This window comes from Cucurbita maxima, unplaced genomic scaffold (genome assembly GCF_002738345.1).
Source record: "Cucurbita maxima cultivar Rimu unplaced genomic scaffold, Cmax_1.0 Cma_Scf00002, whole genome shotgun sequence".
Classification (NCBI taxonomy): Eukaryota; Viridiplantae; Streptophyta; class Magnoliopsida; order Cucurbitales; family Cucurbitaceae; genus Cucurbita; species Cucurbita maxima.
Window position 1 is genome coordinate 3,024,300 of NW_019272018.1, and position 131,434 is coordinate 3,155,733.

At 36.0% G+C, this 131,434-nt stretch overlaps 20 protein-coding genes and 2 non-coding genes across 40 annotated transcripts in view; 9 read left to right on the forward strand and 13 right to left on the reverse strand.

Moving 5' to 3' along the window:
- The first annotated feature begins 831 nt into the window (after positions 1-831).
- LOC111467441 (E3 ubiquitin ligase BIG BROTHER-like) lies at positions 832-5,461 on the forward strand. Its single transcript, XM_023112342.1, has 8 exons — positions 832-1,310; positions 1,973-2,145; positions 2,535-2,766; positions 3,717-3,751; positions 3,872-3,916; positions 4,207-4,334; positions 4,551-4,659; positions 5,125-5,461. The coding sequence occupies exons 2-8, from the start codon at positions 2,002-2,004 to the stop codon at positions 5,173-5,175; spliced, it is 744 nt and encodes a 247-aa protein (XP_022968110.1). The 5' UTR covers positions 832-1,310; positions 1,973-2,001; the 3' UTR covers positions 5,176-5,461.
- A 3,213-nt stretch (positions 5,462-8,674) lies between these two features.
- LOC111466956 (transcription factor bHLH122-like) lies at positions 8,675-12,136 on the forward strand. The gene is made up of 7 exons (XM_023111649.1): positions 8,675-8,809; positions 9,182-10,059; positions 10,286-10,638; positions 10,728-10,898; positions 11,359-11,424; positions 11,501-11,569; positions 11,664-12,136. The coding sequence occupies exons 2-7, from the start codon at positions 9,462-9,464 to the stop codon at positions 11,715-11,717; spliced, it is 1,311 nt and encodes a 436-aa protein (XP_022967417.1). The 5' UTR covers positions 8,675-8,809; positions 9,182-9,461; the 3' UTR covers positions 11,718-12,136.
- On the forward strand, positions 11,789-24,250 carry LOC111466905. The gene is made up of 20 exons (XM_023111589.1): positions 11,789-11,916; positions 12,151-13,035; positions 13,739-14,093; positions 14,182-14,278; positions 14,379-14,432; positions 14,525-14,574; positions 15,019-15,052; positions 15,183-15,267; positions 15,436-15,527; positions 16,064-16,138; positions 16,672-16,760; positions 17,874-18,003; positions 18,133-18,222; positions 19,184-19,249; positions 20,367-20,458; positions 22,472-22,537; positions 22,627-22,693; positions 23,401-23,489; positions 23,713-23,836; positions 23,951-24,250. Exons 3-20 carry the CDS (start codon positions 14,035-14,037, stop codon positions 23,993-23,995), a joined length of 1,404 nt encoding a protein of 467 aa, XP_022967357.1. The 5' UTR covers positions 11,789-11,916; positions 12,151-13,035; positions 13,739-14,034; the 3' UTR covers positions 23,996-24,250.
- A 420-nt stretch (positions 24,251-24,670) lies between these two features.
- Positions 24,671-29,398, reverse strand: LOC111467010 (lysine-specific demethylase JMJ30-like). The gene is made up of 6 exons (XM_023111767.1): positions 28,870-29,398; positions 27,306-27,515; positions 26,909-27,040; positions 26,600-26,743; positions 25,313-25,405; positions 24,671-25,075 (listed from the first exon to the last, which is right to left on the reverse strand). The coding sequence occupies exons 1-6, from the start codon at positions 29,341-29,343 to the stop codon at positions 24,896-24,898; spliced, it is 1,233 nt and encodes a 410-aa protein (XP_022967535.1). The 5' UTR covers positions 29,344-29,398; the 3' UTR covers positions 24,671-24,895.
- A 3,276-nt stretch (positions 29,399-32,674) lies between these two features.
- On the reverse strand, positions 32,675-36,276 carry LOC111466624 (ETHYLENE INSENSITIVE 3-like 3 protein). 5 transcript variants are annotated; one of them, XM_023111369.1, is made up of 4 exons: positions 35,845-36,275; positions 33,563-35,435; positions 33,342-33,470; positions 32,675-32,793 (listed from the first exon to the last, which is right to left on the reverse strand). In XM_023111369.1, exon 2 carries the CDS (start codon positions 35,408-35,410, stop codon positions 33,614-33,616), a length of 1,797 nt encoding a protein of 598 aa, XP_022967137.1. In that variant the 5' UTR covers positions 35,411-35,435; positions 35,845-36,275; the 3' UTR covers positions 32,675-32,793; positions 33,342-33,470; positions 33,563-33,613. The 5 variants fall into 5 exon arrangements, with proteins under 5 accessions (XP_022967137.1, XP_022967156.1, XP_022967146.1 ...); XM_023111388.1 differs by lacking the exon at positions 32,675-32,793 and having other exon boundaries at positions 33,159-33,470; positions 33,614-35,435; positions 35,845-36,276; XM_023111378.1 differs by lacking the exon at positions 32,675-32,793 and having other exon boundaries at positions 33,159-33,482; positions 35,845-36,276.
- Positions 36,277-37,948: 1,672 nt separating this feature from the next.
- Positions 37,949-40,615, reverse strand: LOC111466592 (pentatricopeptide repeat-containing protein At5g66520-like). Its single transcript, XM_023111320.1, has 2 exons — positions 39,859-40,615; positions 37,949-39,391 (listed from the first exon to the last, which is right to left on the reverse strand). Exons 1-2 carry the CDS (start codon positions 40,510-40,512, stop codon positions 38,195-38,197), a joined length of 1,851 nt encoding a protein of 616 aa, XP_022967088.1. The 5' UTR covers positions 40,513-40,615; the 3' UTR covers positions 37,949-38,194.
- A 358-nt stretch (positions 40,616-40,973) lies between these two features.
- LOC111466814 (beta-glucosidase 13-like) lies at positions 40,974-45,589 on the reverse strand. Its single transcript, XM_023111448.1, has 12 exons — positions 45,583-45,589; positions 44,403-44,566; positions 44,254-44,323; positions 43,087-43,145; positions 42,917-42,992; positions 42,729-42,806; positions 42,564-42,651; positions 42,225-42,480; positions 42,023-42,138; positions 41,494-41,846; positions 41,310-41,418; positions 40,974-41,228 (listed from the first exon to the last, which is right to left on the reverse strand). Exons 2-12 carry the CDS (start codon positions 44,562-44,564, stop codon positions 41,060-41,062), a joined length of 1,536 nt encoding a protein of 511 aa, XP_022967216.1. The 5' UTR covers positions 44,565-44,566; positions 45,583-45,589; the 3' UTR covers positions 40,974-41,059.
- A 4,088-nt stretch (positions 45,590-49,677) lies between these two features.
- LOC111467706 lies at positions 49,678-51,944 on the reverse strand. 2 transcript variants are annotated; one of them, XM_023112722.1, is made up of 3 exons: positions 51,775-51,944; positions 51,620-51,677; positions 49,678-50,366 (listed from the first exon to the last, which is right to left on the reverse strand). In XM_023112722.1, the coding sequence occupies exon 3, from the start codon at positions 50,314-50,316 to the stop codon at positions 49,888-49,890; it is 429 nt and encodes a 142-aa protein (XP_022968490.1). In that variant the 5' UTR covers positions 50,317-50,366; positions 51,620-51,677; positions 51,775-51,944; the 3' UTR covers positions 49,678-49,887. The 2 variants fall into 2 exon arrangements, with proteins under 2 accessions (XP_022968490.1, XP_022968481.1); XM_023112713.1 differs by having other exon boundaries at positions 51,620-51,944.
- Positions 51,945-55,495: 3,551 nt separating this feature from the next.
- Positions 55,496-55,707, reverse strand: LOC111473305. Its single transcript, XR_002715633.1, has one exon. It is a non-coding gene; the product is annotated as a Plant small nucleolar RNA U3 (small nucleolar RNA).
- A 1,615-nt stretch (positions 55,708-57,322) lies between these two features.
- LOC111473298 lies at positions 57,323-57,534 on the reverse strand. Its single transcript, XR_002715631.1, has one exon. It is a non-coding gene; the product is annotated as a Plant small nucleolar RNA U3 (small nucleolar RNA).
- Positions 57,535-58,304: 770 nt separating this feature from the next.
- Positions 58,305-65,134, reverse strand: LOC111496900 (UPF0061 protein azo1574-like). The gene is made up of 9 exons (XM_023147461.1): positions 65,088-65,134; positions 63,640-64,075; positions 63,170-63,279; positions 62,481-62,537; positions 62,096-62,395; positions 61,474-61,721; positions 60,450-60,756; positions 60,087-60,360; positions 58,305-58,742 (listed from the first exon to the last, which is right to left on the reverse strand). The coding sequence occupies exons 1-9, from the start codon at positions 65,132-65,134 to the stop codon at positions 58,488-58,490; spliced, it is 2,034 nt and encodes a 677-aa protein (XP_023003229.1). The 3' UTR covers positions 58,305-58,487.
- Positions 64,642-69,653, forward strand: LOC111466986 (protein EMSY-LIKE 3). 2 transcript variants are annotated; one of them, XM_023111695.1, is made up of 10 exons: positions 64,642-65,160; positions 66,099-66,304; positions 66,397-66,506; positions 66,621-66,852; positions 66,968-67,150; positions 67,232-67,300; positions 68,283-68,540; positions 68,649-68,717; positions 68,794-68,857; positions 69,268-69,653. In XM_023111695.1, the coding sequence occupies exons 1-10, from the start codon at positions 65,133-65,135 to the stop codon at positions 69,315-69,317; spliced, it is 1,269 nt and encodes a 422-aa protein (XP_022967463.1). In that variant the 5' UTR covers positions 64,642-65,132; the 3' UTR covers positions 69,318-69,653. The 2 variants fall into 2 exon arrangements, with proteins under 2 accessions (XP_022967463.1, XP_022967474.1); XM_023111706.1 differs by having other exon boundaries at positions 64,643-65,160; positions 69,271-69,653.
- LOC111467526 lies at positions 69,606-71,439 on the reverse strand. Its single transcript, XM_023112460.1, has 2 exons — positions 70,904-71,439; positions 69,606-70,056 (listed from the first exon to the last, which is right to left on the reverse strand). The coding sequence occupies exons 1-2, from the start codon at positions 71,250-71,252 to the stop codon at positions 69,734-69,736; spliced, it is 672 nt and encodes a 223-aa protein (XP_022968228.1). The 5' UTR covers positions 71,253-71,439; the 3' UTR covers positions 69,606-69,733.
- A 1,551-nt stretch (positions 71,440-72,990) lies between these two features.
- On the reverse strand, positions 72,991-77,509 carry LOC111466929 (phosphatidylinositol N-acetylglucosaminyltransferase subunit A). 3 transcript variants are annotated; one of them, XM_023111616.1, is made up of 10 exons: positions 77,322-77,509; positions 76,908-77,047; positions 75,471-76,043; positions 74,822-74,976; positions 74,601-74,691; positions 74,347-74,463; positions 74,138-74,241; positions 73,748-73,838; positions 73,531-73,655; positions 72,991-73,310 (listed from the first exon to the last, which is right to left on the reverse strand). In XM_023111616.1, the coding sequence occupies exons 2-9, from the start codon at positions 77,028-77,030 to the stop codon at positions 73,554-73,556; spliced, it is 1,356 nt and encodes a 451-aa protein (XP_022967384.1). In that variant the 5' UTR covers positions 77,031-77,047; positions 77,322-77,509; the 3' UTR covers positions 72,991-73,310; positions 73,531-73,553. The 3 variants fall into 3 exon arrangements, with proteins under 3 accessions (XP_022967384.1, XP_022967401.1, XP_022967393.1); XM_023111633.1 differs by lacking the exon at positions 77,322-77,509 and having other exon boundaries at positions 75,471-76,008; positions 76,908-76,996; XM_023111625.1 differs by lacking the exon at positions 77,322-77,509 and having other exon boundaries at positions 75,471-76,058; positions 76,908-76,983.
- Positions 77,510-78,565: 1,056 nt separating this feature from the next.
- LOC111467024 (non-structural maintenance of chromosomes element 4 homolog A) lies at positions 78,566-81,373 on the forward strand. The gene is made up of 7 exons (XM_023111793.1): positions 78,566-78,974; positions 79,097-79,174; positions 79,392-79,644; positions 79,747-79,837; positions 80,176-80,392; positions 80,487-80,578; positions 80,790-81,373. Exons 1-7 carry the CDS (start codon positions 78,746-78,748, stop codon positions 81,045-81,047), a joined length of 1,218 nt encoding a protein of 405 aa, XP_022967561.1. The 5' UTR covers positions 78,566-78,745; the 3' UTR covers positions 81,048-81,373.
- Positions 81,374-81,857: 484 nt separating this feature from the next.
- Positions 81,858-83,509, reverse strand: LOC111467804 (enoyl-[acyl-carrier-protein] reductase [NADH], chloroplastic-like). 2 transcript variants are annotated; one of them, XR_002714609.1, is made up of 3 exons: positions 82,703-83,509; positions 82,019-82,282; positions 81,858-81,943 (listed from the first exon to the last, which is right to left on the reverse strand). XR_002714609.1 is itself a non-coding variant. In XM_023112879.1 (2 exons), the coding sequence occupies exons 1-2, from the start codon at positions 82,920-82,922 to the stop codon at positions 82,224-82,226; spliced, it is 279 nt and encodes a 92-aa protein (XP_022968647.1). In that variant the 5' UTR covers positions 82,923-83,509; the 3' UTR covers positions 81,984-82,223. The 2 variants fall into 2 exon arrangements, 1 of the variants encoding a protein (XP_022968647.1); XM_023112879.1 differs by lacking the exon at positions 81,858-81,943 and having other exon boundaries at positions 81,984-82,282.
- Positions 83,510-83,961: 452 nt separating this feature from the next.
- Positions 83,962-85,141, reverse strand: LOC111467136 (AP2/ERF and B3 domain-containing transcription factor At1g50680-like). The gene has a single exon (XM_023111916.1). The coding sequence runs from the start codon at positions 85,139-85,141 to the stop codon at positions 84,056-84,058; it is 1,086 nt and encodes a 361-aa protein (XP_022967684.1). The 3' UTR covers positions 83,962-84,055.
- A 1,572-nt stretch (positions 85,142-86,713) lies between these two features.
- On the forward strand, positions 86,714-90,242 carry LOC111466579 (protein NRT1/ PTR FAMILY 7.1). Of its 2 annotated transcripts, XM_023111309.1 has the most exons (6): positions 86,714-87,196; positions 87,295-87,493; positions 88,237-88,454; positions 88,563-89,122; positions 89,250-90,060; positions 90,094-90,242. In XM_023111309.1, exons 1-6 carry the CDS (start codon positions 87,167-87,169, stop codon positions 90,136-90,138), a joined length of 1,863 nt encoding a protein of 620 aa, XP_022967077.1. In that variant the 5' UTR covers positions 86,714-87,166; the 3' UTR covers positions 90,139-90,242. The 2 variants fall into 2 exon arrangements, with proteins under 2 accessions (XP_022967077.1, XP_022967068.1); XM_023111300.1 differs by having other exon boundaries at positions 86,716-87,196; positions 89,250-90,242.
- Positions 90,243-91,268: 1,026 nt separating this feature from the next.
- LOC111467273 (zinc finger CCCH domain-containing protein 14-like) lies at positions 91,269-94,187 on the forward strand. Its single transcript, XM_023112133.1, has 3 exons — positions 91,269-91,592; positions 92,340-92,400; positions 93,212-94,187. The coding sequence occupies exons 1-3, from the start codon at positions 91,511-91,513 to the stop codon at positions 93,978-93,980; spliced, it is 912 nt and encodes a 303-aa protein (XP_022967901.1). The 5' UTR covers positions 91,269-91,510; the 3' UTR covers positions 93,981-94,187.
- On the reverse strand, positions 93,920-99,023 carry LOC111467179 (ribosome biogenesis regulatory protein homolog). Of its 4 annotated transcripts, XM_023112004.1 has the most exons (10): positions 98,953-99,023; positions 98,556-98,763; positions 97,232-97,371; positions 96,611-96,761; positions 96,424-96,475; positions 96,113-96,241; positions 95,748-95,865; positions 95,316-95,499; positions 95,107-95,220; positions 94,372-94,655 (listed from the first exon to the last, which is right to left on the reverse strand). In XM_023112004.1, exons 3-10 carry the CDS (start codon positions 97,324-97,326, stop codon positions 94,503-94,505), a joined length of 996 nt encoding a protein of 331 aa, XP_022967772.1. In that variant the 5' UTR covers positions 97,327-97,371; positions 98,556-98,763; positions 98,953-99,023; the 3' UTR covers positions 94,372-94,502. The 4 variants fall into 4 exon arrangements, with proteins under 4 accessions (XP_022967782.1, XP_022967772.1, XP_022967763.1 ...); XM_023112014.1 differs by lacking the exons at positions 98,556-98,763; positions 98,953-99,023 and adding an exon at positions 93,920-94,112 and having other exon boundaries at positions 94,467-94,655; positions 97,232-97,446; XM_023111995.1 differs by having other exon boundaries at positions 98,556-99,010.
- Positions 99,024-99,919: 896 nt separating this feature from the next.
- On the forward strand, positions 99,920-121,446 carry LOC111466176 (callose synthase 3-like). Of its 4 annotated transcripts, XM_023110761.1 has the most exons (45): positions 99,920-99,938; positions 100,029-100,100; positions 100,217-100,254; positions 100,437-100,661; positions 102,100-102,200; positions 103,927-104,051; positions 104,613-104,706; positions 104,928-105,038; positions 105,118-105,234; positions 105,409-105,501; positions 106,180-106,271; positions 106,440-106,566; positions 107,319-107,456; positions 107,570-107,646; positions 107,752-107,845; positions 108,471-108,593; positions 108,724-108,841; positions 111,378-111,715; positions 111,799-111,851; positions 111,940-112,000; positions 112,197-112,278; positions 112,355-112,404; positions 112,497-112,583; positions 113,484-113,618; positions 113,716-113,810; positions 113,955-114,039; positions 114,136-114,296; positions 114,421-114,544; positions 114,629-114,729; positions 114,825-114,954; positions 115,317-115,468; positions 115,868-115,977; positions 116,095-116,220; positions 116,310-116,378; positions 116,495-116,684; positions 116,825-116,975; positions 117,570-117,689; positions 117,764-117,882; positions 117,998-118,081; positions 119,092-119,204; positions 119,283-119,512; positions 119,589-120,392; positions 120,467-120,517; positions 120,636-120,821; positions 120,893-121,446. In XM_023110761.1, exons 4-45 carry the CDS (start codon positions 100,472-100,474, stop codon positions 121,139-121,141), a joined length of 5,856 nt encoding a protein of 1,951 aa, XP_022966529.1. In that variant the 5' UTR covers positions 99,920-99,938; positions 100,029-100,100; positions 100,217-100,254; positions 100,437-100,471; the 3' UTR covers positions 121,142-121,446. The 4 variants fall into 4 exon arrangements, with proteins under 4 accessions (XP_022966529.1, XP_022966536.1, XP_022966525.1 ...); XM_023110768.1 differs by lacking the exon at positions 100,217-100,254; XM_023110769.1 differs by lacking the exon at positions 99,920-99,938 and having other exon boundaries at positions 99,971-100,100; positions 100,217-100,302.
- A 1,326-nt stretch (positions 121,447-122,772) lies between these two features.
- Positions 122,773-131,434, forward strand: part of LOC111466202 (callose synthase 9-like) — a 33,195-nt gene continuing 24,533 nt past the window's right edge. For all 3 annotated transcript variants that reach the window (XM_023110792.1, XM_023110799.1, XM_023110807.1), the window contains exons 1-7: positions 122,773-122,907; positions 124,919-125,029; positions 125,118-125,243; positions 125,793-125,882; positions 128,954-129,051; positions 129,210-129,327; positions 130,257-130,382. In XM_023110792.1, coding sequence (XP_022966560.1) covers positions 124,919-125,029; positions 125,118-125,243; positions 125,793-125,882; positions 128,954-129,051; positions 129,210-129,327; positions 130,257-130,382 — 669 coding nt within the window. In that variant the 5' untranslated portion in view covers positions 122,773-122,907. The remainder of the gene's footprint in view (positions 122,908-124,918; positions 125,030-125,117; positions 125,244-125,792; positions 125,883-128,953; positions 129,052-129,209; positions 129,328-130,256; positions 130,383-131,434) is intronic.

Here is a 131,434-nt window from a genome sequence, read left to right on the forward strand (position 1 = left end):
CAATCAATCAAAGTTATTTAATTTAGATCATAAATTTTAATTTTTGTATAGTTTTAAAAATTTCAAATTAATTTCTATAATTGGGTTAAATCATATAAAACTTAATTATTATTTTTTAATTAGTTTATTTTGCATATATAATTCGACCCAAGGTTCTTATACCAGCTTGAACTCAATAAAATAAAATAAAAACAAACACATTTTATTTCATGGTCGGAGGAAAATTGAAAGATAATCCGTAGTAATTTTAAGGATTCTCGAGAGTAAAAATAAAGATGTCTCCTACGTTACCCAAATAGGTAGAGTTTTAAGTTTATAGAGTTATTTGATTTCAGTGCCAACACTCAAACCCATTAGTAGGCTTTTCCTCTCGGGCTTCTTCACAAGGTGTTTCGTTCCTCAATTGATGTGGGATCTCACAATCCACCCCTAGGGAGTCTAACGTGCTCGCTGACACACCGCCCAGTGTCTAATTTTGATACCATTTGTCACAGTCCAACTGCCCCGTGTCTGACCTAAGGCTTTTCCTTTTGCACTTCTCCTCAAGGTTTTAAAATGGGTTTTATAGGAAAAGATTTCCACACCCTTGAAAATAATGTTTTGTTTCACTCTCCAACTAACGTGAGATCTAACATACATGAAGAACTTTAGTTGGATGAACGAGAAGACCTAGAATATAAGAAATTACCAACCCGAGTGATTCAATCGAAATACTGCTCGTGGTGAGACGCGGATTTAATAATTAAAATAATATATTTGGAAAAAAAAATAACTAAAGAAAAAAGTTAGATTTGATTAAATCATAGAGCATTAGGGAAGAGAATGAAAATGGAATCTGTTGTGGGAGGCAAACTCGAACAAGGAGGAGGCTCTGAATTCTCACCAACAACAAGAAAACGAGCGAGAGAGAGCGAGAGAAATTATCGTAGCCTTCAATTCCCAAATTCGCCGAGAAATCTATAGAACCATACCCAAACCAACCACAATCAATCATTCAACCATAGACCCTCTCTCTCTCTCTCTTTTCGCCATCAAAAGCGATCATTGTCGATTTCTTTAATCTCTTCCCTCTTCCTTTGGAATCAATCCCTTTTCTTTTCCGATTTCACTTTGTTTTTGTTTCCGAGGCCGACCCTTTATCTTTCTTCGTCTCTTTCATCCGCTTCCCTGTTCTTCTCTCTGTTTCTGTTCTTCTGCATTCCCCCTTCACTTGTTCCACCAACTGGGTTCTTCTGCTGAGCTTTTGGTTTGTTGGGTTTCGGCGTCGGAGCTGCTTGGTTGTGTTGTGCGCATCGCTCCGGCGTTGAAATGTGAGTTTTGAGAAGCTACATTTTGATTCACTCTGTTTTTTCTTTTTGTTTCTGTTTGTGTAGGAAGAAATGCTAGCTGATTGTCGAATGGTTGGTTGGTTGATTGTTTGTGGGTAATTTGGATGGAACAAGGGAAATTTGAGTATGGATAATTGCTTGCATGATTTCCCTTTTGTGGTTTAGTGTTGGGTTTGATGTATGTTCTTAATCATCAACAATGAGGGAGGGAGTCCAATTCCGATGATGCTCTTTGATTGTTTTTTTTTTTTTTTTTTTTTTTTTTTTTTTTTTTTTTTTTTTTTTTTTTTTTTTTTTTTTTTTTTGTTCATTGTTAATTCGTTTCTTATGGGATCTGGGTTGTGTTAGCTCGAAGATTTGCTGAGAGATGGATTTGGCTGCGACAGATAATGTCTTGACTGATTTTTGTAATTTGTGCTGTGTTTTACTGAATTACAGCTGCTTCTTTAATCTAGGAGATACTAAACTCTTGGGTCTGGTTGTTCTTGCCCTGGTTCTCACGTTTAAGGGCAAAATGAAACTGGGTTTACTTGTGCTGGAACAGTTTAGTTTAGCTGTGCTGTAGGCTTTGGAGTGGCTTTTTGCTGTTTTGATTTCTTGCTTGCAATGTTCTTTTGGTTTTATGATGTTTCTGCAATGTACAGAAGCTTTGGTGGATTCATTTGTATATGAAATGAGTTGGAACAACACGCATACAGAAGTTCATCATGTTAATACCCCTTATCCTTATAACACTGCTGGGAGTTTCCTGGAATATTTTGAAGGTCTTACCTACGAACATGTAAATTTCATATTTTCGGGCACTTCACATTCTCAGGTACTTTCGATCCGCTTGCTTCTTTGTTCCAAACAGCTGTACTTGATTTGTTAACCTATGCAATCGGGAGTCGTTTTTCTTTTTTTTTTTCGATATGCTGTTCTTTTGTCGTTCCTACTTCATGGAAGATTATCTCCTTTGTTTGTGAAATGAAGGATTTAATGTATTGGAGAAGTCTCTTTGCATTTCTTTGTTTTTTCTTCTTCTTACCTCCGTTTTCGAGTCGAATCTACTTTCAAGTTGAAAGTTGCCTTACCCTCTTTATAAACGATATGCTAGCAAAAGAAGTTTCGCACTGAACCGTAGTGCTATGCTCTCGAGTTTCTTGAATTAATTTGAACTGTAAATGGAGAATGACAATGTAACTCATTTAAGTTTCACATTTGCAGGAGACTGTTTATCCTCCTCTGAATTCGAACTTTTACAAGTTTGGGTTTTCAGATTTTGGGAGTCCTACCTATTACAACCCACCTCAAGCTTATAGGGTGCATGATCAAGAGCCCATAATTTATGAACATAGTAGGCTAGAAAACTCAGCAACGCAGCCTGATGTACAGAGTACAGTAAATCTTGAATTTGAAGAATTTGCAAATACTACAGCATTTGACAACCACGTAGAATGTAAGTGATAGCTTTCGGTAATTAGATAATTTCCATCCCTAGAAAAAGGTTTTTCCAATTGTTCTCTATCTGTTTGGTTCACCATTGAGGTTTCGTGGAGGTATGCAAAATATTTACTTCTAAAACTGCAAGATCCCACATCGGTTGGAGAGGGGAGTGAAACATTCCTTATATGGGTATGGAAACCTCTCCCTAGCAAACACATTTTAAAACCGTGAGGTTGACGGCAATACGTAATGAGCAAAAACGGACAATATCTGCTAGCGGTGGGCTTGGGTTGTTACAAATGGTATTAGAGCCAGACACTGGGCAGTGTGCCAGTGAAGATGCAGGTCCCCAAAGGGGGGTGGATTATGAGATCCCACATAAGTTGGAGAGGAGAATGAAACATTGCTCGTAAGGGTGTGGAAACCTATCTCTAGAAAATGCGTTTTAAAACCGTTAGGTTGACGGCGATACATAACGGGCCAAAGCGGACAATATATGCTAGCAGTGGGCTTGGGCTGTTACAAAATCAATGTTCACAGCAGGAGTGAAACATCAAAAGATACAGGCATCAATTTCATTTTTCATTGCTTCTGAGGTTTATTTGTTTATTTATATTTTAAGTTTAAGATTCATTGGCATAGAGTATGACATAATTGAGATGAACAGATACAATTAGATATATATTGTTGAGGAATACCGGTGTTCATATCCGTACTTCATTTCTCAAGAGCTCGTGTGCTTAAGGTTATATCTTGAGAAAACACTGCATACAAGGATGAACTTAAGAACTCTTGTAGATGATTCTTATAAGTTGTTTAATTGAACACCAAAAAAGAATACGGTTCTTAAAATATAGATTTCCTTTGAATTTAGTTATTACTTCACCTTAAATGGTGCATAGTTTTCCTCTCTCTGATAGCTCTAACGGTAGACTCGAACAATTCTCTTTCGCTTTCTCTCAGGTCCAAGAGGACGCCATAATTCACATGATTTTCAGGTTTGTGGCTTTTATATGGTTTGCAGATCAACTTTCTACCTGAAACATGTTTATAAAACTTGTTTGGCCTGGTGCTTTTGTTCACGATCGTTGACGAACGGATGCTTTATCTAAGTGTAGGTTGTTTGGCAAGACAATGTCGATCCTGATAATATGACTTATGAGGTTAGTTCATTTGGAAAAAATTACTTGTTTTACGGAACTTGCTTCAACAAAAGGGTACCGACACCCGAAACCGACACAATGTATTAAAATATCCATAGCTACATAGGCTGAAATAAGTTTTCTGTTGGGTAACTAGTTTGAAAAAGTTGTAGGGGCCACTATATAGGCCTGCTGTACATTTTTCTAAGTAATATTTAACAACTTTCATCCTGTATGGCCTCTGATTCTCTTGAACTATCTGTAATTTTTTACAATACTTGGATAAAAATCTAATTATATTTCGAGTTCAGGAATTACTAGAGTTGGGTGAGACAGTTGGAACTCAAAGTCGAGGTCTTTCACAGGAATTGATTGCTTTGCTTCCGATATCGAAGTACAAATATAGTTTCTTCTCGAGGAAAAAATCTCGTAGAGAGAGGTATGTGATAGTTCATAATGTTTCTTTCCTTGACGTTTATTTGTCTCTGAGATTGACTCGTAATCGTGCTATCCTCATTATGTCACGTACTTCCGAAGATCGCTGAATGAACGTTTTGGACTCGATGCTTTTCTATTATATCATACCTGCATCTGATTGAGAGTCCAGTTTGTTCCTGTCTACTTCTTTGAATCTCATATACTTTTCTGGATGTAGATGTGTGATATGCCAAATGGAATATAAACGAGGCGATCGGCGGATCACTCTGCCATGCAAACATATCTACCATGCTGGTTGTGGAACCAAATGGCTCAGCATCAACAAGGTATTACTATTAGTTTAGTTAGACTGAATGTGTGCTGTCATTGTTGACTGATATAACTCGAGACCTCTGTTCCGTTACAGCTTTGCCTAGAACTTCCAAAGCTTTTACCCGTAGACTTTGAACCCAATTCTCATCCTCCTTTTAAAACATATCACCCCGCTCTTTTCTCATTCATATGCATCTCAAAACCGACCAAGCAAGGGTTAACGTTGTGTAGTCGGGAATAGAGTAGTAACAGCTAATAGCTAGCCTATTCACTCAACCTTCCTTAAAGGGCTTCCTTTTTTCATTTCCTTGATTTGTCTATTAGGTAAATTTGGCTTCGCATAATAACCACATTCATTCCGTAGCTAAAACGGGTATTCGAAGGTAAACTTTTAGGTGTCGTTTAGCATAACAAAAAGTGTAGCATCGAATACCCGTGTTATGAATGAGTGAGTGAGTAATAACGTTATGGTTTTGCAGGCTTGCCCCATATGTTACACAGAGGTGTTTGGTGATACTTCAAAACACTGAATGAGTGTTGATTGTTAGAGGAAAGAAGAAGAAGAAGAACATAAATTTGGGCACTTCAGTAATCTCCCACTGCTGAAGTGAATAAAACATCAGTTGCTTGCTTGTATTAGCTAGCTTGTATCATCAGTGTTTGTTGTTTGGATGTGTAAGGATACTATGAATCCTTGGCAGCCTCAAGAGGAGGGGCAAAATGGGAAAGGGCTTGTTTGTAAGTTTAGAAATGGAAATAACTCTATATTTTATAGGAGTTTTGTAATTCATAGTCCCCTTTTTAAAAATATTGAATGATTCCCGGTTACGACTTTTGGATTCGATCCTCTGACCTTTTATCCATATTCATTGTTTATACATTAATAAAGTTAGAGATATTCATTGGGCGGGGCAAGGACAAAAAAGTCTTTTTCATTCCTGTCCTCAGCCTCGAAATTTCTATTTATTTTTGTAAGGATCACGTCAGGAAATGGGAGTTTTTTCTTATTTTTTTAAAAGTATTTATTTTAAATAATTCTTATTTTGAAAGATTTAAAAGTTCTAATAATTTAATAATAGATTTAAAAGTCCTCTACTCCCTCTTTTAAATATATATTTGTGGTAATAGATACGTGGTTAAGTTGACCCAACAAAACCAACAAAATAATCTGACTGCCCAACTTTTATAGTTTGAGTTAGGTAATTCAAGTTAAGTTACTGAGTCATATGAACACCCCTACATAATAGAAATTAAGATCGTACTCAAATTTTACTAATTAAATTAGAATAATTTGCACTTTCTCGTACTAGTGCTCGGGGGCCACAAGCCTCTAACGACCTCGATTTGTGTTTAAGCACGAGATGCCTTACCCACCAAACTCGAGCTACCTTTGTTGTACCTTTTTTTTTTCCACATTAGTACATTTGACTCAAAAATATTGTCCCAAGACAAAGCATATAGAGAAAAGAAGTTGATCTCAAAAACATTCCAATACATAGATTTGTAGTAACAAAAGGACCAAACATGAGTAGCAACAAATATATGCAAATAAAAACTTACCAAAAATACAAACTTCTTAGAAATTTTGGATTTTCCTATTTAAGAAACAATATATTCCATTTCTTCTACACCAACTATATAAAAATGGAAAAAAAAAAAAAAAAAAATTATGGGTGGTCCATTTTTTTGCATTTTCCTCTAAAGAATTTGATAATTTGAGCTGAGCGGGAGAGCTGATACACGTATATTGGACAAAGCAAACAGAACCCAAACAACAGCCTCATAGTTTGGTTCGTTATGTATTGTTGTCAGCCTCACGAATTTAAAACCCGTCTCCCGGGGAGAGAGGTTTCCATACCCTTATAAGGAATGCTTCGTTCTCCTCTTCAATTGATGTGAGATCTCACAATCCACCTCCTTTGGAGGCCCAACATCCTCGTTGGTACATCACTTAGTGACTGGCTTTGATACCATTTATAATAGCCAAAATCCACCACTAGTAGATATTGTCTTTTTTGGCTTGTTACATATCGTCATCAAACTCACGGTTTTAAAATGTCTTTTTATGTATTGAGTCTAGTCCTACTCTAACCAGTATCACACACCAGCTAATGATTAGCTCTAATACTATTTGTAACCATACAAGCCTACCACTAGTCAATATTGTCTACTTTTGCCCATTACGTATCGTTGTCAACCTCAGCACAATCTGAGATTTCACAATTACCGTCATATAGAATCGTAGTCAATTGAAGGGTCATGAATTTTCTTCTACAACCATCATATTGACAGATAATATAATCTCTATCTCCAGCCCCGTTTATGTAATAGGGAGAATCTCCCGCAACGTTTAGAGAATCTATGTTGAATTGTATTTTCGAATCAGCAACGTTTATTATTTATTTATTTTTTAAGTAAGAATCAAACAATTATATGGTGATCTAAAAATTTCATCACATTATAATATTGGAAAAGGAAAAATAAATTTAAAAAAAAAAAAAGCATGGGGAAACTACACTTAGTGCATAGACATTGGTGGATTGGTGGACTCAATTATTGAATATTATTTTGCTTTGAATAAACAACATTATCTAATATTTTAATGTGGGGAGTGCTTGATTATATTTAATTAATTATTTTATTCTTTGAATTATGCACCCTCGTTAAATTAATTAATTAGGGTTTACTCCTAATATATAGGGCCAGCTGGCATTGTCACATTCCCCAAGGTCGTATCTTAATAAACTTTATTTTATATTATGTGATTTATTTATAATAATGTTCTAAACATTATTTTTACGTATAATGAGAAAAATACCATTTCCAAACATATAATTGTTCCCTTGACTTTTCATTTATGAATTTTTAGTACAATATAAAAATATAACTTTTTTTAAATATATAAAAATATAGAATATGTAATTAAATATTATTTTTTTTGAGTTGCGTGATTTACTAAAAAGTAATTATATATTTAAAAAAGACTTTATAATATTTTAAATTAGATTAACTAAGAGGACAAAAGAAACAAATGTGCATCTAGTCACTTTGGTTAAGATTTAAACCGTGACTGAAAAGAAATGTGCATCTAGTTATTTTATCTTCATGATCGCTCTCATTTAGATGTAGTTTTGGTTCATTCATGTGATGTCCCACATTGGTTGGGAGGAGAACAAAACACCCTTCATAAGTGTGTGGAAACCTTCTCCTAGCAGATAAGTTTTAAAGCCTTGAGGGGAAGCAGGGAAGCCTTAAAGAGAAAGTCTAAGGACAATATCTGCTAGTGGTAGATCTGGACCATTACAAATGGTACAGAGCCAGACACCGGACCATGCAGCGAGGAGGTTGTCCCCAAAGGGGGTACACATGAGGTAATGTGCCAGTAAGAACGTTGGCTCCAAAAGGGGGTGGATTTGGCGGGGATCCCACGTTGATTGGAGGAAGGAAAGAATGTCAGCGAGGATGCTGGACCCTGAAGGAGGGTGGATAAAGAATGTCAGCGAGGATGCTGGACCCTGAAGGAGGGTGGATAAAGAATGTCAGCGAGGATGCTGGACCCTGAAGGAGGGTGGTAACGATTTTAATCTTGGTAACGATGGTAGATATTAAATTTGATTAAGATAATATTGTGTTTTAAGAAAATAAATCCTATTTTTAAAAATTATTATTTATCAGATAAAGGAATAAAAAAACGACAGATATTAATGGAGATTAAAACATAGATATTAAATGATTTTTGTAGGAAATAAATTTCTTAATATAATTCCACATCGAGTTTATTTGATATTATGACCGAAAACGGAATCGATCTTGTGGTCCATTCACGGAGCCCCACGTGGACCACTCTCACATACTTGCTGACGTGGAACCAACCCAGTCATTCCTTTTTATCCAATAAATTCCCTTCCCGTAAATACCCCTGAGAAGGAAGGGTAGTTTTGTAATTTTATCACTACGCAAACATACACAATCTGAGGGCCTATATTCTTGGACGCTCTCTTTACTTACCATTGGTTTAATTTTAGTGAACAGAAAAGAAAGCAAAAACGCCATTTGATTTTCATTTCACTTTTTTTTTTCTCTCTCTCTCTCTCTCGAATCTCCCCGCCGTGTCGGGGAATTTGTGATTGGTTTTCCCGGCCGCCGCTGTAGCTGTGGAGAGAGGTGTGTATTTTTATTGCTAGACAGGAAATTATGAGATTTTGGTATGTTGTGTTTGTTGTTGTTGTTTCATTTTGAATTGTGAATCTTTATTGTTCGGTGTTGATTTGATGTTTTTTTTTTCGTGTTCACCCGTGGAAAGATTTGGTGCGGTTTGATTTGATAGTTGTTGTTTTTTCTTAACGTTCACGAATGGAGTGAGTGAGTTTTCGTTCCTTTTTTTTTTTTTTTTTTTTTTTTAAAGATGATTTGCACGTGAATGAGGCTCGGAATTTTTTGCGGTGCTCTGCTCTCTGCTTTTCTTTTTACGGTCATCTGTTCTTGACTGGATTTGAGTTGAATCGAGTTCTGTTTGTTTCGTTGTTTATGGATCAGGTGGTCCACTTGAAGTTGTGTTTCTACGCGCTTCGTTAGTGAGAGAATTTGATGGTTTGTGACGTAATTTTGTGTCGGATGAAACAGAGTTTTTTTGTGGATTTGATTGCATTGGTGCTTTTTTGGCATTTTGTTTTGGTTGGTGCCGACTGAAAATTTGGCATAATTGAAGAACTGAAGAAGAAGAAGAATTAGAACTTGTTTCCGAAAGTTTCGTATTGTTTTAAGGTCTGTTACTGTTAGTCTAGTTGAAGGCGAGCTGGAGGAAGGAGGACGAAAAATGGAGGCGGATTTTCAGCAGCAGCAGCGTATTCTCCATGAACATCATCAGCAGCAATCCCAGATGAGTTCTGGATTGACACGATACCGTTCTGCGCCGAGTTCGTATTTCAGAAGACTGACGGATAGAGAATTCTGTGATCAGTTTTTCAATCGACCTTCGAGCCCCGAAACTGAACAGATTTTCGCGCAGTTTATGACAAGCGGCAGCGCTGGTGACGGAGGCGGCGGTCCAGTATGTTCATCTCAGAACCTTGACGAGTCTCAGAAGAACGCTCAGACTGGAGAAGTGTTTATAACTACTGAAGCAAATCAACAAACACCTTATGTGAATAACGAAACAAGAGCTATCCACCAGCAGCCGAGCATTGTCAACAGCAATTTCCTCCCGGCTTCATCAACTCCATCAAGTTACCATCAGAATTTGATGAAACCTCCACTTCCAAATCAGAATTTGATTCCAGAAGCGGAGGGATCTGGTTCGATGGGAGTTGATCTGAAGCCTCAGATAAGAACAGATGGTGGAAGATCTTCGAATCTCATTCGGCAAAGTAGCTCTCCTGCTGGACTATTCGACTACATAAATATCAATGCTAGCGGTAGTGTTATCTTTTCACCTTAATGAATGGAAAATTCTAGTAAAATTGAAGTTTTCTTCTCTGGTCTCAGATTCTGATTAGGGTTAAAAAAAAATTGATTTATTCAACTGAGACTTTGTTGCTATAATAACCATATTGATTTTCTATGATCTCTGGTCTGTTTCTCATACTAGAATTTAGTTTCCTATACTCCCACATTGTGCTGAAGATTCTTAGCAACTGGCAGGATATGCTGCATTGACGGGCATGGGAAATTCTGGAACTGGTAGTAGCTTTAATGAAGAAACATCTTTTTCTTCTCCAAGCAGGTTGAAAAATTTCTCACCAAGGGCCTTACCACCGCACTCTTCAGGGTTGATGAGTCCCATGGCTGGAATTGAGAAAAAAAATATCAGAGAAACCAATCAAGATACTAAAGGCTTTGCCGGAAGCCAAACCAGCGATTATGGTAGTACTAGCTTCCCAGTTGGTTCTTGGGATGAATCTGCTGTCATGTCTGATAACATTGTTAGTCGAAAAGCACTTGAAAATGACGACGACAAGGAGAAGTACTCAAATTTGAACATTTCAGACACTAAGGTATTAGCTATTTCAAGCCCATTGTGATTGTTCTTCTTGATATCTGATTCTGATTGGTCTCGTCTTTATTGTTTTGCTTGAAAACTCAGAAAGTGGATCCCAGAAATCGCCCTCCCATGCTTGCTCGTCATCTTACTTTGCCAAGTACTGCAGCAGAAATGAATGCTGTTGAAAAGATCTTGCAGTTTTCAGATTCTGTTCCTTGTAAACTTCGAGCCAAGCGTGGCTGTGCTACTCATCCCAGAAGCATTGCGGAGAGAGTAAGTCCGGATATATTGTACAGTTAATCATATATTCTCTTATTCAATACCATTAGCTGTATGTATTTTATTTCCAAAACCCACTGCATTTAGAATATAATTTGCAACTTTCAAGCCATCTGCTGACCCTCTCATCTCATGTGAGATACTTTATTGGTTTATTGGTTGGGAGGAGAACAGAACATTCTTTATGAGTGTGTTGAAACTTCTTCCTAATAGACACGTTTTAAAAGCTTGCGGGAAAGCCTGAAAAGGAATACCCAAAAGAGACATTATGAGTGGGCTTGAGCTGTTGTAACTCATGTACTTGACTCAAGGAAATGGGAAAGAATCCTTTACTGCATTAACTAAAAACATAACATCTTTTAGGAATGTCCATGTCCTTGTATAAATTAAGATCCGAACCCGGATATGGACCTAGATACTAAACGAAGTCATTCCCTTTACTGATAACTTTCAGGTCAGACGAACTAAAATCAGTGAACGAATGAGGAAGCTTCAAGAGCTGGTGCCCAACATGGACAAGGTAACTTTCTTTTCACTTTACTCTTATAAAAGTTGGTAAAGGTTGAGCTAAAGTATCTCTCTCTTTCTCACCACAGCAAACCAACACATCAGACATGTTAGATTTGGCAGTTGAGTACATAAAAGGCCTTCAGAAACAGGTCCAGGTAATAATAAATTTATGACTGACTTGACTCACATGTGTATGATAAAAGTTACCAGCACCATTCTTTTCCTTATCCTTTGTTGATTTTGGTCCAGACACTTACAGATAATCGTGCAAAATGTAAGTGCTCACATAGGCAGCATCAATAGCCAAAAAAAAGTCTTTGGCGTGGAAATTCTTATGTACAGAGCCTTGCAATTTGTAAATTTAGGGTATAACAGGAAACTCTCTGAGCAACTTATTTGTGTATTAATTAAGAAGAAATAGTGAGTCAACATGATTTGCTGTGAAGAAAGTTTGCAGAACAAAAAAATGAAGACAAAGGACTGCTGAAAGCTGGCTGTGCATGTGAGTTTAAAGACCTGCTGGTAGTGCCCACCACTGTGTAAATTAAATAACCATGCATGATTAGTAGATCTTCCACTGCATCTAATCTTTCACTTGACTGCATATCTGGGTAGAGGAATTAAGAAGGGAAATTGGCATCAATGGCTGACCCAAAAAATGGCTTAGAAAGAAATGTGGAATAAGCTGCTTGATTTGTAATCTAATTATGCTCTCGATATTATTTGATTGCTTCAGAAAAGTTGGAGAGACGCCGAATCAAATTCATTCAAACTCTCCGGGGAAAAAAACAGAAAGGGAATCGACATTGTGGGATGTATCAGTATCAAAATGGTTCCATCTTCCACTTCTCTTTCAGATAAGTACTTTATAGGATTAGTGGGTTTCAGTTCAGTGTTTCTTTCATAGAATGTATGAAAAAGGGCTTTCTGTGTATATATATATATTATATATATATTTTTCTGGGTCCCAAAGGCTTTCCCATTAGGCACAACTGTTAAATCTGTGAAATTAAGACTTTATTGGCAACTTTAATGAGGTTGTAAGGGGGAAGTTTGAGAAGAAGAAGCGTAGGGGAAAGTTAGGTGGAAAGAGGTAGCTTCCTAGTCTGTTTTGGAAGTATTCATTCTATAATTGGAGGGAGAGGGAGGGAAAAAGGATGGGTGTGAGTAATTAAGGAATACAACTGCCCCCGTCTGCACGGAGCCTTCTGAGTCAATTCTTCATAAATGTGTGCTCTATTTTCATCTTCATTATTTCTAGATGGATGCATTTAACTTTCTAGACACAGAGTGAGAGAGTTTTGAATCCTTTATGGGAGGGAGTTCTTGAAGGCAACTTTGTTTTTCTTTTATATTTGGAAATTTTAATGTATCTATCTAACCATCCTTGTAAATTGGTTTGTATTTATTTTTATGATTGGAAAATTGCCTTAAAAGTTTCTCTAAGTGGCATAAATTCATATATATTTGGGTCAAACTACGTTTTTATTAAAAATAGTTTAATTCATTTTGATGAGTAGGATTTTCACTTTGTTCGGAGCAGGTCTCTAAAGTACTGGATGTGTTAAACCAAATCAACAAATTAAAGAACATCCAACAAGTCCATGATTATTTATGGAAGGTTGGGCTAGCTTGACTTATCAAATAGTGTTTTAGGCCCATTGGGCTGTTTCGAGGCCCATATTTCTTTGTGATGGGTTAGCTACTCGGTCCATTTTACCTTGTACCCTGCCATTATATTTTCAATATAATTAATGTCTAAAATTAAATGTTGACATCTCCATTTTCTTTATTATACTTTTATCAAGTACTTATATTAATGATTATCTACAATAATAAAAATAATAAAAAAAAGTGTAAATTAATCCATTTGTTTTGGTTCATTTATTGACGTATAGAACAACTTTCCGCGGAATATATGACCTATGCTCGTTTAAGTTTTTTAAATTTTATTGGTATATGTGCATTGTTTATGATAAAAAAAAAGATTTTTTTTTTTTTTTTTTTTTTTTTNAAAAAAAAAAAAAAAAAATTTTTTTTTTTTTTTTTTTTTTTTGTCTGGAGCCTAACTAAGTCAGAATAATAGAGTTACAATTCTACCCAACTCAATTAAAAATATTTAACGTTTATAACGACGTTAATGATAATTGATATATATATGATAATAGAGAGTTTTTTTTTAAGGTAATTAAAAAATACTCTCGAAAAATTACACAATTTTTTGTTAAAATATTTCCTCAATATGTTCATAAATTGAGTTATCTATTTAGGTTTAACGATCCGGAGGATAAAAGCGTAACTTCACATTATACGATCGTATGTAGGATATTTACTTAGCACCCGCGCAGTTTAGCAAAATGCCGAATGGCGGGAAAATGGCTCACAAAGTTCCGACCTTCCTTAGAACCAACTAATAGCCAATCACAATTCGCAGACTTCATTCGCCGGAATTCTAAGCTGACGAACGGGCAGAAGGAGCCATTTCTGGTCGCCGTCGTCACTATTACCCGGCCAAAGCAAAAGATGAAGCTGTAAACCGCGAAGGAGGTGGAGAAAAGGTTTGGTGCCGAAGAACAAGTACAGCATCTCATTTGAGCATCCTCAATTTCAGGAAGTCGCCATGGACAAATACTTGGTGCCTCCTGAATCAATATCTCAAGTTCCTAAACCGTTGAGGAGGTTTTGTCTCTGATTCCATTGCTTCGCCCTCTTTTCTCTGGTTTTTGGGATTTTTCTATTGAATTTCGTAGTTGGCTTACTTGTGAAGGAATAGGTGGAAATTGAGCACTGTTGAATTGAATGGGAAGTTTGATCCGAAATACCGCCGGGACTTGTCCGTGCTTCTTGTGCAATCTTATACCGAGGTACATTTTCGACGTTGTTCTGGTATGTTGGTATGTTAAATGTTCTTCTACTCTTGAATATCATGTAATAGCAGTGCGTGTTTGGTTTCATTCCGTAAAGGTTGGAGCATTTCCTCATTTATATCATATAAACGGCGTTTCTTGTCCAACGAGTGTATGTTGTTCTCTACTCAATTTCCGGTTTCATTTTCAATACTGTGTGGTTAGAATTAGATTCTGTTTATGCTGAGAATGTAGAGTCTGCAGATGAATCGAATTGCCAATGGAGCTCAGGATCATCAGCTGCCGTTTAAGAAGTCAGTACATCTCTATAATATAACATTCAAGCATTACGATGTCAATTGATTTTTCCTTTTGGGTTTGGTTTGGTTCGGTTCTATTTCTGACTCTTCTTGGTGTTCTTTTCTTTGGTGTTTATTAATATGCAAATTTTAGGTCTTCGATTCTTTGCGTTTTTTGAAAACCCGAGACTGTTGTGCATTTTTTAAAATTTATTCTTTGTGACCTTCTTCAGTTATCCAGATCCTGTTGCCAATTCTCGAAAGGGCCTTCATTTTAAAATATTTGGAATGGCTAAGAAATGGCAAATTATGAGGAAAGGAAAACCATAGGCAAAATATTAGTTTTGTTTTTATAGAAAAGAATGAAGTGTTCTCTATCAACTTTTCCTCCCCTTCTCTACTCAATAAAGGGACAAAAAAAAAAAAAAAAAAAGAAGCTAATTTTAATTCTTTTGTCAGACAAGGCATATCTGCTGTGGACTTTGACAACAAGGTGAATTATTGGATCATTACTTTCAGCTGTTGTCCTACATTGTCAATATCCTAACCTTTTATTCTTTGGTTTTTCACAAAACACCTGTCCCACCCCCATCCACATACGCATCCATGGAAATCTATTCCAGGGAATATACTTGGTTTCAGCAACGAAAGCAGGTTGTTTAACAGTGCATGACTTTGAGAGTCTTTATTTGCAGACTAATGAAGCAGGTAACTTTTGTTCTTTTAAGTTCTTCGTTCCTCTTGTGTACGTTTCTTTTCTTTTTCTTCTAAGCTTTGTGACAAAAATATGAAGCATGTTCTTACGCAGTGTATATATCTCTAAATAGGGTGCATTTAAGTATTTTGATGACTGAAGTACCTTCCTTCGACTAATAGGGTTGAGTGAAGATGAGATCAAACATTTACTGCACCTTTCCCTAAATGAACAGCTTGACTTTGTACGTTGGAATCCTGCCAATCAAGATGAGGTTTTTGTTCAACTCGTTTTCCTTGTAATTATGAGAATCATTTTTTCCTCAATAGATTGCTGTAGAATTGTCCATTGAATGTTCAAAAAACAAAATGTTGGTTGCTATTCTGATGCCCCATTATGCAAGCCGTTTCCTTGCTTGAAGTAATTACGATGAATTTGTGTGAGGCACTCTAGTTTGATGCTATAACTGTACAAAATCACAAAACAATTCTGGATTCCAAATACTAAAATATAAGACTCGTCTGTAACGGTCCTAGCATCTTGTATGGTCTTTTGTTTCGTTCAGGGGCTTGCTGCAGTTTGGACAGTGATTGTCGTGTAATATATAGGAGTCATATGCTAATGTAAAAATTCCTATAAATAATTGTTATCTATTACTCAAATATGATATAATACCTCCACCATTGTCTCTACTTTGAATTAATTCCCGATGAATGCACTGTTGTTTATACTGACTCTGATGCTGAATTATGTATTTATTAGTGGCTTCTTCCCATATTTGCTGTCTGCTAACATATGTTCTCTACTTAGGTGGTCTGTACGTCCATGAAAAGTAAGGAACTAAAGATCTTTGACATTAGTTATATTTCTTCTAAACCAGTCGAAGTAAGTTCTTCTTTCACCTTTACATAAAAAAAAATACTCGTCGGTTTCAATGAATATTTGGAATTTTATAGCCTCCGAGTTCATTTTATGATTTGCTAAATTCTCAAGTTTCCCATCTTTACAACAAATGCCAATACAATCATCTAGCTTTCCAAGTTTCCATTTGTCTAGAAATGGCAAGTACAACCAATACAATTCACTTGTAAAATAATGTCCTGTTGAAAGTTCAATATATATGCTTTGTCCATCATAGACATAACACTTCAAATGGAGGAACTTGCTTGTGCAAATAAATAAGTTTGCTAGTGTGAACAGTGAAAGTTTGTCCATCTTTATGTTTGTGCGCTAGTTTTTTGAAAAATAAGATATTGTTATAAGCATATTTATGCTTTAAGAAACTTAATTGATACCATTGTTGCATTCACCATATAATTCTTTTTCTATTTCTTTTCACGGTTGAAAATTAATTGTTGGTAAATATACTGATCGTCAGTTTGACCATGAACTGATAATTTCATTCATGATCCTCGTAGGTGTTGAGAGTAAGACAAAGAATTAATAATTCAGGGTCTGATAATCATAAAGGTTTATCTGACATAGCATTTATTTCAAATAATGCAAGGTTGGTGGAACAACTCATTACCTTATTATTCTTTTTTTTGTATGGACAATAAATATACAACCATTATAATTTATAATTATGGAAAGAAAGAATTGAATAAGACAACTGGTTCATATTTATTTCTATTCTTATTGGGTTGCCTTTTCCCTTCACATTTAAGGATTAACGAACAATGTTGAACTTACCTTGAACGTTTCTTCTTTATGAAAAATGAAGTTTCGTTAAGAAATAATATGAATGGACAATAAAAAAAAAGTTTACTACAGTTGTAGCCTAAACAAAGAAACCAAATTTGAGACTACATGAAGGGGCTTCAATTGTTGAGAATAGTAGGCCAAATATAGTTCCAAAACTCCTTAGAATTAAATGTAAACCTAGTCACAAATCGCCCTTCCTCTAGAGACTCAGATCCTGCAAAAAGCTCCTATGAAAGATATATATGATGTCTGATTAGGACCATGCCAAATGTTTCAGTGATTGGCAAGAACTAATATAGATGATAATTGATGGATCAAAGAAAGAAAATCATGAGTTGGCTGTCAATGAAGCAAGAAGAGAAACAATGCAAATAGTCATTTCGATACCATGTTGTATAACATCGATGTCTTCATTTCTTCTCTATTTGATTTGAGCAGACAGGTCTCAAATAGTCACTGATGTACAAAAGTATAAAAGGAGTACAAAGGAAAAATGGTAAAATTTACATATTACAAAAAAAAAAAAAAAAAAAAAAAAAAAAAAAAAAAAAAAAAGAATGCACTAAAGACTAACAAATGGGACAAAATCATGTGTTGGAATAGATGTATGGACTGAACTTTACTTAAAGTTTCCAGAAATTGATACTTGTGACTTCTTTAAATAGACATCTCTGATGGACCAAAAATTGAAATTTTAAAGTGTTCAAACAAATTTTTTAGTATGGTAAAGTGTTTCCTAATGGAATACTAAATGCATGGGACATAGTGACATTGTGGTATTGTTGGTTATTGATAATGCTAACTGTTGGTTTCTTCTGAACACTGGAACTTAATGTTTTTACACCTAATCTAATCATCTCTATTTTCATCGTAGAAAAGTTCAATGAAATATTGTCCTCTGCGAACATTTTGGCAGGTTACTTGCATCTGATACATGTGGTGTAATCAGTATGTGGGACAGAAGAATTGGAAAACTTCCATGTCTTGAGCTAACTAGTAATTCATGCAGTACCCTTAACAGAATCCAGCTGAATGATGAAAACCAGGTACTTGTTGTTGGAATACATATAGACAATTTTGTTCCCCATAAATCACATTCTTTTATTTTCTGCGTTAAATTTCTCACCACTCAAGTAACTTCGGTTTCATCTTCCGCCACTGATATCTTGGTTTAGATTATCTTTGGCGCTGGTAAGCATGGAGCCATCTATATTTGGGATCTTCGTGGAGGGAGAACATCTGGTGCTTTTCAAAATCATAAAGAGGTAATAGAACTAATAGATCTAATGAGGTCTAAAAATGATGATGCCATTGATGAATGGGTTTAGTCAACTCCTTTTTTTTCTTCTAATGGGATAAAAAGCTAGTATCTTGTTGTTCTCATTTGTTCTAAGGTTATTCTTATTTTGTTCCCCTTATTTTGATTCAGTCAGATTTTTTCACTATTTTGCTATGTATAACCAATTCTCTCAATAAGGTCTGTAATTAAAAATGAGTTAGTGCATTTAGAATTATTTTTCTATAGAAAATGAATTGTAATTTCAAAATTGCAGTTTAATACATTCATCCTATTTATTAATAATACTGTGGTATCAGGGCAAGCGCTATGCGCGCTGTCTCCCAAGTAATATATGGAGTGTACTTTAAGAATCGAACCTTCAAGGGGAATGGATGTAGTAAATTTTAAACTAAGCAACAAAAACCTCCTCTAAGAAAAAGTAGCTGACTACAGTATTTACATGTGGGGATGATTACCGTAGTTGTTCATATATATTGCAAATCCAAAAAGCAATCAGAAGGCAATTTTTATAGGCAGAAACGTTATTTTTGTTTCTGTTTTGCTTTTAAATGACCATGCAGGGACTGCTTGATGCTATTCAGGAGACAGAATGTGTATGCAATTAAGATATGGTTCATTACCTGAACCTTTTTCTCTAGTTTGTGGCACCGGATGAATATCTGTCGTAGATTAAAATAATCTACTCTGAGTAGGATACCTGGGGGAACAATTTAGTTGCCCGATGGCCTGTTGGTCTGATTGTAACTCAACTAAGCTAATGCTGGCTACGCTTACGCAGAAATTTGACCCTCACCATACCCTGTCGATGACAAGTTTCGTCATAATGTTTTTTTTTCTTTCTTTAGTTGTTTCATTTTCCGTAGATTCTATATTGAAGCATCATATTCTTTTATTGCATGCATATTTATTCAAGCATTTTCACGCAGGTATGCCATCCTCCTCTAAAATCATTGAAGTTAGCCTCAATTATAGAGAAAATTGGGACTTTGAAGGTACTGAAAATTTTACTATCATTTATTCCTGTCCGCTGTTGCTTTTAATAAAAAACAGTCTCTTGCAATGAGATTTTTAAAAATGAATGTCCTTGTTTTTTGATCATCAACAAAAGATATTTACTATTGAGCTCCAAGTATGTTTTTTATTCTGGTTGCCCCACGAACATCACTATGTAGTATATAAAGACGGTGGGAAGTTTTGTAAGTGCATGGGAATAAAGAGACCGAACATGCTTGACTAGTTAATATATTTCATACAAACAACAAAGATTATATGTTAAAAATAGAAGGAAAAATATTTTTAGCTAACATGAAGTTCGGCTGATCCAAATGATGAGGCTATAATATAAACTGGCTATTATTTTCATGAATACTATAGACTCTACAAGTTTTCTTGGCTTCTAAATGTAATCAGATCAAGTGGTTGTCTCGTAAAAGTAGTCAAAGTTGCGCAAGCCAACCTGAATATTTATGGATGTAAAAAATAAAAGTAAATACATAAATTAGCATGAATACTAGAGACTAGACTAGGAAGTAGAATTCTTACCATTTAGAATGTTTAGAGAAGTTATAGGAGTTTTAAGGATGTAGGGCCCAGAGTCCTCTTCAGCAATGCCAAGTGTCTTCCCTGACTTAAATCCTAAAACACACATTCACAAGCCTAAGTTTAGTAAGATGTCTAATTAGCAAGTTGGCTGACAAGGATCAAATTGCACCTCAGTTTTGGTACGTAAAACATCAAGTGCAAGGTCCTTAGTCATATATATATTGGACCAAGTGCCCCAAGGATTAGCACGTGTACATGTTGGGATGGGAAATTTTTTGTTCAATTGAAAGCATAATGTGATGTACGTTTTTTCACATGTCAAAAGTATTATATTTCTTTTAGCATTTAAATTCTATGATGGAAATTGTGATGAGGTTAACTTTGCTGCACAGTGAGAACAATTATGTTGTTTCGAATGGATGTAAATGTTAATTTGAACTTGATACGATTCTATTTGTAAAAAAAAATGCAGTAGAAAATGCAATAAAATGGTTAGTTATTTTGTTCTTTGTATTTTAAGACAAAATTTTCAATAGGTGTGGTTTACCTTTGTGCATCACAATGTAGGAGCAAGCGAATATCATTCCGAAGGAAATACACTCTATTGATCTCAACCCAGCTTGTCCTTATCAGTTGGCCTTTCATCTTGACGACGGATGGTATGTTGCTAAAAGAAACTTTCATATTCCTACTTTAAATGATGAATTATTGCAAAATATCAATTTCTATTGAATAGAAAAACTGTCTATTTCTCATTTACTTACAATAGTTACAAGAGAACTTTTTTTATGTAGAAGTAAAGATCTAATACATCAAAAGAAAAAACTTACTCAAATAATTACAATATAAATACATCTAATAATTCTAATGAAGGAAAATATCACAAACATAAACCCACTCTCTTTTCATTCATGCTTGAAATTTACAAAAAGAATTTACTATCTATGATGTTTTCGAAAGACCTTCCCAATTAACCATGAGGGAGGTATATCTATAATGTGACAAGCTGGTTTAGTAAGAGACAAGCTGATTTGAAGATATCTTCCATGCCAACTTGTCAAATCGTAGTTTTGGAAGCCTCTTAGTTAGTACCTTATTAATTTGCTTTGTTGTAGAAAGATAGAGAATGCATATCAATCTTCTACTTTATGAAGTATTTATCAACTTGGATATGTTTTGTCCTTTTAAGAAGGACTGGATTGTGAGCTATGGAGATGACTTATTGTCTCACTAAACACATAGACGCCTTCTTGACGAATTTCAATTCTTCTAGTAGTCTTTTATTTTATTTATCCAAATACTTTCATAAATGTCATGAGCTAAATCTCTGAATTCTTCTTCAGCACTACTTCTGGCTACCGCCTTAGTTTTTTACTTCGTCCGGCAACTAGATGCCCTCCAACCAAGGAGTAATAATTAGAAGTAGATCTTTTATCAGTAGTGCTACCTACCCCGTCAACATCACTATAAATTTCAACAATATAGGTCACGTTCCTAAAAAGTATGCCTTTTCTGGGGGTTCCTTTTAGATACCTTAGAATCCTGTAAACTTCCTCAAACTGGCCTCGTCTTTGGTATTTTTCCTTATCTTTTACTTCTTCCTCTATTGCAACTTGCAATTTTAAATTTGGTTCTATAGGAGTTTTTGTTGATCTACAACCAAGTAAACTTTTTTCTTCAAGCAAATCCATTATATATTTTCTTTATTGACAAGGATACCCTTTTTTACCTGAAAATTTTCACCACTAGGAAATACTTCAAAATTCTCATGTCTTTGATTTAGAATTCATTTGCTAGTTTTTCCTTCAAACTCCCTAGTCTAGCCTCATCATTTCTTGTAAGAACTGTATCATCAACATACACAATTAGGATAACTATCTTGTCATTTCCAGCGTGTATAAAAAATGTATGATCTACTTGATTATGAAGATAACTATAATTTGTAACAACTTTCCCAAAAAACGTTTGAACCACGTGCTAAGAGATTGTTTAAGGCCATATAGAGATTTCTTAAACCTGCATATTTTGTTAACTCCAAGATCCACTCCAAAACCGGGAGATTAGCCATGAACACCTCCTCTTTAAGATCATTATTGAGAGATGCATTCTTGGCTTTTGAGCTTGATATTTCTCTATTTTAGTCTTCAAACTACTTAATCACCATTTAACTATTTTCCTACCATAAGTTCAAATAAAAACTCAATTTAAACTTGAAAGGTAAGAAATATTAGAGAAGAATGTATCTATTCGAGGAGTGTAAACATCATTTACCATCCCACCCTCTAGCCTTTCAGATTACTGGAGCATAAATCTGTATCTCATGTCTGGTATTTTTGTATTTTGGGACTGTGCTACCTAGATTACAAAATGGATTTAGCTAAAATTGCGTTGAGATTACCCTTTCCCTTGCGGAATCATTTGATATTGTTTCAGCACTTGCTCCTACATGGGGACTCAAGATTATAATTTTGACTCTCATCTAACTTGTGGACTATTAATGAGTTAAAAGAGGAATAACATTACAAACACTTGAACTCTAGAACTTTTATTGCTTTGATACTATGTGAGATGTTTGCATCTGTAAGCTTAACCTCTTAGGTTCCGTTAAATTTTGGCCATTTTATATGTTCACAAAGATTATCCAGGATTATAATTTTCCTATGCTTCTTCAGGTCAGGCATTTTAGATGTTTATAATTTTCAGGTCACACATATTCATTGCCCGCCCCCAGCATGGTTGTAAGTAAATTTAAACTTATTGAAGATATTCGTTATGTGAAGAATCAGGTACTTTTGTAACCCTGTTTCTTTTTGTTTGGAAAGAGTAGAAATGATTCCAACATGCCCACAGATCAATTATTTTTGAGAAAACCAACATGGCTGCCTACAGATTCTGTAAGTTATCTTAATCCATGCTTCTATTTTGTTCATCATTTTTTTGACTCAAGTTGCACGACCAAAGTAGTTCTGTTAATCTCTTCAATCATATAGGATAATAACAATATGTGGCCGTCAATTTATCCTCGACTATTTGTAACCGTTTCTTTTTCTATTTGTTTCGTTGGCAACTTCCAATTTCCAGATATCTCATGTATGATGTTTGAGTGGATCGTGAATATAGTCCTCACTTTAGTTTGTAGATTATGTGAAGAAAAGTCTATGCTATGCTATTGAAGTAAATTGCAAAGTCCAATAATTTTCTTATGTGCGAATTTTGATTTAGGAATTCTCTTGCATTTAGGCTCTTACTTGGTAGAGGCCCAGTCAGAAATAATAATAATAATAATAGTAAAACTAAATAGAAAGAAGGAGCTATCCAGTAAGCAGATCTCCTTGCACGGGTGCTGTACAAACAAGGACGTCTGTCTAAGCAATTGAAAGTTATATTGGCCTACCATAACCTGTTAATTGCTGGTTCATAGAAGATGAAAAGATGTTTTCGGTCTAGTAAATATTAGCGCGGAAGTTATTTAGTATAGTAACATACTGTGATGATATGCGGATTCGTAGCATGTGCAGCTGTTCATAGCGAGTTACTGGTACATATACCTGGAGTTTTGTTCAGTCAAGTTCCTAATCAATTTTGCAATGGTATTTTGTAGATCTATTCAGTTGGGTCTCCTTCTGATGAAGGCATTCATCTTCTGGATTTTCATCCCGACGTCCGCTCTCCCAGCCATGTGAACTTTAAGTAAGAATTTAATGAACAAACTTGTAGGTTTTGTAAGAATACAATTCAAAATGGGCAGCTATAGACACCAATAGTTGGTGAAAGAAAAACAATAAAATGGTAATATAAGTATCATTAATCCTTAACATTCTACGACTTTGAATCTATTAAATATCAACATTTTGTTATAGAGAAGAGATTGATATTCTTTTGTGCTGTTTATTGCATCCTTTTCATGTTCCAGTGATGAGATATATGGTGCTGGAGGCGAAAACAAAAGACGACAGAACAGGTTTGTGAAGTTGTCTGAAGGAGTTACTTCTTGTGCTGCTCACCCCCTCAATGGCACCATCATAGCTGGAACCAAGGTTTGTTTATATCTTATCTTTACTATTTATTGCAGTAGTGATCATCTTTCCCTTTTTACATAATTAGCCCTTTCTCTTCGATGAAATCCTGACTTTTGGGAGGATTGGTTACAGAATTCATCTTTGATCATGATTTCCCAGAAGAACCGATCATGTTAGAAGCCAGAGTTCCCATTTGAAGCCGCTTTTAAGTTCAATGGAAAAAGTGGTAAAGGCCGTTGCTATCGACTAATCAAAAAATGGCTTGGGAACTCAGGTGGGTTAGTGATGGTCCGTTGCTTTGCTTTTTATGCTCTTCCAAACACATTGTATATGAATATCATATCTATTAACACCTGATCATAACAAGTTTAGTGGTTTATTTTCTTGTGTTTTTTAACACTTGGTCGTTAAATCAATATGTTGTTTAGATCATGAACGAATCTAATATGAAGCTAATTCATGGTTGTTAAGTTCCAAGTAAGAATATGCATCATTTCTTACAAAGCATTGATTGAGTCTAACATCACTATTTGATAATATCCTAGATCAAAATTACTGATTTAATTACTCTTCGAATCATTATTGATCAATTGAATGTGTAATCTTAAGTTCGGATTCATAGTTCACGATTGCAAATTTACCGTTCAAAATGCAAATCTTATATCGGTTGCAACTTTTAAGCCTGGATTCATATTTTTCGTAAACGTGTTTGCGTTTTCAATTCATGTCACAATACATTGTACAAAAGAGCATAAAAAATTGGTGTATTGAACTTAAAAGGAATAGCACGAACAAATGCCAACAGAAGTGAAACCCAACATCAACAGTGACACCATAGAACATGAATGATTGAGGCCAAAACAATAATGCATTGTATCAAGAGCGACAATGGCTTTCAAAAGTGCAATAATAATCGGTACACCATCTGTATTGACATTATGACAAAGGCACCATCTTGTGTGGGTAAGGGGTATACCAAATCATTAGAAGCAGAGGCTAATAATATAGTTTTCTCAATGTTCTATATCAAAACAAAGAATGAGGGCAAAAAAAATGGCATTAATATCAGGAAGCGGTTCAATTTTCATCACAATTGTTCCACCAAAAGCTAACAGAAAAGCTAGTTGTTAGGGATCGAACATAGTGCCACCATTTTGGTGGGATATATAGCATCTCACCTTCCTCTAGAATGCAGTCCACAAAATCCAAGTCCACCACCTTTGGAAACTCTTTTTCATCTATGTTGTCTAGATCGACCTTCAAAGTAATATTTATGAACAGCGTAAGCTCGAAACACGGTGGTCGTTGTAAAGAGTAAAAACACAAAAACAGTGGAATGAATAACGCTCGACAGATCAATGAAGCAAATTTAAGAAACAATGATAAGATGATAGATAACTAATGAAGAAACCATAATTCTCATGGCTATGCTCCAGAATTTCAAACCATAATCATGTCAGTTTTTCATCACATAAGATTTATTAGAGTGGTTACCTGGCTGGAATTGCAAAGCATAGTTTCAGTGTATGGGTAAAGTTCCTCACACAACGAAGCATCATAAAGCCTAACGTACTTTTTGCCTAAAACCTGTACAAAAGGAAACAGTTAAGTATCAAAGTATTAAAGTAACAGCAATTTCTTTGTTGTAAAAGCTTGCAGACTATGCGTGCAAAGCATCACTATCCACACCCTCTTTCAGATAAACGTGATTATGTAAATATATGTACACATGCCAATAGAGAAAAAATATAGTACGGTCACAAAAAAGTGCATAGGGCAACCTGCATGAATGCAATGCAAGAGTTTGAGATTTTTTCAGCATACAATAACAGCTCAAGCCCACCCGCTAGCAGATATTGTCCTCTTTGGGCTTCCCCTCAAGGTTTTTAATACGCGTCCGCAAGGAAGAGGTTTCCACACCCTTATAAAGAATATTTCGTTCTCCCCTCCAATTGATGTGGAATCTCACAATCCACCCCCCTTCAGAGGCCTATCATCCTCGCTTGCACTCGTTCCCTTCTCCAATCGATGTGGCACCCCCCAATCAACCCTTCTTCGGGCCCAGTGTCCTTGCTGGCACACTGCCTCATATCCACCCCCTTCGTGGCTTAGCCTCCTCACTAGCACATTGCCTGGTGTCTGGCTCTGATACCATTTGTAACACCCCAAGCCCGCTGCTAGCAGATATTGTCCTCTTTGGATTTTCCCTTTCGGGCTTCCCCTCAAGGTTTTTAAAACGTGTTTGCTAGGGAGAGGTTTCCACACCCTTATAAAGAATATTTCGTTCTCTTTCCCAACCGATGTGAGATCTCACAGACATTGTTTCTATTAAAATCTTTTATCTCCAAGACCTCTACCAATTTCCAAAGCAGCAACACAATTCCTTTCAATAGAACTATCACATTCACTCGATCCCTGCCTCATTTTTTCTCGCAACAGAGGATGCTTTTACTTCCTGTCTCCAGACTCTATCCAGTTTGCCAACAGTTCACAAGTCAACAGGTTCATTTAAGAAAAATTTGCAGTTTTACTACTCAGTGAATCAATATCCTGAAAATCTGAATGCTAAATGACACGAACCCTTTTTATATTCAGCCTTAAGAAGTGACTTATTCAATTGTTGAAGCACGACTCCATCCTATAGTTCAAAATGTAGGGTTGGAAGTACCAAATGAAAAGATGCAAAGAAAAAAAAAGGAAAAATAAAAATGAGAATTAGCTCACAAAAGTTACAAGGCTTTCCAGTGTAATCATTTCAAGCAATCATCTGTTAATACAAACCTGAGCTAATATATTGTGATGAGGATCATGGTGTAAAGGTGTTACTGTCCCAGGTGGGCCAAACCAAGCATTAAGAGATCTTAACTCTCCGCCACCAACAAAACAGTAATCAGGAATACAAATGTCCTTCCGGAGCTCATCTATCTGTTTTTGAAGAAAGAAAGAAAGAAAAATATTTAATAATATTTGCAGTACTAAATGCCATAGGTTACCATTATGTTCTTCAAAGAATCTACCAGATCATAAGATGCACACAGATATGCATGCACATACAATGCTAAACTGATAAAGTTATGTATGGATACGTGCCTGGTCAAATAATGGATGTTGAGCGAGATACGTTATATCATCAGAACGGTTATTGGACTGAATCCTGACAAGAAATTCGGAAAACGTAATAAGCTCTTGTTTCCATTCTGGACGTAAATAGTTCTTCCCAACCTGAAAAGCATAAAAGCTTTACAAGCCTTCAGTTCAGGGGTGGAAAATCTATCAGTTCCAATATCAAGTCAGCAGGAGTTAAGCAACAATAGGAAGAAAAATTACAAAAAATTATATAAAGAAAAAAGAAAGGAAACAAACCTTTCAAAAGGGTTGTAAAGAATAATAGTCAAGAAATACTTTATACAATTTGGTACACACATTCTCAAGATCCAGGACTGTTCATCGTATTGATAATAAACAAATGAACAGATAAATAAATCACCTCAACTGGGATCGTACGGTCGCCAGCAACCTTTTGTAAGTAATCCATGTTCTTCCACTTTGTCCTAGCTGGCCAATGAGCCATACCATCACTAATAATAACTGGGAAACCTGGTTGGAAATATTCACGCAAGAATCCCTCTAGAGATAAAGCAGACATCTTTGCTACTATCTTATTAGTGAGAGCCTTTACTGGTAAATTCCAAGGAACCTATACGTCGAAGGCATCCCATGTTACTTGTTAGAACAGATTTTGGTATTGACACGGAAACATGGATAATATGATTATATCAACACCACATAGGAAAACAGAACATTAGCACAATCATAATAAGAAATGATGGAAGAGAGAAAAATTTTAAAAGGTAGGGGCATAAAATCAAAATAGTTAATAAATTAGAAATTTAATATTATTTGAATTTCAGGGCAGTTCTCCTGCAATTCCCTTTCTCAAATTCTCTCGGTTGTGGATGATGCTATTCTTTCGGGTCGAGTAAGGTGATATGGAAGACCCAATGTTGGAAGGAAGATAAGATTTTGTTCGGACATGATTCCTCCACGGCATTAATACTTGTGATAGAATTGCAGCAAGGAATCCTAGATATCTTTCGACAACAGTAGGATGTGAATCAAAATCATCTCTCTTTGGTGCACGTTCTCCATTAACTCGTGGCAGAAGCTTCTCAACTGTTTTGGGTTTCAAGTGATTCTCCCTAGATGTGTAAAGGAGTTCTTACTTCAAATGCTCTATAGCCATCTGTTCAACGCACAGGAATCTCGTCACATTGTCACTAAATACTAATAAGGCTACTACTCTAAGCTTTGGCTAAAATGGAATGGGAGACTCTTTGAAGGGCTTGATAGGGTAACTTGAGCTTTGGAACTAATTGTATAAAACTTATTCAGTCCAGGTACTGTTGTAAGTTCATCAGATAGAACACTATCATTTCTTCCTAAAGTTCTCAGACGATCTCCAAGTGACTTTCACCTTCTAGCATATACTTAGCCCAAAAGAAATAAGTTTCAGAATAACATCATTCTAAACAACAGTAATGAAATCCATCATTAAGCACTGCCAGTGAAAATGAATCAAATAGAACACGAGCATTCGTCTACGCCAACGCTTGCCTCATCACGAAATTTAACTTGAACAAGAACGCTTCTAGCAAGTAAACTAGTTAGTTGTTTAAATCCAGGGTAGCTCTGGGCTTCCTCGTGGTAATCCCACAATGACATTAGCAACCATTTACAGGAAAAAACTTCAAGTAACTGCAGAATTTTCATCATCAAAAGAAGAATAAAATCCACCACGATTTAGAAAATGAATCCATTTGATCTTCGTTTCTGAAATGTAAGACTAGAACACTAATGTTTCACAAATGAGTGAATGAAAAATGAAAAACAAAAATCCCATTAGAAGATTCAGAACAGTCAGTTTGACAGAAATGAACTAAGAAAGTATCAGCAACCAAGTTCTTCAAAACATTAGAATCACCAACAGCAAGAAGTTAAGAAACTCAAATCAAACAAAAATCAATTTAAAGAAAAAAAAAAACGAATCTCACCTCGTTATTCCGCTCCTCACAACCCAACGGAGGCTCCAATTGATCATCCTTCTCCGCAACATCCAAAACCCTAACAACCCTCGCCGCAGCAGATACTTTCGCAATGGCAGAATCCAAATCACTCCTCAAAAGCGGACCACCCATGATCACTCCCATATCCAAAACCCTAAGAGCCTCCTTAAAGTCGCCGCCAGCAAAATGGAACCTGGCCATGTAGAGGCAAGCCATGGAGTAGGCATCACGCCATATAGGGAGAACAGAGTGCCAAGGGCCAGAATGAAGCTGCTCCCAAGCCATCTCACTAGCTGCCTCGGCAGCATGTGAGTCTCCGGCAGCCGCGAGAGCCGCCATACTGATGTAGGCATAGCCACCGTGCTCACAGATTGAGTGTAGCAGCGACGGCAACTCAGCGTCGAGAAGAGGGGTTTCAAAATGGTATGAAGAAGGTCCGTCTTTAGCTCCCGACGAAGACATGGCTGCCGGAAAAAGGGCTACAGTTGCAGAATCCAAGGAAGAAGAAGAAGAAGAAGAAGAAGAGAATTGAATGAAATTGATTGAAGGGAGAAGCAGTTGATATTTAGCAGTTGAAATTGCAAAGATATTTTGGTTGGTGGGGTAACGCAATTGAAAAATGTCACTTTTTCAATATCATTTTTTCCTTTTTATTTATTTATTTATTTTAAATAAATACCCAAAATTAGGAATATTTTCTTTTTCTATTTTTGGGTTGAATTAAATTATTTGGATTCATATAATTTTTTTCAGATGTCTCACATGTGACAAAATAATAAAATGATTTATGTAATATTTAAAAATAAAAAAATCATATATTTATTTATTTTTTCAATATTTTAAGACAAAACTGTAATTTTTTTTAAAAAATAACGATATATAATGAGCAAATTAATATTATAAGCATAAGATAAATGCATTTTTCTTTTAAGTATTTTTTACCTTTTTTTATATAATCATTTGCTTTTATTGAAATTAAAATAATATTTATAATTTATTTAAAATAAAAAAATGTGGTAATTTAAATATAATTCAATTAGTTAAATATATTAGGAAAAGAAAAGAAAATGGTACGGCCGTAGCTTCTAGAAACGCAAAATATCAAGCGGACGAATAAAATATATTTATATTGCCACGTGGCACAAAATGACGCGCATGCAATGGTTGGGTGACTAAGAGAGCTCCACGTCAAGGTAAATCAATGTCTATGGGACCCATCATAGCTTCACCAAATAAAAAATAAATAAATAATCCCTTTCAAAACCTTCAATTATAACCTAAACTTTGATATTTGTATTACTTAGAATTCAAATAAATAAATAATCGTATCAAATTATATTATAAAGTTTCTATCTTTATTATATGTTAACGCATAATGACCTAAATAAATTTATTATTGTTTCAAAAATTTACTAAAATAACAAAAATAAATAAAGAAAAAATACAAAGAAGAAAAAAAAAAGGAAAATTAATGTCTAATAATTTTAAAATAAAATTTAATGTACATTTTTAAGTGACACGACGCATGCATCGTTAAAACAATAAGAACACGAAATAAATTCCACTATTTATTTATTTATTTATTTTAACCATCAACATCAACTCCCAAACCATATTCTCTCATATTTTTCTATTTATTATTATTATTATTTCAATAATGATGGGCTACATACTAAAAATATAAATAAATAAATAAAACAGTGATTGGTTACTACTTTCTATTTTATAATTTTTTATACATTAAAAAATTATGAGATGAAATGCTATTTTTGTTTGATTTTAAATTATTAACTTTTGAGATAATAATTTTACTAAAATATATATAACATATAATAATTGTTAATAAATAATAGTTATGTTTTAAAATTTTATAAATTAATATATATATATATATATATATATATATATATTAGAAGGGTTAATTTTTTTTATTTTTTTTTAGAAAAGAATGAACATTAAATTTTATGACAAAAAAATCTACATTTCAAAGAAGCTAAAAAAGACTGAAAAAATCATCAAATAATTTTACGTGGCCACGTGGCAATATAAAATGACATACGTACATGACGGGTAGTTGGGTGACTTAGAGAGCTCCACGTCAGAGATGACAAAAATATCATGCAAGTTATGAAGTAATATGAAGTTGCCACGTGGTAATTTAGCATGCACAAATCATGCCACGTGTGAAAATCATTGGGTGATTGAGAGAGCTCCACGTCAGTGAGGAGAAAAGGAAAATATTATTTGTAAGAAGTCAAAATCCGATGTGTATTTCACAAACTAAACTAATATTTTGTATCTTTGACTGAATAAAAATTAAAATAAAATGTTTCTATTTCTTATGAATTATAGAAAATGAAATTTATTAAGAAATTAGAAAAAGAAAAAACAATATTTGTCACGTTTCTATTTTCTTTAAAATTCAAAATTTAAGATTTGCCAGGTTGTCTATATTTTAGTGACAACTATAGTCACTATCAATTCGAGAATCTGATCAATCTAGACTATCTAACTCAAAATATAAAAGTTAGGTTGGGTTAGGCTATTTTCGATTTGATTTGGGTTGATTTTTTGGAAAATTGAAAAATTTGAGTTGGTCGTAGGCTGAAGTTTTTTTTTTTTTTTTGGGTCAACCCGACTAATTCGAAAATAGAGTTACTAACTAATCCTATCCTATTTTTAAGATTATTATGAAGATTAAAAATATTAAACATTTGTAACTTATGTTAATGATGCGTTGTGACTTGTGAAGTTTAATATTTGAATTTTATAAGATTTTAGTTATTAATATAAAATGATACATCAGTTGATTTTTTTAAAAAAATAATTAAAAAAATCCGACAACCTAATCTAACCCAACTAAAAAAATAGAGGGTTCGTTAAGGTTGAGCTCTATTTGAGTTGTTCAGGTCAACTTTCGAGTTTGATCCAAACAATTTCGCAATTAAAACAAGAAGAAACAAATAGAAAAGGAAATAAAATTTATTTACATTTTAATTTTGTTCTAAAATTTAAATAGATTTTATTTTTTAATAATTTCCAGAAAAAACAAATATCATTTTTTTTTAAAAAAAATCTTATTTCATACATATATTTTAAATTCACTAAAAATAAATGAATATATATATTTTTAAATTTTCAAAACAAAACTCCTCCAAATTAATCAATTCTATTCCATAAATTTGTTAAAAGTCAACACCCAAATGATATTTTGACTTTTAAAATATATTATTTTCTAGGTAAATATCTCGACAATACAAAAATTAAAAAAAAAACATTTGACTTAGATTATATTAATACAAATTGGATAGACAATATAATTAATAACTAACCACGTCCAATAATCTCAAGATCTCGACTAATATGAGTATAGCTTAACAGATATAATATAGGTAATGTTATCATCCATTGGATTTCAAAAAGATAGTCGATTCGCTCGATACTAATTGAATCGAAATTTATTAGGTCAATCGATTTTGATTCGACAACCTATTCAAGTTTCTCCCCTTTATACCCCTAATTTGGAAAGAGAATACCACGAGAAAACTTAAAGGTCGGATAAAGATTCGAACCTTCTACTCATAACCTATATAAACTCGATATGTTTAGTCACTTGCAAATATATATATATCCATATATCCATATTAGACATTCATGAAATTTGATTCCAGCATTTCTTCCCTACTTTTCGAAGAGCAGCACAAAAAAAAAAAAGCATTTATGTGACGAAACATATGATCTACAAGTAACACCTAAACGGGATCGAAACTAGCTAGCTTTGCAATATTGACGGTTTAGCAGTAAGGGAGATGATAGATGTTACCAGATGCAAATGATATGAAATCAGCTCTGGCCCTGACACTGACACCGACACCGACCCCGACCCCGACCCCGGCAGTTGCTTTGGTTCAACTGCACACACCTTTAACAGTCATATTCTCATCAAATATAACAACGAGTTTAAATAAATCACCTCGATTCTCTTTCTCAATCAAAATATCTAATACGAACTTTTGGGATGCACAACCGTAATTCGTCTGCCTGATCAAGAAAACGCGAATCCCTTGCATACTCTCTTGATGAAATAGAGACGGAAAAGTCGTTAGGTGAATAAAGAGACCATCGACTAAAACAGATAAAACTAGACGTTTTTCTAATCCGTTACGAAAGGAAATGCATTCGCGTGAAACTCGGACTAGACTAGAAGAGTTCAAGAGCTGGATGGGTAGTCTTGATTCATAAACAGGCAGCAGAAATTGGAGAAAGATTGACGAATGGATCATACAAAAAGGGGAACTTTAGAGAATTGAACAACCAGAGATGCTAATCAGTACAAGACAATGATGCTGTTTTTAACATCCTGATCTACCAGAACATGAGAATAATGCCATGAATTTTCCTGCAAATCGACCAACATACCGAAAAAAACGAACATTATGCATAGAAAGTAGTCATTTTACTTGCAAAATCATATGACCTACAGTCCTGATGGCATTAGATAAGACCAAACAGGAGCGTTTCTCAGCTGATCGGGTAAAAGAACCCCGTCGAGCGTAGACGTCGATGAGCTGCGTTCTTGCAGTCAATCCCTGGCATAGAAACTTTATTAGAATTGAAGCATCAGTTTTAATATATTTACTTCAGACAAAAGCAAACTACAACAGGAGGAATGGCACATTACAAGGAAGCATTTTGTAGAATCCAAGGCTCAGAATATACAGAATTAGCAAACCTAAGCTCCGAAGTATTGGATCAAATCGTCGTCAACCAAGAAGTCATCGAACGAGCTCGAAACGTCGATTCCAAGATGGAATGGACTGTTAAATGCTCCATAATCTAATGAGAGACTATTGATTGGTGATCCAAACTGTGAATCAACAGGCCTATCTTGTTTGTTGTCGAACGTTTCTTTTATATAGTTGAAATCTCCTCCAATCGTCTCGTCGTTTCTATTTTGTGTTGGCACATGTAATCCTTCCTCCGATCTTAATTGAGGCTCGTTAACAAATTGAGGATGCTGTACATCATAGTTGGAATTATATTCCACTGGTGGATTATAAATATCGTAAGCGCTTTCCTGTTGCACGTCGACATTCTGCATTACGGGATACAACAAAGGCCTTCCATCAACATACATGCTCTGAGTGGAAATTATGTTGATATTATCCGTGGCACTCGTGGAGAACATGTCGAACTGGGGAGCTGGTACGTCTGATCGGACATCCATATCTTTCTCCAGTGGCCTCAAAGCTGTGACAGTATCCTTTTCGGGTTGGTTTCCTGGAATTTCATGTCTACCTAATGGTACATCAGAATGATTTATATCTAGATGAGTATTTCTTGGCTCGACGTTTAATTCTTCCTCGTTCAGTGTTTCATCAGCAGGTTTTGTCATGCCACCACGATGTCTTTTTCTCCGATGCTGTTCACCTTGCTCCTTTACTTGAGCAGGTTGAGGAGCATTGTTGCGTAGATTACTGGATGGCTCAGCATCCACCAATCGATTTCTCCTGTCATCTTTACGAGAAATTGACCCACCATCATCTGCAAGATCAACATCATAGTCACTGTCACTACTAATGGCAGCTTGCTTTCCACCACGACCACCGACCGGTGTCTCTGTAATTTCAGATGCCCCATTATCGCTGCTCGGTTGTCGAATTAGAGATTCCTCTCGGCTTAAAACTCCCAACCATATTGCACTCTCCTTTGCTGTCATCTTGTCTTGTAAGCACTTCGACTGACGTACATGCCTCCTTATCTTTGCAATATCAGGTGACATATGTTTTATCACAGCCGTTAAAACCCCGACCTTCCACATCTTCTTCAAATCATGTGGCTTCTTATAAGGAGGACTAACGCCATGAGATAGCCCGAGTTTTTCCCACCAAGCTTCATTTCCAGAGGGCCACCAAGGTGGAGGGACCCCTTTTTCTAAAGGGTACTTCCGCTGAGGGGGATCACAATGTTGCATCAACGAAGACAAAAGAGACCCGAGTGTCGCATCCTGAAGATCTTGAAGAACGCTCTGGGAATTCCTATTTCCATTTCCATCTGTCTCTCCCTTGGCAAGACATTCTGCTTCATACTTGGCTATGGCAGCCGGCCCGTTCTTATCAAATTTAACCTTTTCTTTCCACCACGCTCGAATGTTATCAGAAGCACCGCTAACCGGTTTCCCCTTTTCTGGAATAATGCCATATACAAATCCCCGAGCTTTACATACTTCCATAAGTTTTAACATGTACTTGAGAATCCCATCTTGAGCTCTAGACATCTTCTTCCTCCGAGCCTGGTCAGACGTATGCTTTGGCTTCTGCTTCTCTGCAGCCTGTTGTGCCGCAATCTTCTGTCGTTCCTTAATCCTTTTAAGCTTGATCCTATCCTTCCACATACGCTTCTCCAAATCCTCGGGTTCAATTTCTTCATCACTAACATCTTTCTCTGCAATATTGTCACACCTTATATCATCAACTTCCATATCCGAACAATATCCCAACGTATCATCAACCATCATAAGATTCTCCATTTAAGATCAGATATCTGTTTTGCTGCTAGTAAGAGATCACAGAAAGAACGCAACAAACTCAGAATTTTATTGGCTATATCGATTCAATAAGCATTCTCCTACAAAATTTCAATCTGTAAACGCATCTCAATTAGCAGAATCAAATATCCATCAATCAGAAAGACCCTTTAATCACATCAATCGATATCTCCAGCAGCCGCAAAAGATCAAAACGAACAAAAAGATTAAACTATTACAGAGATGAAAAACAAAAATCGCGAAACAAGAACTTCCCAAATCTCAACAATCAGCAGATTAGAATTTCCATCAAATTACAGCCAAATCAACACGACCCAGATAAAAAAAATCCAACAGTTTCTCAACTTACTCAGGAAAGAAACAGGAAAACAAACCAAATTGAATCACAGGGCAGGTGGGAAAGTTCAAAATCTTACCAAATATCGAGTCCAATAGCGAAACCTAAGGATGAACAGACATAGAAATCGAAACCCCAGAAAGCGAAAATGGATTAACGAGAACAATAGGGTCTCATAAGCCCTTGAATGCTCGAAAGAAGGCGACAACGAGCAGATGGGCGCAAAAGAAAGGGAATAAAACGTGAAAAGAGGGATTAAAGACGAAAAGGCTACAGAATTACTGGAAATCGGATGCAAATTGAGGGAGAGAAAGGGAGTGGGGAAGAACAAAACGAAAAGGGGTTTTAGAACAAAAAGAAGTAAATAGATCAAATGAACAAAAAAAGGAGGAGCGAGAGAGACATTCTACGCAGCCAGATACGGATGAATGGTCAAGGAGCTGCGATTAAGTTGCCAACTTTTTTCTTTTCATTTTCTTTTAACTCTCGAAGAACCCAAATTCTCAAACTTTTTCATCAAATCAACAATCACATTGGGAAGAACCAAAAAAAAAAAAAATAATAATAACAGTTTTTTCGCTAAATTTTTGTAATAAATTGTGGGAATTTTTTCTAAATAATTCTTCCAATGGAAACTATTAATACTTGAAAATTAAGACAAATTTTGTACAATTAAAATTACAAGATAATTTTTTTGGGTAAGATTTTAGGAGAAAAGTAGTTTTATTTATAAAACTTAAAATTGATTTTTATGGTAAAAATAAATTTAAAAAAAGAAAAAAAGAAAAAAAGTAGAACACGTCACACTCAGACTGGTAAATTATTTAGTGCCATGAATGAATTCCAGGTGTTCTGCATTACACAATTTAATCATTTTATAGTAATAATAACATTTAATGAAAATAAGAAAATAATTTTCACATTAAGTGGGTGTTTGTGTTTTTTAAGAATATGTAAACACTAATTTGTGAATTTAAAATGTGATTTGATGAGGTTAAATTAGTAATTGACTTTAAAATCTCTTTTTGATGGGGTGTTTTTAAAATATAAAAAATGGTTTTGGACCCACTTTCCATTTTAAAATATAAAAAAATATTCAATTTGTATTTAGCCCTAATAACCCAACATTACTATATTATCTACTTTACTTAAACTATTTTTAAGAAGCCAAAAGCACTAATCATGTCTTCTAATAAAAAACTGGAGGGAGGAGTAGATGGTCAAACACAGCTTTTACGAGGGAATAGATGGTCAAATTTGTTGTAACGCCTCATGCTCAGTATTTGAGTCGGGATTTGGAATACGTATTTAGCACCTAATAGCCCAACATTTCTGTACGACATGACCACATTATCTATTTAACTTAAACTATTTTTAAGAGACGAAAAACACTAATCATGATCGTCTAATAAAAAGCTTGTAAAACCAACCCAATAAGAGGTCTCAATTTTTTGAAATGAACTTTACGAAACAACTCTTCAAACTTATTATGTGATAAAACTCAATAACGAAGGTACAATATATCACCTTTATCACAAGTGCATAAAAGAAGTAGAAAAGTGAATGGAGTAAGACTTCCTTTCAACCACAGGGTGAGGCGCTAGTGAATACCTTTCAATTCGTACTATAATGATAGTCGAAGTGCATGCAAAGAAAAAGTTGATCAAGTTCTTTAGTAAAAAAAAATAATAATAAGGAGATAAAAAAAAGTTTGTTGTCATTCCAACCGTATTTAATCAAGAGCGAATTTTACATACAAGTCAAAAACTTGTAGTAAGCACAAAGAGAACCAATAAATAAAACATGTTAGCTAGAACACCTTAATAATGATAGATTAGTCTTATTAGATGAGCCTAGGAGCCAAGGTAATGATCGAGCCTAAGAGCCAAGGTAATGATTGGATCGAGGATTCGATCCGAGTCCAAAAACTTATAAATAACCTGTTACATGTAAAACTTAAGATATACTAGAAAGATTTTGAATTTGTCAGCTATACTCATCTAGTTTTGTCTTATTTTGAAACTTAATGACGGTGGTTTAAATATAAAACATTTTTTGTAAAATTGATCAGTCTCAGTAATAAGGACAGTGAAACGGGCTTCCCGAGGAGCGGGCGTTACATTCAAGTTCCCTAAGCAACTTGTACAGCCATGAAAAAAAAATGATATTTGTAGCAAGAGAAGAGAAGGCAACAAGATGAAGCGATGATGAATATTAAGAAAGCTTAACATGTAACTCAAAGAGGTAGCAGAAATCTTCTAACTATGCTAGATCCATCAAATGCTAAGCTAATTCACATGAACATAAATATGAAAAAAATGACTTTCTATTTAGGTATTGGCAATGAAGTTGAGAGTTTATGTACCTGAACGATGAAGGCAGAGAGTTTGAAGGTGTGGCTACGCAGATTAGCAGATAAACAACAAACGCTACCAGTAATCGTTACACGAACAAGCTCCATCTTTAAAGTGATGATATCTAATTCGGTCCCTTACAACAATCTCCCTATCGTATACCTTGGAAATGAACTTTATAGCTTGATGACAGTCTCCACATACTCTCAAGTTCTTCACAATGCGAATTGGAGTTCTAGGTGCGGTGTTCATCAACCCAAAGGCAATAGCCAGCTTCTCACTGTGCTTCAACAGAGCTGTTTCTCTGTCCTCATCATCATCGATATCCAGCAAAACTTCTCCGGATTCAGGGATGTAACCAGCCATCTTCAACTTGGTGGTCATCTCATCCAATAACATATACAGCTCTTTAGTTTGAGGATGGGACCGATCGCCTACGAGAAATTGATGGAACGTCCCGTTCAACTCGATGGAGCTGCAACCAGGAGTCTTCTTTTTCCCACTTACTGCAATTTTCTCCCTTAATGTCCTGGCTTCATTCCAATTCCCAGTCAAGGAATACATATTTGCTAATAAAACATGGCAACCCAGATGGTCAGAATCCAGCTCTGTAACAATTTTCCCAATTCTCTCTCCCATTTCAATATCCTTATGGGTTTTGCAAGCACTAAGTAATGCGCCCCAGATAGCTACATCTGCTGTCATAGGCATACTTGATATGATCTCTTCGGCTTCCTTCAAGCGTCCCGAACGTCCCAGTAGATCCACCATGCATCCATAATGCTCTAACTCAGGCTCGACTCCATAGAGACCGGCCATTGATTCAAAATAGCGTCTTCCTTCTTCAACTCTATTGCCATGACTGCAAGCATTTAACAAAGCAACAAATGTAACTTTGTTGGGAGAAACTTTTTCAACCTTCATTTGTTCAAAAACCTCAATTGCTTCCTTAGATTTCCCATGCATTGCAAACCCACCAATCATGGCATTCCAAGGCCAAACCTTCCGAATCGACATCCGTTCACTGTTGAAAAGCTTCAAGGCAAACTCTAACTCACCACATTTTACATACATGTCAATGAGTCCGGCTAGCAACCGATCATTCAACTGTATCTCATTCTTTCGAATATAAACATGCATCCATCTTCCTTGGTCCAACGCCACAAGATTAGCACAAGCTGCAAGGGCACTGGCCAACGTGTACTCATTTAGGCCCACCCCTTTTTGCAGCATCTTGTGGAAGATATCCAAAGCCCCCATGAAATGACCAACCTATGGATGAAGATCATATTTCAGCCTTTATGAAGCATAAATATCCCTGCTAGAACTAAACCCAACTCATATTACACTGAGTAATTGCTTACCATTTGATTTCCCCGCAGAGGCATGTTTGAGGAAACCAGACAGAAACATGCTTCTGTCCGCAAAGACAGTAAAAATGGCTTCTCATTATGGCATAGCGTATACCGTAGGTAGCATAGTATTACTGTGCCAAGAAGTAATTAAAATCATAGAACGTTAATGGTTTGTTAAAATCCCAAACATTGTGACCCTTAAGTTCCTATACTGTGGTTGTATTTTATCTAGTTTCACGACTAATTTACAGCCACAAACTCAACATGAACATATCTTAATTGGTCATGACAGAAATCCAAAATGAAAAGACAGAACTTATAACTTATCCTTTTAATTAAAAAGATTAAAAAAAACTGAATGCAGTTGTGTTTTTATCAAATTACCTGGACACATCCAGCAATCATTGTTGTCCACGACACAACATCTCTTTCAGGCATTTCATCAAACAGTTCCCGAGCATCATCCATTTTCCCCAATTTCGCATACCCACTAAGCATGATATTCCACGAGTACATATCTCTAATTGTGCTCCAATCAAACACCTTTCTAGCATCCCCAACAAACCCCAAATTCACATACATCCCAATCAACGCATTCATCACAAACAAATTATTCTCCAAACCAAGTTTAACAGCATGAACACGAACTTGCTCCCCTTCCAAAACCCCAACAGCATTGCCACACCCCTTGAAGGCAAATGCAAAAGAATACTGATTGGGCACTAAACTTCCATCGCGGATCAGAGAACGAAACCTTGTGAAGGAATCTGCAGAGGAAGTGGCTGAAATCGCGTGGGCTTTGATGATGGTGTTGTAGAGGAAGAGATCTGGTTGGGGAAAATGATCGAACACCATTTGGGCATAAGAAATAGAACCAAATCTGGAGAAGGAAAGAAGTTTTAGAAGTTTGTTAGTGGCAATTGGGTGTAGAACAAGACCAGTAGTGATCAGTTGAGCATGGGTTTGTTTGATTTGGTGGATTGATTTGCAGAAATCGAGCAAAAAGAAGAGCTTAGAGGTGAAATCGTATCGTATCATTTTTCTAAAGGCAGGGACTTACTGAAGAAGCTTGAAGAACAGTCCCCTAAGAGCAGCAATGGCGGCCCTGCATTTCGCCATGTTGAGTTCAATATTGTTTTGACGTTCTAAATAAATGTGATTTTAATTATTGGCAATATTAATATATATATATATATATATATTATTATTATTATTATTATTTTACTTTTATTTTACAATTTATATACTTAATAAATATATTTAGTCGATAATATTCTTAAGAATATCTATAGAGTATTTTTAAATGTGAGTTATATTATTATTATTAAAAAAAAATTCTTTAATATTTTTTAAAATTAGATAAAAATAAAATAAAATAGTCAAGTAACTCGAAATTTTTAAATAATTATATATATAAATATATATTTAGTGCTCGACATATCTTCCGAGTTTTTCAGAGCTCCATTTTATCAACATCAATATTTTCATCATCGAGCATATTCAAGAATGAGATTATTGGAAAGCTTTTTCAGTCGTTAATGGCTCATCTTCTTCACTAAAAGAGTAGCAGTCATAGTCAGCAGCTCTAGCGTTTGAGGAAAGTCTCGAACCAGTGAGCTGACTTTTTAGGGTATCTTTTCATCCCATCTTTATAGTCAACAAAGTTGATGCCAAATCTGACCGTATAGCCATCCGACCATTCGAAGTTATCCAACAACGACCAAGCAAAATACCCTTCGACTCTCAAGCCATCCCTTCACAAATTTGCACCATTTTTGTGAGCGATAGTACATAAACGGGAAAAATGAGAGAGATTTGAGCTGAGAAAGGCTTACTCGATGGCTTTATGTAGGAAATAGAGATGAGATCGATGGTAATCGATTCTAAAGTTGTCTATAAGTGCTTCCTTTAGGGAGAGAGTGATATTGTTAAACTCGTCGACTCCTACAAAAGAAAAGCATTTTGAATGTAGTTCTTATCTTAAGCAAAAGTTATGTGAAAAGCCGATCGTTAACGTACCGTTTTCTGTAATGTAGATGACGGGATTGTTATACTTTGCTTTTATATATAGAAGCAGGTCATGAATGCCTCTAGGGTAAACCGCGAGCCAAGGGGAAGCGGCGATTGGGCCGATGGGAACTCCGTTGCGCTTGGTTGAGAGACTGGTACGAGCATCGGAGAAGTAGGTTGCACGATTAGCATTGGGGGGTGGAGTGTATTGGGCGTAATTGGTAGTGTAGTAGTTAAATCCAAGAAAATCGAACGACCCTTTCACTAACTCGAATTGTTCTTTTGTGAAGTTTGGGAGTCTCTTCCCCACGAGGGATTTCATGCTCTTTGGATAATCTCCAAACGTCAATGGATTCATGAACCTGTTTTTCAAGAACAATAATTATAAAAAATTATTTTGTTTTTTATATTTTTAAAAAATTTAAGTGTATTATTAAATTTAAAAAAATATTTTAAAACAAATTACAAAGATTATAAATATTTTTATTAATTTAATTATTTAAAATAATAATAATAATAATAATAATAATAATCTTACCAGCCAAGCATGAAATCAAGAGCTCTATAAGCAGCTTTGCGCTGTTTTCTTGCATTTGAAACTGGAACAAACCAGTGGGACACTAGCGTTATTCCTATCAAACCCTTCTGAGATTTCTGCAAATAATTTTAATTATAAATAATCCCATTAATATAATATATATATACATATATATATATATAGATGTAACAAAATATAAGACCTGATATTTTTCCCGATAAAGCTCGACGGCGGTAGCATGAGCAAGAATTTGATAGTGAGCGACCCGATACGGCTCAGTAGCAGCATCGCCGCCACTGCAACTCAAGTTCTGCCACCACGAGCATCGATTTGGGGCAAGTATGCCCAACGCATATCCACCCATGCTATAAGACCACGGCTCGTTTAAGCTAATCCAATGCTTCACTCGATCTCCGAACGCTTTGAAGCAAACTTCCGCATACTCTTTAAAATCATCCCTTTTACGTTCAAATCATTCAATATAATTATTTAAATAACATTATATTCTTTAAATAAATTAATTAAAAAAATTGTTACTTACACAATACGAGGGCTCAAGAAACCACCGTATTCGTCTTCTAAAGCTTGGGGAAGATCCCAATGGAAGAGTGTAACAAATGGCTCGATTCCTGTATTTCGTATTTATATCGGGTTAAAATTACTTTTATTATCTCGAAAGCTACTAAAAATTGAATGACCCGAGAACCTTTAGCTAGTAGCTCGTTTATAAGATTGTTGTAGTACTGAATTCCTTTACGGTTTACTCCTCCGCTAAGCTTTCCTTCTGTCGGAATAGAATCAAGTATGGATTGAAATTCATACGCGAAGAACGTTCATCGAGTAATATTTATTTTTAAAATAACCCAAATTATTAAAATAAAAAAAAAGACTTACTTGGGAGGATTCTAGACCAAGAAATTGAAAATCTATAAGCATCTAAATTCATCTTCTTCATAATCCCAACATCTTCCTGTTAAACCATAAGATAATTAATTAATTAATTAATTAATTAATTAGCTAATTAATAATATATATATATTTTTTAATGGTCACGTGCACTTTACCTTATAGCGATGGTATGCATCATTGGCTATATCTCCACTACTCCCATCTTTAATTTTGCCTGCCATTAATCCCAATATGTATTAATATATTATTTATGAAAAATGATTAGCAACCTATCAAAATAATAATAATAATAATAATAATAAAATAATAAATAATTTTTTGATTTAATGTTTTTTTTAATAGAATGAGGGACGGTAGACTCGTCAAATAGGCTCAGTGTTCCTTAAATGCACTAGCACGGATCAATTCGAGTCTAGTAAATTAAGGTAGTTTGATTGTTGTGATCGATGACTGAGCACTATATGGAATGACTAATTGTTCCCACCACGTGCATTCCTAGAGATTATTCAAATCAAGAACGCACTAATTCGACTACTATAGGTATTGGACTGTGGATGGGGTTAATGTTATAGGTTGACCCAAGACGGGTCAAATAAGCTAGGGTCTACAAAGACCCATCAAATTTATTGGCTTGAATCAATCTGAACATAGTGATTATCGATTGTATGAACTTGGATTAAGGATCTGTTCAGCTATTTCATCGAGAAAATATGACACATATTTAGAAGGAAAAATGTAATGATAGAGGATTCACGTTATATCAATTCAATGGTCCCACGTGTTTTTTTGTATTGACTTAAATGGGTCCACTTGGACAATTCATAATGATTATTAATTTCAAACGTTTTTTTATATATAAAATAATGTTTCAAATTTGAATTTGTTGATTATATTATAAATAGATTAAGTAGAATATTAGAAAATAAGATTTCTTTGACTTTGACTTTGACTGATATCATGTCGAGATCTGTACAAAAACTATATAGTTTATGAATACTTTTTAACTTTTATATTTGTTACGAATATATACTAAAAAATCAATTTTTTTAATTTTGTAATTATTTAATATAAAATTTTTTATTTACGAAAATTCAAATTTTCATATGTTCATTTTTTTCTAAACAAAAAGAAGACATGAATAAAATCGATGAAACGAAAGTGACTCTAAAGAGACAACGAATGATGGGTTTTGCTTTATAAGGAGACGTTATCAAGTCTATAACACTTCATACCCTCTAAGCGAAAATAAAGAATATTTAAAGTTAGAACGGGATAAGATTATGATGATCACATTGAATAATTAATCGAGAAAAAAACAAGACCTGGGTATTTGTGTGTGAATGTATCCCAAATACTCGGCCCTCGACCATCTGTATTAGCAGCACCTTCATACTAAGAATCAAACAACAAATTAAACAAACAAACAACTCGAACACTTGACAATGCCAGCAAATCGTTATCTCAAACTCACTTGGTAAGCTGACGAAGCTGTCCCAAACACAAACCGTTGTGGGAAACAACTTCTGTTCAAGCTGAACTCAACGCCATGGCTAGGGTTTCCACTAGCACGAACAAGAACAAGAACACGAAGAACGATAAGAACGAGAAGAACGAGAAGAACGAGTTTTCCCATGGCTAGGGTTTTCTTTCACACATAAAACCCACCACAAAAAATGACAGCTTTATAATGGGGAAGAAGAACCAATGATCAAAGTTGAAGGATTCCACTTTTGACAGCCTTGTCTTTGTTCTTTGTTTTCGACAACGACAAAAACCAGACAAACCCACTGATGATGTCTAAATTTAGCGGGAAACCCTTTTTTAAAATTTATTTTATTTATTTTTTTTGACCTAAATGGATAAATATCTCATCTCCCATTGTGTATAAAGATGGGTTTTGTGTGGTTGTTAAGAAAATGTAATTACTTAAAATACCCGGTTAAACGGATGTTTAGATTTGAAGTGTTTTTAACACGGGACTCGAGTTAAGTCTGTACATGTAAAAGTTGAAAGCTTGTCAAATTTGATATCAATTGAACACACGAACGCTTCACAAGATCATAAAGTCTGTAGATTTGAAAGATGAAAGCTTATCAAATTTGAAGTTAATTGGACAACTAGACGAACGCTCTGTAAGACCATATGATCATTCACTAAAATGACGTAAAAGTCTCTTACACGGTGTCAGTTTTCCACCACCTAAAATATATTTTGATCTAAAAAATATGGTTGTCGGTGGTGGACACATCGACGTTGCTAAACTTCTCGAATTCAAATTATTTCCTAATTTTGTGTTTAGAAAGGAAAATAAGAAACCCTTTTCTAGCTTGTGTAAATTTTTAGTATTTGAATATTTAATTATTATAAAGTCTGAAATTCTTCTGGTTGTTTCTATTTTGGAATTTGCTTTTAAGTCCTCAATTTCATTTAATTTATATTATTGACCTTTGACCAAGTCCAAACAATAATTCAACTCCATTTGGTAGCTTCTAATAAATAAAAACATTATTTATATATATATATATACATACGATAGAGTTTATATAACACATACCGAAGCAATTTGAATTTTAGACACTCTTAGAACATCAATTATAATAAATAACTAGCATGTTCATAAGTATTAAAATTCAGAGTGTTTGAGTGCTAACCATTTGTAGTTCAAATTTCTTTTTCCTCACGAACCGATTTCGAACCACCACTAGTGTCTTCTCCACTATTCTCCGGCCTTAAACCCTAAACCCTGAACCCTAAACCAAACTTGATCACTCTAAATCATATTTGCATGTTCATGCAAATTTAAAATCACCAAATTTTGACACTCAAAATTTCACTAAAATTTGCGGGATTTATTGGGAAAGCATGCAAGTTTGGTAACACCAAATTTTGACACCTCAAAATTCCACTAACTCAAACATGGATTTTTATATTGAGTGAAGTCAACCTTTTGACTTTTTTCCTTTTAATTCAACCATTAATTTTAAATTAAAGTAATATTAAATGATTAATTAAACTATTTAATTAATTTTAATATTAATTTAAATGTCAATCCCAATCCATTCGGACACATATTTGATTAAAATATTTAAATCTTATTTAAATATCTCATATTCTCTCTTTTTGCTTAATTCGTAAATAAAACAAAAAATGCGGTTAAATATATCGTATATATGTAGCGCATATTCTCTAATTTGAATTCGAACACTTCGAACTCACTCGTCACACTGTTCTATGGTTTAGTCTGATATGAGCTAGTAGAGGGATCTAATGGACCTATAGATCATGGGCTCCAACGATCCAAGATTAACCGGTTAAATTCATTAACCTTGTTAACCAAGGTTCGTTAACTACTAGGACACTCCACTATAACCTAGTAGTTGCACTCCTCTCACTATAGATATATTTCTATCCATTTAATATAATCATGATCAGTAAGTCGATCATTCACAGGTTGTTCGTAACTAGAGCTGGGTCAATTTACCGTTTTACCCTTGAAGTTACTTCTTGTTCCTTATGTCCCACTGATCCTCTAATGAACAATTGGTTTGTGGTCCAACCAGTAAACTGAATCCTGAGAGGGTAGGGCCCTTTGTTCAAGACCTGGAGTTAATACTTAAGGGAACTATCTCTCTTCTATCCCTAAAAAGTGGGTAGGAGTGCATTCCATCTTGCACCCCACGTCCTTAGCCATTCACCCAATCTTACCCCTGAAATGGGAGGCCTATTGAGTCGGCGAACTCGAGCCACTCTCACCCATGCAAATCTAAGGATAATTTCGAATAAACAGAAGTTCATGGTTAGCTCAGGATTAAGATCGAGTTACCTAGTTCATCGAATGAAAAGAAAATCAATCTCAACAGTAAACGACATTATAAAGTGAGAGTGATTTTCTTCATGGTCCAATATTATGCAATACTCATTGCATAGGACGCCCCCACTCACATGTCTCCCCATGTACAATTTAGTGATCACATTGTTTATGTCATATACAAAAGTGGGCCGCATCCATAGTGTCCCCAGGATAAGGTACTCGACCTTATCCATGTACTATAGATCATTTTGACTATATACTTGAACTTGATCCACTCTTATGTCTCTACATATAGTTAGTAATCATACTATAGTCAGCGTGTTCTTAGTTTAGGGTTTAGGGTTTAGGGTTTAGGACATAAAACCCAACAACATATATATTCGCCAAGTGTGAAATCCCATTGTATTCGAGTAGTCAAGGATTTGCTGGAAATTTTGGATCGAAGAAGAGACAGATCTAAATATGGTGCAGAAAAACCTAAATCGATATGAATGGAAGATGTCTCGTTCACTTGTTTTTCTCGGTCAGTCGAGGGAACAACCACAATGTTACGCCCCAAAATCGAACTATACAGACCCCTTTCGAATGACCTCTCATGGAGTCTGCTACACTAGCCAAGAAAGAGTGTATTAGACTCTATTCGCCCGTGGAGGTGAGTGGAGGAAGAATAAAAAAAGAGAAAGGTATTGCAACTAACAAATAGTTGCTCGTTCATAAATTCAATTGACCACTTGTTAGTCTTGTTACACTACATGACACGAGTGACGGGTGAAGTTGAAGCAGACACGGTGTTCAGTCGACTTTTATATATATATATATACTCTCGACTAAGAAATTAAAGGATTGAATTTCTTTTGTTGATTGTTTGATCAAAACAATATCGTCAAAACTCATGCATTACTTTTTCTTTTCTAACTTTCAAGACACCACCAACCATTCTCAATTAATGAAGCGTTTGATTGATGCCTAAACGAATTAGATATCATGTTTGGTTTGACTTAATTTTTTATTTATTTTTATTTTGTCCATTCTCATCTATCATCTTTATCATTATCATATCGACACATTTTTTTTAATGTTACTGTAAGTTTCTAATGGACAAGTTACATTAGTTGATTATATTAAGGATTTGAGACGAATAAAAGAATGTAAAGAACGAGATGATTTGTTCAAATGGGTAAAAAAGACATTTTACCTATTTTGATAGAATTGAGTATTGAAAATATATAATAAGTAATCTTATGTTCGAGTTAGATATGTATACGTCAACTAATTTGTGACCGTGCTCAAAACATGACCAACGAGCCTGTGGTCTGAAAAATTGACACACAAACCAACCAGCCCTATGGTCACTGGTGACCAAGAGAAAGACAATCATCTTGTGCCTCGGATGATACAATTGAGGCATACTTTTGACAAATAATTACCCAATGTCGTATAGAAATATCATGACATTTCAAACATGCAAATACAATTACATGATAACCACATGCACACATATCTAACCGTTAAAGAACCTAGCCATCCAAATAAGAAAGTGTCTTAGTAACAACACAACCCTCCATTGACTTACACGAGCGAACTTTAGTCCAAATCTTACAAATGTCTTAGAATTAACCTCACAAATTTAGAAGCAAAACCACAATTAATAATCGAAGGGTTTAACGTGTAATCCAAAACTAGGTAATTAATAATCGAAGGGTTTAACGTGTAACCCAAAATTAAGAATCTCATCCTCAACTAGCGATTAACTTCGAACTCCAATGGACTAAACTTTCTCTAACGTGCATAGAGATAGGGCTCAATGATTAGGTTTAATTTAGGTTTTATCGGACAAAACGGACTAGCCAAAGGGTCGGAAAAAAAAAAAAAAAAACCTGCAAAATCCTAGTTTGAGGTCTAGTCGAATCAATCGATAGGTCTCCCCTTATATGCTAAAAAGAAGAAATTCAGTATCGAACCCTTGAAACAACCCGAACACGCCAACCTTTAGCCGATGATGACACAATGCTTCCAGCCGCACTCTATCTTAGGGCTGCGTGCAATGCTTTCTATGACAAAAGCCAAGCCGTTTGGCTTTAATAGCCGATAAATGATGGCACCATAATCAATAGCAACTCTACAAAAATTATTATTATTTTGGTATCTAAAATTTCACAATATAATTTCATCTCTAATTTTTTTTTTTAAAAAAAATTATAAACTTTATGTTTGAAGGAGTTATTGTGTGTTGGCCTTTATGTAGAATCATTCGAGGCTCCAAAAGGCAATAGATTGTCATATAACGAATATCAGCTATTCGAGTTTGTTTATCTCCAACTCGTGAATTTTGCCAATACAAAAGTATATGATAGCACTTCATTCTTTTGATTCATTATCATTGGCCTCTATGGTAGAATCAATCGGAACCCTGAGAGGCGATAGTTTGTCCCATAGCAAATATCAGTTGTTCGAGTTTACTTATCTCCAACTCCAATCTTTCGATTCAACAATTCAATCTAACAAATATATAAAAAACCCGAAGGCCCAAATGAGCAATCTTGAGATTTCAAGAGTGAGGTAAACTTTTTTTTATATTACACGTCATCACCTCACGAAGAACCGAGTAGCTTAGTGTATCTTACACGCGTAGGTTTTGGAGGGCCAATCACTTTTCCACCATGAAGACATTAAGAAAAATGTTTATATTCTCAGACATAATAACATCTCAGAAAGAAAAGGCAACCAAACCACATCTTTTGAGCATCATCAACCCTCACTTTATTCAACACCCTCATCATGCTTCAGTTCTTCAACCCTTCTCAAGAACCCTAATTTGAACAGAATTGAAGCATTTTTTACCAGTGATAACAGATCAAATGAAGAAGAAATGAAGACATTAAAGAATATTGATTCTTAGTTAGATCATGTTGTAATGGAAAAGAAGAGAAGAACAGAAGAAGAAGAAGAAAAGAATATTAAAACCAGCAGAGTGAATCCTGAATTCAACATTTTTTTTTAGAAATAACAAAGGAATGATGATGATGGGAAATAGTTATATGAAGAGGAGGAGATTGAGAACACAAAATATGGTGTAATCTGGAAGATCACTCACTCACTATGCCTCATTTTCTACCTTGAAAAACTAGATTCTTTCAGAGTTGTTTCACTTGCAGTTAACGCCTGCTTCAGCAGCTCGACGGGGCTTGCTTTTTCTCCTGCTTCCGTTGTGGCGAAATCCATTCGATCTGGTTGATTCATCGGTGCTTGATCGTGTTCCGTCTCCATTTTCGTCTTTGACTGGATCGAGCTTTTCTTTCACTTGTGAGCTTCTCCTCCTCCTTTTCCCATTCTCTGCTGCTGCAGCTGGGCTGCTGCTGCTTTTCATCTCCTTGCTCACAATTTCATTGCCTTTCAGGTTCTCGATGTCGTCGTCTTCTATCTTTTCAGCTTCTTCCTCGTCGATCTCGTCCTTCAATGGCTTTTGTGGCCTTCCCCTTCGCTTTTGCGCAGGAATCTTCTCTTCCTCACCACTTCCAGCATCGTCATGATTTGTAACGGTCAACTTCCTCCCCTTTCCTCGACCTCTACCCATCCTCTTTTTAAGAACTCCAAGAACGAAAAAAATCACGCAACAGATGGCCACTGCCAAGCATAAAACATTTACATAGGAAACAATTTCAATTCTCTTACGATACGACACTCATTTAGTAAATAAACACAACAAGCGCGAACATCGTAACCAGATGATAGTTAGTTATATATCAACCAAACCACATCTTTATAAACGCAAAAATAAAGATGCTTGAATTCTCTAGAACTGAGATGAAATTTATGAGGCTTCATCATAAGTTCTTCTGTCATAAATCATGAACTGTAAACATGAAACAATATATATATACAATGGTTTAACACTGTATCAGAGTATGAGCCTCATGCTAGGCTTCGAAATTCAAATTAATATCGAAGTCTACATGAAGATGAGCATTAAGGGTACGATACAAGATCAAATATACTCTAACCTATGAACTTAAGAATTCAGCTCAATGTTGTGCACTCTTAAGTTTAAATCCCTACAATACCATGTCCTCCCAATTTTAGGTTAGAACAAAAATATGTTCTAACCGAGTCGATATGCGTATAGCTCGATCGGTCAAGACATTAAGATTTCAAGTTCAATGTTGTGCACTCTTAAGTTTAATTCCCTACAATACCATGTCCTCCCAACTATAGGTTAAATATGTTCTAGCCGAGTCCATATGAGTATAGTTCGATCGGTCAAGACACTACTTGCCTTCGAAAAGTTTTTAAGGTTCGAATCCTCCATATACTCTAACCTAGAAACTTAAGCTTTTGGGTTCGATGGTAGTTTAGTCGAAAGCAAAATCGAAGTTCATAGAGGATGTTTATTTTACTTGTGCACTCAAGTGGGAGAAATTTGGACAAAGTTCTTGAACTTAAGTTGAGTAACGTAAGCTAGCAGAACACAAAAATCACTTCCCTAGAGTGAAGAAAATAGCTGAATCAAATGCAAAACTAAGTAAGAAAAAAGACATAGCAAGCAATCAGAGCATTCAGAAGAGCTACGAAGGGGGAAATAAAAAAGTTCTGAAAATCTCTTCAGTTCTTGAACAGAACCACAAAGATAAACAAATCTCAATCAGAAAAAGGAAAACCCCCAATTCGAAGCAACAAGATTCTCACAAAACAAACAAATATCAGAATCGATAACAAAAGCGAATAAGAACAATAAAATCCCGCAACAACAGAGACAAACAAGATCCAACAAAACCCAGCAGAATCGGAAAGGCGGAAAGCAAGATTAGAGCAATAAGAAGAGTTGATCGACAAACAAATTCAAGTTCAGAGCGAAGAAAAAGCAGAGAAATAAAAGAAACCTGATAAGAAACGAAGGCCATACGAATCAATGGAAAGAAGCCATTACAGTGAGTGAATCTGCAGAAAACGAAAAGAAAATCACAAAAACAGAGAAGGATTCATGAGGGCGTTGGTGGATTGAAGAGAGGAAAAGTGGAGGATTTGAGAGGCATACAAGCAAATGATCTGAAGATGAAATTGAAAACCGAAACAAGGATTTAAGAAGGATTGGGATATGGGGAACAGTGGGGAAGGCAACTTAAAGACCTGCCCATATGAACAGAGAGAGAGAGAGAGAGAGAAACGCTGTGAATCGAAAGAGATATTTGTTGATAGAATGTGAAGAATTTGGAGCAAAAGTCCCTTGTATTCGTAGGCGTGTCCTTGTAAGAACACTTCAAATTGCAGGGTCACTTTTGTAAATTTCTAATAATTCAAGGACCATTCTATTAAATTCCCCGTGTTCCATTTTCAAAATATAATTATTTATTTGTGTATTTTATTTATGTTTTAATCCAATTTACTATATTCCAATTCGAGTTGATGTGTTTTTTTCTTTTATACGAAGAACTCATCACAATCCCACTTTTGATGGCAACGAACTTGTTATTGTGCGACACTCGCTTTCCAACAACAAGTGAGTTAAGTCAATTCGTTCTTGCGTCACCTCGACCAAGCGACGTATACTCGAGCTTCTGATCCTTGTTCAAGAAGAAAGTTTTTGAAAAATAAGTAGAGAGATTTCGAAAAAGAGTTTTGAAAGCAAGATTTGAGAGACTGAAATTGATGTAATATATGATGCAAGCAAAAAGTAACAACAATTGAATCATTGAATTTTACCATCGTAATTGTTGTTTTTTAAGATGAGATGTTTTGATTTTTTTTTTTTTTTATCGATTAATTTCAAATAAAAAAATATTTATTTTAAATCTCATATTTGACAACAAAAAAAAAAATTGAAATAATTAAATTGGTTAATAATAATTTTTATAAAGCATTTGAGTAAGAATCACTTAAAATTTCTTTATATATATATATACTCTTAAAATAAAATAAATCCAAAATTCACATGAAAAAGCCTAAATTTATCCTCAAATTTAGATTAATGAATTCGTTGAATTAAATCCATCTAAATTTATTTTTAATTAAAAAAAATTGCTTATGGTATCATATTTTATATATATATATATTTAATTTCATAATTAATTTTTGATAATTTATTTCTCCAACAAACATTTGGAAAGGTAATTTTTTTTAAATATATATTCCAACATCTTAATTAAATATTTGAAAAGAAATAAATAGATATTTTACTCATTAATATTTTTTTATTAAATAAACAACTCAAATAACCCGAACCAACTCAAAACTTGTATGGTTAGGTTAGGTTGGGTCGAGTTTATCATTTGACAACTCGAATAATTTAGCTGGGTCTAAAAAATGTCCAAACTCGACCCAATCCAACCCACGAATAACCTTAAAATCTATCCTTAAAAAAGGTAGAGGTGTCGGACTCAATAATAATTGATATATACATCGAAGTCATAATTCAAATCTCTTTCAAATATCGTTAATTAAAAAAATGCATTTAAAAATAAAAATATAATTTATTTAAAAAAAAAAAAAAGAAAAAAACTATATTATACATTAAAATATTATGTGTGGCTGAGATTGAACCAAAGCAAGCCTCTATAATTTTATTAAAAAAATATATTATATTTATTTATAATATTTTATTATATTTAATTTTTTTATTTTCATTATACCCATAACGAAAAATAATTTTTTTGGCTTCATTTAATTATTTTCTGACAAAATTAAATAATGTGTACATTATAATATACGGCTGCAGATATTATTTTTTGATATTATTGCTACCTCAAACGTCTATATTAATCAATCATTTTTGCAGTATTACATTGAATAGAAATTCGAGTCTCTGACCTTTTAATCGAGTTCATGTATTTTATGTCAGATGAACTATTCTCATATTGGTTATTTTACGGGAAGTAAAAAGTTGGTTGGTTTTTTTTTAAAAAAATTTAGATTGATTGAGGTCGCTTCTGCATATACGTTGAAAGCTCGTGAAAACAGCTATGAGAGAGAACATTTTATTTAAAGACGTTAATATTATTTATTAGGGTTTTCAATGAAAACGGTGCAAAACGTGTAATAGGAAAGCTAGTAAACAACCTTAGTCACTCGCCTTATATGTCGTTGTTTTTACCTAAAAAATGTTTTGGAAAAGGTGACTTCACTTTTAGGGTTTGGCTATGCAATCACGTGTAAACGGCTTATACCAACTTACTATAATAAGACCTAAAACTTAATCCGTTGGGGTTTTTTTTTCTTTTCTTTGAGACGTGCATCAGTTTTGTGCACTCTACGTCTCCCTAGGTATGCAATGCTTTCTTGTATAGATATACCGACTCTATGTGTATCAATTTCATGTTTGCTGAACATATATCATTTATAAAAGAAGGGAATTGTTTTAAGATTTCACAATAGTATACATGGTGTCACGGTCATGTTTGGGCAAAGCGTGTTGCATGTGGTCACATGTTAGATGTTCCGGTCATGCTTGTCCAAAGTGTGTTGTCCTGTTCCGAACCTCTTTTACTTGCTACCATGTGTAGTCAAGTCTTTGCTATTCATGGCATGTCAATATGGGGTGTGTGATTATTCACCAAAATCATGCTACACTCGTAACGGTTAAAATGCCTCAAAATGTACTATAATGGGATGTGACTAGTCAATTCTTCTTATTCGGGTTATATACTATCATCAAAGCACGATTGTTGTTTATTCACTTTTAGCCTATAATTTTGCCTTCTCAAACGACTTCCAATGCATTTCCTCGCTCACGTTTTATGAAACATTTGTTTGCCAAACGTGACTCAAGACTCGATCTTATGTCAAAATTATCTACAAAGTTCGATTTTCACACGGCTAACTTATTCGTCGGATTAGAACAAGTATCACATAATTGTTATCTTGTTGCTACAAGAGCGTGATTATGAGACATGACATACATACTTTCCTGTCTGATCGCATGATATTATTTTTTATCCTTAATATTATTAAAAATTAACTATTTTAATCTCAAAACTTTGAAATAGAATCTGAATAACATAAGTGTTTGCAGAACTTCAATGGTAGGATTCTCTTCCACCTGAGTTCTACTATAACCAAATAGCTTGATAAAACAACAAACCCCCACGTCTCCGAGAGAGGGCCGAGCTGTGTTTCTCCAACGACGTAGAAAATGAACTCGGGTGGGCTCGGGGCGAACCATTGCTCTTCTGCAACTTCTTCACTAGGGAGAGCTTCCTTAGTCCCCCTTCTTAAAGATGGTGATAGGTAAGTGTGTGACTAGTTACTTATTACCATCAACCTCATGGTTTTAAAAATGCATTTATTAGGGAGAGATTTTAACACATTTGTAAGAAATGCTTTTGTTCCCCTCTCCACCCAATGTGGGATCTCACAATCCACCTCCTTTGGGCGCCCGACGTTCTCACTAGCACATTGTCCGATGTGTTTTGGTCCGTTACGTATCGTCATTAGTCTTGCCGTTCTAAAACTTGTTTACTAGGGAGAAGTTGCCACACCCTTATAACGAATGCTTCATTGTTCTCTCCAGCGGATGTGGGATCTCGGAAGTGTAATCCCACAACTTCAACAGCTCCAATCTTCCTACCTCCAACACAAACTCCAGTTCCTACCTTCCTTCCCCCAGCAGCTCTAGCTTTCACTCCATACAAAGATGTCAAACAGACTTGAGAGACATTCATCGAACACCTCACAACCATAAACCAAAAACTAACCAAAGAAATCCAAACCCCAAAATGCAATGAGCGCAAAAAAAAAAAAAAAAAAAAAAAAAAAAGTTTTTGGGTCTGTCAGACCGCCCATGCGACCATCCCAGCCGTACCGTATCGGCCAAGAACGATCCTCTACAGCCGCAGGACCTAAAGTTCATTGAGCCGTTAATCACGCTCTAATCACAGGGTAGTGGTTCATCCACCAGACTTTAGTTCTTGTCTCCTTAGAACTCAAGGACACAGTTGTACAACCTATAGAACAGATCCTGTTCAAGTAAGGTCGTGCCCTATTTGCTTCCTCTCTTCGTTTAAATACTATCGATCCAAGCTGACACTTTCCAATGTGGGATATGACTACTTTGATTTAGGCCTAGAAATAATCTGGCTGGTGACTCTAATATCTATATTATTTACCATTTATAAAAAAAAATCTCAAATTCTAATTTAAAGTTTAAAGGATTATTTTTTATTTTCGCAAAATTTGCAAAACATTTTTTTTTTATCGTATTTGCTAAAAAAAATATAAATTTTATTTCTTTTAACTTTTTGATTTGTGTCTATCTAATTGAGTAGTTTGGTCTATAAATTTTAAGACTTAATTTTTATTTGTGTATCTAATATGTTATTTTATCTATTCAATATTTTAAAATTTCACGAATCTATTAGACACAAAATTAAAAGTTTAAAATTTTATTATACAAACACTCAAAATTAAACGAGCACTATATGACTCAAAATTCCCTTTTCTCGACTTTCATTCACATAGTGAAAGACAATCTTTTTTTTATCGTTGACATAGAATTGCATAGACTAGACGAAAGATAATAAAATAATATGGTAAGAACTCCAACAAGTAAAGATGAATACATAGCCTGAAAAGATAATCAAATCTAAGTTTCTTTATAGTTGCAAAGAGAACAATCCACCTCCTTGGGGGCTCAGCATCCTCGCTGGCGCACTACTCAGTGTTTCACTCTATACAATTTGTATACAATTTGCAACAGCCCAAGATAACCTCCCGTATATATTGCCTGTTTTCCCTCATTACTTATTGCAATCAACCTCACGATACATATTCTTATACTTCGTTTCGTTCCCATCTCAAACCAATGTGAGATCTCACAATGGCCTCCTCATTTTGAGACATTATATCTTTGGAGTTGAGCACGGTAATAAAGAAGGAAAACATAAAAACTTGGGTACACAACATAATACTACCCTCATGATTAGACCATAACACTTGACAATTGAGGTGTGTAAGAACAAAAGGTACGATTCTATTGTCCAAGGTTGTTCATCCAAAGTTTAGGATAAAGAATAACATTAAAGTTCTAATGGTAGGGAAGGATGCCCGTTCCCAGCTTACCTCACTCTGAGGTCGGCCAAGCGTGCTCACCATCTATAGTTATGAACAAAAATACTGGATGAACACTGACATAAGCAGTAGAAAACAACAAGTTATGTGAAAAATAACACCCAAAAGTAAACAAATGAAAAAACTTATAAGACTCGTTTCAGAGACATATCGTCGAACACCTTACAAGCATAAACAAAAAACTCGCCAAAAAACAGAATGCCATCTTTCGTATCTTCTCTCAAACAACAGCAATGCACTACCAGAAATCCAAACCCATTAGAACATAAAAACAACCCCACCTGAAGCTTGACTCAACATTCAGATCCAAACAAAAAGTTTTAAGTCTCAGAGACATTCATCAAACACCTTACGAGCATAAACCAAATACTAACCGAAGCAACTAAAATCTTCAACAAAAAAGGGAAAAAAAAAACTTCCATCTTTCTCATCTTCTCACACTTTTAATAGCAGAAATCCAAACCCCATTCAACCAAATCCCAAAATGCAATGAGCGCAAAAAAAAAAAAAAAAAAAAGTTTTTGAGCCTGTCAGACTGCCCATGCGACCATCCCAGCCGTACCGTATCGGCCAAGAACGATCCTCTACAGCCGCAGGACCTAAAGTCCGTTGAGCCGTTAATCACGCTCTAGTCGCAGGGCAGTGGTTCATCCACCAGACTTTGGTTCTTGTCTCCTTAGAACTCAAGGACACAGTTGTACAACCTATAGAACAGATCCTGTTCAAGTAAGGTCGTGCCCTTTCAGCTTCCTCTCTTCGTTTAAATATTATTAATTCAAGGTGACACTTCCCGATGTGGGATATGACTAATCTGGCGGCTGACTAATGTATCTATATTATTTATCGGAAAATGTTTTTATTTTTTAAAAGAATTTCCCTATATATTTTCTCTCTCAATAATTAGCGTGTCACTTTAGGTCAAATTTATCCAGTAAATAGTATTAAATATCATATTAAATCATAATTAAAAGTTGAATTAAATTATTTTTTTGGCTAAATTTGTGCAACTTTTTATCATACATTAATTTATAAAAATAAGATTAATTATAAATTTAAAAAATGCCTAATAAATTTTAAAAGTTTCAATTTTGGGTTTAATATGTTTTTGGCTTTAATGATCGTCTAATATAATTCTTAAATTTTATTAATTTTTTGATATATTAAAATTAAATGAAATGTTCTTTTTTCCTCGTGGACACCCGACCACATAGACTACTATATTTGAAAACGTAACTTTTAGTGTTGACCGATGGAACCCGAGATTTTGAGTCTCGCGTGTCTACCATTTAATTGGGAGAAAGTTGAAATTTAGCAATGTTCGTTCTTATGGCTTGAACAAATCTCATAAATACTAAACTTCGAAACTTTAAAAAGCATAGAAACCACAGGACCAAACTTGTAATCTAATCTTAAAAGTAATTCTAAGTTTTCATGGTGTTCGGGTTACGTAACGGCTCGTTTCGGGGTAAAAAAAAAACAAAAACAAACCAACAATGGAAGATCCAATGACTGCCAAAAATGAACAACATTTCAAGTCTGTAAAAAGAATCAGTACCCGAAAAGAAATGAGAAAACTGTCTAAATTTCAAGAATTATGACACAGACTTCACAATATTATATACATAGCAAACATTCTATTAATAAATTATTTTCGTTTTTTGTGTGTGTAAAATAGAGCAAGCTATGAACTCATGAAGAACAAGAAAGCATACGAACACCTGGCCGATACGCCCAGGCTGGGGGTAGCCGTGCATATTTCTCCATTCCTGGCTGCTCATCATATGGCCGTTCCATTATCTTCAGCAGCCGACGAACCTCTCCAAAATCACCCTGTTCAGCCGCATCTATGGCACTCTGGCATAGGTAGTTCCTCAGGATATATTTAGGATTTACTGCATCCATAGAGGCCTTCCTTTCCTCATCTGAAATGCCGCTTCCAGCAAGCTACAAAAGCAATCAAATACTTAGTAAGTTTTGTAATCAAATACTTAATAAGATCAACGTAACGTAAGAGGTTTGATGTGAAATCCCACGTTGGTTGGGGAAGAGAACGGAACATTATTTGTAAGAATGTGGAAACCTCTTCCTAGCAACCGCGTTTTAAAAGCCTTGAGGGGAAGCTCGAAAGGGAGTCCAAAGAGGACAATATCTGCTAGCAGTAGGCTTGGACGGTTACATTTGACCTCTCCAATGCAAGCTTTCTTACTTGCATGCGAAGTCCATTCCCTCTCTCCCTCTCAAATATACACGCCAACCCGTCCTTCCAATGACTGTAAGCTTACGGCAGTAACTAGCATTACAGCTACTGACCGTTAACAGCTAGCTAACCGCCCCAACTACAAATCCCGATACAGCAAACACGACAAACTATTGACTGCCAAGTGCCAAGCTTACTCCTAGTTCAGGTAAACCAACTGAAGCTACCAATTATAGCCTTAAAATGGCAATTTCATTAAGAAGGGTATGAATTCTTAAATGAAAAAACATACATGATATACATCAGGCAATGCAAGAGAAAGCCAAACCAAGAGAAACCAAGACAAAAACAAAAGTTGTGGATATATGTTCTTCTAGTCATGTTGGATACTTTTTTGTTGGACTTGCGCATTTCGGCATTTTATTTATGAATTTGGAGTTTTTTAACCCACTAAGTTTGCGTATTACCGTATAATAAACTAGGAGGGGCAGGAGGGAAACTTTCTCACCAGTTGGTTAGAAGAGTCGGGAACGAGGGAGGACAACGTAGGGAGTGTTGGGGAGGTTGCAAGGCAGTATATATTGAGGAACAGTGTGGTTCATTCTCTACATTTTATCTACTTCAGAAAGCTTAGGGGAGGGGAAAGGTTTTCCACCCTCTGATCAGCCTTGGGAATTCATTTCTTGGTTATTAATACACCTTAAGGGCATACCTTACCGTATAATAATTTTAAAAAATACAAAAAAAAACAAAAATGAAGGGCAAGCTGAGATTGGGAATGAAATTAAAATAGCTCCATAATTTGTATCAGTTTCCAGATACTTGAATCATCTAATGGTTATGCCAACATTGCAGATAGACATGCAAGTTATGTAACTCATAAATGTGAAATCCATAGCGATGCAAGAGATTCACAATGTTCGACTCAGAACCGACATGTTGATGAGCTGAAACAAGATTTTAAAAAAGGAATGCAAACGAACACAAGCAAAACAAATCAGAACCAAAGAAGAAACAGAAATCTGCAAATGTTTCAACTTTTACGTTTCAACTGCTATTTTTTAACGATCAAATATTTTTTGTTACTGTACCTCCTCTATGTAGGTCTTGACCCAGCTAGCCCAAGCTTCCTTACGTTCCTTCCCAATATCTAATAGAACTGCCTTCAGAGGGACCAGCAGCTCCTTCTCTGGGATGCTAGGATCAGCTTTGACATTGGAAAGTAATCTAAAGAAATTTGTGTAATCAACCTTGTCAACAGCCATGTTGTTGAGAAGCTTGCCGATTAACTGCTTATTGTACTTTGGCAAACCAAGTTTCTTGGTCATTATTGATTGATAGTCATCCATAAATTTGTCTCCATATCTGTAAGAGGAGAGCGGAATGTCATAATATGAGTGCAATGAAAGGTCAACAAATCTTGAACGGATAAAAGTTCGATAAAGAAAAACCACCTTTCCATGGCATAGTTGGCTTCTTTATCATTTATTAATCCAGCGGCTGAGAGAGTCGAGGCAAACTGGGCTATATTCCATAAGCCTATATCTGGCTGATTTGCAAAACAATATCTTCTGCCCGGAAGATCAGTTGTATTAGGCGTAAAACTAGGATCAAAAGCATCCAAAAATCCAAATGGACCATAATCAATGGTAAGACCCAAGATACTCATATTGTCAGTGTTGAGTACGCCGTGTGTGAACCCAACCCCCTGCCATCTTGCTATTAAGGAAGCTGTTCGCTCAGCGACTTCTACGGTCCAAGCTGATAACATCATCAATGCAAAGGCAACGAAAATAGAAGTGTCATACCATAAAGTCATAACCCTTCTTGTTCAGAAACAGCAAGTTGAATACAACTAAAAAGAGGATATGCATCTACCATGCAATAAGATGGAAAACATTTGTATGCCCTTGTTCATTCTTTAATACCTCTCAATAAATACTCAGTTCCTACCCAAAAAAATACAAATAAATAAATAAAAAGAGAGATGGCATGCACTGGACTCAACAAAATGTCACAGACGAGCCAAGAACAGTGAAGAAGTAAACCCTTACAGACCACCGCAACCACAGGAAAAACAAAGTTGCAGCATTAATTTTCTTTCCTTTCATGTACTATTGATTAATTTTCAGATAAAATAGCAACAAATAGCTCAATTCAAGCTATAGCTTTGATTAATGATACTCAGCAGAGGACACGTTTATTGGCTAAAAGCATTTTTTTCTCCCCAAAGACAAGTAATAGTTCTAGTTCTGATTCGTTACAACAGTCACATCTTATAACTCAACTAGTTAAGGCACGTGCATTTTTCTTCCCACCTCTATCATTCCTAAGCATGAGCTTTTCCAGAAAAATAGATGCACCATAATTTGTACACTGGCCTAAACACACAGTTGAGTTCAAGTAGCATTCTTGTACTTCTTGTCACAAACTATTTTTAACTAGAATCATATACATTTTTTAAACAGAAATAATTACCTGCATATTTGTTTAAAGTGAGATCGATAACTGAACTATCTTTGTCATCTGTGCTGAAAGATAAACTCTGACTGCTGCTCATATTCTCTATGTGAGGAAAATGGTGGCGGATCACATAGTCTGCTAAAGCCCGAACAATTTTATAATCATCTTTCCCTCTAGAGGTATGAATTTGGTATGATCCAAAACGCAAAAAGGATTGAGCCACCCTGCATATAATTGCACCAGGCTCTTCTTTTGGATTCCCACTACAAATTCAAACAATATGAACTGTTATTGCATTGCCTTAACCAATATGGATTATGTCAAATCTTTTTCTTCACATCTTAAAGTTATTTTACATGTTGAAAGCTACCATAAAAGTACCTACATAGAGATATGAAAAATCATGATTTCAATCAAATAAAATAAAAAAATCCCCTATCTAAAAAGAATTACAACAAAAATAGTTATGAAGTTTATGTGTTAAGGGTTTTGAAGAAGAATAAAAAGCCCATATTCAGAAATTAATTCTTGCATTTATGAGAAAACCATATTCAAATGCACAAGAAGATATAAAATCGTAGTACAGCTACAAATTGTCTTTAACTGCCATCTTGACAAGATTTGTTTGTCTACGTACTCATAGAACATATCTCGGGTAACCAATGTTCCTGTGGTCAGAAGACAAAGTGCACGAGTTGTTGGTATTCCAAGACTGTGCATTGCTTCACTACAAAGGAACTCCCTGACGCTACTTCGTAGCACAGCCAAGCCATCTGCAGACCGACTATATGGAGTCTTCCCAGCACCTTTTAGCTGCAACTCCCACCTTTCAGAACGGGAATTAAGTATCTCTCCAAGCGTTATTGCTCGACCATCACCCAACTGTCCAGCCCACATGCCAAACTGATGGCCTCCATAACATTGAGCGTAAGGCGACCTGTAACACACAATATCAGCTGGCAGGGGACGATAATGAAAATCACAATGTCCGTGCTGTGCATCAATCAGTATTTCACACTTACACTCCAACTAATGAAGATGCGCCAGAGAACAAGAGGGGGAAATCTGGCCTTTGAAATCTGCAATGACAAAAGCAAAATCCTTTAGCTCTTGCAAGAAGAAAACAACTCTGAGGGAGAGGACATTCATGACACAAATTGGATAAAATCCAGCATTTTCAATATGACATGAAACGTTAACATTGCCTGAACAGACATCTAATTGAATACAGTGGAATAAGATTGAAATACAAAGATTTTTAGAGGTCCTTCTAACACGAAATGAAACGTTAACATTGTCTGATCAGACATCTAATTGACTACAGTGGAATAAGACTGAAATACAAAGATAGTTGTTTTACAATTGGATGGTTTTATGCATGCTTCCAAGTTGTGCTGAGTAATTTGTATTTAGGGAATTTGTAAGGTTTTTGTGAGGAATGGGTATATATATCTTGCATAAAAAGAAAGAAGAACTTAAATCGGTTATGCATCGATACATCTAAATATATTCATACTTTATTCAAAATTAAACAATAATGCGAGAAGATCTTTAAACTATGATCATGAGGGTCTAGTAGAGTGTATAGCATCAAACAATGATATTAAGATTCTACTCAAACTAAATATCCATGCTTCATACCTTATATTATATATTGCAAATACCTCATCTATCAATTTTATCAAACAGCTAAAGAAATAAGAAAACTCACTCTTGAGGATCCAAATCTAGCAAATTGGCAACGGATTCTGACCAAGCAACAAGCTGAGGACTATCTACTTCCACGGATGGCAACACATTTGAGTAGCATGCATGTAATACCTAAAATTCGCATGGAAGTTAAACGCAGCCAATTAACGGCATGAAGAATGGATCACACGGTTACAATAAATATTTATTAATCGAACCTACAAATCCAATTGATTGCTCAGAACGACCGGAAGAAAATTAAACTAGTAATGGAGACCAAGTAAAATGTAGAACCCTTCTTTTTTGAATGAAAATGAACCCAAGGACGGGCAAATCAAAATCAAAATCAAAATCAAAATCCATTTGAACACCGAGAAGTAGCTGAAACTCGCAGTAAGGTATACCCATTAAACTGTAAGCATACAAAAGAGTTCCACTCAAGCTTTAAATTGATTACACACATTAATTATCAAAAAAACAAAGAAATAGAACCTCTCGAGGAATGATATCGGTAAGGGGATCGCCAGGCAGTTCTCTGACAAAGGAATTGTCCCATTTCAGATCTTCGAGCTTCTTTTTGGCCTGATGCTCGACGCTACTTCCTCCAACGCCACGATCGTCGCTGTTCAAGCTCTGATTCTTCAAACCCTCCGCCACGGAGTCGACCGACGCCGAAACCTCCGGTGAAGTAGAGTCCATGGAAACTCTCCGGAGGCCGTGGCGAGAGCAGCCAGCGAGTGGGGAAGGAAATAGACGAGAGAAGTAGAAGGACGGCGAATGAGAAGAGTGGAACGACGGCGAACTAAGCCGAGACGGTGGCGATGGCGGAGGAGAGAAACGCGGGGAAGCTGCGAAAGCCTGTGGAAGAAATGGGAAACCAAACCAATGACATTCTGTTTCTGTTTTTGTCTTTTTTTTTCTTTTTTTTCTTTTTTTTTAGTTCCGATTTTCAAGGCACTATTAAATCAAAATAAAATAAAAATTATTAATTATTATACTAAATTATATCATATGTTTTTATTTTCTAATTTGTATTATTACTATTATTATTTGGCCCACTGATTTAAAAAATTCAAATATATATATATTATTGCTATATTTGAATTTATATATATATATATATATATATAATAACCATTTATCTCAATAAATATATAGAGAGAGGTTCTATAAATGTATAGGTTTATTATTTTATTGGTTGAGTTCATATTAGATGTATCGGTTATAATTCTACATATGACATGATTGTCAATTTAAGCATAATTCAGTACATAATTAGGAAAAATTTAAATTTTTACGTTCGTGATCCTGAGAAATCTCGTTTGATAGAATCGCTCGCTAGCTAGTCGGGCCAGTGGGATGGATATTAAAACTAAATAGATAAAGATGAGTTGGGCCTATATTAGGGTTTAATTTATTAATTTATTAATTTAGGTAATGAAAAATAAAAATCCATAAGAAATCTTAGGGTATTTTCACGGCGGAATTGAAGGGAAAAATATTCACTAGAAGACAAAATGGGGATGGAGACAATAGTCGGTTTCAAGTCCGCCTTCCCTCCCAAATCCAGAACGGGTTCTCTCGTGTCTCGTTCATCTTTCACATCTTCAGGCGCCTTTCACAAAAAGGCCATTGAAATCCTCCTCAATTCCTAATCCAGATTCGTCGTATTCCTATTTTATTGCTTCAAATTCTTGCAATTACTGTCTTCTGAACTTTTTCGAGCCGATCGAGTCTTGATTCTCACTCGATCCGTCTTTTGTCTGCAAATTTTGATCCTTGGACTTCAAGGGCTGCCGTGGAGCTTGGAGTTGCGCCCAGATTCTGCGAAGACGCTTGTTTGTTCTTTGTTAACTTTTGGCTGCCTGTGTGCTTGTTGAATCTTGAGGAATTTTATTGGTTTTGAGAGTTGGGTTTTTCGCAAAGTTGATTTTCCCTACGTGGGTTCAAGTTGGTTGGCGTTGATTTTAGTGGAAGGAACTTCCATGGAGTATGAACTTTCGGATAGCAGTGGTGAGTTAATTGAAAAGTTTGGTTTTGAACTTTCGAAGGGTTTTCTAGGGCTCAGTAGCAATAGTTTTCCCGAGGAATTGTGTTTTTACTCTTGATAATCGCTAGGTTTTCTGTTTGCTGTTTTGAGTATTCCATCCAATCCCAGTTCGTTTAGTTCCTCTGTTCATTTATAAACGAATTTCATTATTAAACTGAGTAGCTTTTTATGTTGGTTTCTTCTTTTTTATTTTTCTTGTTCACCTTTGTTGCTTGCTTTACATCCCTTAGCTGTTTCTAGACTCTTAGTGTCGCCCAGGTCATAAGGTGCATGCTGACTTGACGTCTTGACGTCATCCTCACCTTCCTCCGGCTTATCACCGGCAGTCTTCTCATGGTTATAACCTCAATGGTTGGCAACTAAACACGAGGGTTGTGCTCGTGCGGGTGCAGTTAAAGTTAGATTTCTTTCTTTCCATTAGGCCTTTTCGCTTGTACATTGCAGCAATCTGGTAGACTGGATATTGCTTTATTGCCAAGTTTTGTTGCAGTGAGGAAAATTTCACCAAAAAGAGTCGTATGTGCTAACTCTTTTTAAAATAGAATGAAAGAAAGCTTATGTTGTCCATTCTGTTGTGTTTATATATTTTTTATCTTTGGCTATAAGAGCTTTTTCGTTTCTCTGTTTTAATTTAGCTCATTTCTTCTAGTTGTCTTCTATATTCAATAGCAAGGAAGTATTACACATCATAGTGTTATAATGTGTAATGGATTGACATTTATGTTCTGTTTAAATTCGGTTGTTTCATACGTAAAAAGCAACTGCCTGTGAGACGTTATGGAAGGTGCCTTATGAACTTGCTTGGAGGATTTTGTTTGTATAATATGTTATTCCTAGGATTGATGGCAGCATCCATCTGGAGATCTCTTCTTCTGGTCTTAAGATTTTTTATGTACTGCAGGAACAGATGATGACCTTCCTCCTCCTCATCAAAATAGATTTCAAAGAGGTGGGCTTCCTGCTGGGAATGGAAGATCTGCACCAGTAAATTCTTCTACGTTACCCAGGATGGTCGGCGATATGGAAATGCAGATCCACCACATTGAGCAGGAAGCATATAGTTCGGTCCTGCGCGCTTTTAAAGCTCAATCTGATGCAATTACATGGGTATACTTTTCTCTAATTGTTTGCTCTTTGACTTCATCGAACTTATTTTTATTTCCAGCTTTCAAACTCTTTACAATCTTAACATCTATCAGGAGAAGGAAAGTTTAATAACGGAATTAAGAAAGGAGTTGAGAGTATCAGATGAAGAACACAGAAAACTTTTATCTCGGGTAAATGCAGACGATGTCATCAAAAGGATAAGGTTTGATTGTTGTCTTTTATTTTGCATATGGTATAGCTGGTCCTGTAACTCTATTTACCACAGTTGGTATGGTTTGTGCTATTTCGTTATTCATTGTTATGATAATGCACTTAGGGAATGGAGAACAGCAAATGGGCTCCAACCTGGAAAGCTCAATGCTGATCAACCCATGGCGGATCCCGTACCCAGCCCCACTGCTTCAGCATCACGGAAGAAACAGAAAACATCCCAAGCTTCCCTGTCCCAAGGTGCACCTACTCCTGCAATACCTACTGGTACACAACCATCTTCATCGGCCATGAGACGTGGTCCTCCCCCTGGTGCTAGAACTACAAAGACGAAAGCAGTATGTTTTATAATTCTTACCTGTTGAAGAATTTAAAGTAATTTTTGTCATTAATTTTTATTATCCTCAATTACTTGGTCCATACATTGCATTAACAGCAGCGCTTGTTGTGAAGTCCATGCATACAGGTCTTACTGGAAGTGGCCAAGTGAATAATCGAGGTTCTTTAGGGGCATTTGTTTCAAATGAAAATGCTGAAGGAACAACCGAACCATTAATTGGACGAAAAGTTTGGACTAGATGGCCTGAAGACAACAGCTTCTATGAGGCTGTTATAACTGATTATAACCATGCTGAGGTATGTTTTTCTAATAGTTTCATTTTACTTCACATGTGGACATGGGTTATCCTTGATCGCGTTGCCCCTTATTTTGGATAGGGTCGTCATGCTTTGGTTTATGATAATAATACAGCACACGAGACATGGGAATGGGTCAACCTTAAAGAGGTACTCCCCTCACCCTCAAAATAAATAAATAAACAAGGGGCTTGCTAGATCGCCCTTTTGTTTACATATTGCTCTCTAGATCGCCCTTTTCTTTACATATTGCTCTCTATAACAAGGGGCTTGCTAGATCGTCCTTTTCTTTTATTAAATGTTTCTTTTAATAAACAAGGGGCTTGCACACGAGACATGGGAATGTTTCTTTTATTCAATTTTATTAAATGACAAAAGAGAAGTACTTCGGATTTTGTTTAGTTTATATTTGAAATCAATTTTATATTTCCTCAACTAGGTTAGAGTTAAACATATTGGTGGCATGATTAATACGATGTTTATAATCACATTGCAATATTCTGTGTACACGATCAAGCTGAACATTTACTTAGTTCTATTACAGGATGGGATCTGTTTGATTAGTTTTTGTAACAGCTGTTCACTGGGTGAAGTAATAACTACATATAGTCATGTAATGTATTCTGGTGCATAATTTTAAGCTTTTAGGTTACACTAGCAACTGGAAGATAATGTAAGCAGCAATAAATGTAGATTAACTTGTGATTTAGAGTGGAAGGATTCTCTTTGGATAATAGGTACTGTAACTGGTATTCCTGTGATCGATTTAGTCGGTATTTTCTTTTATGGTTCATATAAATTGGCTCGTGATTTAGAGTGGAATGCTACCTTTTACATTTCACTGTCTTCCGATCTAATGGTACACTTGTCCACTTGCTAGTTCACTGCTTATGATCTATGTATGCAACTGTTGAAGAATTTGTATTGAACCACGAACAGCCATAGCTTTTGATTTTAAACCAGATGACCTATAGTGTCTGAAAATGTTGCTTCATTTTTCACGTAGAGATCAGTCTATTAATTGAATGATGAAATGACTGGCCATAAACTCAGTAGTCATATTTCTTCTGGAATTCCTGATCTGAAGAGGAATATTGCCCCTTAAGAATCATTTATACATCTTTCCTGTTAGATATCACCTGAAGATATTAGGTGGGAACGAGAAGATTCTGTAGTATCTCGCAGTGGTGCTCGCCCTGGACACGGGAGGGGCAATAAGAAGTCCATGACACGAGGTGGTGCAGTGGCTGGTGGTGGAAGGGGCAGAGGGACTACAAAGGGTCAATCTAGGAAAGACTTACCTGTATCTCAAAATGGATCTCAAAATGGATCTCGGAAGCAGGCTATGGGTGATATTGAAATACTTCACACCGACACGCTGATTAAGGAGGTGTGCAAGAGCTAATATGATTTTGTTCTACCATTCTTTTGTTTTTTCTTCTTTTGTTGATTTAAGTGATGACCTTTGTTTTCCTTGTTGCTGGAGTTGTTCAAACAGGTGGAAAAGGTATTTGGTGCTAATCATCCAGATCCCATGGAGATTGAAAAGGCTAAGAAAGTGCTGAAAGTATGAATCGTTTAACCTTGACCCCCATTGCTATGACTTTATTTATACAACTTATTCTGAGTCTATTCAAATGCAGGACCATGAACAATCCCTTGTCGACGCAATTGCAAGGCTTGAAGATGCATCGGACGGTGAGAGTGGTAATAACTAATTAAACATGCTTACTGATGTACAGTACATAATTTAAATGATATTGCATTGGTTGTGTATACGTACATGGTGCCTAAAAACCTTCATTTTCTTCTACTATGCTTTCTTTTTATCAACGTCAATGGTCTCCCAATTTTGTAAAAATTCCTCACTCCAATTATAGACTTCTATTCATTATCAATATATTGGTAATAGCTTTTTATCACCAAACCTTAGCAAGATCTGATCATTAAACTTGCATCTTGAGTTATGGATTGTACCATTTCATCACCCCAAATCTCAATGGATTATGTCTCTTTTTCTAGTTTGAAATAGCAAGAACATTGTTAAATCGGGCTACTTTGGTAGCAAGAACACTACGTTTCTTCCTCGTTTTATTATTTCTTTTTTGGGATTTAAGCAGATGGAAGAGAACCATATTCTCAAGGACAATCAATGGTTCGTGTATGAACGACGATGTAAAGTGGACGAAGCTCCAAAATGGCCAAATTCTTAAACCTGCAGGATTGCTAATAACTGATGGCAATGGTGATGAATTGCATTAGTTGAATGGAAAACTCAGCAGAACACTCGCTCCGGTTTGGCGTTTTCAAACTTTAATGATCAACCGTGCTATTATTGGTGTCTTGGCCTTCCAGAACGCAGACTTCACGCCCATTTGATGCCATCTTTTGATTGTACTAAGAGTTATTGTTTTATTTTGATCTCTAGCTTTAACTTCAGAAGAAAGATTATTTCTGTAAAACTTTATTCAAAAGTCAATAGAATCTATGTAGATTAGTTCTTGCTTTTTACTGTAATAATGCACAATCTGTTAAGCCAAAGCCTTCGATTTTCTACACAACATTCTGAACAAGTTGAACATTCTACAAAGAAGAAATAAAACTAAGGATAAGATTCACCATTTGAGCATCATATGCAGGGCCTTCCATTTCAAAGTGGCTCACACCTTCTATTAGATGTGTTTCGTTACGTCCTGCTGCAGATTTCAACTTGTTCTGCAATTGTTTCACGCTCGTAAACCCGTCCCGTGTGCCCATCACGAAAAGCTTTGGTTTCGGAGACTGTAAGATGGCTTTGTGGTGTCTTCCAAAAAGAATTGAAGCAGTTAGGCCAAAGGGATAGCCAAGGCTTAAATAGCCTACCACTTGTTCTATCAAATCCACAGATGAGCCTGCAATGGGGGCGCCTGCAAAAGACACAATTACAAGTGATTCAGAATAATTCCATCTGCTCTCTTTCTGCCCCACAAATTAAGAGAAAGTAATGTTCTTGGTCCAATAAACTTTATTAGATGCATCATCAATGTGGTACCACATCCTCTCTTATTCCACCTTCAATCTTGCTTTGACACAATATTTCTTCCAAAAAATCGGACTGCAACGAAAATACAAAATCATAAAGCAAAACATTGTAACAATCTAAGTCTACTACTAATAGGTATTGTCTGCTTTGATTGGTTACGTATTATTATCAATCTTATGATTTTAAAATGCATCTACTTCGGAGAGGATCTAGTCCTATTCCGATCAGTGCCTCGCCCTGTCCGGTCACTAGCTCAAGTTTGGCAATTTAAAACGAGAAGGCGAAAGGGTGTAGAACCTGTCCCAAGATGTGGTATTGAATTACTTCAATACAGCTTATCCTGGAATGATCTTAGATCTTAGATGGTTCCAGATGGTACAAGTTCATCCTTATAAAAAAAGAAAAATAGCAAAGAACTATAGACAAGGAGGCAACCATCCACAGATAAAATGATGACATTGCCATTGAACTAAAGAACACCTGCTCAATCAAGAAACAGAGAAGAAAAACCAAGCCTAAGTTCAAAGAAAAGCTTCCATTTGATCAATTCTTCAGATCTCAGAAAACTATTCTCAGAATTCATTGTACAAACAGATATCAAAATGGCAAAGTAGAAGAACAAAATCAGGCAGCCAATCTAAGGAACAATTCACCAACAAAGGCCAAAATCCAGCCACAACCACACAAAATTCCATAGCATAAACACATAAGAAAAACAAAAAACAAAGTACCTGCAGATGAACCCACCAACAAGATTCGATTAACAGACAAATTCTCGCAAACCCAGTTGCAAACAGCAGTGACATCCTTAATTTCTGCGAATCCAGTCAAAGAAGGCCTACCAGACGATTTCCCAGCACCTCTCATATCAAAAGTCACAGCTCTAAAACCCCTCTCCGCTAAGCCACCAGCAATTCCTCTCAAAAGGCCTTGACAACCACCCAAAACCGAGTAGGGATGGACCAAAACAACCACCAGATTTTCCCTATCTTCCTCATCTGTTGGCTTGAAAACCCTCGTGTGGAGCTTGACACCATTACTGGTCTCGACTTTACAAGAGTCGACGGTGCAGTTCGGCATCGCCGAGAGTTGAAAAAACAACCGGCGACGAAGAGGAAGTGAAGGCTTGTGAAGTGGAGAAAAGGATTTGAAATGAATTTGGTTGGACAAAAATCTGACGAAAATGGTAGAGAAAGGGTTTAATTTGGTGGGGAAAGCAATTGAGAATGAAGCTTCTTTGTGGAAAACAAAATAAAAATATGTTGGAAAGTTGATCCTTCGTTCATTGTCTGGCTGGAGTTTGGTGGTTGAGTTATTAACTTGTGAACAGGTTCAAAAAGAAAAAAAAAGCTAACTCAACCCGATCATTATGATTTTGGTTAAATTGTAACGATCCAGATCTACCATCGCTGGCAGATATTGTCCTCTTTAGACTTTCCCTTTCGGCTTCCCCTCAAGCCTTTAAGCAGATATTGTCCTCTTTAGACTTTCCCTTTTGGGATTCCCCTCAAGCCTTTTAAGCAGATATTGTCATTTTGGGTAATGATCTAGATCCACCGTCGCTGACAGATATTGTCCTCTTTAGACTTTCCCTTTCGGGCTTCTCCTCAAGGCTTTAAAATGCGTCTGCTACGGAAAAGTTTCCACACCTTTATAAATAGTGGTTTGTTCCTCTTCCTCGACCCTTTATAAATAGTGGTTTGTTCCTCTTCCTCGACTTTCCCTTTCGGGCTTCCCCTCAAGGCTTTAAAACGCGTTTGCTACGGAAAAGTTTCTACACCTTTATAAATAGTGGTTTGTTCCTTTGTTCCTCCTCCCCAACCAATTTGAGACATCACATCTACTAGCGGTGGATCTGGGCCGTTACAAATGGTATCAGAGCTAGAGACCGATCGATGTGCCAGCCTTCTCACTATTCCCCGAAGGAGAGTAGACACGAGGCGGTGTGCCAGTAAGGACGTTGGGCCCTAAAAAGAGTGAATTTGGGGGCGGTCCCACATCGATTGGAGGAAGGAAAGAGTGTCAGCGAGGACGCTAGGCCCCGAAGGAGGTGGATTGTGATATCCTACATTGGTTGGGAAGGAGAACAAATCACCATTTATAAGGGTGGAGAAACCTGAAAAGGAAAAGTCCAAGAAGGACAACATCTACTAGTAGTAGATCTGAAGCGTTACATAAATAGTCCAAATGAATTAAATTTTCGAGTCAAATGAACACCTTTATTTGTGCATTTTGATTAGAGGCGAATATACAATAGATTCATGAGTTTTTTTTTTTATAAATTCAAGATCATAGACAGATACTTGAAAATCAAGAGAATTATTTAGTTCAGCAACAGTTAATTAGACACATAATTAAAAAGTTAAAAAGAGATAAAAGAGATGGTATATACTTCTTAAAATCATTTACATGGTTGCTAAACTAAACACAAATTAGAGAATAATCCTTTTTTTTTTTTTCCCTACTTCAAAAAAACATGGTGATTCCCAAGTAATACTAACATTACAAAGGAACAAAACAAGAACAAAACAAAGAGATTGAAAATAGGAGAAATATTATAAACCACAACTAACTCCACTGAAGGGCTCTCAAGCTCTCTTAAAATTCTCCAATTTATTTCTACAAACCCAGAAAAGGTCTCCCCCATATCTTGAAGCACAGCAGGTGGAAGCATCACCATCACCTCCAATATCAAGTGGCAAGATGATCACAAGATGATCCATCAAGGCCCCAACAACACAGATAAACATCTGGAATAGAGTCAGAGTCACTAACTAATCTTACATACATTCTATTGACTTTTGAGTATCAAGTGGCAAGATGATCACAAGATGATCCATCAAGGCCCCAACAACACAGAAAAACATCTGGAATAGAGTCAGAGTCACTAACTAATCTTACATGCATTCTATTGACTTTTGAGTATCAAGTGGCAAGATGATCATCGATCTATATGAGGTTCTAACATGGAGAATGAAAAGGAAATGGAAGAGTGAGTGAGAGTCACATAAGGGAGAGAAACTCTTGTCCACCACGAAGAATACCTTGTTTTCCACAACCAAGGAAAAAAGGAAGAAGATGTGTTTCTGTTCAACCGTTCACGAATGAGAACGGGGAGTTCAACCTCATAAGTTTCGCCTGCGTTGGTCATATATCAGTCGTTCAGTACAAAGAATGTGAAAGTGAAAATTTGAATATCAGACTGTAAGAAAGAAAGAGTAGACCATCTAAAATTTCATTCATCCAGGATTTCGACCCAAGATCAGCCTTTCATTTATCTTATTGAAGCTAGATAATATGGAATCATAGATCCATATATAGTTTTTTAGTAGGTAACATACATGCTAGTCTCACATACCGAAATAAACAGTTTATCCATGGTCATTTCAAGCCCTTTCTTTCTTCATCCGTGTCATGCATCGGCCCCTGATCCTGATTGCATGTCAATGTAAAATCGGGCACCACCTCAATGTTCTCATCAGGCTATTAAAAGAGTAGGAGGGAGGATAGTCAAAACAAATGAAAATTATTGGAAGATATTTCGATCAAACGAAAAGGGAACACGACGGTAGTACCTGCCACAGTTTCAAAAGATACCATAGCAAAAAGTCGATGATCATCACTAAACAAAAAAGCTTTCCTGCCCACGATCCACACGAGAGATACCTGAAATATAGATAATAGTTGTAACGACCCCTCAATATTATTTTACAGGCAGCAAGTTGCACCGAAGGACAAATCAGATTACTCAAGTTTTTGGACATCGGGCTAGCTTAATTGAGGGTTAATATTTGGTTCAAATACTATTTTGACCATGTACTTCAGGTTTCGTTCCATTTTAACCCTTGTACTTTCAACCAACCCTAAAATTAGTCGTTTGAAGCTAGAAGTTGGTTAAATAATAATATAATTTTCATGCAATAAAAGCTTTGAGTTCCCATTGAAACATATGAATTATCGCATACCTGGAGAGTCGTTCAAGAAGATTTTGATCCGAGCTTTTCACGGCATAGTCATATACAATAACTGTCCTCCTTGCAACATCATGCCAATCATACAATTTCTTCATCTAAGAGTTTTTTTTAGAATGAGAGAATAATATTAGTACATATAGATATTCCAAGATGTTCATAGGGAAACGTTTCTTCTTCTTTCCTTCAAATAATGCACTCACACGATTATGCATTTCTTGTGGGTCAATCTTAGGAAGTATGGTAATTGCCTTCTTAATAGCTTGTACCATATCACCGGGATCTGGTTCTGCGAGTACAACCATGTCATCTGGTAGAACCTAACAATAGAACATGAATAGACAAAGTATAAAATGAACCAAAAAGTTCGAGAACCTCGAAGTATAGGAACCAAAATGATATTATATATGAAATATGAAAATAGAAGAGGTAAAAAGGAATTTCTATTCTCGACCACCTCGGGCACACCTCCAACACGCGTACTAACGGTTAATAATCCACAACTAGCAGCCTCTAATATGGCTATGCAAAAAGCTTCCGTTAAAGAACTGCAAGAATGGTAACAATAGAAACATCAGAGAGCTAAAATTAAAGATTTTTTTCAAAAGAATGAAAACATTTAGTTTAAAGCTCTACAATAAAATATGTACTTCAAGTATAAACTCAAGAAATGGCAACCTATTTAGAAATATATGGCCAGATATAAGGACTGATCGAACTCGAGCATGTGGAACAGCTCCCAACATCTCAACTCGATCTTGAAGTCCATGCTTTTCCCTCATCTCTTCTAGCCGCACACGTTTTGGTCCATCTCCTCCAATAATGAACCGCACCTATGAAAATTACATGTAATCTAAGGATCAAATACTCCAATTACTTCTTTCTGCAGAGGAACATACTGATGACTTGAAAATGCCATCCTTACTCCACAACATGATGATCATACTAATTAATGCCATCTACTCAATTATACTCATCATGCACCATCTTACTTGAAATTTTAAGTTGAGAGAATTTTTTAAAAAAAAATAATTGAGGATGCATATAAAATTTGACTTAACCAAAATCATATGATCATCCAAGCTGAAGTGTCCTCGTGCGAAGTAAGCTATCAATATCATGCTTAAATGTCCCCATGAAGTACAATAAAACTTGACAAATGGCAAAACAAATAAACCATAGTACCATTGAACAAGGAAGTCAAGACTTGAAAACCAAATGAAACAGCCATTCATAGCCAAGTATAAGTTCAGGTGAATCAACCACATATGACAAGCATGGCAAAAGTTAACACTTTAAATAGACATTAGTTTGACATGAAACTTACATTAGCAAACATGCGACAGACTTCGGGAATGACTTCAACAAGCAAATCTGCCCCTTTGCGATAAACTAATCGACTTACAACCACAATGATAATCTCACTTGTACTGAGACGGTTCAAAGCAGGCTTAAACATAGCAGTATCGACAGCATTAGGTACTACAAAAACTCTTTCTGGTGGCAAACCTGATCGTAGAACTGTGTTCTCCTTACTAGTATGTGAAACACATATAGCCTCAGTAACATCTGCTAAAGTAAATTGCAATACTTTGTTCATGTGGATGCTTCCCACATCAGCAAAACCATAGAGTGAATGATCAGTAAATACAACCTTGTATCCCATGGTTCTTGCATGCATCAAAGCTTCGTGACAGAGAGTTGAAAAGGCCTGGTGTCCATGCACTAATGTAATTTTTTCTCGAATCAAGATTGTCCTGACTATTGGAAGGGTCCCGTAGAAAGTTGGCAATGTATTTTGCATCACAAACGGTTTCCACGGTACATAATACACTTTTAGGCCTCCTGTCATGTATCTCACACCACTACGGTTTCCATAAGCATGAGTCATCACCACAACCTAGAAAATTATTTTCTAAAAGTTTTTACAATTTACAATAGTCTAAACTTACATGGATATCAAATCAAAAGGGCTTACTAAGTATACAAAAAGCTAGGTAAAGGAACTCTGAGACTTGGAACCAAAATAGTGAACATTTTTTATGATTTTTCACATTATTTAATTGAGGAGTGCGTAGACATTCCATAAATTTATAGTGTTTTAATTGAAATTGCATTCAGCAAAATTTAATCTTACATTTAATCAAGGACCATGCTCACTAAAACATATCTTTAAACACATAATTGTATACTTTGACGCATTAAGTGCTTTTGAAAATAATGAACTAGATGATATGTAACATTTCAGCTTAAACAAAAAATTTACACATCAAAATATAGATAATATTTTTCTTGAGATATAAACTCTAGACAAAATAATAGTCAAAACACAAAAAGACCAAATTCTGAGTTATATTTTCTGTTTGAACAGATGATTAAGTTTTCTGGGTATATTTTGGTTTTTTTTTTGCTAAGTTCATAAGGTTAGCTTACATATAATCTGTTTATTCATTCATACTTCGATGTAATCTTTGAGCTTGCATTAACATGCATCCCTTCTCATCCCTTCATATGTCTTGACATCCCCTAAAGATGTCCTTGGCATTTCCAATGTTCCAGAAACTCTAAAGAACTAGATATTCCAAAGTCCAAACCACATGTCAAGAACATGCTTCCTCAAGTGCAAGCGGTGAGGGAAAAGAAAAGGAAAAAAAATCTGTTCATTCTCAAATGAAATTCCAAAGAAATTCTGAAATGAAACTTCAATACATTTTGATTCAACAACAAAATCGCAGAAAATACATTGCAGTGTTTATCTCCTAACCTTGTGACCGAGTTTCAACAGACATTGTGAGAGATAATAAATGTGACTTTCCACACCGCCAAAGTTGGGATAAAAAAAATCAGAGACCATCAGAATTCTGTGACTTCTTTGATCCCCCATCATAAAATTCCTTCAAACACCTGCCAATCAACAACACAATGTGATCCAAACCCAACAAGAAACGCAATTAACAACATAGCTGTACAAGTAATTCAGATAGAAAATATGCTTCATTTACTAAAATCGAGACGCCTACTTGTGAGCTAACAATCGAGAGCGCGTGATATTGAATACAAGTAAACCCGCGATGAATTGAACAAAAACGAACTAAATCAAACGCTCCATCGCTAAGCATCAATAAGAGATTTGCAGAAGGAATAGGCGAGTGTGTGAAATGAACAAATAAAGAATTACCTCTCGGGGATGGAGATACCTAGAAACGGATTTACATAGGAATGAATGAATAACTGTGCCTAGAATGTTTTTGAGCAAGAATGATGGGAATCCATGGAAGGAGCTTCAGATGAATACTTGGATCTGTCCCTGTAAATTGAAGAGAAAGGCGAAATACTGAATCAATGCAAATGATTTTTACATTGAATAAAATATATTTATTATTATTGCCTCCTATATTGTCGAATATTTGGTACGATTGTTTACCAAATTCATGTCTACGCACTCCAAACTAGAAGCATAAAAGACTCATTTGATGGATTGTCAAGCTAAAAATTCCACGACACACCAGCGGGATTCTCTAAAAAGTTAAGGTCGCGAGTGTCCAAGAGGGCTCACTTGGAGACTTGGGATCTCAGTATAAAATGCGAAGGTTGCAACAATGAAAGTCGGACTGTGGCTATACTGAGCTCCATCTTTTTTGATTGGGCTCGACAAGTTGTATCGAACGACATCAACAAAATTCTTAACGAACTAGTTATTATGTCTTCAAGGGCTTGGTTCTAAAAAAGTACTAGGGTTAATAAAATGCCCCTAAATGTACTATAAATGATGTGACCAATCGTCAATTCTTCAAACCCGATTTATATGCTATCAAAATTATGGTCGTTGATTATTCATTTTCAGCTGATAACATTACTTTCTTTCCAACTATTTCCAATGCATCTCATCACCACGTCTTATAAAATACTTTATGTCAAACATGAATTACGTATTGATCATACGTTCGAACTATCTGCAAATTTGTTCGCCATGTTAGAACAAATGTCACACGATCGATGTACCAATGTCGTAGAGTGCGATTGTCAGTTCTATATAGTTAAAATGTATTTTTATTAATGTTAAATTAATAAAAATATATATACTATTAAACTATATATATATTTTCGTCTAACAAATATTCTTAAAATTTTTAAATTATTCTAAAAAAAACTTGCTATTAATTTTTTATGAAAATTATTAAAATTTTGACCTTTTCACTTTAAATATCTTAAAAATTTTTTAAAAAATTATTATTGAGGAGTATTTTTTAAACAGGGAAAATGAAAACTAAATAAAATAAATAAAATAATTTTTTTTTTGTAAAAAAATTTAAAATATTATTAATAATTTTTTAAAAATAAATAAGATGAGTATTTATTAATTTAATATTTAATTAATTAAGATTAACAAAATGTGGTTGCTTAAATTAAAGAACGGTAAATTGTGAAGAAGGGAGCGGGAAGGGGAAAGATGCATCCTTTCCTCTTCTTTGTTATCGCTCCAAATTCAAAAACACAATTCTCGGCTCTCCCAAGTCCTCTACAAGTCTCTGACTACTCGATTCTTCGCCCTGCGTTCAAACCCTAATTTTGGATTAGGGTTTCCATTGCACAGTCGTGATTATGAGGCCTGTCAAACGCGAACCCGCCGCTAGCAGCCGCAGTAATCAGAGTAAAGGCGGCGACGCCGTCGATGCTGCGAATTTAAGAGATGTTAAGCGGGCGAGGGTTGCTCGGGAGAAAGAGAACATCGGTGATGGCAACATGGCTGAAGCAGAAGAGGGTCAACAAGGCTTGACGAAGCGGCGGGTTCTCCGGTCTCGGTATCTTGCGGTCATTCACGAGATTAGTGGTATGGTGGATCTCTGCATTTTTCTTTTTTTAAATTCCTACTGGATCTCTGCATTAGTGTTTGTAGGTAATCGGGTTTTTTTTTTTTTTTTTTTTTTTTTTTTTGGTTTCTTGTTTTTTAAGAAAGGAGAGAGGATTTGACGAAGGATTCGGACAAGTTCAATGTTATCATCAATGAAGTGGAAAAGTTGCACGAGCAAGGTATTTCTATAGTTTATTTTCAATTTGTTTACGTTGAAGAACTGTTATCTCTTTGATTTAAAATTTTCATCAAAAGAAAACAATCAAGCATTGCCACTTTCCGCTGTTGCATTTTCCCCTTGCATTCTTATAGTCATATAAGTTTGAATGTGACTTGAACTTCGAGTTTTGATATTGTTATTCATGTGATATGGTTGTGTTTCCATCTGGGTTTCAGTTCAGAAGCCAAGGGAACAAGTTGCAGATGCAGAAGCCTTGCAAGATATTGCAAACTCCTTGGTGACCTCTATTAAGTCGCAGTCAAATGAAGGTGTTACTCCATCAGATTTTGTGAGCTGTCTGCTCAAAGAATTTGCTGACATTGAAGGCGGTATAACATCCGAAGAAAACGATCCGATTTCTATCAGTTGGAAAGATATCGGATTAAGCGTTTCGTCTATTTTCATGAATGGCCATGGATGCCGCACCATGTGAGACTCTTAGATTCCTTTTTTCTCTCAAACTTAATGCTAAAGTGGCTTCTATGGATGTTTTTACCGAGTATATAACTTCTTTCTCGTGTGTTTTTCAAGGCTTGGACCTATGAGCACTCAGTTGAAGCAGCGAAAGACTAATATTGCCCGGAAACGTTCAAGGCCTACTGAAAGTTCGAGACCTGCAGAGGTTAGACTTTAGCTTTAATACTACAGTCAAATTTTTAAGCACCTTGTAGATTAGTGTAAACAGGTTTTAGATGATGGTCGAGTGTCCAATTTTACTGAAAGTACAGATATTTCTTTTCTGGTAGGACATATATAATTGAACTCGTTAATGTTTTAGCTGAACCTTACGAAGCTTGTTTATAGTCACTCTAGCTTTCCTGCTTGATGTTCTTTGCACATACTTATTAACTTTTTTCTGTTTGGTCAAATGGTTTGTAAAATAGGTTGCATTTATGTTTGTTTTTCATGCATTTGATATTCTTTTGTCCCGTTGATGTTTATCTCAATTCATACGTGCAGGTTGATGAAGATGGATCTGAAGAAAAAACGGATACAGATAAGAACATGAGCATCATGTTTGGAATTTTGAGGAGGAATAAAACCGTTAGACTTGAACATTTGATATTGAATAGAAACTCTTTTGCACAGACAGTAGAGAACTTATTTGCTCTCTCCTTTCTGGTCAAGGATGGTCGGGCCGAGATAACTATTGATAAAAATGGTTCTCATTTTGTATGTGAGTAACCATCTACAGACTTAACTTTTTGCACTTTTCTTTTAAAACATTGTGTTCTTTGCATTATACTTACATTTTCTGTCAATATTTTCAGCTCCGAAGAATGCCCCGGCCCATAGTGCCATTATGTCACACGAAGTTAATTATAGTCACTTTGTATTCAGATTCGATTTTAAGGATTGGAAGGTACAGAGAAGCATTCATTGCTATGATACTAACTTTACATTTCCCAGTGTCATGTAACAGAGTTCAAATATTAAGAAAAGTATTTTGCAGCTGTGTACTATGATTAGACTTGTATATAATGTTGGATAGAGGCTCATAATATATATCAAATGCTGTTTATTATTTAGATCCTTGGCTTCAATTGAGGAACACATGTGAAATGTAATTGCAGTTGATGATGGATATAGTTCCAGTTGGAGAGGAGTTGATGCCCCACAGGAACTTTCTAAATACAGCACCAATGCCCCAAGCAGAAGCAGCCACGGACGATTCTGAATCAGCGGCATTGCCTACCACGCCAATTCGAAAGCTGTCAAGAAATCGAGGTTTAGTTATGCAATCTGTTGTTGAGGATTCCCCTGATAATGATGGCGCTCATTCAGGACCAACTGCAATGTTGAGGTGCAAGAAAAAGCTTAGTCAAGGTTAGGAAAATTAAAACTCTGATAACTGCCGGATGTGAGTTCTTCTTTCCGGTTTTTGTTCTGTTGGTTGTATATTTAACGGCTGCCCTGTGAATATGTCATTAGGTTCTAGGAGAAAATGATTGGCAAATATAAGTTCTCTAACAGAAGTTATGATGTTTGTGGGTAGCTTAGATCAAGCTCCAAGTATTCTGTAAAGGTAGAGTTCCTAATTACGTTAATTCAATGAATGGTAGCCCAAAGTAGGGTCTGGGTCATTTTGTTTGTAGTTCTGCAAGATTCAAAATATATTGACTTCTAATTATAAGCATGTTTGCCCCATTTATTATCAGTTTGAAGTTTGAACCAAATCCTCAAAATAGAAAAGAAATGAAATGAAGTTCTTGGAAATTATGGAGAAAAAACAGGAAGAAATGAGTAAAGATTTTGTAGAAGACTTAACTTAGCTATGTCAATAAAATTCTCAAATGTAAAACAAAAAAGTTGTGAGCTTCGAAAGTGTAGTCAAAAGTGACTCAAGTGTCGAACAAAGGTGTGCTTTGTTCGAAGTCTTTAGAGGAGTTGAATCTCGATTAAGGGGAGCTTGTTTGAGAGCTCCATTAGGTCTCAGGGGAGGCTTTATGGTGTACTTTGTTCGAGAGGAGGATTGTTGGGAGAGGAGTCTCACATCGGCTAATTAAGAAGTTGATCATGAGTTTATAAGTAAGGAAATAATCTCCATTGATACGAGGCCTTTTGGAAAAACCAAAAGTAAAGTCATCAGAGCTTATGCTCAAAGTGGACAGTATTATAACCATGGTGGAGGTTCGACTTACATTTTTAGGAACATCCTAAGGATTGTCAAAATCTGCATCCAAGGGATATATTTTTGCGATCTCCAATAACGAATCCATCTTGCAATCTGAAACATCAAATTTTCAGTGGCAGAAACTACTATCCCAGGTAAAATGAGTTTCATATGGTTAGATAGGCTTACGATCGAGATTTATCGATTCCCACGTTGCAAGTTGGTTTCAAAGATGTTTAAAGCCTAGTAAAGATGACTCTAAGCTCTTAGTGACCAAATTTTATAGGGTTCAATAAAATAATTCAAACATAAAGATGAAATTTCTATGGGATTATACTTACACGCACCCACGTACCAACAATAATTTCAGCTCCGGCAGCAGCAAGAGATTTTGCTATTGCCCAACCATAACCATTGTCATCAGCGCTACACCAGCAATGAATGCCCGCTTACCTGAACAGAAAACCCAAAAATTTGCTGAACTGATTTTGAGAATTATACAACTAGAAAACAGAGGGGGCAACCTCTTAAATCAATATGTTTATATCCAGACACAGTGTTGTAAGTTGTCATGAAAAGTTGTCATGAAAAATAAGTATAAGAGATGTTGTCATGAAAAATAAGTTTAAGTATCTCTTATGCATGTATTGACATTTATTCAATTCATAACTCTCATTTATTTGGTTTATCTTCCATATTGATACATGAATTATCTTGCTTCATGTATGACATTAATGCCATAAGGGAATTTTTTTTTTTTAACTACGTAAATCTTTGTGTCTCTTTCATTTCTATTTGTGGGTGTGTGAGTACGATCGGCTAAGAAACAAATGCGTATTGATAGAATAAAATTTAGAAAACTGAGGGGACAACCTTTTAAATCAATCGGCAACCCAGAGACTGGTTGGTGTTCATTAGATCCAGACATAGCACTAGTTGCAATCTTCCCAGTTCTTGTAGAAGATAAAGTGGTGGAATTCAGCTGAAAGTGTTTCAAAGCGGAGACATTGTAGACATTTTTAAGTTTAGCAGAAGAGAGCTTGCTGTTTCTCAGTGTGCACATCGGAATATTATAGGCTCCGGTTGTCGACATCTTATACAAGATGGCTATCTATACAATTAAAAATTTCAAACAAAATCCATAACTCTGTAGATGATCAAACAAAGAATTGAATCTCTTGGAAACTCAGAGAAGAGTACACAGAACAAAGCGTAAGAAACACACAGTTTCACCACACAGACATTTTCACAAACACTTAGAGGGCAAGAAATTCACCAGGACAAAAGATTGCAGACTCCGAAAACATTGAAGGGGATTCATGATTCAATTAGATTAAGACATTCAGAAATTTGCAGAAACATCTCAAATCCAAGTCAGAAGAGATAGAGAGAAGCAGCAAAACGTTAATTTCTTACATATCTTGGCGACGGATAGAGCGCGGCAATGGATACTGCAACAAGATCAAGCGGGCCTTGAATGAAACGCGAAGAGGAGGAGAAGAAATTGATTGGGTTTTGAAGAGTGGTGAAGAAGTGTCCATGAAAAAGATGAAGAAAAAGGTTGGAGAACGCCGATAAGGGTTGTTAAAGAAGACGGCGGATAATGAATTTGTGAATTCATGAATGAGAGAGAGAGAATTAATTGAACAGTTGGGAAGCCATTGTTGGTAAGTCGGCTGTTTTTGAATAGGATGTTATTCCAATATTGTGGGAATCTTCCAAACATTTTGGAATCTTAAATGAATTTTGTTTTTCTTTTTATCCTATTTATTTCGCTCGATTCAAAATGATGAAGATGTTGTCGGAGAAATTTTGATATGAGACTTTGTTTAAATTTCTAACAATTATGTTCTTAACCAAAGGATTCTCGAGACTTTCATCCAAGTCAACTTCTTCCTCCCGAGCACATTATTTGTCTCAATAAAAACTCAACCATAGATCACATCGTGGAATAACCAGGATCGATCACGCTTGTTTGACCGAACAACATCTCTCTCGAGCACACCAATCCATTTCGTGTAAGACTTAAATCAGTATCGAGTTAACAAAATTTAGGACATATCATAGACAACAGTGGTTAAGAAAATATATATACTTTTATGAATCTCATCCACAAACACATCCTCCGATTCCCTTCTCGACCCTTTTGAAATTAGATACCCAAAAAGAAAATTGAACCGAGATTGATTCAAATCTTTAAAACCCTAATTTGAACCCTAATTCCATTTAATCAATATGCACTCCAAATAACCTAATTCGCTTTTGCCCAACATTTTGGCTACTAGGGTTTAATTTTTCACGCTTTAAAATCTCCTCCTCTTCCTCCTTCTTCTTCTTCTTCCCCTCACAGTCCTCCCGATCAAGCCCTAATTCTCTCTGCAATTGTTCGTGCTTAATACTCTCTCTCTCCGCCGCTAAGCAACTACTCTCGCTCTGGTCATCTTCCGGTTTCTTGTAGATTACGTCAATGAAAATCAATGTTCCGCCATTTTTGTCTCTTTCGCAGCTTTCGTATGTGTAAAACGTGATGATGTCATTCGCCTTCAGCTTTTTCTCTTTCACGAATCGATTCCAGCCTCTGGTGAAGACGAAGCTTTGGCTGCTCCTCCAGTAACAGTATCGGAACTTCCATGTCTTCATTGATGTATCGTAGAAGACGATTTCGATATCGTCGCTATTCTCCTCTGCGCTCTCGCTAATGTACGGAAAATGTTTCACTGCGTATTTTTTCGGGATTACGAGTCGATTGAGCTTTCCGACGTCGCTCGGTGTTAATTCCTTCTGGAATAGATGGCTGCAAGAGAAATGGCCATCGCGGTCGCCATTTTCACTAGTTTGGAGGTTCTGTATATTCGAGTCGCAAATTTGAGACTTCGTTCGTAAGTAGGCGGAAAATTTCGAGGAATACGATCCGTCTTTGATCATGCTGAGAACGGCGTCAATGGAGAATTTGCTTTGAAATTTCGGCTCCTCGATTGATAGGCGAGTCCATGGGAAATTCCGGTGAGAGTCTCTGGTGCGAAGCTTGATAGCGGCACTATCATAAGCCATGGCAGCGTCTTTCTCCGATTTGAAGGTACCGAGCCAGATCCTCTGGTGGTTCGCATAGATCTGCGCTCCCCAACGGCCATTCTGTTGCGGCACGACGCCTTTAAATTTCTCGACGGTGGCTACATCATTAAGATCATGGTCTAATCTCATCCGCTTGGCATCAGGTATGGCATAATCTGAGAAATTAGAATCTGAAACTTCATCTATGAGGAGAGGGGACTTAGTGAAGGAAATGAAGGTGGAGGATGCTTCGTCTTCCATGGTGGATGAGATTGGGAAATGGTGGGGAGGTAAAGTGGGATTAAAGAAGAGGAAGAAGAAGCCATGGTTGAAGTTAAGTTACAGTTGCAGGGGAGAGGTAAAACAAGTTGTCAATGGTGCTATAATTTTTTTGTTCTTTGTTTCAGTTGAAAAAAGGTTCAAATTGATGGGTGTTTTGGGATTTTGGAAGGTGGAAAGTTTTCAGAAACTAAACAAGATTTGGTTACTTTTGAAACAAATTAAACTACATTTGAAACAACACTAGCAAATGGAGTTGAGATTAATAACACTTTTCTTTTTTCATCTCAGGTTTCTTCTCAAAATTTCTCTTTATTTAGCATGTAAATGTGTTAGTTGCTGTTCATCTGCCTATAACTATAAGAAATTATCCAATCATATATATATTTCTTGTTTGCAAACTCTCTATGTTTTTTTTGGTTAAATCATAATTTTGGGGTAGTTATAAGGGATTCGTGTTCAATTTTATAAAAGATGATTATATTTGACTTTCTCGCTCGATTAGGGCTCGATTAGGTGGGCGGGCGATCATTGAATTATTACAAGTATTATGGGATTAGAGATTTTTGTTCAATTTTAGAGGATAAATTATATTTGTCTTTCTCCGAAGATTATTATTCTAACATGTTATTAGAGTTATGCCCTAAATTTAGTAATATCAATAGAATCCTCAAATACCAAACAAAAGTATTGACTAAAATATTGAACATAGGGTGTACTAGTGTGCTTTGTTCGAAGACTCCAAAAGAAAAGGAGTTGAGCCTCGATTAAGAGGAGACGTAGTTTGTTCGAGAGGTGTTTGAGAAAAGGAGTTGAGCCTCGATTAAGGGAGACGTAGTTTGTTCGAGAGGAGAGGTGTTGGAGAAAAGGAGTTGAGCCTCGATTAAGGGAGACGTAGTTTGTTCGAGAGGAGAGGTGTTGGAGAAAAGGAGTTGAGCCTCGATTAAGGGAGACGTAGTTTGTTCGAGAGGAAAAGTGTTGGAAAAAAGGAGTTGAGCCTCGATTAAGGGAGACGTAGTTTGTTCGAGAGGAGAGGTGTTGGAGAAAAGGAGTTGAGTCTCGATTAAGGGAGACGTAGTTTGTTTGAGAGGAGAGGTGTTGGAGAAAAGGAGTTGAGTCTAGATTAAGGGAGACGTAGTTTGTTCGAGAGTAGGTGTTGGATGAAAATCCTGGCAAATTTAGGAAATGATTATGGGTTTATAATTAAGTTATACTATCTTCATTATTGAAATGAGTTCTTTTGGAGAAGACCAAAACAAAGTCATGAGAGCTTATGCTCAAAGTGGACTATCATATCATTGAGAAAAGTTGTGTTCATCTAATATAGTTATGTTGAAACTTTTGAAAGCAGAAAAAAAAATAATAGATTTTACAATCAATGTTTAAACTTATTTAAAAAAAAAAATAGTAATAGTTTATTGCATATTATGAAGACAAAGTAAAAGCAAAACTTTAAAATATATATTTATAAATTATTACTATTGTTATTACCACGTAAAATTTATGGTCTATTTTTTTGCTGTAATTAAAAAAAAAAAAAACCAAGTCGAATGAATGTGCAGAAAACGAGGAAATTTGTAAGCAATGAATTTCCTATTAATTTGGATCTCATCAACGGCCATATTTCAACCTATAAATATGTCTAATTCACTCCCTTTCTCTCTCAACACAATCTCTCTTTCTCTCTCCAGTTTTTTTTTTAAAAAAAAGAAAATCAGCCATTAGAGCTCAAATCCATTGGAGACCTAAGCTTCCATTATTGATCAGTTTGATTCAACACAATCATATTCCTTTACCATAAATGACAAAAGGTTTTAGTTTTGGGGCCGACTTCGATCATCCACGCCTGATTTCTCAATCTCGGTCACCTCTTTTTCGTGTCCGATCATCTTCCCCATCCCCTGAGTCGTTGTCGTCTCTCATTACCATTCCCGAACAAGTCACTCTTGCCCTTATCAAGTTTCGCAAAAAGGTCTACGCCTTTTATTTTGTTTTGCAGAGTTTAAAATGGATTCTCAGGAGGAAATTACCGTGAAGGTTAGAATTTTAAAAAATAATTACTAGACGTATTATAATTTGTTATTATTATTATTATTATTATTTTGAATAATTTGACTTATTAATGGAATTTGTAGATTGCTGAAGAAGCAGCAGAAGGTGCCAATGAAAACAGTCACCAAAATGACCAAAATGACCCAAATGAAGCAGAAGGTGTCAATGAAAACAGGGACCAAAATGACCCAAATGAAGAGCCAATAGCTGTTTCTGTGTATGGGGAGAGACCCACTGTTTCAAAGAACATTGGAGGATGGAAACTTGCAACTCTATTATTAGGTCATCTTTTTTAATTTTCTGTTTTCTATAAATTTAATTATTTATTCCAACCCCGGTTTAATATGGATTAAAAAGATGTCTATTTTGTAAGATCGTTGAAAACCTGAGTTGAGAGTTGAAAACCCGAGTTGAGATCTTACTGTTTCGTAAGATCGTTGAAAAACTCGAGTTGAGATCTTACTGTTTCGTAAGATCGTTGAAAAACCCGAGTTGAGATCTTACTGTTTCGTAAGATCGTTGAAAACCCGGGTTGAGATCTTACTGTTTCGTAAGATCGTTGAAAACCCACCAAATAACTTATTTGGCACTGTACGAAGGATTTGAAATACGGGAAAGAAATACCATTCCGGCAATATTTCCAAAGGAGTTGCAAATGGATTTGCGGGTTCACCAATCATTGATGGTCCTAGAACCGCTAAACCCACGTTACATGCAATAGTACCTAGAATTACTACTGGAAATATATAAAAGATCATTGGGCCATGCGGGTTCTCCGTAATAATTATGACCCGTACCCTTAGCCAATTTAGAGTTGTATTTATAGTCCACGAGAGTTGTATTTATAGTCTACAAGAGTTGTATTCTTAGGTTTAATTATTATCAAACCAGATCTTAGCTCATATGGTACTAATATAAATAAATGCATTGAAGATTCATTTGGTATATATATTGAAATTTTAGCTCATATGGTACGAATATAAATAGATGCATTCAAGATTCATTTGGTATATATATTGAAACAGTTAACCAAGCACTCGCAACCCTAGCTTTCTTCGGCGTTTCAGTGAACTTGGTGTTGTTCTTAACAAGAGTTCTTAACCAAGAGAGTGCCACTGCAGCTAACGGCGTTAGCAAATGGACTGGCACTGTCTACCTTTGCTCCCTCATTGGGGCATTTCTTAGCGACTCCTATTGGGGCCGATATGTCACTTGTGCCATCTTTCAACTCATTTTCGTAATGGTAAGTTAATTTCGTTGTTATTTTCATTTAGTATCGAAGCGTTCATTTAGTATCAAAGCGTTGTGAAAATCGTGAAAGTGACGATTTAGTTACGTGCCCAAAATATAGGGTTTGGGGCTACTATCCCTAACCACGAACCTATTCCTCCTAAACCCGACCGGGTGTGGCAACGAGGTACTAGACTGTGTGCCATCATCCATCAAAGGTGTGACAATCTTCTACCTCTCCATCTACCTCATTGCCTTGGGCTATGGCGGCCACCAGCCGACGCTCGCCACCTTCGGCGCCGACCAGTTCGACGAATCCAACAAGAAAGAGGCCAACGCGAAGCCGACCTTCTTCTCCTATTTCTACTTCGCTCTCAATTTCGGCTCCCTGTTCTCCAATACCATTCTCGTTTACTTTGAGGACTCCGGCCACTGGACGCTAGGGTTTTTGGTGTCCCTTGGCTCGGCGGTGCTGGCGCTGGTTTTGTACTTGCTTGGGACCAAACGGTATCGGTATGTGAAGGCGTGTGGGAACCCTCTGTCCCGGGTCGCGCAGGTGTTTATGGCGGCGGCTAAGAAGTGGAAAGTGCCGCCGGCGAGTGGAGATGGGCTGTTTGAGGTCGATGGCCCTGTTTCTGCCATTAAAGGCAGCCGGAAGATTCTTCATAGCAATGGCTGCAGGTACGATTTCCAAATCCTCAATTTGTGCCTGGATCTTGCTGAAAAATGGATTTCATGTAACCTAAATCCTCTATTTGTGTCTTGATCTTGCTGAAAATGGATTTCATGTAACCTAAATCACCTACAGGTTTTTGGACAAGGCGGCGACGGTTACAGAGGACGACACAANGGAATTGAAGAATCCATGGAGTTTATGCACAGTAACGCAGGTCGAAGAAGCCAAATGCCTAATCAGAATGCTCCCGATTTGGTTCTGCACCATCATGTACTCCGTCGTCTTCGCTCAAATGGCCTCTCTGTTTGTCGAACAGGGCGACGTAATGAACTCCACCGTCGCCAACGGATTCCGCATTCCGGCCGCAAGCATGTCCGCCTTCGACATCTGCAGCGTCCTCATCAGCACCGGCCTATACCGCCATGTCCTCATTCCTCTCGCCGGCCGTTTCACCGGAAAACCTAAGGGACTGACAGAGCTTCAAAGGATGGGGATCGGCCTCGTAATCGCAATGCTCGCGATGATCGCCGCCGCCGTAACCGAGACCAAGAGGCTGAAGTACGTAATTCCAGGAGAGAAACAGAGTTCTCTGAGTATCTTCTGGCAGGTTCCTCAGTACGTTCTTGTAGGTTGCTCTGAGGTTTTCATGTATGTCGGCCAATTGGAGTTCTTCAACGCGCAATCGCCTGATGGAATCAAGAGTTTAGCGAGTTCATTGTGTATGGCGTCGATTTCGCTCGGAAATTATGGTAGTATCTTGCTGGTGAACGCGGTGATGGCGATTACGACGAAAGAGGAAAACCCTGGGTGGATTCCCGATGACTTAAATTCCGGCCATTTGGACAGATTTTACTTCCTAATCGCGGCTTTAACGGCGATTGATCTTCTGATGTATGTGTATAAGGCGAATTCGTACAAAGCTATTCAGATCGACAGCGCTCCGGCAAAGGAGCCGGCGAACCTGGTGCGCGGCGGAGGGAAGGAGCCGGAGGAAGAAGATGAGATTGTTGGTAGAGTATAATTAGTTAGTGGAAGAAGTAATTTGATTAATTAATTGTTTTAATTACTGTGATGATTTGTCGATTTAATATTCCAGGTTAAATAAAAATACTGTAAGTAAAGCAGCTGTAGTAGACTATTTATGTTGAATATTATTTTAAATTTTTGTAATTTATTAAAAAAATTTATTTTTATGAAATATTATACAATTTATTAGATCTTATTTTTGTTTAACAAATAGAAATAGAAATATCAACTTTTTTAAAAAAAAATTTATACAGTTTTAATATTTTTACCATTTAAAAATTTTCACAAAAAAAAAAAAAAAAAAAAAAAATTATCGTGGAGGTTACCTGAGAGAAAGATAGTGGTCGGAAGTAGGTCAATTGTTGAGTCTTGCATTAATGATAGAATTAGATTGAATATCCATTCTTAATTATTTTTACAGTGATTATATGCTATGAAAGTTGTGGTAGTTGCTTACGCTTTTTTTAAGTGTTTTTAAAAAAATTGGAATGAACGCACTTTTCGCAATCGCACTTTGATGGTAGCGGACTTGCGAGTGTGCGATACTCACTTCTCAGCAATGAGTGAGTTAAGTCTATTCGTTCTTGCGTCACCTACAGTAAGGTAATGTATGCTCCTCTGGCCTTGGTTCAAGAAGAAAGTTTTAGAAAACGGAGGCAAGGATATTTCGAAAGAAGCCAGATTTGAAAAATTGAAATTGGTATTATATGAGAAAGTAAGCATAAGGCAACAACAACTGCTTACTGCACATAACTGTCGGGTATGAAGAAGTTAGCCATATTTGAAAATTTGAAATTATATGGGAAAGTAAGCAAAAGGCAACAACAACTACATAACTGTCGTGTATGAAGAAGTTGACAACTAGTCGTATCTCACTAGTATATTTTGGGGCATTTTAGCCCTTATAGGGATAGATATGATGAAAATGCATTGTCTATGTTCAACGACGGCTTAAATTCTAGTTAGGTGACTTACTCGAGAGCCTGAGTAAATATTGCGCAATTGCGTTGTGAATCCTAACATAACAGGATCGTTATCGAGCGTTATAGTTGCTCGATTCCGATTCGGAGCATGAACACAAACATCAAGACTCTCAATCACTTGAACTTGACTCACATCCATACATTTTTTTTTTAGCAATCTTATCAAACCCTATTTTGACCTACTTTTCAAATCCGCCCCTCTTTCGCTTCATTCCATATCTGCTCAGGCTCCTGCTTCTCCTCCACATCCTCCTCCTCCTCCTCTCGTCTTGATTAGGTTCCCACATTCATTTCTCCGGCTGCTTCATTCCCTGTTTTCCCTTCTTTCTCTGAGATTTCCCCTTCTTCCTTTCGAGTATTGTGTCCTGCTTGCTTTTATCTTCTATGGACCCTGACGGTGTTCACAAGAGGGAGAGAGCTGAAACCGCCTTGAATGGCAATGGGGCCTTTAAGAAGTCCAAACCAGGTTCGTTTTACTTCATAAATGCTCCTCTTGGGCTTTTTTGGGCATTCTCAACGGTTTTGGTATTTTCTCGTTCAGCTGGTTCATGGCTTTGTTGGTGGCTTTTGTTTCCTTTGCTTGTAGTTGTAGTATGTGCATACTGAAGTCCGTTTTGTTTGATTTCTGTTCGTTTTGACTACTATTGATAGTTATAATGGACTTGATATTTACTCTCGGGTATTGCTGTTCTTTTGTATACGCTCTTGCTAGAAGAAACGTGGAAGCTACTAGAACAAATCTGAATAAATGAACACAAATTGTTGGCTTTTGCTTCCCTTGCTTGTAGTTCTTCGTTTGAATATATAGATGTAGGTATATAGTGTTTTGGAATTTACTTAAGGTATTTGGTTAATGATTCCAATATCATGTCCTAAGTTCTGGTTAAAGTTTTTGATGTGATATTTAGTGTTTGAAACTACTGTTACGGCTTCAACTGATGTCGATTTCACATCCTTTGCTTGGATGTTAGAACATATGTTAGAACATAAAAAGTACATCACTCCCTTTTTGTCTTTGTTTTTGTTGATAGTTTTTTAAAATGGAGTGTGGGTGTCTTTTTATTCCTCCTGCTGGCCGTTTTCACCGCATTAACTAATAGTGTGTTGTGTCTTAGCCAGAAAAGATGTTAGAACAATTTGAGATATTTTAAGCTGGGAGATCAATAATTGGGTGAAATTGAACTAAGGAAAGTTAATTAATGTTGTGCGACAGAAATGGACTCCTTATCTACTGGTTTAGGAAGCAAATCGAGGCCTTGCACAAAGTTTTTCAGGTTCTAATCTTAACTTATCTAAAATGAATTAATATAATGCCACTCAATATATTGCAAACATTCTTTAATTTCCAGAAAGATTTACTTAATTTTCTCAAGCAAAATTGTTGTTCTTTGGACTAATGAATTGGTTACTTAAAGTTGTTTCAGGTTATGCAATGATGTAATCATAACAACAATCACTGAACTGAAATAGTTGATTCACAAGAGTTCAGTGGGAATGTCTAAATTGAAAGCACTTTTATATATTGGATGCAAACTTGTTCTCTCTTAAGTGGATAATTAGTTCTTACTTGGATATTTTCAAGTAAGCAGTTTGATGCAGAATTGAATTGGCATTTAGGTTTTGATCAAAGAATAAAAAGTTATGGTAAATCATGTTCTATTTGTTCCTAAGCTATCACATGAGCCACATTTCCATTTTTTTTATTTTAATTATGTATGTATATATGAAAGTCTGTAAATGTTATGCTAATTTTCCGTCTAGTTCATATGAATTATTTTGTTGAACGATGGCAGTTCAGCTTGTTTCTGTTGCTAAATTGAAGAGTTGTCTTGAAACTTGAATGTCAGATATCTTTGTTTGGGTTGGAGTAGAGTTATTGAAAAATCATTCGTTTAGACTTATTGTGGACTCTTGGAAAACGTTGTTTCTGCTCGTTTCTGCTCGTTTCTACTCCTGATCTATACTTTGGTTGTTTATGCTCAAGAATCTTCATTGGTTTTGTTAAATTTTGTACGAGTTTCGACTAGTATTCTGGATCGTGTTGCTACCGTGAAGTTTACTCCTCTTTTTAAATGAAAAATGCAGCACTTCTGGTTGCCCTTTTGGTGAGGGGTGTCATTTTGCACATTATGTTCCTGGCGGATTCAAAGCAATTTCTCAGATGAACAGTCCTGCTATTCTCACTGGCATTAGAAATCCTGTCGGCCCCCCACCGTTTCCAGATGGTGTTTCTCCTCCGGCTGTCAAGACACGTTTGTGCAACAAATTCAACTCAGCCGAAGGCTGCAGATTCGGTGACAAATGCCATTTTGCTCATGGCGAGTGGGACCTTGGAAGGCCAAATCCTCCACCAGAACACGGTGGAATGGGAGGACCACTAGCACAACAACCCAGAATGGGTGGTGGCTGGAATGTGCCTCCGCCACAACCCAACCATGGACCTGCTGCTAGCTTCGGTGCATCTGCAACAGCAAAGATTAGCGTCGATGCATCGCTTGCAGGTCCCATAATTGGGAAGAATGGGGTCAACTCGAAGAATATCTGTCGTATGACAGGAGCAAGACTTTCTATAAAAGATCACGAATCAGACTCTAGCTTGAAGAACATTGAGCTCGAGGGTACGTTTGATCAGATCAATCTTGCTAGTTCAATGGTGCGCGAGTTGATTGCAAACATGGGCACAGCCTCTGCCAATGATGCCATGAGGCAGCAACAGCATTCTCAGCACCATTCGGGCTCGGCAAACAACTTCAAGACCAAGCTTTGTGCTAATTTTGCAAAGGGTACCTGTACGTTTAGAGAAAGATGCCATTTTGCACATGGCGAAAGTGAATTGCGGAAACCAGGTATGTGAACGCCCACCACTTTCAGCGGCCTTGTAGCAGTGTGAGTGCCTCTTCTTTAACACAATGTTGTTTTGTTTTGCTTTTCTTTGTTAGTTTTGGTAAAACGATGTCCGATCACTTGTAAGATGAGCAATTTTCATCTACATAGATATTCAGGACGAGATTTAAGTAAAGTTTCAATTAATTTGATCGATCGATATTAAATGTTCTGTCTACATTACGAATTTAAACATAATTTAACAGGTTCACGGGTTAAGACGCACAATTGTGTTTGATTTATTTCCTAAACTAAATTAGTATCAGGTAAACTAAGCCAGTCAACCCAAAAAATAGTGAAATTCAAAGGAGATTTTAAATGATTTTTATGCAACATATGCCATCAAAAGGACTCTCATAGAGAAAACAAACAGAATTTCAAAATTTTCTTCACTACTAAATAATGATAATAATGGTACATTCAGAATGTCAAGAAGAATGTAATCTAACACGCGCACCTCTACAAGAGCTCATGATCTATTGCGAAAATTCGTTCATTTTGCCTTGCCATTCTTTGAAGATCCCTTCTTCAATGGCTTCTTCTGTAGTTTCTTATTTGGTTTCAACTTGTTGCTTGACATTGATGAAGACTTCCCTCGTTGGTTTCTTTGTTTCTTTTCTTTTTTCACATTGTACATGTTGACAGCCTGAAAATCAAGATGAGGAATCCAAAATAGGCTTAGAATTTAATGTGATTACAAAATCAATTTGTTTCTCAGAAGTAATGAGCTTCACTTCATGATAAATCATATACACGAATATCCATCATGTCGTAATCTATTTACATCACAAGGTCCATTAGAAATTATGTTGAATCATATAATATACAAGGCAATCAATACGAGTATAACTCACTCAACAAGCTAAAACATTATGTCCCAGCCAAAAGTTAAAAGGTTTGAATTCTCTTTCCCGCTGCTGAACTAAAAAAATGGCAACAACCTAAACGAATTTACAAGAAAATAAAAAGAGCGGTGGTTTTAGGCCACGTGGGTACGAATAATCATTTTAAAACCACGAGTTTCATGGAGCATCAAACAATAAGATATATGCATTTGTTCATCCTTTAAAATGTAATGTGTAGTTTAGCAGTCAAACCTTATTAATATTGAGAATCTCGTGTGAATTCTTGGAAATTAATCTGTTAAGAACTTTCTCAGTTTGCTCTCTTTCTTGAGAGCCTATCCCTGTTCCCTCCACAACAGGCAGAAACTGCATCCAAACACAAAATATGCATCACAATTTTTTACGATAATTATAAAGTAAACTGAAGCAAAAATGTACATCAACAGGCTGGTTCAGTTAACCTTGCGATATTTTCCTTGATGTTTCGCAGGTTTTTCTCCTGCTAACTTCTTGTCAAATTTTCCACCACTGGCTGTTGAAGTTGCTGCCATTCCAGCTACGTTTCCAAGTTCATCCTTGGTAATTTTCTTTGGTGCAGCTTGAGTTCCAGTTATAGGCAAAGCAGTGGCAGCTAGTTGAACGTGACTGATACAGTGAATTTTATGCTATCAAGAACAGATTGTGACGGGGAGGAAAGGAAGACATGATTGAAGATGAACACTAAGATGGGCAACTAACAGCATGGATGATGTCTTAAATGGAGTAGTTGACAAAAACATTTTTTGGAAAACGTTGATCTAAGTTAAAAAGTTGAAGAAATTCGTGTATAAACAACGAAGTGGGGTACAACTTATATCATATTCAATAACCAAAACTGTCTTGAGAGGTAAAACCTTGGTAGAGCGCCAACTTTTGCAGCCTGCTTCAGATTCTGTAACTGATTCCTTTCTTGTTTTTCAACTCGGTTTTTCTTATTGGCTCGCCTTGCAGCAAATGGATCCACCCCGGGCTCTGCAAGACAAATCAAGCATGCTCTTAACAGCCATTTCAGCTAATTTTACGTGTCTTAAGAACAAAGAGAAACCAGTAATTAAATTGGATCATCAGTTGGCTATCTGGATGTTGCAGATTTGTGCAAATTTGCAAATCAAGTTCACAAAAAGCAAAAACATAACTTTCTAGTCATCTTGGCCTCAATTATGGGTATGTTCACAAAAAGAATAAATAGCTAGTAGAACAAATCATCATAAAATACTACCATCAGTCATCTTGGCCTCAATTATGGGTATGTTCTCCTCATCATTTGCACGATCATAACCATGGCGACGTTTCCATGAACCCGTCTGATCATCATACACTATCTTATCTTTTTTACGATTCTTTATGCCTGCAAGAGTTTGAATAAAACAATAATTATGAATAAGTTCCACTTGGAAACAAATATATTGCCATCAGATTAACTAAGTTTGTGCTGCTATTTCTTGTTTCAGTAGTTCTATCCTCTTTTTTTCTTTGGAGGATGTGCTGTATCAAATATACCCTCTTTTTTTGGCACACAAAGCAACTGACCTCTTTTTTTGGCAAAAAGCTCCCATTTTGTAGGAGGTTTGGGCTTTGGCAACTGGAAAAAGAAAAGAAAGATCATCTCAGCCAAGAACTACAAAATTAACATTTGCAGCCGCTGCTCATGGATAAAGCACGATCAGTGACAGTGGTTACCAAGGGAAGAAATTTATAAAGTAGCACGAGGCCTTACAGGTTTCTCTCTCGGCAATCGTGTAGAAGGTGGAGGCAACCTCACGAGCGGACCATCTCTGTCTTCAGTTGAAGGCAGGTTGAAAAGATCATTAGCAATAAATTGAGCTAACTCTGCGCCCTTTTGCAGACATTCACTAACTAGATCCTCCCTAATAATCGAGCAAAAAAATAAATTAGGCGAAGATGGTACCGGTATTCTTCAAATAAAACAAGCAATTATATTTTTCCGAACATCAAAGAAGGAAGATAAATATTCACAGGTTAAGGATTTCTAATTTAATTGGCAATAATTTAACGCTTAAGAGTCAACAATGCAGACATAAATGTTCACGAACGTTCACCCAATGCTTATATCTACTAGAAATTCATCGTATGCGAAACAAAGGCCATAAAATCTGCACCATCGAATTTCAGAAAACAGTACAATGCAATGTGAATAGCATGGTATCGCAAAGCCAAAAAAATACATCCCGCCAGTGTTCTTCGACCTCAGTGTGACAAAACAAGAGAAATTCGGGGCAAAATTCTCTACAAACCTCGTTTCATCTGGCTACTTGAGATACGATATTCGAAAAAATTCGCGAGATAGTGCGTTTTTGGGAGGGAAGAACAAACTAACCTGGAGGAAGAGAGAGAAGGAAATTTATGGTGAGGATTGAACGCCATTAGATTCCCCAGGTCGATCTGAAACGGTTGTTGATTCTCCATCTCCATGTTCCGGCAACCCTACAACCTTTTCCGATTATGAGTTTGATGATTCTGCAATGTAAGGCTGTGGTAAACTGCCGACGACTGAGGACTAATCTCTAAAACCCTAGCTACCGTTTTTCTTCTCTATTTAATAATTTTTTTATTATTATTCAGGGGCAAAAGAAAATGATTTATACTTTATATAAATTAATATATGATTTTTTAAAATATCTAATATATTTATATTCTTGACTTTATTCTTCCTTTTCTTTTACTCAATAAATATGATAATTAAAATATATTTTTTCTCTCTAAAAAAATAAAATAAAAATAATAATTATAATAAGAAATCAAATTAGTCCATGAAAATATATTTGTAACACCCATGTTATATTATATTGTCTTTTGTGTACGGTTTCTAGGATGTCGAGTTTCGAATATCCGTCCTATATGTTCTAAGCTTGTCTCCTATGTGAGAAGTGAGCATGTGGTTGTGTCAATATCCCAAAAGTCTCTACCAAAACGTTGAATATGTAGGAAAAGTTACTGTAGTGTCTCGTTGTTGCGCTCTAACGCATAATATATTTAGGAAAAAACCTACACACTGTTGTATGCGGTATACGAAGGGAACACGTGCGTTTTAATTGATCTGCAAAAGTGTGTGCCCCATGTGAATTTACATTGAAGGATTCGTTGGCTTTTGCAATTTTTTCAGCATTACAACGCTATCGCCTTAAGACGTGAGCTTAATTTTTATGTGTTCTTTACTTGATAAATAGCCTTACAAATAGCGGGAACTAATGTTAGTTTAGGTATTGGTCCTCAATTATTGAATTCTTCTTTTAAAATGTTGGAAGATAAAAGTCCGTCTCTACTATTTTAGAAAGTTTCATATTAGTTAATCTAGGAAATGATCATGAGTTTATAAGTTATGAATACTAACTACATTGGTATAAGGTCTTTTTGAGAAGCTTAAAGCAAAACTACGAGAACTTATATTTAAAGTGGACAATATCATACTATTGTGAGAGTTGTGTTCGTAACTACATTTTTTTTTTTTTAATGTACCATAACCCTTCCTCAATCAGGCTTCTGGGTTGGGAGAGATGAAAGCGATTATATCAACAGACACGTTCGACCTGAGAACTTGATCTACCGAAACATGATTCATTTAACTTAAACACCGTGCACGCATTTGATATGTTTGAATTTCAACATTAGATCACCTGAAAAACTCGAGCAACTCAACTAACCTGGAAATTTGCTCTGTTTTTGCAACTTTCTAGAGAGAGAAAGCACATAGAACTTGAATTTCGATCTCTGAAGCTTCTCATAGAGAGAGAGAGAGGCTTGTATTTCTCGTTTCTGCAACCCTAAGAGTGAGAGGGGAAATGTTTATGCTTATTTTCTGCAATTTCATCGAAAGAAAGAGCGTAAGTTTTGTATTCTTGCAGCAAATTTCTACAAAAGAGGAAGAAATCATTCGAATTCTCTGCAAATTTTTAGAGAGAGAGAGAGATGAAAGAGTTCAGATCCAAATCAAAATTATGTTCTATAAGAGTCGAGAAGATCTGATCGTAAGCACAAGCAGAAAGTTTCAAAAAAACGCATTAAGTAGCGAAATGAAAGGCGAAGACAGATCAAACCGACTGAATCGAGAAGAAAACGGCTGCCGCTTTTGCTCTTTTCCTTCCCCGATTTCTCTGTCCTTCCGTTTCCTTTTCCGTTCGAACAGCCTTTTTTGAATTTTGAATTTCCCCTCCTCGCCCCTATCCCCGTTCTTGCAGTCATTTACGGAATTGCCCCCATAAATCAATATTCATTCAATAAAAATGTTACTTTTTACTTTATTTCTCAATTTATTACTAATTAAGATGGGTGGTCCCGAAGCTTCCTCTCCCCGAGCAAGTAAGACGAGATCACCACTTTTCTCAGTAATGGACTTCCTTCCGCTCTTCCTTACTTGGCCTTATATGTCCATTCATAGATTCTCGAACCTCCGAGCCAACCAAGTTCTTGTCTAGTCCAAGGATGAAGATCATTCGGGAAGAAAGCCTTCCTTCTGATTTAAGGCTTTAAGGCGACTCTCTCCATTGGTATGAGGTCTTTTGAGAAGCTCAAAAGAAAGCCATAAAAGCTTATGAGTCTGAACAATATCACATCATCGTGGAGAATTGTGTTAATTTAACATGGTATTAGAGTCATATCAATAAAATCCCTAAATGTCAATGATAAACTCAAAAAAAAAAAAAAAAATCAAGCCGTAAGGGAGACGTACTAAGGCTAGTGGAACTAATATTATCGATAAAATTGGGGGAATTGAAATAGTTTTAAAATTTATTGGTATAGTTAAATGTTTTTTTAAAGTTTGAATATTTAATAATTTAACTAATTAATTTAAAAATATATTGTTAATCGTTGAAATAAAAAAAAATAATATATATAATCGTAAAATATCAAGGGGCAGTTACGTAATTATGTGACAAGATTCTACCCTTTTTGTAAAATAGAGGTTCAAAGAATATAAATGGGCCCCACAAAAGCAGTAATTCTTTCGTTCACAAACAGCAGGCAGCAGCAGAACCAAAGAAGAGTAGATTAGTGTACAAGCACGAGGCAGCTACTGACACCAAAAGGTTGCTTTTTTTTCCCCTCCTTTTCTTTGGCTCCATCTTCCATTTCCATTTCATTTACTTCATTTTCGATAAAGTTGCTTAAATTTGCAGCTCTCTCTCTCTCTCTCTCACACACACACACCCTGTTTAGGGTTTCCTCTTCTGCGATTGCCAATACCACAGGTGATTCGTCTCCATTCTTCTTATCTCATTTACATTTTGTGTATCTTTGAAATGTATCAAATATTGTGTCTGTGTTACTTACTTTGAGTTGCTACATTTCCGTTTTTGTGTTCCAGATGCTTGAATCGTGCGTTTAAGTTGTCACATTGAGGAGGTAGTTACTGAACTGTTCTGTGGATTGGTTTTGGTTCGAGTTTGTGTTGTGCGTTTTCTGCTTGTTCTTTCATGTTTTTTGTTCTCCCTTTTTACTGTTTGTTATTTTGAAATTTGTTACTGATGTTGGGTTTTCTTATGTGTCACTGTATCTTGTTCTTTGAAATTTTATGTGGGGAACAGGGTGATTTTGGAGCTTGAGAGTCTGAAAGAACGAAATGTCGTCCAGAGGGGGATCTGATCAGCCTCCTCCACTGCAGAGGAGGATCACGAGGACGCAGACGACGGGGAACCTCGGCGAGTCAGCGTTTGACAGTGAGGTTGTTCCATCGTCGCTCAAGGAGATCGCGCCGATCCTGCGTGTGGCTAATGAGGTTGAGTCGAGCAATCCCAGAGTTGCTTATCTATGTAAGTTTGGACCAATGCTGTAATGTTGATAGGCTCTTATCTTGGTGTATTCAGAATTCTAAGATGAACCAGTATCATAACTTAGTACTTGCTGCTTGTTTTGAAAAATTGCTGCTTTTCTTCTTGATTTTTTTTTTTTGATGCTAAACTCCTAACACTTATTGTTTGATAAGAAATATCAAACTCTAACACTAGTTTGGTCCTGTTGAATTGGAGCCGTTTTTGTGGTTAGTTTATTGGCTCTTAATTTTTTGGGCATATTTTTTTTTGTATGCCTTTGTATTCTTTCATTTGTTCAATAAAAGTTCGGTTTCTTACCAATTGTTGTATCAATTCAGACGTCGGTTACAATTCAGCTTACAATGTGGGGCTACACAAACAAGTTTTGTAATGGCTCAAGCACACTGCTAGCAAATATAGTTTTCTTTGGGATTTCCCTCAAGGTTTTTAAAACGCGTTTGCTAGAGAGAGGTTTCCACACCCTTATAAAGAATGCTTCGTTCTCCTCCCCAACCGATGTGGGATCTCACAATCCCACCCCCCTTCGGGGTCTAACGTCCTCGCTAACACTCATTCCCTTCTCCAATCGATGTGGGATCCCCCAATCCACCCCTTCAGGGCCCAGCGTCCTTGCTGACACACCGCCTCGCGTTCACCCCCTTTGGGGCTCAGCCTCCTTGTTGGCACATCGCCTAGTGTCTGGCTCTGATACCATTTGTAACAGCCCAAGCACACCGCTAGCAGATATCGTCCTCTTTGGCTTTCCCTTTTGGGCTTTTGCTCAAGGTTTTTAAAATGCGTATGCTAGGGAGAGGTTTCCAATCCCTCATAAAGAATGTTTTATTCTCCTCTCCAATCGATGTGGGATCTCACAAGTTTATGTCCTTTTACCTTGTGCTACACCTTTGTGCATTATGATTCTGAATTTATGTCAAGCTGCTTGATTAGGAGTTGTAAGTCTCTTCGCTTAAATTGTTGATGGTCCATATGGTTTGCTTGCCAGCTTTTTTAGTTTGAAACTCTGAAGTATTGACTTAACTTCAAATCAACGAATTGATGCATGTTGCGTGCAGCTTAACCTGCTTTTTTGGTTCTAGTCAATGTACTTCAAGCAATCTAACTGGTTTTTTGACAACAATGCTATTCTAGTTTAAGGTGGTTGACTTAGAGTTCTGGTTTAGGGTGGTTGGCTTAGGCTCTCATCGTTTAGTTCTTGGACCTATACTACTGTATTTTCTAGAAGCCACAAGCCAGAGATATCTGTGCTTGATTTACCTATCAACATTCGAGGTGGCAACTTGAGTCTCAGTATATGCATTGAAACTTTTAGTGCATTTTTTAAGGAACTCAAATCAAATGTATGGATGATCAGATTTTCTGTTTTTTTTTTTTAAAGTTTTTGGGCCATATTTTTAATCTATGTATTTTGTAATTGTAGGTCGGTTCTATGCATTTGAGAAAGCCCACAAGTTAGATCCAACTTCAAGTGGGCGTGGTGTTAGGCAATTTAAAACTGCTTTACTCCAACGGCTTGAAAGGGTTAGCTCTCTCTTCTTTTATTTTTTCCCTTAATTTTTCTTTTCTCATGAGTAGTTTGGAATTTGGATCTATATTCTTGTTTTTATTTATTTTGAAGCGAGTTTGATGATTAATTTCTGGATTTTTAGTTTACGGATCTCAAGTGCAACCAATTTTTTTTAGAACACTACATTGACTCTCAACTAAATCACAGAAAAATCATCTACTTAGAGTGTGTATGGTAATTATGTTCATTTTGGTTAGGATTATTAGCTTGTTAATCTTTGCTCATTGTTCCCGTTTCTTTCCAACCCTTGTTATCATTGCTTTCATGGATCACTTGGATCGGGTTTTATACATTTTAATTTTTGCTATGGAAGAGCCCTTTCTAAGTGAGAATATGTTGAGCTGTCTTATTTTTGTCTCATTTGTTGCGGTTTCATCTTCATTCAAATTCCTTTATTGGTCACATTTGGTTGTTTGCTTTTAGGGTGTATTTGCATGCCAATCTTGCTTCTCATTTTTCCCTTTTTACCTTCTCATTCTATTCTCCATGTCAATTCATAACTATCTCTAAATTGGTTGCGCTACAGCTTCTTGAACTGGTGGTTCATAGAGGACCACCACTATTATTTTATCAAGGGATACTCCTTATGGCTTTGGGTCTTGAGTAATGTAATGACCCAAATCCACTGCTAGCAGATATTGTCCTTTTTGGGCTTTCCTTTTTGAGCTTCCTCACAAGGCTTTAAAACGCGTCTACTAGGGGAAGGTTTCCACACCCTTATAAATGGTGATTTGTTCTCCTCCCCAACCAATGTGGGACATCACAATCCACCCTCCTTCGGGGCCCAGCGTCCTCGCTGACACTTTTTCCTTCCTCCAATGTGGACGCTGGGACCATCCCCTTTGGGGCCTAGCGTCCTTACTGGCACACTGCCTCGTGTCTACCCCCCTTCAGCGAACAACGAGAAGGCTGACACATCGTCCAGTGTCTGGCTCTGATACCATTTGTAATGGCCCAGATCCACCGCTAGCAGATACTGTCCTCTTTGGGCTTTCCCTTTCGGGTTTCCCCTCAAGGCTTTAAAATGCGTATGCTAGGGGAAAGTTACCACACCCTTATAAATGGTGGTTTGTTCTCCTCCCCAACCAATGTGGGACATCACAAGTAACGTGTTCTTTCTAAGTGGGCAATGAAGGTTATTGGCCACATTTTACAATAGTACCATTTTGAAACCCAAATTTGGAAGTTACTTTCTTGGAGCATTTTGGCACTTGTTTGGCTGAGAGTAGATTTATTGAACTATGCCATATAAGAAGTCCTTTATATATATAAGAACTTTGAACCTCATTCCTTTATATATACATATTCAAAAGGGGAGAGGCAGCCAAAGGGTCGGGGGAAGAGGGAACCCTTGCCCAAGAACTAAATGATGAAATCCTCCCAATCATAATAGTACAAAAGAAATTTTGAATGCAAAGAATTCCGCCAAGAGGTCTAGTTCTTTAGATAATTAGAGGCACAAAAGATGAATTTGACCCCAAGGCCTGTGAGTAAGATAGTAGCAGTCTTGCTAATGAGCCATGACCCAGCTTGGGTTCCTATTTTGCTTCGAAAGAACAGATTATTTGTTATGCTTATGTAAATTTTCATATATTTCTGTGTGTGTGTTTAGTAGTTGCTGTATGTTTCTTTGGTTACTATTTCAATTTGTTTGCTTACGTTATTATTGTCCGACTGCAGGAGAATGATCCAACCTTAATGGGAAGAGTAAAGAAAAGTGATGCCCGTGAAATGCAGAGCTTCTATCAACATTATTATAAAAAATATATCCAGGCTTTGCAAAGTACTGCCGATAAAGCTGATCGGTAATTTTTTTGTTAGCCTGTTGTGGTTTTAGTTAATTATTGCATTTTTATCCATCTTGATTATCTACCCCATGAGAAGTTTGGCCGAAAAGGGATTGAAGTATTTGAAGAGGAAAAAGAGGATTGTAGGCATTGTTTGGGATTGCATATAATGTTGGTCCTGTTCAAAGTGAAATTATTACCGTTACTTTTCCTTATGTTACGGTGAAGAGATTTTTGGATAACTGTTAACATTTGTTTTCCTCTAGATTGTTCTTATGGAAGATTGTGGGAGTTGGAGTAGTTCTTCCTTCATATTGGAGAATAGAAATTTCATGTGTTTACTGACATCATGTTGAAAAAACAGTTACACGAAACAGCTTTTGCGAACTATTATACTGGAAGTACTCCAAACTTTAATTCGCTTATGTAAAATCTCTTAAGCTTCGTGGTTTAAAAAACTGGTGTGTTTTTCTTGGTCTCGATTTTACTTTTCCACCATTAGACATTCTGCCTCCCTCTTTCTTTTATTTAAATGTTTGAATGGAGCATTAACCTTTCGTTTTCTTTGCTGCATACCAGTGCTCAGCTTACTAAGGCATATCAAACTGCTAATGTTCTCTTTGAAGTTTTGAAGGCTGTTAACATGACCCAGTCCATTGAAGTTGATCGTGAGGTGAAACTGAGAACCTTTTCTATTACCATTTTGTTGGTTTTTATGAAAATCTTATTGGTGTTTTTCCCTCCTGAGATAACCCAAAATTTAGTGGGAAACAGGCGAAATTGAAACTTGTTGGACAATTTTTTGCCAACTTTGAAGTCAATGCCTGCATCTCAGTCATCATCTTCTGGTATCCTCAATGAATGATATCATTGGTTTAATTTTTTTTTTTATAGATTCTGGAAGCACAAGATAAAGTTGCGCAGAAAACACAGATCTTTCTCCCATATAATATTCTTCCTCTTGATCCTGATAGTGCAAATCAGACGATTATGAGATATCACGAGGTTTGATAATATCTGCTTGTGTATTTATCGACATAATGAAATCGTCTTCAGATTAATAGTTTCTGATAAATAACTGCAGATCCAAGCGGCAGTTATTGCCCTTCGTAACACTAGGGGCCTTCTTTGGCCAGCTGATCGCAAGAGGAAAGATGGCGAAGATATCTTGGATTGGCTCCAAGCAATGTTTGGGTTTCAGGTAACAGAATGACCTGAATTTCTCTTCTTTATTTGACATTGCATTAGAGGTTTGCGTGACCGTTGCAATTTTTTATTTTAGGTGCAATAATTAGAGTGAAATGTTATCGAGTCGCATATTTCCTTTGGACAAAATTTTAGCCACATATTTTGAATGGTATTGACTTGAATGCAGGAAGGAAATGTGGCAAATCAAAGGGAGCACCTTATTCTGTTACTTGCAAATGTACACATTCGGCAGTTTCCAAAATCTGATCAGCAGCCCAAGGTCAGTAATATTCGGCAAAAATATATATAGCAGATGGACTTGATAAAGCCTTTATATATATGTGTGTGTGTGTGTGTGTATACACATTTGAAGATTTGCCGTGGTAAAGCCATTTCCCCTTTTTCCACTCTTAAGAAAATTGCTTTTATTTTAGAAGAAAGGAAGCAAAGCTAAAATGGTATGGGGCCGTACAAAAAGGCAGGTCAATCCCTCGAATTGGAAACACCAATTGAGTTTTCAAGAAAAGTCTCCAAGAATTGATGGGGTTATGTGGGTTGTGTATTCTGTATCCTCTCCTGAGAACCTTAACTGCTCTAAAAAAGCCTCCTTTTCACCCTCCAATTGAATGATATAAAGAATGGTAAAAAAAAAAAAAAAAAAAAAAAAAAAAAAAAAAAAAAAAAAAAAAAAGAACACAGCTTGCATAGAAGTGTGGTAACAGCTTAGGGATCTACTTTCAGATGGAAACACCTTCAGCTCCAATGTCAGTTATGTTCGCCATGTTACCTTACTAATCTGTACCACACACTGAAAGTAGCCGAGTTCTGAAAATTGGGAACTATACCGGTTGTGTTAGTCTACTGAAGTCATAAAGTTTATAGTGTGGGTATTTAGGAACGGTTAATGTCAAGTGTGATTCTTTTTGTCTCTTATTCATTGTTATTATTCATTATGTAGCTGGATGAACGTGCTGTGACTGAAGTAATGAAGAAGCTTTTCAAGAACTATAAAAAATGGTGCAAGTATTTGGACCGTAAAAGTAGTCTTTGGTATGTTCATATATTCGTTTTAAGGCATTATTTGGATCGTTGAATTTTATTTCTAAATTCTGATTTGCAAGTACTTAATCTTGTTACTTGTTGTCTCTCTTAAGTCCGTAATAATACTATGAAATTGTCCGTTCACCATTTGATGTGTTTGGGCTTCTGACACTTCAGGTTACCTACCATACAGCAGGAAGTGCAACAACGGAAACTTCTATACATGGCCTTATATCTTCTAATTTGGGGAGAAGCAGCAAACTTGAGATTCATGCCCGAGTGTCTTTGTTATATATACCACCATGTATGCCTCAGTACTCCATTCTTTTACTTTTTTTTTTGGTAGAAAATTCTTATACATGGCGTTGTGTGGACTGATATTTTATGCATTTGCTTTGTACAGCATCTAGTGACTTAGTTGCCAAATTGTTGTTGTTTTTATTTAAAGTTTCTATTTTTTTGGAGCTTAATTATTAGGGATTAGCAAATCCTGAGTCTGTCTTCTTTGTAAACTCAAAGAGCTTTTACCAAATCCTTGAACTGGATTAGAGGTTCCTTTTATGAATGTGAAAAATCTCGTTATGACTTTTGCTTCTCATAGTCCTACCTCTCTCATTATAAGTTGGGAAGGTTTCTTATAAATACTATGGATACCACATCCCTTTTGTAAATTTCATACATCAATAAAATTGTCTAGCAGAAAAAAGAAAAAAGGAAAAAAAAACAGAACTCTTAGATGCCTATTGTCTAGAGGAATGGTCAACAGTTTGGATGTGTGGGTTCCTTCTAGAATTCTGTTTGGTAGAAGTGGAATTTGAAATACAAGAGGATTGAGTTATAAAAATGGATTCTATATATCAGATGCTTGTCTGTGAACTACAGTAGAATGCACTAAAAGTTGTATATGACTTTTGCTTAAGTTCAGGACATTGGAGTCTAACTCCGTTGCATAGATGTTTGGTGCTAGAGCTAATATTCCATTTTAAACTATGAACGAGTTTTATTTATTAATAGAATACCTCTTTGTTGTGAAATTTAATTGCCTGTTTCATGAAGATGGCATTTGAGTTATATGGCATGCTAGCTGGGAATATCAGCCCTATGACTGGAGAAAATGTCAAGCCAGCCTATGGTGGTGAAAATGAAGCTTTCTTGCGTAAAGTTGTGACTCCGATTTATGAAGTGATTGCAAAGGTTTTTCTTTTTCCTTTTTTAATTTGTATTTATATATTTTTATGCTTGTTCTAATGGAAATACTAGGAAGGCCGTTTCTATTTTGATAATATTGCTCTCTTGCAACTTGCTAGGAAGCTGCAAGGAGCAAACAAGGGAAATCAAAGCATTCCCAGTGGAGGAATTATGATGATTTAAATGAATATTTCTGGTAACTTTTCAATGTGGTATCTCTCTCTCAAATAAATTGGCCATTTGATTTTTTATTTTTATTTTTTTGTGATCGGGCCATATGATATCCATTCTATAACTGTAGGTCAGTTGATTGTTTCCGCCTAGGCTGGCCAATGCGTGCAGATGCAGATTTCTTTTGTCTTCCTTCTGATCAACTCCATACAGACAGAACTGGGGTGAGTTATTTCCTTTTTGAGATGAGATTTCCTTTTTGAGATGAGATTTCCTTTGATGTATCTAACACTCCGTGCGTGTTCCCTGTCATACGTTGTTAAGTATTTGTTGCAAGTGTATGTGAAACTAATATCAACTGGATCCTTTTTCTCTCACTCAATACAATAACTTGTATTATTTTGCGATAATTTCATAAAATTGGAATTACATATATAGTCTTACCTTTTGCATTAGGGAAACTGTTTCTGTATGGATGAATGAATAACTTATTTATGCCATTTTAATCTTTATGTTGATTCAATATCAATTGATGTTTTGTAATTCCCATTGGGACTTTCTATAATAATTGTTTGCATCGAAGTGTAAAGTAATGATGATTCTGCTTAATGAGCTTTGAATGAGTTAGTGTGAAAACCAGTGGAAAGTTAATTGTTAGACAAGAAATTTATGCATGATGATCTCTAATAAAGCTAGATAGAATGGATTAAAAAATGAAGCCTGTTCATGACCTACCGTTTTATTTTTCTACACTTTCAACAGAGTTCTTCCGTTTTATTTTGGTATTTTATGATATACTGCAACTGTTCTACAACTAGTGAGCTCGATTATTTTGGCTGTGATATCCAGGAGAATAAGCCTCTTTCAAAAGATCGATGGGTGGGGAAAGTTAATTTTGTTGAAATAAGGTCATTTTGGCATATCTTCAGAAGCTTTGATCGTATGTGGAGCTTTTTTATACTCTGCTTGCAGGTTGAGTACTTTTTTTCTTTTATGTTTGTTTACTAACTTCGATGTTGTCGAAAAATATTATTTAATTTGTAATGGTATTTGTACTTATAAAAACTATTTCCTTTGTAATTCTTAACTTAACTTTTTTCAGGCGATGATAATTGTAGCCTGGAATGGCTCTGGTCAGCCAAGTGCAATATTTGATTCTCAAGTGTTCATGAAAGTTTTAAGTGTCTTCATTACTGCAGCCATATTGAAGCTTTGTCAAGGTTGGTAAATTTTCTCTCTTTCTTTGTTTGTATCAATGGTTTTTTCAAAATTAGTCTATTGCCTATGTCAATGTTTGCGTTTTACACTAATAACTGAGGCATGGGAGAGAGGAGGGTCGGGGGTAATCCAGGAGAGTTTGTAAGGGAGATGTAATGCTGGAAACTGAAATGAGAGTTGGAGGTTTAGTTTCTTTACAATGAGATTAGATGCTGACTATCAGATACCATTGTTTTTCTAAAGGAGCATTTTTAATTTGAAAAAGAGAATAGGTTCTTTTTGGTGAAGCTTTGTGGAGATTGAAGGCCTATGTAAGTGATCGTTGAGTAAAAAACAACAGTTATTTTGGTTTCTTTCTAATTAGAAATCAAGCTTTCGTATGAAAGAGTAAAGCGAGCGATACCAAAAAAAAGGTCCATAACAAAATGAGCCCATAAAAAAATTGGTGTTTACAAAAACGTGCTGGTTGTTGATAATAAGGGATAAAGGACATCGTTTCATTAGATGTTTTCTCGGGAGAATTTGGAAGGACAGCAACACACATTTTCTCAGATAAGCACTCTAGTTTTGGCTTGGTTGTGGAACTTTGATACCTCCTTATCTCTTTTGTATTGTAAGTTCTCATCCCCTTTTGTATTGTCTTTCTTCCCTCGTATCTCAGTGGAAGAGCTTTTTGTAATTATCCTCGATAGGACCTATTCTTTGTAGTGATTCACACCATCAATGAAATAATTTGTTGCCTGTTGAAAAAAAAGGTACATGGAGGATTTATCAGGTCTTCACTGATTTTCGAGATACTAACACTATAAATTCCAAAAGATGGATATATCATTTCAACTTGAGTAGGAAGAAAGTCACATTTGTTTTCAGGAACTTCAATATAAGCATGGTCAAAGTCCAATAGCTCCCAAGTTTCTGAAGAACACCTTACAAAATCACCAAGATTACTTCCTAATGCTTCCAAATATTGTTGAGATCAGAAGTTTAATCCAACTTCCGTACTCATCACAACTTCAATTCATCTATGCTTTTTGTCCTACTTACGTTCACTCTTCAAGTGAAAATTTACTACTTTCTGCCGCAAGCTTTCTTTCTTAATGTCTTTTTAAAGTAAATTCTGTCTAATTTACATGATGCTTTATTGGCCATAAAGGGAGTAATCTTACGATTGTCTTTAAAAACTACTTTTAAAGAAAGGGAAATGTCCTTCCAATCATCAAATGCATCAAGTCTAGTGATGATCTTTAGAGATTCCAGTCTAAAGCTAAAACTTTATACTCTCTTTTAAGTCAATGATTCTTCAAAGAGTCCTTTCCAGATAAGACAGCCTTCTCTTTGACCACATCCACATAAGAAAACTTTGCTTTATTACTGTGAGTTTTAGAAACTTACTTTTGAGAAACAAGCATGTGATTCTTGAATCAACTTGTTCTTACTTGCCAAGAATTTCTTAATCGTGTCTCAGAAAGTTAACCAACCTTTTCTGAAGGAATTGTTGGAAATCCGGGTAACATTTCTACCACCTGTACAAGGCCAAACCTCCCTTCATCAACCAATCTAAAGGGATTCTTCGTTTCTGAGGTCGACATGTCCCCCAATCATCTCTTTCTTGCTTAAAAAGTTGAAATAAAAGTATTCTTGTATCATTTCTACTGTACCTCTATCCAACCATCTAATATGGGACAGATGGAGAAGAATCACCTCTATTTCCAAGACATGAAAACAATTGTTTTTGAATCCAAATGCAGAAATATTTGTTCTCTATACAACTACTGGATTCCATGATTTAGCAAATCTTAAAAGAATGAGATCAATGGAAGAAACTTAACTTCATTATAGAGACTGATGGACATCAAATGGTTGAAGGAGAGAAAAAGGAGGAGAGAGGAGAGCATTTTTGCGCATATCTCAATCTGTCCGTTATATGATATAAATTGGTGGTTCACTTTTGTGGGACGTTTCACTATTGGACTCAATTGTTTTAGATTTTATACTAGACAAACTAAATCACTACCAATATGAATGTATGGAGAACAATTTTTTATAGACTAAAGTTCGAGTACTAAATTGCTACCGTAATAGAAGTACCGGAACCATAAATGTTCTTTTAATCAAATATTTTTTACTCAACTTTAAGATATTGCAACCAAACTTATTTTTGGATCTCAAGAAGGTTTTTAGTACTCCTTAAATTCTTTTGTTCTTGGATCACAAAGTAGACCTTTTGTTTTGCATTCATATGAAAATAAATGATTTCTATCAATGTACCTGAAACTGCTAGGCTTTCACAAGGTTATATGTTATTACCTATCTTGCAACTGGGAAACTTGATCCATAGATTGATATTCTTGAGCCATGGAAGTGGTTTTTTTTTTTTTTTGTGTTTTCCTAGTTATTTTCATGTGTCACTATCTTTTTATATACCAACGACCTTCCCTCTTGATGCTCAATAATTGGCTATTTATATAAATTCCTGATATGCATATTTTCAGTCCACCAAAATACTTAATTCTTGGTGTCTTTTTCATACTTCTGCAGCTGTCCTTGATGTAATTCTCAGTTGGAAATCACACCGTAGTATGTCATTTTATGTCAAGTTAAGATATATTTTGAAGGTGGTTTCAGCTGCTGCGTGGGTTGTAATTCTTCCTGTGACTTATGCTTATATCTGGGAAAATCCATCTGGATTTGCTCAAACAATCAAAGGCTGGTTTGGTGGCAACAGTTCAAGTGCACCCTCCTTGTTTATCTTGGCTATTGTAATCTATCTGTCACCGAATATGCTAGCTGCTTTCTTGTTTTTATTTCCTTTTATTCGTCGGTTTCTTGAGAGATCCAACTACAGAATTGTGATGCTTATGATGTGGTGGTCACAGGTAGACTGATAGCTAATGTGTTAATTAATATTTTTCTGTTCTGCAATCTCAATTTTCTCATTGCATTTTCTTGAAATTTTCAGCCACGACTCTATGTTGGCAGAGGAATGCATGAAAGTACATTTTCTCTTGTCAAGTAAGACCTCATTATTTAAAAAAACTACAATTCTTGCTTTACCAATTTCCTTTGTCCATTGCTGATCGATCATCTTTCAAACATTTAGGTACACGTTATTCTGGGTTCTTCTTATTGCAACCAAGTTGGCATTCAGTTATTATCTGGAGGTATTATTTTCTTCTCCTTTTGGCCTCCCTTTATACTGTCAGCTTATTAGTAAATTAAACATGCTGAATTTTGTTGACTTCTCCCTCTTTAATGCTACAACCTAACCCCTGGATGTGTTTTTTTTGGCTATTTCCTAATTGCACAAACAACAATGCCTTTGCTTATTTTCACTTATTATTTTGCTTCTCTCGACAGATAAAACCTCTTGTAGGTCCAACAAAAGCTATCATGAGCGTTCGGATAACTGTCTTCCAATGGCACGAGTTCTTCCCTCGAGGTGGGTAATGTAATTATTTGTAAAGGAGTTGTTACCTTTGACATTGATGTTCTAATGTTGTTTTATTTCTCTGCAGCAAAAAACAATATTGGCGTTGTCATTGCACTCTGGGCTCCTATTATTCTTGTATGCATTTTGTCAATGCCCAATAACACTTTTTTTTTCTCTTCATTTACTGCTTCGTCTTAGTTATGTCCTTACGAATTAAAAATTTTCAGGTTTACTTTATGGATGCTCAGATTTGGTACGCCATATTTTCCACATTATTTGGTGGTATTTATGGTGCATTTCGACGCCTTGGAGAGGTTTGTGATCCTTTTAAGGCTTATGTTTTTAGAAACCTGATATATTGAAACAAAAGAAAGCAACAGCCGAAGGGAAAGGAAATTGAAAATTTCCTTGCACAAAGCTAACAAAGAAATGTTCCAATGTTCGAGAAACTGTAATTACTTAAGAATTTACTTTGTCTGTAAAACCACCTCGATTAAGTTATTTATTTGTATGCAATTACAAAAAAAATCAAAGGAAGCTTTTTTATCTTCTGATGCTCTTTTATTCCTTTTCATCCAAATGTCCCACTAGGGTGCCCTAACTGCACAATTCTACAAAATCTTAGCTTTTTCTTTCAAAATCCTATCTTTTAACACCACTAGAAGCTGGGCAGACACGCTGAAAAACCATATTCCTTAGAGATAAAAATCCAGTCCTCCGAGGCAAAGGAGAAATAGGTGGTCTAAGATTCATTTCTTTAAATACATTAGAAACAGATGGAGGAAGGGCTCCATGGCTATGTTTTTTCTGGAGGTTCTGCAACTTCACTTTCTTGTTTTATTTTTGTTTGTTTTTTTCTCTCACTTATGATTTTATCATTTTTTTTTACAGTTTCAGTAAGCTGCATCTTCTCTTTTTGTGATTAAACATGGTAGAGGGTAGCCTAATTTTACTCAGCTTGGTTCTTTGGCGAAAATGACTTATCTCCCTTCTCTGTATACTTTGATTTTCTTAATGCTCTGTTTCTAATCTAATCTAAAATAAAAACTCCTTAAGTGCTTGTTTAATGATTATGTTATTCTTTTATTTATTTAAAATTTAAGTGACTATCTGCTTTTAGCTTTGTCGTGCTTTTCCAACATGGCAATGCTTCCCTAAGTAGAAGTGTGATCTTTCCTTACTATTGTTTTAAGAAAATGTTTTTATTCTTTCAGATTCGTACATTGGGGATGCTTCGGTCTCGTTTTGAGTCATTACCTGGAGCTTTTAATGCCTGTTTGATTCCAGAGGAACAGGGAGAACCCAAGAAGAAAGGGCTGAAGGCCACTCTCTCCCGAAACTTTTCAGTAGTTAGTTCTGTCTGCCTTAAACTTTAGTTTCTTGATTCTTTTCTTTGTTCCTAACTTTGATAAGACTTTTTTTGTGTACATTTTGGCTATCCTGCAGATTTCGTCTAACAAAGAGAAAGAGGGTGCGAGATTTGCTCAGCTGTGGAATAAGATAATAAGTAGCTTTAGGGAGGAAGATCTTATAAGTAATAGGTAATATTCTAAGATTAGACCCATAATTGGTTTGAGTTGTCCTCATCTTCCTTGAGTCTTTGGTTATCTTTGCTACAGACTTTATGCGATTCTTTGAATTGTCTTGGTTAGCTTTTCATTAGCTTAATCTGTTTAATATCCCAGGGAAATGGACCTTTTGCTTGTTCCATATTGGGCAGACACTGAGTTAGGCCTTATGCAGTGGCCTCCTTTTCTTCTGGCTAGTAAGGTCTGTGCTGCTTGTCAATCTATTTTTGTGGACCTTGTTTGTTGGAAAAATGTATTTGGGTTTTTGACCATGGAGTGATGATTATACTTTGTATAGATTCCAATAGCATTAGATATGGCTAAAGATAGTAATGGCAAGGACCGGGAGTTGAAAAAGCGAATTGATGCTGATAGTTACATGTCCAGTGCCATTCGTGAATGTTATGCCTCATTTAAGAAGATAATCAAGCATTTAGTTCAAGGTGCTCGTGAGAAAGAGTAAGTGTGACCGACATTTGTTTTTTTTAAGGAATATAATTAATGCACAAGTTGATCTCAACAAGTCTCTAATCACTCACTTTTTGGTATCGTGCTTTTGACCTTAATATTTGAATATTACCAGGGTTATAGATTATATATTTACTGAGGTTGACAAACACATAGAAGAGAATACCCTAATAAGCGAGTTCAAGATGAGTGCTCTTCCAAAGCTCTATGATCGTTTTGTCAAGCTTACCAAGTATTTGGTAACGTTTCATAGTTAGCCCTGTTTATCCATTTTAATTCATTGGATTCTATTCAATCTAACTGGTTATGTCTTCAATTTTCAGTTGGATAACAAGCCGGAGGACAAGGATTCTGTCGTTATTTTATTTCAGGACATGTTTGAGGATGTGACAATAGATATCATGAATGATTATTATATACCCAGGTGTTGCATCTGAATTTTGAGTTGTCCTAGAAAATTATAACTTCTCAATATTGTTTTTTCATATGTCAAGTATCTTACATAGAAAATTTAAATAGTTTACATGAAACACTCCATGGAGGATCTGAGCTTGAAGGAATGACTTCATTGGATAAAAAACATCAACTATTTGCATCCACTGGAGCCATAAAGTTTCCCGTTGATCAGACAGAAGCATGGAAGGAAAAGGTCAGTGATTGATTTAGGGAAGTTCATGGTTCACTTTTTCTCAGTAGGAGTGTTTGAAGCGTGCCTCACTCATTGGATTTATGAAATTGCATGAAAAAATGTACTTTATTGATATACAAGGATCTCCTAAAATATAAAAATATACTATAACAAGAAAATGGAAGAAATCATCGAAACGTCTACAGGGTATATCCTAAACTCTTGGTGTTAATAACCAGGAAGTAAGAAAATGATAGAATAGAAGACGGCTGGACAAGGATTACTGGCCACATAGTTAGCGCTTTGTATTGAGAACATAAACAGTTTATTTTCTGTGGTCTAGCTATTGCCATGAAATGTAATGGATATCCTTCTATGTTCAGATTAAACGACTCAATCTATTACTTACAACCAAGGAATCTGCCATGGATGTGCCATCCAACTTAGAAGCAAGAAGGCGTATCTCTTTCTTCTCAAATTCATTGTTTATGGACATGCCTGCAGCACCTAAAGTCCGGAACATGCTTTCTTTCTCGTAAGGCTTATTCTTTTTTTCATTTTGCAACCATGGTGGCTATTTTTTTCTTTATTTCGTTGCATTTCCTCTGATTTTGTTCTTTTGAAAATGTATACATCTGTGTAGGTGTCCTTTTCTTTCTTTTTTTTTCGAACAAGAAATGAAACTTTTCATTGAAAAAATAAAGACACTTATGCTCAAAAGACACCGACTCCCAAAAGGAGTGAAAGAAAATATATATATAAAAATAAATTACGTAAACGCTTCCCAATTCAAGCATATGTTTTGCAAAGAGAAGCCAAAAAGAGATTAAAAGGTCCTTTGATTGTGTTCTATCCATATGTTTGAATTGGGAAATTTTGAGCCTAATTGATTCAAATTGAGCTTTGTTTGCTGATACTGTAACGTTAAATTTAGTGTTTTAACTCCATACTACACGGAGGAGGTTCTATTTTCATTGCATGATCTTGAAGAGCCAAATGAAGATGGCGTTTCAATTCTCTTCTACCTACAAAAGATATATCCAGGTCTCTTTTTTTATTTCTGTTTTGTTTTTCATTTTTTATTTTGTATTGTTATATTCGTACTTGTGTTATTCCCACGTACTATTTTGTTGCATGAACAACTAGTTTGTATATGTTTAGATGAATGGAAGAATTTTCTTGAAAGAGTGAAATGCACTAGCGAAGAGGAATTAAAAGGAGTGAGCGAGCTTGAGGAAGAACTTCGCCTCTGGGCGTCCTACAGAGGCCAAACATTGACTAAAACTGGTGCTCTCCCTCCGTCCCTTGCATCGCATTTTATCCTTCTTTATGAAAATGTTGTTCTGCATGTAACACTGTGTTTTATTGAAACCCAGTAAGGGGAATGATGTATTACCGGAAGGCTTTAGAGCTTCAGGCTTTTCTTGATACTGCTGAGGATCAAGGTATTCTTTTCAAATTTGAATCTTTTCTTCACCCAAGTTCAATATTTTACAATTCTTTTTCTGGTTTTAAGCTTCTCTTCTGTTTTCTTGTAACCTTAATATTATTCTTTTTCAAGACCTAATGGAGGGTTACAAGGCGGTGGAGTTGAACTCGGAAGAAAATTCTAAGGGAGATAGATCATTATGGGCACATTGCCAGGCAATATCTGACATGAAATTTACCCATGTTGTATCATGTCAGAAGTACGGTATTCACAAGCAATCTGGTGATGCTCGTGCCCAGGACATTTTGAAACTAATGACAAAGTATGTGAGGGACTGTTTCGATGAAACTTCTTTCGGAAACTGTATTCAGAAACTGCTGCTAGACATTCTTATTGTTTGATAGATCGAGAAGTTGTCTTCATTTCCTAATGTTCTGGTGTTACCATTATTGTTTATTGCAGGTATCCATCACTTCGAGTGGCATACATCGATGAGGTTGAAGAACCTAGTAAAGACAAATCCAAGAAAAACCAGAAAACATATTATTCATCTCTCGTGAAGGCTGCTTCACCCAAATCTATTAATGCTTCTGAGCATGTGCAATTGGATGAGGTATTGCTTAAAATTAGTGTGACGGCATGCTTGGGTTCAGTTTGACATGTTATAGTTACTGTTGTCAATCTTGTCTGGAATAGTTCCATGCTTGAATAATTTTTCCTCTTAGTTTTGTCCAATAGAAGAATTTTACCAAATGAACATTGACGTTTAGATTTTAGAAAACGATCGATTAGATTGTTGATCAGTCTGTTGGCATCCTTGTTGACATGTCAGTATGTTGAAGCCGTCGGCTCCAAATCGATGTGTCGATATGCTGGACACTGTCAACATGCCAAAAGTCAGTTTCCGAAATCGGGGTTGTCGGTAGACACTGGATGGCGGTTTAAGCATTTAATACACAAAAACAATAAGACATCAACATGACCCTTATAGCCAGCTAACAAAATAGTTAATACATTTCCTAAATGTAAATAATAAATAAGGGTACCAGCATGTGAATTACAAATAATGGACCTAATCAATGGTTGACCACCTTGTGTCGAATACTGATCAACGTAATATTAAAGTTCCTTAGTACACAAAATAAAAGAACTCCATGAACTTTCAACATGAATTACAATCCTTTTGTCTTAAAAAATTGGCATACAGATTATTTATCAAATAAAGCTTCCGGGTCCTGCTATCTTGGGTGAGGGAAAGCCAGAAAATCAGAACCACGCGATAATATTTACGCGTGGTGAGGGCTTGCAAACAATAGACATGAATCAGGTATATTCAGTAAAATGTAATGGATTTTCTTCTTCCCATGTATTTTCTAGATTGTTTATATTTTTATTTTGTAGGATAACTACATGGAAGAAGCATTGAAGATGAGGAACTTGTTACAAGAGTTCCTTAAAAAGCATGATGGTATAAGATACCCCTCTATTCTTGGACTTAGAGAGCATATATTTACTGGAAGGTAAATCCTCTCTTTCTCTCTCTCTCTATCTCGCTCGTTTTTTTTTTAACTGTTATCGTTTTTACTACTTATGCCCAGTTTTATGCTTTCTTCATTGTTCTTGTTTCTAATGCAGTGTTTCTTCGCTTGCTTGGTTCATGTCTAATCAAGAAACGAGTTTCGTTACCATTGGTCAGAGACTTTTGGCCAATCCTCTGAAGTAAGTAGTCATCTCTTTGTGATTAAGTGCTTGTAAAGGAGGGAAAATGACAAACAGAAACTGAAATACCTGCATGTTTATATTTTTAATTTGAAATTGTTTTGAAGTTTTTAGCTATAAAATATGATGTGCATGCATTTAGCAGGTATCATGGGTTGTAGCAATATGATTAGTTGCAATTACTTTGGACTTGTCCTGTTCTGCCATGTTTTAATATACAAAAGCAACATGATCTTACTAAATAAAACTAGTTTCTTATTTTGCAATACCCTAATGAAAATAAATAAATAACAATAATAATTTAAAGCATTCATATTCTTGGTTTTTCTGTTGTACTGGACGAAGGTTCTATTAGATTGTTACTAATAGATCCCATGTCGGTTGGGGAAGAGAACAAAACATTCTTTATAACGTTGTGGAAACATCTTCCTAGTAGATGCGTTTTAAAAACCTTGTGGGGAAGTCCGAAAGGGAAAACCCAAAGAGGACAATATCTGCTAACGGTGGGCTTGGGTCGTTACAATTGGTATTAGAGCCAGACAGTGAGCGATGTGTCAGCGAGGATGTTGAGCCTCGAAGGGTGGTGGACCCTTTCCTTTCTCCAATTTGATGTGGACCCCCACCAAATCCACTCTTCTTTAGGGCCCCGTGTCCTTACTAGCACACTGCCTCGTACCTACCCCCATTCGGGGAACAACAAGAAGGCTGACACATTGTCCGGTGTCTGGCTCTGATACCATTTGTAACCGCCCAGATCTACCGCTATCAGATATTGTCCTCTTTGGGCTTTCCCTTTCGGGCTTCCCCTCAAGGCTTTAAAACGCATTTACTAGGGGAAGATTTTCACTCACTTATAAAGGGTGTTTTGTTCTCCTCCCCGACCAATGTGGGACATCACAGGTGTGGATTGGGGGGTTCTACATCGATTAGAGAAGTTTGATTCTTGTAAAAATCAACTTTTGTTATATATTTTTCATAACTATTTATTTATATATATACTTTTTATCTAGGGTTCGTTTCCACTATGGGCATCCAGATGTGTTTGATAGGCTCTTCCATCTAACTAGAGGGGGCGTCAGTAAAGCTTCCAAGGTTATCAATTTGAGTGAAGACATATTTGCTGGTATGCCATGGCTTCTCTTAAAATTCTTTGCAGATGAATTTAGCTTTACCAAGTTACTTAAAAGTCTATAAATTTCAGGGTTCAATTCAACTCTTCGTGAAGGCAATGTCACTCATCACGAATACATACAAGTTGGAAAAGGAAGAGATGTGGGCCTTAATCAGATTTCGATGTTTGAAGCAAAAATAGCAAATGGGAACGGCGAGCAGACACTAAGTCGGGATATATACAGGCTTGGACACCGATTCGACTTCTTCCGAATGTTATCGTGTTATTTTACCACTATTGGGTTCTATTTCAGTACAATGGTATGAACCATACCCTGCCTTTCTGCTATATTTGAATGTTGCTTTTATTAATGCTCTGATACATATTGATGTGCAGATAACTGTTCTCACAGTATATGTATTCCTTTATGGTCGGCTTTATCTCGTTCTTAGTGGACTCGAAAAAGGTTTGAGCACTCAACCTGCTATTCGAGACAATAAACCTCTGCAAGTGGCGCTCGCTTCTCAATCTTTTGTTCAGATTGGATTTTTGATGGCCTTGCCTATGCTGATGGAGATTGGTTTGGAAAGGGGATTCCGCACTGCATTGAGTGAATTCATATTGATGCAGTTACAACTAGCCCCCGTCTTTTTTACGTTCTCTCTCGGGACAAAGACCCACTATTATGGGAGGACTTTACTTCATGGAGGCGCCAAATATAGGCCTACAGGTCGTGGGTTTGTCGTGTTCCACGCCAAGTTTGCTGATAACTATAGGCTATACTCCCGTAGCCACTTTGTTAAAGGTCTTGAGCTCATGGTTTTACTAATCGTATACCAGATTTTCGGGCACACTTACAGAAGTGCATTGGCTTATGTGTTGATTACTGTATCGATGTGGTTTATGGTCGGCACTTGGTTGTTCGCTCCCTTTCTCTTCAATCCTTCTGGTTTCGAGTGGCAAAAGATCGTCGACGATTGGACCGATTGGAACAAATGGATAAGTAATCGTGGTGGAATTGGTGTTCCACCAGGAAAAAGTTGGGAATCGTGGTGGGAGGAAGAACAAGAACATTTACGCCACTCGGGAAAGCGTGGTTTAGTAGCTGAGATATTATTAGCATCTCGATTCTTTATCTATCAGTATGGTCTTGTGTATCATCTTAGCATCACTCAGCGTGCGAATACTAAAAGTTTCTTGGTAAATCCACTTCTTGTTCTATCCATCTTAACAAAATGAATATCAAAATTAATTCTTTCCCTATTTGGTCACAGGTTTATGGCGTATCATGGCTGGTGATCTTTCTAATACTGTTTGTAATGAAGGTGAGTTGCTTGGAATTTGTTACTCATCTAGTTCTACCACATGATTTTCATAGAATTTTAGGCAAATAACTCTGAAATTCTCTCGAAATATTAACTCGATCATTTTCCATTCTTCCAGACTGTATCGGTTGGAAGGCGAAAGTTCAGTGCAGATTTTCAACTCGTGTTCCGTCTTATCAAGGGCTTAATATTCCTAACATTCATCTCTATTCTTGTCACCTTGATTGCCCTTCCTCACATGACACTGCAGGACATCATTGTTTGCATACTTGCTTTCATGCCAACAGGTTGGGGCATGCTTTTGGTAAGTCCCCTTGACTCTAATTCTACCCCAAAAACTAAATCTTCGATGTACTTAAACTAATGTTTTTCCAGATCGCACAAGCATTGAAACCACTCGTCCATCGAGCTGGCTTCTGGGGATCCGTTAGAACACTCGCCCGTGGTTACGAGATCATCATGGGTTTGCTCCTCTTCACTCCGGTTGCATTCCTTGCTTGGTTTCCATTCGTTTCAGAATTTCAAACCCGTATGCTCTTCAACCAAGCGTTCAGCAGAGGTTTGCAGATTTCTCGTATTCTCGGCGGTCATCGGAAGGATCGATCATCCCGAAACAAAGATTAAGAACGCTGTAAGACAACCTTTGCCTTTTGCCAATTCCTTGATAGCACTTGATGATGCACTGAGGCTTGTTTATATTATTAGGAGTTGTAACCAATGTGTGAGCAGTAGAGATCAGTAGTAGTATTTAATGGGCTGCAAATTTTGTTGTTTGTTCATAGTTTATGTTCACACGTCCATTCCTCTAATGAACAAACAATCTTGTATTTAAGGAGGATGATTACTAGTAACACTACTGAATCTTGTTTCCAGCTAGTGTCACTGCCTTAGTTCTTTTGATTTCTTGAATATTTTTATGTTATTTCTTACCATGTTCTTCATTTTGGTTAGGTTGATATGAATGTGATATTTATCATTCTTTTTGTTTTGTTCGTGTTTTGTAACCAATGGTTATTAGACGTCGATGATTCAAAAAATCGATGAGCAAGTCGGTAGGTTCAAGTAGTTAAGATGTTAATGATCTTATTCAAAATTATGTCACTCCATTTTGGTGCCAACTTCTTAAACTTTTCGACACGAGATTAGTCTTTAAATTCTTGTCGATCATAAAAGTATATTTAAAGTTAGACGGTTCAACTCAATATAGTTTTTGAAAGTGATCACTAAATCGATACAATAAAGCACCTTCAAGGAATTGTTAATGTTTTTTTAGTAGTAGATAACAGAAGACGAGTATCAATAACACGATAACAAATCAACTTACGTCTGGGTTGAGGTGGCTTTATTTGTAGCGTGTGTAGTAGTATAAATAGCAAGACGCTTCAGATGAATAATGATGAAGGCATGTTTCGAGCTTCAAGTATCGAGCAAATTCTCTGTAAATTCTTGTGGGTTCATTTGGTTAATATCAAAAGGGTAAGGTGTGTTATCTTCTAGAAATTTTCGTAATTTGTTTGTTCAAAGGTCCTTCATCTATCTCGTCATCTTCCTCTATTTGTTTCCAAAGGACTCATTCGAGTTCATTGGACCTGTCGTAATTTTTAACGACATTGACAGATGCTTCTAGAAATGTTGCCTTTGGATTTAATTATTCTGTCTAATCGTCCTTTAACTTGTACCAATAGCCCGGACATCTACTTAAGATGCTTTCCAAAGGGTTCTTCAAGAAGTCGCATCTATCGGCTTAACATATTTTCCTTCTACTGTAGAAGAAGATGAAGACATTATATATGACCTCAAAGATCAATTTTTGGATTCTCAACCTCCAAGCTTATAGCAGCCTCGACATCCGACTAGAATTGTCGTAAAACTATCCAATGTAGAAAGGGTGAAAACATTTCCCTTCATCACAATTTTGTCAAATTAGACAGACTTTTATTGATTATCGAGATCAAAACTCATCAAGAGACTGAATAGTCGTTAAAGTACTAAAAAAATGATGTGATGTAAATAAAGGTGATGTAAATAAAGGCGATGAAAAGAAAAAAATTCGCATATTTCGCATTCATAAAAAATTTAATTCCTTTTTGACTATTATTTTAAAATAAAACTTTATAATTTTATTATTCATTAAACTACGCATCTTTATATATTAAAACAAAAAATTTCGAAGGTTCTTTTTAATATAATTAATAATAAAAAATATGATTAACTGTGACATAATTTTAAAATATTACTATTTTATATATAAATATATTTAAAATTCCCGCTCCCATCTCTGAATCACACAGCTTCAGCAACCCGAAGAGCACTTGGAAGTTCAATTCCGTTTTCGCGAGTTTTATTCCTCCTGGTCTCGCTATCTGTAGCGTTTTGCTCCACCTAATCAGGTACGTTGAATCACTATTCTTGTGTATGTTCCGTTCTTTTTTGCTGGTTCGTGGATGGTTTGCAGAGAATATTATGTAGAGGTTGAAAAATGGAGGAAATGCAGTGGTATTTACCTGCCTTTTTCTTAGGTTTTTGTTATTTCTGGGGTTTTAAGTGCTGGTGAGTTGCCATTTTGCTGGTTGGCATCAGGATAGCATGGTGTTAGATTTTGGATTGATGGATGTTTCTGTAATTAATGGAATTTGCTTTGTTTTTGTTTTTATTTTGGGTTTGGGTTTGAACTTTGTTGGTTGAGAGAGAGAGAGAGAGAGAGCTATGTTGGCTCGAATTCAAAATGAGAAGAAGCTTGCTTGCGAAGATTCTTTGATACCTTTTCAAACGAATTCAAAATGGTCTAGCCAAAGAAAAAGCTTGCTTGCAAAGATTCTTTGATACATTTTCAAACACAACTTATAGTAAACTGTTGAGGGAGCTAAAAACCGCTGTCTTGAGACAAGAAAACTCAAAAAAATGTTGCCAAACACACCAACAAAAGTGACAAAACAAAACATCTATTTTCTTTCCCTTTAACAGAATATGGAAAAAGATGATCCATTGAAGGCTTGAGGAAACCCATAGGCTAAACCTCAAAATAAGTAAGCAAAAGTTTACACTCCATTAAGCTATATATATGCTGATCCAAAAAACTGCTAGGAATACGAGAATTGCTTCCAATAGTGGGCCAACTGGATGAACCAAGAAGACCTGATAGCACCTTACTCCAAAAGATAGAGAGAGTCGTAATATATCTTCAAAATCATGTGGCAATGAGTGTTAAGTTTCTGGCTGAATTGAAAAGATACTCAGACAGATGAAAATAGGACACCTAATATAAACATCTTTTGGAGCAAACAGTACAACTTCATGAATACCACGGAATGCTCATCATTAAGAAACCAAGAAGAGAGAATGATTAGACCATTACCCTGACGTTTGCATCTCATGTAGAATTATTTCATGAACTTGAAGACCACAAAGTTTAAGAACGGGAGAAAATTTCCTTTTTTCCCGAAGAAAGATCATTATTGTTATTAGGGCTTTCTGAAACCCCATACCAGAAATATGTTTCTTTGCTGAAGCGTTAATCAATTTTTCCTTTTTGAATAAGGAACCAAGAGGCTTAAAACAAATCCTCAATAATATCTTCATTTTGCAAATGGTTGGTTTAATTTATTCGCGGTGTTCAAGATGCATGGGGTGTTTTTGTCAATTTTGATAGAAAATGTACTTCAGCTTCTCATAGGAACCTTCTTTGTCTTCGAAGCCCTCCCTTATTTGGTCCAATGCGATCAAAACCCTTATTTAAGAACTTTGGATGGAATGGAATCTTCGACAGCAAGTGTGTCCCATGTTTCGGGCATTTTGATTCAGCTTGCAGGAAAGTTTCATCCTGGGCTTCTCTTTTCAAGACTTCTGGTGTTTTTTCCCTTAATGATTTACTGACATTGATTTTTTTTTTTCGTTTTATCTTCCATTACTCTTTATGTTTTTGTGTTACTTTTTTCACTCCCTTGTGGAGTTTTTATGTCTGGAGCATTAGTCTCTTTTCCTTCTCTTAATAAAAACTTTCGTTTCTTGTTAAATAAAAAACCCAGCTCTTTGATAGTGAAGGTCCAGCTGCTGTTATAAGAAAAAAGGGCAATGTATGAACAAGTGATCAGTTTATATCAATCAGTCTTCTATGGTTATTCTTAACTAAGGAAGGCCGGCTTTGTTGAAAAACTCCTGGTCATATGATAAAAGTTATACAATTGACAGTGAAATAGTGGATGACTGGAAAAATAAGGAAAAACTAAAGGGTTGATGTTTTAAATTGGCTCAGTAAAGGCATTATCTAGAAATAGGGCTTTTGAACAAAGTGGAATCGGCGTAACATTTTTCTGTAATGAAGTTAGTTTTTGTTGTCTTTGTTTGGAAAAATAAATTCTGTGTTTTGCGTCTCTTCTTATACATGATTTTCTTTTCTTGTAGATGAAAAGACTCATGGAATCGGATGCTGCAATGACAGAAGACTTAATTGCTTATAATATTATTCCATTAGATGCTCCTTCTACGACAAATGCTATTGGGTCCATGGCTGAGGTCTTTTAGATTACAATTTTCTTGTTTAGAATGTGAAACTTTATCCATTTCTTCTGTTATTTACCTTGAAACTGAACTTTATGTTTAGGTGCAAGCAGCAGTGTCAGCTTTAAAATATTTCAGTGGCCTTCCGAAGTTGCCTGCAGAATATTCTTTTCCGGAGACTAGGAGTCCTGATATACTTGACTTTCTACACTTCATTTTTGGATTTCAGGTTTGGACTTCTATGTTGGTGGTTGTATACAACTCAATCCCGTCCCCTGTTTGTATAGTTTGTTACTGGGTTTCTATGTTTTAATACTTGTAATATATGTATTTGCGATTATTTAAGAGTTATATTAATGGATTTGACTATCAACACGTGATTCTAGTTTTCATTCCTCACCTTATGTGTTGATCAGGGTTTTAAAATAAGGTTGAGTGTTCTCGTAAGGGTTTTTGTTTTGTTTTGTTTTGTTTTGTAAGGTTCTAATTGGGAATCGGGTTTAAAAGTTTCTCTTTCTTCTTCTTGTAAGAAACTCATTTACTTTTGTCACGTTGAATTTTAATTCCATGGTTCTGAGTCTAGTTGCTTTTACATTTTTGTATTGGGATGGATTTCTGTTTATCTACCCTGTTTTAGTCTATTGGTCATTTTTAGTTATCATAGTTTTTTTTTTTTAGATTTTTAATTTGATTTGTCCAACATTGAAATTGGATGGCTTGGTTATTTCTTTAAGAATTTCAATTTATATTGTCTAATGTTGAATTTTGTGGTCTTCAGAAAGACAATGTGTCCAATCAGCGTGAACATGTAGTGCACCTACTTGCCAACGAACAGTCTCGCCTTTGTATTCCTGAAGAAAATGAACCAGTATGTCCTTAATTCTCATCATTGAACATTGATGGACAGTTTTGTTTACTTTCAATCATTAACAATTGGAGCTGTTTGCGTTTTGCTTTGGTTGGTGATTTGAGCCATTACCTTTCAATGAGATCATTTTATGTGAGATTATTTCTATCCTAAAATAATTGTTGTTGTAGTTGACTAATTATATATTATGTTGATTGGGTACTTGATATCTAATTTGTGGTTTTTTTTTTCTTTGTCAATGCGAAAGCTTGATGAATGAGGTCTTTGATGAGAAATAAGAACTTCACATTCCTTTCGTATAAGCTCGAATTTTAAGCAACATGAGGAAATAACATACATACAATGGGTATGCGCTTATGTTTGAATCTTGGAGCTTATAGGCTTACTATTGTGATTTAAAAGTTCCTTTCCAAGGGGATGTATTAAGGTTTGTAACTTACGAATGAGTATAGGGACTTTTCAAAGGATTGACAACCATTTGGAGGGTATTTAGAGATTGCCAAGAAAATCCTCTCAAGGATTTATTTGATGGAGGTGTGCATCAAGATCAAAAAACGATATTGGGTTCATCTCACAAATATTCATCAAACAGTCAACTCTTGTTGCTGTTAGCTTCGCCAATAATGTGTATTTTAATTCCTGTGGAGGGTTTTATTTATTTGATATTTGGTTGGAATCCATGACCCCATTCTAGACAATCTATCAGCTTGGATCATGACTTTTCTCCTCCGTCACCCTAAAACCCTAACCCTTCCTACCAGCTGCAGTTGTTTGTTGTCATTGCCGGTTGGTTTTTCAACTGTTTTGATTGCTGTTTGCTGATTTTTTTTCCTTTCTCCTTTTCTTCTCTCTCGCATCATTCAACAACTCTTGGGCCTGAAACCCTTCCCCTCCCTCATCCTAAAGGCAGAACCCTCCTCGTCAGTCGTTGTCCCTTACCAAGCTAACCAGTGAATGGCAACAAGGAGGAGAAGTATTGTTTTATTGTAGCTTATCCTAGTACTACATTAGAAGAAAGGTGCATCACTCTTCAATTCATTTAACCCTCAAGGATTATACATGGAATCCAAATTGTATTGAATAAAATGTTTCTAGTATTTTTGCTCAATCTATCAAGAAAGCTATTTCTCAGAATTGTAGTCAACAAAAATTTGCTGTATTAGATTATGATGGTGTTTAACTGTGAGAGTATTTCATTCAATCCATAAGCTAAGAATGGTCAATCCAGGCCTGGAGGTTTTGTGGCTAAGTTCTTCCAAAAAAATCATGGAATATCCTTATGGAAGACATCAAGAGGGTATTCAATGATTTTTCTTTGTTTCTTGTTTATTTATCTATTTTATAGAAATCCATCATAAATGCTAGCTTGAGGAAAGTTGATGCAAAGACATTAGGGTACAGGGACTGTAGACCTGTTAGTATTAACTCTTCAAATGTATAAGTTCATAGCTAGAGAGTTAGAGCATTTGTAGAAGTTCTTTGTATACTATCAGAGAATTCCAATCAACTTTTGTGGCTGATCGCCTAATGCTTGATGTTTTTTTCTCATTGCTAATGAACTTATGGATAAAGATATATCCTAGTAGGCCCGAATGGAAAAGTTGGATCTGAGGTTGTTTATCATCCACATCATTACTAATGAAAAGGATAGGGAAAAAACCTTGGCATCGAGTAGCCTTCAACAAGGTGACTCATTGTCTGCCTTTGTTTTCATCCTAGTGGTTGATTGTCTAAGAGAAATGTTGACTATTGGCATGAAGGGGCACTGATCGATGACTTTGAAGTTGGTGAAGGCCCAAATTCTCTGTCCATGAACTTCCTTCAACAAGGTGACACTTTGTCTCCCTTTGTTTTCATTCTGTTGGTTTATTGTCCAAATAGAATGCTCGCTATCTTGACATCAAGTTTTTTAAGAGTAGGAATATTTTACATTTTAACTCAATGAAACATTTCTTGGGGGAAAATGGATATCAGTTGATGCCATTTTGAGGAGTCGAGAAGATTCTGACACAAATTGGTGACCAGTTGTTTGATTTTCAAGTTGTAGCAAGAGAATGTTGGAGTTCATCAGCCAAAAACGGGAGGAAGAAGAAATATCACGACCAAAGAGGCAAACATTAGATGAAGAGATGGTGATGCAAATCCGGTAATGGATTAGATAGAAATAAGGGAATGAGGCAAGTGATCGACGTAGATTGACTCACCACACCTCTCTATGAGTCTTTGACGATTGATGTGTTCCATCCACACTGGCTGTCACCAATGTGCTTGGCATGCTGTTGCTATCCTTCAAAATAAAAGGCTCCTTAGCTCATTTTTAAAGTACTGGCATGATGTGCAAATGCGACCAAGAGGATGCAATGTGGCCGCACTTGCACATGAGTTGGTGGCACGTTGTACCACCTTGTGGTAGGGAATGACCAAGTTTGACCATTGATTTACCACATTATAGTACAAGCTCGGTAGATCGTTACTGTTAAACGACAATAGTTTATCAAGCCCAGTCAATATTAGACAAACAACCTTCACCTCCCTACATGTTTATCATCTTAAGCACTTTTGAGTTTTATTCCAAACACTCAAAATCACTCAAAACATGATTTTAGTTGAGCGTTAAAACATTCTCATCAACCATATATTAAGGATAGATCTTAACTCATTAGTTACAATAATGAGTGCTTGATTCACTAGATTGAATCCCATTGGCTGTTCATCAAAATCATGTTGGATGTCAATGTTAGAGGTTTGAGTAAGGAACATAAAAGATCTTTGCTACAAAAAGTTCTTCCATTTGGCATTGATAAGAAAAGAATTATAGCAATCAAAGATACAGGCTTTACGCCAAGCAATCTTTCAAATCTTTCTCTTCTTTCTAACCCTCAAAAAAAAAAAAAAAAAAAAAAAAAAGAAGTCTTTTCACTGCACAAATCAATAAGCACCCCAAGCTTTGTGCTCGAAGCCTTGGAGCTTGAACTATTATCCTCTACATTTAATGTACTGTTGCTTAAATATGAAATGTACTTGTATATGCTAGAGCTCTCATTTGAGAATGTTTTTCTGTGTTGCTATAGAAATTGGATGAAGCTGCTGTGGAGGGTGTATTTAAGAAGTCTCTGGAAAACTACGTTAAATGGTGTGAATATTTATGCATTCAACCTGTTTGGAGCAGGTTTGGTTTTTCCAACTTATTCTTGTTATTTTCTGTATGGAGTTTAGTTTCATCTTATATTTTCATTTTTCAACAATGGACTTATGAATTTGATATCTCCTAAAAGAAAATTTTATTTGGAGGACTACAATTATTAAAAGTGTTTTATTGTTTTACAGCTTGTCTGATGTTAGCAAGGAAAAGAAGCTATTGTTTATTTCCTTATACTTTCTTATATGGGGCGAAGCAGCCAACGTCAGATTTCTTCCAGAATGCTTATGCTACATATTTCACCATGTACGTAACTCTGGACTTCATTTGTAATTATATTCGACTATGTCAACCTTTATTTTTCTTTTTTTCATCGTTTTGGGATCTTTAAGTTGATCCAACATAAGGCTTGAAAGAAAATTATGTTCAGCATTTATTTTCTTGCAAAGGCTTCAATTACTAATTATGTTCATGGCTTTGATTTGGATGTGATACTTTGTTAATATAATCTAATTTTTTGGGATAAAAAATTGTCTTACCCAAACAACCTTGTCCAAAGCCAATCTAACTGTGAAATATTTGGTTGGGTTGGTTTCGCTTATAGGTTACTCATCCAAAATGTTACGGAAAACATAGTGAAAATATTAGTCCTTTGACATTCATTACTTATTTTTGTACATTAATTAAGAACAATAACTCCCTCGTAGAGGTTTGTCTTTTAAGCATTAGTCTCTTTTCATTTTCTTAATTAGTTTCATCTATTGTAGAAAAAGGTAACCAATTATTATATATATTCCCTGCTTAAAAGTAATTAATATTGAAGAAATTATTGAATGAATTATGATATATTCATAGTAGTTCAATACCATCCAAACCTGTTTTTAGTCCATTCGTGAAACCAACTTGACCCATAAATTTAATTTTGAACAAGAAACAAAACTTTTTATTGAAGCAATGAAAATAGACTATTGCTTATAAGGTACAAACTTCACAAGGATGTGAAAGGAGAAAAAAAAAAACGAAATATGAAATCATAAAAATTGATTTGGAAGAGAACGTCACATATAAGCTTTTGAACTTGCTGCCAATTTTCTACTTAGAAGTTTAAGTAAAGATCCAGTGAGGGAAAAAGTATGCTCTCTCCACTTTCTTCCTAATCGTACTTTTGTAATTTTTTTTCTGTATATTCCCATGAGCTTCATAATTTTACTCTTAGACCTTTAATTTCTATGCAGATGGTCCGGGAAATAGATGAGATATTGAGGCATGAGATTGCGCAGCCAGCCAAGAGTTGCGAGTCTAAAGATGGTGTTTCTTTCCTTGATCAAGTTATCTTTCCTCTTTATGAGGTCATGGCCGCGGTATGTTTCTTGTCTCACCTAAAGCTTTTAAAGAAAGAGTAGGATTTAATTTTCCATTCTTGTTAAAGAGTACAAGTGAATGTGTCTCTATGAGTACAAGTGAATGTATCTCAAACCTCCACCCTAGCCTCCCACTGCCATGCCACACCACATACTGTGGACTTTGCCTCACTCCTATTCTGCTCTCCGACAGTTTCGATCGTTGCACCTACCATGTCTGTTCTCACGCTGCCTCCCGTCCTTTTCCTAAACCCTATTTGCACCACCTCCGTTTTATTTCCTAAACCTTAATCGCTCTCCCCCGCTCTAACCTCCAACCTCAGCCCCCTCTGCCCTGATTTAAGCCTTTGGTGTCTTTTTCATCCATTTGTTCCTTGCCCACTCCATGACGGTTCTGTCACCCTCTCTACCTTTGTTAGTTTACCCTTTTTCTTCCTTTTTCTTTCTGTTCTTTCTCTTTCTTCCATCACCCAACCCCTCTTTCTTCCTCCACCTTGCACCACCTCGTCATTGACTACAACCTTCATACCCCTTGCTATTGTCTACCTTCTCTTTGTTTAGCCTTCCACCCATTAGCTATCCTAGATTGTGATATTCTTGAAGGTTTTTCGTATCAAGATTTCATTATTGAAGTCAATTGGTTTGCATTTTTTTGGTTCAATGGTAGTGATGAGTTGTTGAAAATGTAATTTTGAATGACAAGACTTTGATAAAGATTGATGATAGTTTTTTGGGTATATGTTTCGTTTATGCGCTATTTCCCAAAGAAAGAAATTCACCTTTTTAGCGTGATGTCCTCTCCATACTGTCTTTGCTAGCGTGGGATCTATTGCTTCTACTTTTTACCCCACGTCCATTATCACAGATTTTGTAGAGAAGACTCCCTCAGTGCTGGGGAGCCAGTCTAGTCTGTTTCGTTTGACCAATACCAGTTGTGCAAGGTCAAGGCTTAATTCATTATCCTTTAAATTCTTACCAAACTTCAAGTCCAAGAATTTGTTGATGACATTCCATGTTTGTTGGATCGTGTTTTTTTTTTTTTTTTTTTTTTT

Excerpts from the sequence above, each read along its gene's own strand:
- LOC111466814 (XM_023111448.1), bottom strand. The coding sequence starts at position 44,564 with ATGGGAAAACTCGTTCTTCTCGTTCTTCTCGTTCTTATCGTTCTTCGT. Across the intron at positions 43,146-44,253 it reads ATTCACACACAAATACCCAG|GCAAAATTAAAGATGGGAGT; the intron begins GTCTTGTTTTTT and ends GATTAATGGCAG. Across the intron at positions 42,652-42,728 it reads AAACGAGCTACTAGCTAAAG|GAATCGAGCCATTTGTTACA; the intron begins GTTCTCGGGTCA and ends TACGAAATACAG.
- LOC111467706 (XM_023112722.1), bottom strand. The coding sequence starts at position 50,316 with ATGGGTAGAGGTCGAGGAAAGGGGAGGAAGTTGACCGTTACAAATCAT.
- LOC111467010 (XM_023111767.1), bottom strand. The coding sequence starts at position 29,343 with ATGTCTTCGTCGGGAGCTAAAGACGGACCTTCTTCATACCATTTTGAA. Across the intron at positions 26,744-26,908 it reads AACATCCATTATTTGACCAG|ATAGATGAGCTCCGGAAGGA; the intron begins GCACGTATCCAT and ends CTTCAAAAACAG. Across the intron at positions 25,406-26,599 it reads ATCACAATATATTAGCTCAG|GTTTTAGGCAAAAAGTACGT; the intron begins GTTTGTATTAAC and ends CCTTTTGTACAG.
- LOC111466956 (XM_023111649.1), top strand. The coding sequence starts at position 9,462 with ATGGAGGCGGATTTTCAGCAGCAGCAGCGTATTCTCCATGAACATCAT. Across the intron at positions 10,899-11,358 it reads CCAGAAGCATTGCGGAGAGA|GTCAGACGAACTAAAATCAG; the intron begins GTAAGTCCGGAT and ends GATAACTTTCAG. Across the intron at positions 11,425-11,500 it reads TGGTGCCCAACATGGACAAG|CAAACCAACACATCAGACAT; the intron begins GTAACTTTCTTT and ends TTCTCACCACAG.
- LOC111467136 (XM_023111916.1), bottom strand. The coding sequence starts at position 85,141 with ATGGAAGACGAAGCATCCTCCACCTTCATTTCCTTCACTAAGTCCCCT.
- LOC111466905 (XM_023111589.1), top strand. The coding sequence starts at position 14,035 with ATGGACAAATACTTGGTGCCTCCTGAATCAATATCTCAAGTTCCTAAA. Across the intron at positions 14,094-14,181 it reads GTTCCTAAACCGTTGAGGAG|GAATAGGTGGAAATTGAGCA; the intron begins GTTTTGTCTCTG and ends TTACTTGTGAAG. Across the intron at positions 18,004-18,132 it reads AGCTGAATGATGAAAACCAG|ATTATCTTTGGCGCTGGTAA; the intron begins GTACTTGTTGTT and ends ATCTTGGTTTAG.
- LOC111466624 (XM_023111369.1), bottom strand. The coding sequence starts at position 35,410 with ATGGAGAATCTTATGATGGTTGATGATACGTTGGGATATTGTTCGGAT.
- LOC111467024 (XM_023111793.1), top strand. The coding sequence starts at position 78,746 with ATGAGGCCTGTCAAACGCGAACCCGCCGCTAGCAGCCGCAGTAATCAG. Across the intron at positions 79,645-79,746 it reads GGCCATGGATGCCGCACCAT|GCTTGGACCTATGAGCACTC; the intron begins GTGAGACTCTTA and ends GTGTTTTTCAAG. Across the intron at positions 80,579-80,789 it reads TCGATTTTAAGGATTGGAAG|TTGATGATGGATATAGTTCC; the intron begins GTACAGAGAAGC and ends ATGTAATTGCAG.
- LOC111467273 (XM_023112133.1), top strand. The coding sequence starts at position 91,511 with ATGGACCCTGACGGTGTTCACAAGAGGGAGAGAGCTGAAACCGCCTTG. Across the intron at positions 91,593-92,339 it reads CTTTAAGAAGTCCAAACCAG|AAATGGACTCCTTATCTACT; the intron begins GTTCGTTTTACT and ends GTTGTGCGACAG. Across the intron at positions 92,401-93,211 it reads CCTTGCACAAAGTTTTTCAG|CACTTCTGGTTGCCCTTTTG; the intron begins GTTCTAATCTTA and ends TGAAAAATGCAG.
- LOC111466929 (XM_023111616.1), bottom strand. The coding sequence starts at position 77,030 with ATGATGGGGGATCAAAGAAGTCACAGAATTCTGATGGTCTCTGATTTT. Across the intron at positions 74,692-74,821 it reads GGCCATATATTTCTAAATAG|TTCTTTAACGGAAGCTTTTT; the intron begins GTTGCCATTTCT and ends CCATTCTTGCAG. Across the intron at positions 73,839-74,137 it reads CTTCTTGAACGACTCTCCAG|GTATCTCTCGTGTGGATCGT; the intron begins GTATGCGATAAT and ends TCTATATTTCAG.
- LOC111496900 (XM_023147461.1), bottom strand. The coding sequence starts at position 65,134 with ATGGAAGTTCCTTCCACTAAAATCAACGCCAACCAACTTGAACCCAC. Across the intron at positions 62,538-63,169 it reads CTAGATTTGGATCCTCAAGA|ATTTCAAAGGCCAGATTTCC; the intron begins GTGAGTTTTCTT and ends TTGTCATTGCAG. Across the intron at positions 61,722-62,095 it reads ACCCGAGATATGTTCTATGA|TGGGAATCCAAAAGAAGAGC; the intron begins GTACGTAGACAA and ends TTGAATTTGTAG.
- LOC111467179 (XM_023112014.1), bottom strand. The coding sequence starts at position 97,326 with ATGGAGATGGAGAATCAACAACCGTTTCAGATCGACCTGGGGAATCTA. Across the intron at positions 95,866-96,112 it reads TGAGGCCAAGATGACTGATG|AGCCCGGGGTGGATCCATTT; the intron begins GTAGTATTTTAT and ends TTTGTCTTGCAG. Across the intron at positions 94,656-95,106 it reads AGATTCTCAATATTAATAAG|GCTGTCAACATGTACAATGT; the intron begins GTTTGACTGCTA and ends CTTGATTTTCAG.
- LOC111467804 (XM_023112879.1), bottom strand. The coding sequence starts at position 82,922 with ATGTCGACAACCGGAGCCTATAATATTCCGATGTGCACACTGAGAAAC. Across the intron at positions 82,283-82,702 it reads GTTGCCGATTGATTTAAAAG|GTAAGCGGGCATTCATTGCT; the intron begins GTTGTCCCCTCA and ends TTTTCTGTTCAG.
- LOC111466592 (XM_023111320.1), bottom strand. The coding sequence starts at position 40,512 with ATGATACGATACGATTTCACCTCTAAGCTCTTCTTTTTGCTCGATTTC. Across the intron at positions 39,392-39,858 it reads TGATTGCTGGATGTGTCCAG|GTTGGTCATTTCATGGGGGC; the intron begins GTAATTTGATAA and ends CTTCATCCATAG.
- LOC111466176 (XM_023110761.1), top strand. The coding sequence starts at position 100,472 with ATGTCGTCCAGAGGGGGATCTGATCAGCCTCCTCCACTGCAGAGGAGG. Across the intron at positions 108,842-111,377 it reads CATATTGAAGCTTTGTCAAG|CTGTCCTTGATGTAATTCTC; the intron begins GTTGGTAAATTT and ends ATACTTCTGCAG. Across the intron at positions 115,978-116,094 it reads CCTACAAAAGATATATCCAG|ATGAATGGAAGAATTTTCTT; the intron begins GTCTCTTTTTTT and ends GTATATGTTTAG.
- LOC111467441 (XM_023112342.1), top strand. The coding sequence starts at position 2,002 with ATGAGTTGGAACAACACGCATACAGAAGTTCATCATGTTAATACCCCT. Across the intron at positions 2,146-2,534 it reads CGGGCACTTCACATTCTCAG|GAGACTGTTTATCCTCCTCT; the intron begins GTACTTTCGATC and ends TCACATTTGCAG. Across the intron at positions 4,335-4,550 it reads AAAAAATCTCGTAGAGAGAG|ATGTGTGATATGCCAAATGG; the intron begins GTATGTGATAGT and ends TTCTGGATGTAG.
- LOC111467526 (XM_023112460.1), bottom strand. The coding sequence starts at position 71,252 with ATGCCGAACTGCACCGTCGACTCTTGTAAAGTCGAGACCAGTAATGGT. Across the intron at positions 70,057-70,903 it reads GTTGGTGGGTTCATCTGCAG|GCGCCCCCATTGCAGGCTCA; the intron begins GTACTTTGTTTT and ends TGTCTTTTGCAG.
- LOC111466986 (XM_023111695.1), top strand. The coding sequence starts at position 65,133 with ATGGAGTATGAACTTTCGGATAGCAGTG. Across the intron at positions 66,305-66,396 it reads AATCTGATGCAATTACATGG|GAGAAGGAAAGTTTAATAAC; the intron begins GTATACTTTTCT and ends AACATCTATCAG. Across the intron at positions 67,151-67,231 it reads CTGATTATAACCATGCTGAG|GGTCGTCATGCTTTGGTTTA; the intron begins GTATGTTTTTCT and ends TATTTTGGATAG.